Source organism: Dendrobates tinctorius, unplaced genomic scaffold (genome assembly GCF_039654945.1).
Source record: "Dendrobates tinctorius isolate UK_male_01 unplaced genomic scaffold, ASM3965494v1 ptg000019l, whole genome shotgun sequence".
Lineage (NCBI taxonomy): Eukaryota > Metazoa > Chordata > Amphibia > Anura > Dendrobatidae > Dendrobates > Dendrobates tinctorius.
The window spans coordinates 94,382,803-94,526,981 of record NW_027361687.1 but is presented as its reverse complement, the minus strand read 5'-3'; positions in this window follow the sequence as shown (position 1 = coordinate 94,526,981).

The following is a 144,179-nucleotide window of genomic DNA, read 5'->3' as shown; positions in this document are numbered from 1 at the left end:
TTTTGATGTTTTTCTACTCATCTCATGAGCCCAAACAAGTCTCTAAAAGCATGAGTTTGCAACTACTTTACTTTTGGAGAAAATTCAAAACATTCATTATTCAATAGAGCCCAATAGCAAAAACCAGCGTTTTGAATGAAGAATCACATTTCTTGGTAGAATCATGCAGGATTGAAATTTTTGATGGTTTTTTACTCCTCTCAACAGCCCAAACAAGTTTCTAAAAGGATGAGTTTGCAACTACTTTACTTTTGGAGAAAATTCAAAACATTCATTATTCAATAGGGCCCAAACTATCAAAAACCAGCGGTTTGAATGAACACATTTCTTGGTAGAATCATGCAGGACTGAAATTTTTGATGTTTTTCTACTCCTCTCATGAGCCCAAACAAGTCTCTAAAAGCATGAGTTTGCAACTACTTTACTTTTGGAGAAAATTCAAAACATTCACTATTCAATAGAGCCCAATAGCAAAAATCAGGTTTTGAATGAAGAATCACATTTCTTGGTAAAATCATGCAGGATTGAAATTTTTGATGGTTTTTTACTCCTCTCAACAGCCCAAACAAGTTTCTAAAAGGATGAGTTTGCAACTACTTTACTTTTGGAGAAAATTCAAAACATTCATTATTCAATAGGGCCCAAACTATCAAAAACCAGCGGTTTGAATGAACACACATTTCTTGGTAGAATCATGCAGGACTGAAATTTTTGATGTTTTTCTACTCCTCTCATGAGCCCAAACAAGTCTCTAAAAGCATGAGTTTGCAACTACTTTACTTTTGGAGAAAATTCAAAACATTCATTATTCAATAGAGCCCAATAGCAAAAACCAGCGTTTTGAATGAAGAATCACATTTCTTGGTAGAATCATGCAGGATTGAAATTTTTGATGGTTTTTTACTCCTCTCAACAGCCCAAACAAGTTTCTAAAAGGATGAGTTTGCAACTACTTTACTTTTGGAGAAAATTCAAAACATTCATTATTCAATAGGGCCCAAACTATCAAAAACCAGCGGTTTCAATGAACACACATTTCTTGGTAGAATCATGCAGGACTGAAATTTTTGATGTTTTTCTACTCCTCTCATGAGCCCAAACAAGTCTCTAAAAGCATGAGTTTGCAACTACTTTACTTTTGGAGAAAATTCAAAACATTCATTATTCAATAGGGCCCAAACTATCAAAAACCAGCGGTTTGAATGAACACACATTTCTTGGTAGAATCATGCAGGACTGAAATTTTTGATGTTTTTCTACTCCTCTCATGAGCCCAAACAAGTCTCTAAAAGCATGAGTTTGCAACTACTTTACTTTTGGAGAAAATTCAAAACATTCATTATTCAATAGAGTCCAATAGCAAAAACCAGCGTTTTGAATGAAGAATCACATTTCTTGGTAGAATCATGCCGGATTGAAATTTTTGATGGTTTTTTACTCCTCTCAACAGCCCAAACAAGTTTCTAAAAGGATGAGTTTGCAACTACTTTACTTTTGGAGAAAATTCAAAACATTCATTATTCAATAGGGCCCAAACTATCAAAAACCAGCCGTTTCAATGAACACACATTTCTTGGTAGAATCATGCAGGACTGAAATTTTTGATGTTTTTCTACTCCTCTCATGAGCCCAAACAAGTCTCTAAAAACATGAGTTTGCAACTACTTTACTTTTGGAGAAAATTCAAAATAATCATTATTCAATAGGGCCCAAACTATCAAAAACCAGCGGTTTGAATGAACACACATTTCTTGGTAGAATCATGCAGGACTGAAATTTTTGATGTTTTTCTACTCCTCTCATGAGCCCAAACAAGTCTCTAAAAGCATGAGTTTGCAACTACTTTACTTTTCGAGAAAATTCAAAACATTCATTATTCAATAGAGCCCAATAGCAAAAACCAGCGTTTTGAATGAAGAATCACATTTCTTGGTAGAATCATGCAGGATTGAAATTTTTGATGGTTTTTTACTCCTCTCAACAGCCCAAACAAGTTTCTAAAAGGATGAGTTTGCAACTACTTTACTTTTGGAGAAAATTCAAAACATTCATTATTCAATAGGGCCCAAACTATCAAAAACCAGCCGTTTCAATGAACACACATGTCTTGGTAGAATCATGCAGGACTGAAATTTTTGATGTTTTTCTACTCATCTCATGAGCCCAAACAAGTCTCTAAAAGCATGAGTTTGCAACTACTTTTCTTTTGGAGAAAATTCAAAACATTCATTATTCAATAGAGCCCAATAGCAAAAACCAGCGTTTTGAATGAAGAATCACATTTCTTGGTAGAATCATGCAGGATTGAAATTTTTGATGATTTTTTACTCCTCTCAACAGCCCAAACAAGTTTCTAAAAGGATGAGTTTGCAACTACTTTACTTTTGGAGAAAATTCAAAACATTCATTATTCAATAGGGCCCAAACTATCAAAAACCAGCGGTTTCAATGAACACACATTTCTTGGTCGAATCATGCAGGACTGAAATTTTTGATGTTTTTCTACTCCTCTCATGAGCCCAAACAAGTCTCTAAAAGCATGAGTTTGCAACTACTTTACTTTTGGAGAAAATTCAAAACATTCATTATTCAATAGAGCCCAATAGCAAAAACCAGCGTTTTGAATGAAGAATCACATTTCTTGGTAGAATCATGCAGGATTGAAATTTTTGATGGTTTTTTACTCCTCTCAACAGCCCAAACAAGTTTCTAAAAGGATGAGTTTGCAACTACTTTACTTTTGGAGAAAATTCAAAACATTCATTATTCAATAGGGCCCAAACTATCAAAAACCAGCGGTTTGAATGAACACATTTCTTGGTAGAATCATGCAGGACTGAAATTTTTGATGTTTTTCTACTCCTCTCATGAGCCCAAACAAGTCTCTAAAAGCATGAGTTTGCAACTACTTTACTTTTGGAGAAAATTCAAAACATTCACTATTCAATAGAGCCCAATAGCAAAAATCAGGTTTTGAATGAAGAATCACATTTCTTGGTAAAATCATGCAGGATTGAAATTTTTGATGGTTTTTTACTCCTCTCAACAGCCCAAACAAGATTCTAAAAGGATGAGTTTGCAACTACTTTACTTTTGGAGAAAATTCAAAACATTCATTATTCAATAGGGCCCAAACTATCAAAAACCAGCGGTTTCAATGAACACACATTTCTTGGTAGAATCATGCAGGACTGAAATTTTTGATGTTTTTCTACTCCTCTCATGAGCCCAAACAAGTCTCTAAAAGCATGAGTTTGCAACTACTTTACTTTTGGGGAAAATTCAAAACATTCATTATTCAATAGAGCCCAATAGCAAAAACCAGCGTTTTGAATGAAGAATCACATTTCTTGGTAGAATCATGCAGGATTGAAATTTTTGATGGTTTTTTACTCCTCTCAACAGCCCAAACAAGTTTCTAAAAGGATGAGTTTGCAACTACTTTACTTTTGGAGAAAATTCAAAACATTCATTATTCAATAGGGCCCAAACTATCAAAAACCAGCGGTTTCAATGAACACACATTTCTTGGTAGAATCATGCAGGATTGAAATTTTTGATGTTTTTCTACTCCTCTCATGAGCCCAAACAAGTCTCTAAAAGCATGAGTTTGCAACTACTTTACTTTTGGAGAAAATTCAAAACATTCATTATTCAATAGGGCCCAAACTATCAAAAACCAGCGGTTTGAATGAACACACATTTCTTGGTAGAATCATGCAGGACTGAAATTTTTGATGTTTTTCTACTCCTCTCATGAGCCCAAACAAGTCTCTAAAAGCATGAGTTTGCAACTACTTTACTTTTGGAGAAAATTCAAAACATTCATTATTCAATAGAGCCCAATAGCAAAAACCAGCGTTTTGAATGAAGAATCACATTTCTTGGTAGAATCATGCAGGATTGAAATTTTTGATGGTTTTTTACTCCTCTCAACAGCCCAAACAAGTTTCTAAAAGGATGAGTTTGCAACTACTTTACTTTTGGAGAAAATTCAAAACATTCATTATTCAATAGGGCCCAAACTATCAAAAACCAGCCGTTTCAATGAACACACATTTCTTGGTAGAATCATGCAGGACTGAAATTTTTGATGTTTTTCTACTCCTCTCATGAGCCCAAACAAGTCTCTAAAAGCATGAGTTTGCAACTACTTTACTTTTGGAGAAAATTCAAAACATTCATTATTCAATAGGGCCCAAACTATCAAAAACCAGCGGTTTGAATGAACACACATTTCTTGGTAGAATCATGCAGGACTGAAATTTTTGATGTTTTTCTACTCCTCTCATGAGCCCAAACAAGTCTCTAAAAGCATGAGTTTGCAACTACTTTACTTTTGGAGAAAATTCAAAACATTCATTATTCAATAGAGCCCAATAGCAAAAACCAGCGTTTTGAATGAAGAATCACATTTCTTGGTAGAATCATGCAGGATTGAAATTTTTGATGGTTTTTTACTCCTCTCAACAGCCCAAACAAGTTTCTAAAAGGATGAGTTTGCAACTACTTTACTTTTGGAGAAAATTCAAAACATTCATTATTCAATAGGGCCCAAACTATCAAAAACCAGCCGTTTCAATGAACACACATGTCTTGGTAGAATCATGCAGGACTGAAATTTTTGATGTTTTTCTACTCATCTCATGAGCCCAAACAAGTCTCTAAAAGCATGAGTTTGCAACTACTTTACTTTTGGAGAAAATTCAAAACATTCATTATTCAATAGAGCCCAATAGCAAAAACCAGCGTTTTGAATGAAGAATCACATTTCTTGGTAGAATCATGCAGGATTGAAATTTTTGATGATTTTTTACTCCTCTCAACAGCCCAAACATGTTTCTAAAAGGATGAGTTTGCAACTACTTTACTTTTGGAGAAAATTCAAAACATTCATTATTCAATAGGGCCCAAACTATCAAAAACCAGCGGTTTCAATGAACACACATTTCTTGGTAGAATCATGCAGGACTGAAATTTTTGATGTTTTTCTACTCCTCTCATGAGCCCAAACAAGTCTCTAAAAGCATGAGTTTGCAACTACTTTACTTTTGGAGAAAATTCAAAACATTCATTATTCAATAGAGCCCAAAAGCAAAAACCAGCGTTTTGAATGAAGAATCACATTTCTTGGTAGAATCATGCAGGATTGAAATTTTTGATGGTTTTTTACTCCTCTCAACAGCCCAAACAAGTTTCTAAAAGGATGAGTTTGCAACTACTTTACTTTTGGAGAAAATTCAAAACATTCATTATTCAATAGGGCCCAAACTATCAAAAACCAGCGGTTTGAATGAACACATTTCTTGGTAGAATAATGCAGGACTGAAATTTTTGATGTTTTTCTACTCCTCTCATGAGCCCAAACAAGTCTCTAAAAGCATGAGTTTGCAACTACTTTACTTTTGGAGAAAATTCAAAACATTCACTATTCAATAGAGCCCAATAGCAAAAATCAGGTTTTGAATGAAGAATCACATTTCTTGGTAGAATCATGCAGGATTGAAATTTTTGATGGTTTTTTACTCCTCTCAACAGCCCAAACAAGTTTCTAAAAGGATGAGTTTGCAACTACTTTACTTTTGGAGAAAATTCAAAACATTCATTATTCAATAGGGCCCAAACTATCAAAAACCAGCCGTTTCAATGAACACACATTTCTTGGTAGAATCATGCAGGACTGAAATTTTTGATGTTTTTCTACTCCTCTCATGAGCCCAAACAAGTCTCTAAAAGCATGAGTTTGCAACTACTTTACTTTTGGAGAAAATTCAAAACATTCATTATTCAATAGGGCCCAAACTATCAAAAACCAGCGGTTTGAATGAACACACATTTCTTGGTAGAATCATGCAGGAATGAAATTTTTGATGTTTTTCTACTCCTCTCATGAGCCCAAACAAGTCTCTAAAAGCATGAGTTTGCAACTACTTTACTTTTGGAGAAAATTCAAAACATTCATTATTCAATAGAGCCCAATAGCAAAAACCAGTGTTTTGAATGAAGAATCACATTTCTTGGTAGAATCATGCAGGATTGAAATTTTTGATGGTTTTTTACTCCTCTCAACAGCCCAAACAAGTTTCTAAAAGGATGAGTTTGCAACTACTTTACTTTTGGAGAAAATTCAAAACATTCATTATTCAATAGGGCCCAAACTATCAAAAACCAGCCGTTTCAATGAACACACATGTCTTGGTAGAATCATGCAGGACTGAAATTTTTGATGTTTTTCTACTCATCTCATGAGCCCAAACAAGTCTCTAAAAGCATGAGTTTGCAACTACTTTACTTTTGGAGAAAATTCAAAACATTCATTATTCAATAGAGCCCAATAGCAAAAACCAGCGTTTTGAATGAAGAATCACATTTCTTGGTAGAATCATGCAGGATTGAAATTTTTGATGATTTTTTACTCCTCTCAACAGCCCAAACAAGTTTCTAAAAGGATGAGTTTGCAACTACTTTACTTTTGGAGAAAATTCAAAACATTCATTATTCAATAGGGCCCAAACTATCAAAAACCAGCGGTTTCAATGAACACACATTTCTTGGTAGAATCATGCAGGACTGAAATTTTTGATGTTTTTCTACTCCTCTCATGAGCCCAAACAAGTCTCTAAAAGCATGAGTTTGCAACTACTTTACTTTTGGAGAAAATTCAAAACATTCATTATTCAATAGAGCCCAATAGCAAAAACCAGCGTTTTGAATGAAGAATCACATTTCTTGGTAGAATCATGCAGGATTGAAATTTTTGATGGTTTTTTACTCCTCTCAACAGCCCAAACAAGTTTCTAAAAGGATGAGTTTGCAACTACTTTACTTTTGGAGAAAATTCAAAACATTCATTATTCAATAGGGCCCAAACTATCAAAAACCAGCGGTTTCAATGAACACACATTTCTTGGTAGAATCATGCAGGACTGAAATTTTTGATGTTTTTCTACTCCTCTCATGAGCCCAAACAAGTCTCTAAAAGCATGAGTTTGCAAATACTTTACTTTTGGAGAAAATTCAAAACATTCATTATTCAATAGGGCCCAAACTATCAAAAACCAGCGGTTTGAATGAACACACATTTCTTGGTAGAATCATGCAGGACTGAAATTTTTGATGTTTTTCTACTCCTCTCATGAGCCCAAACAAGTCTCTAAAAGCATGAGTTTGCAACTACTTTACTTTTGGAGAAAATTCAAAACATTCATTATTCAATAGAGCCCAATAGCAAAAACCAGCGTTTTGAATGAAGAATCACATTTCTTGGTAGAATCATGCAGGATTGAAATTTTTGATGGTTTTTTACTCCTCTCAACAGCCCAAACAAGTTTCTAAAAGGATGAGTTTGCAACTACTTTACTTTTGGAGAAAATTCAAAACATTCATTATTCAATAGGGCCCAAACTATCAAAAACCAGCGGTTTCAATGAACACACATTTCTTGGTAGAATCATGCAGGACTGAAATTTTTGATGTTTTTCTACTCCTCTCATGAGCCCAAACAAGTCTCTAAAAGCATGAGTTTGCAACTACTTTACTTTTGGAGAAAATTCAAAACATTCATTATTCAATAGGTCCCAAACTATCAAAAACCAGCGGTTTGAATGAACACACATTTCTTGGTAGAATCATGCAGGACTGAAATTTTTGATGTTTTTCTACTCCTCTCATGAGCCCAAACAAATCTCTAAAAGCATGAGTTTGCAACTACTTTACTTTTGGAGAAAATTCAAAACATTCATTATTCAATAGAGCCCAATAGCAAAAACCAGCGTTTTGAATGAAGAATCACATTTCTTGGTAGAATCATGCAGGATTGAAATTTTTGATGGTTTTTTACTCCTCTCAACAGCCCAAACAAGTTTCTAAAAGGATGAGTTTGCAACTACTTTACTTTTGGAGAAAATTCAAAACATTCATTATTCAATAGGGCCCAAACTATCAAAAACCAGCCGTTTCAATGAACACACATGTCTTGGTAGAATCATGCAGGACTGAAATTTTTGATGTTTTTCTACTCATCTCATGAGCCCAAACAAGTCTCTAAAAGCATGAGTTTGCAACTACTTTACTTTTGGAGAAAATTCAAAACATTCATTATTCAATAGAGCCCAATAGCAAAAACCAGCGTTTTGAATGAAGAATCACATTTCTTGGTAGAATCATGCAGGATTGAAATTTTTGATGGTTTTTTACTCCTCTCAACAGCCCAAACAAGTTTCTAAAAGGATGAGTTTGCAACTACTTTACTTTTGGAGAAAATTCAAAACATTCATTATTCAATAGGGCCCAAACTATCAAAAACCAGCGGTTTGAATGAACACATTTCTTGGTAGAATCATGCAGGACTGAAATTTTTGATGTTTTTCTACTCCTCTCATGAGCCCAAACAAGTCTCTAAAAGCATGAGTTTGCAACTACTTTACTTTTGGAGAAAATTCAAAACATTCACTATTCAATAGAGCCCAATAGCAAAAATCAGGTTTTGAATGAAGAATCACATTTCTTGGTAAAATCATGCAGGATTGAAATTTTTGATGGTTTTTTACTCCTCTCAACAGCCCAAACAAGTTTCTAAAAGGATGAGTTTGCAACTACTTTACTTTTGGAGAAAATTCAAAACATTCATTATTCAATAGGGCCCAAACTATCAAAAACCAGCGGTTTGAATGAACACACATTTCTTGGTAGAATCATGCAGGACTGAAATTTTTGATGTTTTTCTACTCCTCTCATGAGCCCAAACAAGTCTCTAAAAGCATGAGTTTGCAACTACTTTACTTTTGGAGAAAATTCAAAACATTCATTATTCAATAGAGCCCAATAGCAAAAACCAGCGTTTTGAATGAAGAATCACATTTCTTGGTAGAATCATGCAGGATTGAAATTTTTGATGGTTTTTTACTCCTCTCAACAGCCCAAACAAGTTTCTAAAAGGATGAGTTTGCAACTACTTTACTTTTGGAGAAAATTCAAAACATTCATTATTCAATAGGGCCCAAACTATCAAAAACAAGCCGTTTCAATGAACACACATTTCTTGGTAGAATCATGCAGGACTGAAATTTTTGATGTTTTTCTACTCCTCTCATGAGCCCAAACAAGTCTCTAAAAGCATGAGTTTGCAACTACTTTACTTTTGGAGAAAATTCAAAACATTCATTATTCAATAGGGCCCAAACTATCAAAAACCAGCGGTTTGAATGAACACACATTTCTTGGTAGAATCATGCAGGACTGAAATTTTTGATGTTTTTCTACTCCTCTCATGAGCCCAAACAAGTCTCTAAAAGCATGAGTTTGCAACTACTTTACTTTTGGAGAAAATTCAAAACATTCATTATTCAATAGAGCCCAATAGCAAAAACCAGCGTTTTGAATGAAGAATCACATTTCTTGGTAGAATCATGCAGGATTGAAATTTTTGATGGTTTTTTACTCCTCTCAACAGCCCAAACAAGTTTCTAAAAGGATGAGTTTGCAACTACTTTACTTTTGGAGAAAATTCAAAACATTCATTATTCAATAGGGCCCAAACTATCAAAAACCAGCCGTTTCAATGAACACACATGTCTTGGTAGAATCATGCAGGACTGAAATTTTTGATGTTTTTCTACTCATCTCATGAGCCCAAACAAGTCTCTAAAAGCATGAGTTTGCAACTACTTTACTTTTGGAGAAAATTCAAAACATTCATTATTCAATAGAGCCCAATAGCAAAAACCAGCGTTTTGAATGAAGAATCACATTTCTTGGTAGAATCATGCAGGATTGAAATTTTTGATGGTTTTTTACTCCTCTCAACAGCCCAAACAAGTTTCTAAAAGGATGAGTTTGCAACTACTTTACTTTTGGAGAAAATTCAAAACATTCATTATTCAATAGGGCCCAAACTATCAAAAACCAGCGGTTTCAATGAACACACATGTCTTGGTAGAATCATGCAGGACTGAAATTTTTGATGTTTTTCTACTCCTCTCATGAGCCCAAACAAGTCTCTAAAAGCATGAGTTTGCAACTACTTTACTTTTGGAGAAAATTCAAAACATTCATTATTCAATAGAGCCCAATAGCAAAAACCAGCGTTTTGAATGAAGAATCACATTTCTTGGTAGAATCATGCAGGATTGAAATTTTTGATGGTTTTTTACTCCTCTCAACAGCCCAAACAAGTTTCTAAAAGGATGAGTTTGCAACTACTTTACTTTTGGAGAAAATTCAAAACATTCATTATTCAATAGGGCCCAAACTATCAAAAACCAGCGGTTTCAATGAACACACATTTCTTGGTAGAATCATGCAGGACTGAAATTTTTGATGTTTTTCTACTCCTCTCATGAGCCCAAACAAGTCTCTAAAAGCATGAGTTTGCAACTACTTTACTTTTGGAGAAAATTCAAAACATTCATTATTCAATAGGGCCCAAACTATCAAAAACCAGCGGTTTCAATGAACACACATTTCTTGGTAGAATCATGCAGGACTGAAATTTTTGATGTTTTTCTACTCCTCTCATGAGCCCAAACAAGTCTCTAAAAGCATGAGTTTGCAACTACTTTACTTTTGGAGAAAATTCAAAACATTCATTATTCAATAGAGCCCAATAGCAAAAACCAGCGTTTTGAATGAAGAATCACATTTCTTGGTAGAATCATGCAGGATTGAAATTTTTGATGGTTTTTTACTCCTCTCAACAGCCCAAACAAGTTTCTAAAAGGATGAGTTTGCAACTACTTTACTTTTGGAGAAAATTCAAAACATTCATTATTCAATAGGGCCCAAACTATCAAAAACCAGCCGTTTCAATGAACACACATGTCTTGGTAGAATCATGCAGGACTGAAATTTTTGATGTTTTTCTACTCATCTCATGAGCCCAAACAAGTCTCTAAAAGCATGAGTTTGCAACTACTTTACTTTTGGAGAAAATTCAAAACATTCATTATTCAATAGAGCCCAATAGCAAAAACCAGCGTTTTGAATGAAGAATCACATTTCTTGGTAGAATCATGCAGGATTGAAATTTTTGATGGTTTTTTACTCCTCTCAACAGCCCAAACAAGTTTCTAAAAGGATGAGTTTGCAACTACTTTACTTTTGGAGAAAATTCAAAACATTCATTATTCAATAGGGCCCAAACTATCAAAAACCAGCGGTTTCAATGAACACACATTTTTTGGTAGAATCATGCAGGACTGAAATTTTTGATGTTTTTCTACTCCTCTCATGAGCCCAAACAAGTCTCTAAAAGCATGAGTTTGCAACTACTTTACTTTTGGAGAAAATTCAAAACATTCATTATTCAATAGGGCCCAAACTATCAAAAACCAGCGGTTTCAATGAACACACATTTCTTGGTAGAATCATGCAGGACTGAAATTTTTGATGTTTTTCTACTCCTCTCATGAGCCCAAACAAGTCTCTAAAAGCATGAGTTTGCAACTACTTTACTTTTGGAGAAAATTCAAAACATTCATTATTCAATAGAGCCCAATAGCAAAAACCAGCGTTTTGAATGAAGAATCACATTTCTTGGTAGAATCATGCAGGATTGAAATTTTTGATGGTTTTTTACTCCTCTCAACAGCCCAAACAAGTTTCTAAAAGGATGAGTTTGCAACTACTTTACTTTTGGAGAAAATTCAAAACATTCATTATTCAATAGGGCCCAAACTATCAAAAACAAGCCGTTTCAATGAACACACATTTCTTGGTAGAATCATGCAGGACTGAAATTTTTGATGTTTTTCTACTCCTCTCATGAGCCCAAACAAGTCTCTAAAAGCATGAGTTTGCAACTACTTTACTTTTGGAGAAAATTCAAAACATTCATTATTCAATAGGGCCCAAACTATCAAAAACCAGCGGTTTGAATGAACACACATTTCTTGGTAGAATCATGCAGGACTGAAATTTTTGATGTTTTTCTACTCCTCTCATGAGCCCAAACAAGTCTCTAAAAGCATGAGTTTGCAACTACTTTACTTTTGGAGAAAATTCAAAACATTCATTATTCAATAGAGCCCAATAGCAAAAACCAGCGTTTTGAATGAAGAATCACATTTCTTGGTAGAATCATGCAGGATTGAAATTTTTGATGGTTTTTTACTCCTCTCAACAGCCCAAACAAGTTTCTAAAAGGATGAGTTTGCAACTACTTTACTTTTGGAGAAAATTCAAAACATTCATTATTCAATAGGGCCCAAACTATCAAAAACCAGCCGTTTCAATGAACACACATGTCTTGGTAGAATCATGCAGGACTGAAATTTTTGATGTTTTTCTACTCATCTCATGAGCCCAAACAAGTCTCTAAAAGCATGAGTTTGCAACTACTTTACTTTTGGAGAAAATTCAAAACATTCATTATTCAATAGAGCCCAATAGCAAAAACCAGCGTTTTGAATGAAGAATCACATTTCTTGGTAGAATCATGCAGGATTGAAATTTTTGATGATTTTTTACTCCTCTCAACAGCCCAAACAAGTTTCTAAAAGGATGAGTTTGCAACTACTTTACTTTTGGAGAAAATTCAAAACATTCATTATTCAATAGGGCCCAAACTATCAAAAACCAGCGGTTTCAATGAACACACATTTCTTGGTAGAATCATGCAGGACTGAAATTTTTGATGTTTTTCTACTCCTCTCATGAGCCCAAACAAGTCTCTAAAAGCATGAGTTTGCAACTACTTTACTTTTGGAGAAAATTCAAAACATTCATTATTCAATAGAGCCCAATAGCAAAAACCAGCGTTTTGAATGAAGAATCACATTTCTTGGTAGAATCATGCAGGATTGAAATTTTTGATGGTTTTTTACTCCTCTCAACAGCCCAAACAAGTTTCTAAAAGGATGAGTTTGCAACTACTTTACTTTTGGAGAAAATTCAAAACATTCATTATTCATTAGGGCCCAAACTATCAAAAACCAGCGGTTTCAATGAACACACATTTCTTGGTAGAATCATGCAGGACTGAAATTTTTGATGTTTTTCTACTCCTCTCATGAGCCCAAACAAGTCTCTAAAAGCATGAGTTTGCAACTACTTTACTTTTGGAGAAAATTCAAAACATTCATTATTCAATAGGGCCCAAACTATCAAAAACCAGCGGTTTCAATGAACACACATTTCTTGGTAGAATCATGCAGGACTGAAATTTTTGATGTTTTTCTACTCCTCTCATGAGCCCAAACAAGTCTCTAAAAGCATGAGTTTGCAACTACTTTACTTTTGGAGAAAATTCAAAACATTCATTATTCAATAGAGCCCAATAGCAAAAACCAGCGTTTTGAATGAAGAATCACATTTCTTGGTAGAATCATGCAGGATTGAAATTTTTGATGGTTTTTTACTCCTCTCAACAGCCCAAACAAGTTTCTAAAAGGATGAGTTTGCAACTACTTTACTTTTGGAGAAAATTCAAAACATTCATTATTCAATAGGGCCCAAACTATCAAAAAACAGCCGTTTCAATGAACACACATGTCTTGGTAGAATCATGCAGGACTGAAATTTTTGATGTTTTTCTACTCATCTCATGAGCCCAAACAAGTCTCTAAAAGCATGAGTTTGCAACTACTTTACTTTTGGAGAAAATTCAAAACATTCATTATTCAATAGAGCCCAATAGCAAAAACCAGCGTTTTGAATGAAGAATCACATTTCTTGGTAGAATCATGCAGGATTGAAATTTTTGATGGTTTTTTACTCCTCTCAACAGCCCAAACAAGTTTCTAAAAGGATGAGTTTGCAACTACTTTACTTTTGGAGAAAATTCAAAACATTCATTATTCAATAGGGCCCAAACTATCAAAAACCAGCGGTTTGAATGAACACACATTTCTTGATAGAATCATGCAGGACTGAAATTTTTGATGTTTTTCTACTCCTCTCATGAGCCCAAACAAGTCTCTAAAAGCATGAGTTTGCAACTACTTTACTTTTGGAGAAAATTCAAAACATTCATTATTCAATAGAGCCCAATAGCAAAAACCAGCGTTTTGAATGAAGAATCACATTTCTTGGTAGAATCATGCCGGATTGAAATTTTTGATGGTTTTTTACTCCTCTCAACAGCCCAAACAAGTTTCTAAAAGGATGAGTTTGCAACTACTTTACTTTTGGAGAAAATTCAAAACATTCATTATTCAATAGGGCCCAAACTATCAAAAACCAGCCGTTTCAATGAACACACATTTCTTGGTAGAATCATGCAGGACTGAAATTTTTGATGTTTTTCTACTCCTCTCATGAGCCCAAACAAGTCTCTAAAAGCATGAGTTTGCAACTACTTTACTTTTGGAGAAAATTCAAAACATTCATTATTCAATAGGGCCCAAACTATCAAAAACCAGCGGTTTGAATGAACACACATTTCTTGGTAGAATCATGCAGGACTGAAATTTTTGATGTTTTTCTACTCCTCTCATGAGCCCAAACAAGTCTCTAAAAGCATGAGTTTGCAACTACTTTACTTTTGGAGAAAATTCAAAACATTCATTATTCAATAGAGCCCAATAGCAAAAACCAGCGTTTTGAATGAAGAATCACATTTCTTGGTAGAATCATGCAGGATTGAAATTTTTGATGGTTTTTTACTCCTCTCAACAGCCCAAACAAGTTTCTAAAAGGATGAGTTTGCAACTACTTTACTTTTGGAGAAAATTCAAAACATTCATTATTCAATAGGGCCCAAACTATCAAAAACCAGCCGTTTCAATGAACACACATGTCTTGGTAGAATCATGCAGGACTGAAATTTTTGATGTTTTTCTACTCATCTCATGAGCCCAAACAAGTCTCTAAAAGCATGAGTTTGCAACTACTTTACTTTTGGAGAAAATTCAAAACATTCATTATTCAATAGAGCCCAATAGCAAAAACCAGCGTTTTGAATGAAGAATCACATTTCTTGGTAGAATCATGCAGGATTGAAATTTTTGATGATTTTTTACTCCTCTCAACAGCCCAAACAAGTTTCTAAAAGGATGAGTTTGCAACTACTTTACTTTTGGAGAAAATTCAAAACATTCATTATTCAATAGGGCCCAAACTATCAAAAACCAGCGGTTTCAATGAACACACATTTCTTGGTAGAATCATGCAGGACTGAAATTTTTGATGTTTTTCTACTCCTCTTATGAGCCCAAACAAGTCTCTAAAAGCATGAGTTTGCAACTACTTTACTTTTGGAGAAAATTCAAAACATTCATTATTCAATAGAGCCCAATAGCAAAAACCAGCGTTTTGAATGAAGAATCACATTTCTTGGTAGAATCATGCAGGATTGAAATTTTTGATGGTTTTTTACTCCTCTCAACAGCCCAAACAAGTTTCTAAAAGGATGAGTTTGCAACTACTTTACTTTTGGAGAAAATTTAAAACATTCATTATTCAATAGGGCCCAAACTATCAAAAACCAGCGGTTTGAATGAACACATTTCTTGGTAGAATCATGCAGGACTGAAATTTTTGATGTTTTTCTACTCCTCTCATGAGCCCAAACAAGTCTCTAAAAGCATGAGTTTGCAACTACTTTACTTTTGGAGAAAATTCAAAACATTCACTATTCAATAGAGCCCAATAGCAAAAATCAGGTTTTGAATGAAGAATCACATTTCTTGGTAAAATCATGCAGGATTGAAATTTTTGATGGTTTTTTACTCCTCTCAACAGCCCAAACAAGTTTCTAAAAGGATGAGTTTGCAACTACTTTACTTTTGGAGAAAATTCAAAACATTCATTATTCAATAGGGCCCAAACTATCAAAAACCAGCGGTTTCAATGAACACACATTTCTTGGTAGAATCATGCAGGACTGAAATTTTTGATGTTTTTCTACTCCTCTCATGAGCCCAAACAAGTCTCTAAAAGCATGAGTTTGCAACTACTTTACTTTTGGGGAAAATTCAAAACATTCATTATTCAATAGAGCCCAATAGCAAAAACCAGCGTTTTGAATGAAGAATCACATTTCTTGGTAGAATCATGCAGGATTGAAATTTTTGATGGTTTTTTACTCCTCTCAACAGCCCAAACAAGTTTCTAAAAGGATGAGTTTGCAACTACTTTACTTTTGGAGAAAATTCAAAACATTCATTATTCAATAGGGCCCAAACTATCAAAAACCAGCGGTTTCAATGAACACACATTTCTTGGTAGAATCATGCAGGATTGAAATTTTTGATGTTTTTCTACTCCTCTCATGAGCCCAAACAAGTCTCTAAAAGCATGAGTTTGCAACTACTTTACTTTTGGAGAAAATTCAAAACATTCATTATTCAATAGGGCCCAAACTATCAAAAACCAGCGGTTTGAATGAACACACATTTCTTGGTAGAATCATGCAGGACTGAAATTTTTGATGTTTTTCTACTCCTCTCATGAGCCCAAACAAGTCTCTAAAAGCATGAGTTTGCAACTACTTTACTTTTGGAGAAAATTCAAAACATTCATTATTCAATAGAGCCCAATAGCAAAAACCAGCGTTTTGAATGAAGAATCACATTTCTTGGTAGAATCATGCAGGATTGAAATTTTTGATGGTTTTTTACTCCTCTCAACAGCCCAAACAAGTTTCTAAAAGGATGAGTTTGCAACTACTTTACTTTTGGAGAAAATTCAAAACATTCATTATTCAATAGGGCCCAAACTATCAAAAACCAGCGGTTTCAATGAACACACATTTCTTGGTAGAATCATGCAGGACTGAAATTTTTGATGTTTTTCTACTCCTCTCATGAGCCCAAACAAGTCTCTAAAAGCATGAGTTTGCAACTACTTTACTTTTGGAGAAAATTCAAAACATTCATTATTCAATAGGGCCCAAACTATCAAAAACCAGCGGTTTGAATGAACACACATTTCTTGGTAGAATCATGCAGGACTGAAATTTTTGATGTTTTTCTACTCCTCTCATGAGCCCAAACAAGTCTCTAAAAGCATGAGTTTGCAACTACTTTACTTTTGGAGAAAATTCAAAACATTCATTATTCAATAGAGCCCAATAGCAAAAACCAGCGTTTTGAATGAAGAATCACATTTCTTGGTAGAATCATGCAGGATTGAAATTTTTGATGGTTTTTTACTCCTCTCAACAGCCCAAACAAGTTTCTAAAAGGATGAGTTTGCAACTACTTTACTTTTGGAGAAAATTCAAAACATTCATTATTCAATAGGGCCCAAACTATCAAAAACCAGCCGTTTCAATGAACACACATGTCTTGGTAGAATCATGCAGGACTGAAATTTTTGATGTTTTTCTACTCATCTCATGAGCCCAAACAAGTCTCTAAAAGCATGAGTTTGCAACTACTTTACTTTTGGAGAAAATTCAAAACATTCATTATTCAATAGAGCCCAATAGCAAAAACCAGCGTTTTGAATGAAGAATCACATTTCTTGGTAGAATCATGCAGGATTGAAATTTTTGATGATTTTTTACTCCTCTCAACAGCCCAAACATGTTTCTAAAAGGATGAGTTTGCAACTACTTTACTTTTGGAGAAAATTCAAAACATTCATTATTCAATACGGCCCAAACTATCAAAAACCAGCGGTTTCAATGAACACACATTTCTTGGTAGAATCATGCAGGACTGAAATTTTTGATGTTTTTCTACTCCTCTCATGAGCCCAAACAAGTCTCTAAAAGCATGAGTTTGCAACTACTTTACTTTTGGAGAAAATTCAAAACATTCATTATTCAATAGAGCCCAATAGCAAAAACCAGCGTTTTGAATGAAGAATCACATTTCTTGGTAGAATCATGCAGGATTGAAATTTTTGATGGTTTTTTACTCCTCTCAACAGCCCAAACAAGTTTCTAAAAGGATGAGTTTGCAACTACTTTACTTTTGGAGAAAATTCAAAACATTCATTATTCAATAGGGCCCAAACTATCAAAAACCAGCGGTTTGAATGAACACATTTCTTGGTAGAATCATGCAGGACTGAAATTTTTGATGTTTTTCTACTCCTCTCATGAGCCCAAACAAGTCTCTAAAAGCATGAGTTTGCAACTACTTTACTTTTGGAGAAAATTCAAAACATTCACTATTCAATAGAGCCCAATAGCAAAAATCAGGTTTTGAATGAAGAATCACATTTCTTGGTAGAATCATGCAGGATTGAAATTTTTGATGGTTTTTTACTCCTCTCAACAGCCCAAACAAGTTTCTAAAAGGATGAGTTTGCAACTACTTTACTTTTGGAGAAAATTCAAAACATTCATTATTCAATAGGGCCCAAACTATCAAAAACCAGCCGTTTCAATGAACACACATTTCTTGGTAGAATCATGCAGGACTGAAATTTTTGATGTTTTTCTACTCCTCTCATGAGCCCAAACAAGTCTCTAAAAGCATGAGTTTGCAACTACTTTACTTTTGGAGAAAATTCAAAACATTCATTATTCAATAGGGCCCAAACTATCAAAAACCAGCGGTTTGAATGAACACACATTTCTTGGTAGAATCATGCAGGAATGAAATTTTTGATGTTTTTCTACTCCTCTCATGAGCCCAAACAAGTCTCTAAAAGCATGAGTTTGCAACTACTTTACTTTTGGAGAAAATTCAAAACATTCATTATTCAATAGAGCCCAATAGCAAAAACCAGTGTTTTGAATGAAGAATCACATTTCTTGGTAGAATCATGCAGGATTGAAATTTTTGATGGTTTTTTACTCCTCTCAACAGCCCAAACAAGTTTCTAAAAGGATGAGTTTGCAACTACTTTACTTTTGGAGAAAATTCAAAACATTCATTATTCAATAGGGCCCAAACTATCAAAAACCAGCCGTTTCAATGAACACACATGTCTTGGTAGAATCATGCAGGACTGAAATTTTTGATGTTTTTCTACTCATCTCATGAGCCCAAACAAGTCTCTAAAAGCATGAGTTTGCAACTACTTTACTTTTGGAGAAAATTCAAAACATTCATTATTCAATAGAGCCCAATAGCAAAAACCAGCGTTTTGAATGAAGAATCACATTTCTTGGTAGAATCATGCAGGATTGAAATTTTTGATGATTTTTTACTCCTCTCAACAGCCCAAACAAGTTTCTAAAAGGATGAGTTTGCAACTACTTTACTTTTGGAGAAAATTCAAAACATTCATTATTCAATAGGGCCCAAACTATCAAAAACCAGCGGTTTCAATGAACACACATTTCTTGGTAGAATCATGCAGGACTGAAATTTTTGATGTTTTTCTACTCCTCTCATGAGCCCAAACAAGTCTCTAAAAGCATGAGTTTGCAACTACTTTACTTTTGGAGAAAATTCAAAACATTCATTATTCAATAGAGCCCAAAAGCAAAAACCAGCGTTTTGAATGAAGAATCACATTTCTTGGTAGAATCATGCAGGATTGAAATTTTTGATGGTTTTTTACTCCTCTCAACAGCCCAAACAAGTTTCTAAAAGGATGAGTTTGCAACTACTTTAGTTTTGGAGAAAATTCAAAACATTCATTATTCAATAGGGCCCAAACTATCAAAAACCAGCGGTTTCAATGAACACACATTTCTTGGTAGAATCATGCAGGACTGAAATTTTTGATGTTTTTCTACTCCTCTCATGAGCCCAAACAAGTCTCTAAAAGCATGAGTTTGCAACTACTTTACTTTTGGAGAAAATTCAAAACATTCATTATTCAATAGGGCCCAAACTATCAAAAACCAGCGGTTTGAATGAACACACATTTCTTGGTAGAATCATGCAGGACTGAAATTTTTGATGTTTTTCTACTCCTCTCATGAGCCCAAACAAGTCTCTAAAAGCATGAGTTTGCAACTACTTTACTTTTGGAGAAAATTCAAAACATTCATTATTCAATAGAGCCCAATAGCAAAAACCAGCGTTTTGAATGAAGAATCACATTTCTTGGTAGAATCATGCAGGATTGAAATTTTTGATGGTTTTTTACTCCTCTCAACAGCCCAAACAAGTTTCTAAAAGGATGAGTTTGCAACTACTTTACTTTTGGAGAAAATTCAAAACATTCATTATTCAATAGGGCCCAAACTATCAAAAACCAGCGGTTTCAATGAACACACATTTCTTGGTAGAATCATGCAGGACTGAAATTTTTGATGTTTTTCTACTCCTCTCATGAGCCCAAACAAGTCTCTAAAAGCATGAGTTTGCAACTACTTTACTTTTGGAGAAAATTCAAAACATTCATTATTCAATAGGGCCCAAACTATCAAAAACCAGCGGTTTGAATGAACACACATTTCTTGGTAGAATCATGCAGGACTGAAATTTTTGATGTTTTTCTACTCCTCTCATGAGCCCAAACAAATCTCTAAAAGCATGAGTTTGCAACTACTTTACTTTTGGAGAAAATTCAAAACATTCATTATTCAATAGAGCCCAATAGCAAAAACCAGCGTTTTGAATGAAGAATCACATTTCTTGGTAGAATCATGCAGGATTGAAATTTTTGATGGTTTTTTACTCCTCTCAACAGCCCAAACAAGTTTCTAAAAGGATGAGTTTGCAACTACTTTACTTTTGGAGAAAATTCAAAACATTCATTATTCAATAGGGCCCAAACTATCAAAAACCAGCCGTTTCAATGAACACACATGTCTTGGTAGAATCATGCAGGACTGAAATTTTTGATGTTTTTCTACTCATCTCATGAGCCCAAACAAGTCTCTAAAAGCATGAGTTTGCAACTACTTTACTTTTGGAGAAAATTCAAAACATTCATTATTCAATAGAGCCCAATAGCAAAAACCAGCGTTTTGAATGAAGAATCACATTTCTTGGTAGAATCATGCAGGATTGAAATTTTTGATGGTTTTTTACTCCTCTCAACAGCCCAAACAAGTTTCTAAAAGGATGAGTTTGCAACTACTTTACTTTTGGAGAAAATTCAAAACATTCATTATTCAATAGGGCCCAAACTATCAAAAACCAGCGGTTTGAATGAACACATTTCTTGGTAGAATCATGCAGGACTGAAATTTTTGATGTTTTTCTACTCCTCTCATGAGCCCAAACAAGTCTCTAAAAGCATGAGTTTGCAACTACTTTACTTTTGGAGAAAATTCAAAACATTCACTATTCAATAGAGCCCAATAGCAAAAATCAGGTTTTGAATGAAGAATCACATTTCTTGGTAAAATCATGCAGGATTGAAATTTTTGATGGTTTTTTACTCCTCTCAACAGCCCAAACAAGTTTCTAAAAGGATGAGTTTGCAACTACTTTACTTTTGGAGAAAATTCAAAACATTCATTATTCAATAGGGCCCAAACTATCAAAAACCAGCGGTTTGAATGAACACACATTTCTTGGTAGAATCATGCAGGACTGAAATTTTTGATGTTTTTCTACTCCTCTCATGAGCCCAAACAAGTCTCTAAAAGCATGAGTTTGCAACTACTTTACTTTTGGAGAAAATTCAAAACATTCATTATTCAATAGAGCCCAATAGCAAAAACCAGCGTTTTGAATGAAGAATCACATTTCTTGGTAGAATCATGCAGGATTGAAATTTTTGATGGTTTTTTACTCCTCTCAACAGCCCAAACAAGTTTCTAAAAGGATGAGTTTGCAACTACTTTACTTTTGGAGAAAATTCAAAACATTCATTATTCAATAGGGCCCAAACTATCAAAAACAAGCCGTTTCAATGAACACACATTTCTTGGTAGAATCATGCAGGACTGAAATTTTTGATGTTTTTCTACTCCTCTCATGAGCCCAAACAAGTCTCTAAAAGCATGAGTTTGCAACTACTTTACTTTTGGAGAAAATTCAAAACATTCATTATTCAATAGGGCCCAAACTATCAAAAACCAGCGGTTTGAATGAACACACATTTCTTGGTAGAATCATGCAGGACTGAAATTTTTGATGTTTTTCTACTCCTCTCATGAGCCCAAACAAGTCTCTAAAAGCATGAGTTTGCAACTACTTTACTTTTGGAGAAAATTCAAAACATTCATTATTCAATAGAGTCCAATAGCAAAAACCAGCGTTTTGAATGAAGAATCACATTTCTTGGTAGAATCATGCCGGATTGAAATTTTTGATGGTTTTTTACTCCTCTCAACAGCCCAAACAAGTTTCTAAAAGGATGAGTTTGCAACTACTTTACTTTTGGAGAAAATTCAAAACATTCATTATTCAATAGGGCCCAAACTATCAAAAACCAGCCGTTTCAATGAACACACATTTCTTGGTAGAATCATGCAGGACTGAAATTTTTGATGTTTTTCTACTCCTCTCATGAGCCCAAACAAGTCTCTAAAAGCATGAGTTTGCAACTACTTTACTTTTGGAGAAAATTCAAAACATTCATTATTCAATAGGGCCCAAACTATCAAAAACCAGCGGTTTGAATGAACACACATTTCTTGGTAGAATCATGCAGGACTGAAATTTTTGATGTTTTTCTACTCCTCTCATGAGCCCAAACAAGTCTCTAAAAGCATGAGTTTGCAACTACTTTACTTTTCGAGAAAATTCAAAACATTCATTATTCAATAGAGCCCAATAGCAAAAACCAGCGTTTTGAATGAAGAATCACATTTCTTGGTAGAATCATGCAGGATTGAAATTTTTGATGGTTTTTTACTCCTCTCAACAGCCCAAACAAGTTTCTAAAAGGATGAGTTTGCAACTACTTTACTTTTGGAGAAAATTCAAAACATTCATTATTCAATAGGGCCCAAACTATCAAAAACCAGCCGTTTCAATGAACACACATGTCTTGGTAGAATCATGCAGGACTGAAATTTTTGATGTTTTTCTACTCATCTCATGAGCCCAAACAAGTCTCTAAAAGCATGAGTTTGCAACTACTTTTCTTTTGGAGAAAATTCAAAACATTCATTATTCAATAGAGCCCAATAGCAAAAACCAGCGTTTTGAATGAAGAATCACATTTCTTGGTAGAATCATGCAGGATTGAAATTTTTGATGATTTTTTACTCCTCTCAACAGCCCAAACAAGTTTCTAAAAGGATGAGTTTGCAACTACTTTACTTTTGGAGAAAATTCAAAACATTCATTATTCAATAGGGCCCAAACTATCAAAAACCAGCGGTTTCAATGAACACACATTTCTTGGTCGAATCATGCAGGACTGAAATTTTTGATGTTTTTCTACTCCTCTCATGAGCCCAAACAAGTCTCTAAAAGCATGAGTTTGCAACTACTTTACTTTTGGAGAAAATTCAAAACATTCATTATTCAATAGAGCCCAATAGCAAAAACCAGCGTTTTGAATGAAGAATCACATTTCTTGGTAGAATCATGCAGGATTGAAATTTTTGATGGTTTTTTACTCCTCTCAACAGCCCAAACAAGTTTCTAAAAGGATGAGTTTGCAACTACTTTACTTTTGGAGAAAATTCAAAACATTCATTATTCAATAGGGCCCAAACTATCAAAAACCAGCGGTTTGAATGAACACATTTCTTGGTAGAATCATGCAGGACTGAAATTTTTGATGTTTTTCTACTCCTCTCATGAGCCCAAACAAGTCTCTAAAAGCATGAGTTTGCAACTACTTTACTTTTGGAGAAAATTCAAAACATTCACTATTCAATAGAGCCCAATAGCAAAAATCAGGTTTTGAATGAAGAATCACATTTCTTGGTAAAATCATGCAGGATTGAAATTTTTGATGGTTTTTTACTCCTCTCAACAGCCCAAACAAGATTCTAAAAGGATGAGTTTGCAACTACTTTACTTTTGGAGAAAATTCAAAACATTCATTATTCAATAGGGCCCAAACTATCAAAAACCAGCGGTTTCAATGAACACACATTTCTTGGTAGAATCATGCAGGACTGAAATTTTTGATGTTTTTCTACTCCTCTCATGAGCCCAAACAAGTCTCTAAAAGCATGAGTTTGCAACTACTTTACTTTTGGGGAAAATTCAAAACATTCATTATTCAATAGAGCCCAATAGCAAAAACCAGCGTTTTGAATGAAGAATCACATTTCTTGGTAGAATCATGCAGGATTGAAATTTTTGATGGTTTTTTACTCCTCTCAACAGCCCAAACAAGTTTCTAAAAGGATGAGTTTGCAACTACTTTACTTTTGGAGAAAATTCAAAACATTCATTATTCAATAGGGCCCAAACTATCAAAAACCAGCGGTTTCAATGAACACACATTTCTTGGTAGAATCATGCAGGATTGAAATTTTTGATGTTTTTCTACTCCTCTCATGAGCCCAAACAAGTCTCTAAAAGCATGAGTTTGCAACTACTTTACTTTTGGAGAAAATTCAAAACATTCATTATTCAATAGGGCCCAAACTATCAAAAACCAGCGGTTTGAATGAACACACATTTCTTGGTAGAATCATGCAGGACTGAAATTTTTGATGTTTTTCTACTCCTCTCATGAGCCCAAACAAGTCTCTAAAAGCATGAGTTTGCAACTACTTTACTTTTGGAGAAAATTCAAAACATTCATTATTCAATAGAGCCCAATAGCAAAAACCAGCGTTTTGAATGAAGAATCACATTTCTTGGTAGAATCATGCAGGATTGAAATTTTTGATGGTTTTTTACTCCTCTCAACAGCCCAAACAAGTTTCTAAAAGGATGAGTTTGCAACTACTTTACTTTTGGAGAAAATTCAAAACATTCATTATTCAATAGGGCCCAAACTATCAAAAACCAGCCGTTTCAATGAACACACATTTCTTGGTAGAATCATGCAGGACTGAAATTTTTGATGTTTTTCTACTCCTCTCATGAGCCCAAACAAGTCTCTAAAAGCATGAGTTTGCAATTACTTTACTTTTGGAGAAAATTCAAAACATTCATTATTCAATAGGGCCCAAACTATCAAAAACCAGCGGTTTGAATGAACACACATTTCTTGGTAGAATCATGCAGGACTGAAATTTTTGATGTTTTTCTACTCCTCTCATGAGCCCAAACAAGTCTCTAAAAGCATGAGTTTGCAACTACTTTACTTTTGGAGAAAATTCAAAACATTCATTATTCAATAGAGCCCAATAGCAAAAACCAGCGTTTTGAATGAAGAATCACATTTCTTGGTAGAATCATGCAGGATTGAAATTTTTGATGATTTTTTACTCCTCTCAACAGCCCAAACATGTTTCTAAAAGGATGAGTTTGCAACTACTTTACTTTTGGAGAAAATTCAAAACATTCATTATTCAATAGGGCCCAAACTATCAAAAACCAGCGGTTTCAATGAACACACATTTCTTGGTAGAATCATGCAGGACTGAAATTTTTGATGTTTTTCTACTCCTCTCATGAGCCCAAACAAGTCTCTAAAAGCATGAGTTTGCAACTACTTTACTTTTGGAGAAAATTCAAAACATTCATTATTCAATAGAGCCCAAAAGCAAAAACCAGCGTTTTGAATGAAGAATCACATTTCTTGGTAGAATCATGCAGGATTGAAATTTTTGATGGTTTTTTACTCCTCTCAACAGCCCAAACAAGTTTCTAAAAGGATGAGTTTGCAACTACTTTACTTTTGGAGAAAATTCAAAACATTCATTATTCAATAGGGCCCAAACTATCAAAAACCAGCGGTTTGAATGAACACATTTCTTGGTAGAATAATGCAGGACTGAAATTTTTGATGTTTTTCTACTCCTCTCATGAGCCCAAACAAGTCTCTAAAAGCATGAGTTTGCAACTACTTTACTTTTGGAGAAAATTCAAAACATTCACTATTCAATAGAGCCCAATAGCAAAAATCAGGTTTTGAATGAAGAATCACATTTCTTGGTAGAATCATGCAGGATTGAAATTTTTGATGGTTTTTTACTCCTCTCAACAGCCCAAACAAGTTTCTAAAAGGATGAGTTTGCAACTACTTTACTTTTGGAGAAAATTCAAAACATTCATTATTCAATAGGGCCCAAACTATCAAAAACCAGCCGTTTCAATGAACACACATTTCTTGGTAGAATCATGCAGGACTGAAATTTTTGATGTTTTTCTACTCCTCTCATGAGCCCAAACAAGTCTCTAAAAGCATGAGTTTGCAACTACTTTACTTTTGGAGAAAATTCAAAACATTCATTATTCAATAGGGCCCAAACTATCAAAAACCAGCGGTTTGAATGAACACACATTTCTTGGTAGAATCATGCAGGAATGAAATTTTTGATGTTTTTCTACTCCTCTCATGAGCCCAAACAAGTCTCTAAAAGCATGAGTTTGCAACTACTTTACTTTTGGAGAAAATTCAAAACATTCATTATTCAATAGAGCCCAATAGCAAAAACCAGTGTTTTGAATGAAGAATCACATTTCTTGGTAGAATCATGCAGGATTGAAATTTTTGATGGTTTTTTACTCCTCTCAACAGCCCAAACAAGTTTCTAAAAGGATGAGTTTGCAACTACTTTACTTTTGGAGAAAATTCAAAACATTCATTATTCAATAGGGCCCAAACTATCAAAAACCAGCCGTTTCAATGAACACACATGTCTTGGTAGAATCATGCAGGACTGAAATTTTTGATGTTTTTCTACTCATCTCATGAGCCCAAACAAGTCTCTAAAAGCATGAGTTTGCAACTACTTTACTTTTGGAGAAAATTCAAAACATTCATTATTCAATAGAGCCCAATAGCAAAAACCAGCGTTTTGAATGAAGAATCACATTTCTTGGTAGAATCATGCAGGATTGAAATTTTTGATGATTTTTTACTCCTCTCAACAGCCCAAACAAGTTTCTAAAAGGATGAGTTTGCAACTACTTTACTTTTGGAGAAAATTCAAAACATTCATTATTCAATAGGGCCCAAACTATCAAAAACCAGCGGTTTCAATGAACACACATTTCTTGGTAGAATCATGCAGGACTGAAATTTTTGATGTTTTTCTACTCCTCTCATGAGCCCAAACAAGTCTCTAAAAGCATGAGTTTGCAACTACTTTACTTTTGGAGAAAATTCAAAACATTCATTATTCAATAGAGCCCAATAGCAAAAACCAGCGTTTTGAATGAAGAATCACATTTCTTGGTAGAATCATGCAGGATTGAAATTTTTGATGGTTTTTTACTCCTCTCAACAGCCCAAACAAGTTTCTAAAAGGATGAGTTTGCAACTACTTTACTTTTGGAGAAAATTCAAAACATTCATTATTCAATAGGGCCCAAACTATCAAAAACCAGCGGTTTCAATGAACACACATTTCTTGGTAGAATCATGCAGGACTGAAATTTTTGATGTTTTTCTACTCCTCTCATGAGCCCAAACAAGTCTCTAAAAGCATGAGTTTGCAAATACTTTACTTTTGGAGAAAATTCAAAACATTCATTATTCAATAGGGCCCAAACTATCAAAAACCAGCGGTTTGAATGAACACACATTTCTTGGTAGAATCATGCAGGACTGAAATTTTTGATGTTTTTCTACTCCTCTCATGAGCCCAAACAAGTCTCTAAAAGCATGAGTTTGCAACTACTTTACTTTTGGAGAAAATTCAAAACATTCATTATTCAATAGAGCCCAATAGCAAAAACCAGCGTTTTGAATGAAGAATCACATTTCTTGGTAGAATCATGCAGGATTGAAATTTTTGATGGTTTTTTACTCCTCTCAACAGCCCAAACAAGTTTCTAAAAGGATGAGTTTGCAACTACTTTACTTTTGGAGAAAATTCAAAACATTCATTATTCAATAGGGCCCAAACTATCAAAAACCAGCGGTTTCAATGAACACACATTTCTTGGTAGAATCATGCAGGACTGAAATTTTTGATGTTTTTCTACTCCTCTCATGAGCCCAAACAAGTCTCTAAAAGCATGAGTTTGCAACTACTTTACTTTTGGAGAAAATTCAAAACATTCATTATTCAATAGGTCCCAAACTATCAAAAACCAGCGGTTTGAATGAACACACATTTCTTGGTAGAATCATGCAGGACTGAAATTTTTGATGTTTTTCTACTCCTCTCATGAGCCCAAACAAATCTCTAAAAGCATGAGTTTGCAACTACTTTACTTTTGGAGAAAATTCAAAACATTCATTATTCAATAGAGCCCAATAGCAAAAACCAGCGTTTTGAATGAAGAATCACATTTCTTGGTAGAATCATGCAGGATTGAAATTTTTGATGGTTTTTTACTCCTCTCAACAGCCCAAACAAGTTTCTAAAAGGATGAGTTTGCAACTACTTTACTTTTGGAGAAAATTCAAAACATTCATTATTCAATAGGGCCCAAACTATCAAAAACCAGCCGTTTCAATGAACACACATGTCTTGGTAGAATCATGCAGGACTGAAATTTTTGATGTTTTTCTACTCATCTCATGAGCCCAAACAAGTCTCTAAAAGCATGAGTTTGCAACTACTTTACTTTTGGAGAAAATTCAAAACATTCATTATTCAATAGAGCCCAATAGCAAAAACCAGCGTTTTGAATGAAGAATCACATTTCTTGGTAGAATCATGCAGGATTGAAATTTTTGATGGTTTTTTACTCCTCTCAACAGCCCAAACAAGTTTCTAAAAGGATGAGTTTGCAACTACTTTACTTTTGGAGAAAATTCAAAACATTCATTATTCAATAGGGCCCAAACTATCAAAAACCAGCGGTTTGAATGAACACATTTCTTGGTAGAATCATGCAGGACTGAAATTTTTGATGTTTTTCTACTCCTCTCATGAGCCCAAACAAGTCTCTAAAAGCATGAGTTTGCAACTACTTTACTTTTGGAGAAAATTCAAAACATTCACTATTCAATAGAGCCCAATAGCAAAAATCAGGTTTTGAATGAAGAATCACATTTCTTGGTAAAATCATGCAGGATTGAAATTTTTGATGGTTTTTTACTCCTCTCAACAGCCCAAACAAGTTTCTAAAAGGATGAGTTTGCAACTACTTTACTTTTGGAGAAAATTCAAAACATTCATTATTCAATAGGGCCCAAACTATCAAAAACCAGCGGTTTGAATGAACACACATTTCTTGGTAGAATCATGCAGGACTGAAATTTTTGATGTTTTTCTACTCCTCTCATGAGCCCAAACAAGTCTCTAAAAGCATGAGTTTGCAACTACTTTACTTTTGGAGAAAATTCAAAACATTCATTATTCAATAGAGCCCAATAGCAAAAACCAGCGTTTTGAATGAAGAATCACATTTCTTGGTAGAATCATGCAGGATTGAAATTTTTGATGGTTTTTTACTCCTCTCAACAGCCCAAACAAGTTTCTAAAAGGATGAGTTTGCAACTACTTTACTTTTGGAGAAAATTCAAAACATTCATTATTCAATAGGGCCCAAACTATCAAAAACAAGCCGTTTCAATGAACACACATTTCTTGGTAGAATCATGCAGGACTGAAATTTTTGATGTTTTTCTACTCCTCTCATGAGCCCAAACAAGTCTCTAAAAGCATGAGTTTGCAACTACTTTACTTTTGGAGAAAATTCAAAACATTCATTATTCAATAGGGCCCAAACTATCAAAAACCAGCGGTTTGAATGAACACACATTTCTTGGTAGAATCATGCAGGACTGAAATTTTTGATGTTTTTCTACTCCTCTCATGAGCCCAAACAAGTCTCTAAAAGCATGAGTTTGCAACTACTTTACTTTTGGAGAAAATTCAAAACATTCATTATTCAATAGAGCCCAATAGCAAAAACCAGCGTTTTGAATGAAGAATCACATTTCTTGGTAGAATCATGCAGGATTGAAATTTTTGATGGTTTTTTACTCCTCTCAACAGCCCAAACAAGTTTCTAAAAGGATGAGTTTGCAACTACTTTACTTTTGGAGAAAATTCAAAACATTCATTATTCAATAGGGCCCAAACTATCAAAAACCAGCCGTTTCAATGAACACACATGTCTTGGTAGAATCATGCAGGACTGAAATTTTTGATGTTTTTCTACTCATCTCATGAGCCCAAACAAGTCTCTAAAAGCATGAGTTTGCAACTACTTTACTTTTGGAGAAAATTCAAAACATTCATTATTCAATAGAGCCCAATAGCAAAAACCAGCGTTTTGAATGAAGAATCACATTTCTTGGTAGAATCATGCAGGATTGAAATTTTTGATGGTTTTTTACTCCTCTCAACAGCCCAAACAAGTTTCTAAAAGGATGAGTTTGCAACTACTTTACTTTTGGAGAAAATTCAAAACATTCATTATTCAATAGGGCCCAAACTATCAAAAACCAGCGGTTTCAATGAACACACATTTCTTGGTAGAATCATGCAGGACTGAAATTTTTGATGTTTTTCTACTCCTCTCATGAGCCCAAACAAGTCTCTAAAAGCATGAGTTTGCAACTACTTTACTTTTGGAGAAAATTCAAAACATTCATTATTCAATAGAGCCCAATAGCAAAAACCAGCGTTTTGAATGAAGAATCACATTTCTTGGTAGAATCATGCAGGATTGAAATTTTTGATGGTATTTTACTCCTCTCAACAGCCCAAACAAGTTTCTAAAAGGATGAGTTTGCAACTACTTTACTTTTGGAGAAAATTCAAAACATTCATTATTCAATAGGGCCCAAACTATCAAAAACCAGCGGTTTCAATGAACACACATTTCTTGGTAGAATCATGCAGGACTGAAATTTTTGATGTTTTTCTACTCCTCTCATGAGCCCAAACAAGTCTCTAAAAGCATGAGTTTGCAACTACTTTACTTTTGGAGAAAATTCAAAACATTCATTATTCAATAGAGCCCAATAGCAAAAACCAGCGTTTTGAATGAAGAATCACATTTCTTGGTAGAATCATGCAGGATTGAAATTTTTGATGGTTTTTTACTCCTCTCAACAGCCCAAACAAGTTTCTAAAAGGATGAGTTTGCAACTACTTTACTTTTGGAGAAAATTCAAAACATTCATTATTCAATAGGGCCCAAACTATCAAAAACCAGCGGTTTCAATGAACACACATTTCTTGGTAGAATCATGCAGGAGTGAAATTTTTGATGTTTTTCTACTCCTCTCATGAGCCCAAACAAGTCTCTAAAAGCATGAGTTTGCAACTACTTTACTTTTGGAGAAAATTCAAAACATTCATTATTCAATAGGGCCCAAACTATCAAAAACCAGCGGTTTCAATGAACACACATTTCTTGGTAGAATCATGCAGGACTGAAATTTTTGATGTTTTTCTACTCCTCTCATGAGCCCAAACAAGTCTCTTAAAGCATGAGTTTGCAACTACTTTACTTTTGGAGAAAATTCAAAACATTCATTATTCAATAGAGCCCAATAGCAAAAACCAGCGTTTTGAATGAAGAATCACATTTCTTGGTAGAATCATGCAGGATTGAAATTTTTGATGGTTTTTTACTCCTCTCAACAGCCCAAACAAGTTTCTAAAAGGATGAGTTTGCAACTACTTTACTTTTGGAGAAAATTCAAAACATTCATTATTCAATAGGGCCCAAACTATCAAAAACCAGCCGTTTCAATGAACACACATGTCTTGGTAGAATCATGCAGGACTGAAATTTTTGATGTTTTTCTACTCATCTCATGAGCCCAAACAAGTCTCTAAAAGCATGAGTTTGCAACTACTTTACTTTTGGAGAAAATTCAAAACATTCATTATTCAATAGAGCCCAATAGCAAAAACCAGCGTTTTGAATGAAGAATCACATTTCTTGGTAGAATCATGCAGGATTGAAATTTTTGATGGTTTTTTACTCCTCTCAACAGCCCAAACAAGTTTCTAAAAGGATGAGTTTGCAACTACTTTACTTTTGGAGAAAATTCAAAACATTCATTATTCAATAGGGCCCAAACTATCAAAAACCAGCGGTTTCAATGAACACACATTTCTTGGTAGAATCATGCAGGACTGAAATTTTTGATGTTTTTCTACTCCTCTCATGAGCCCAAACAAGTCTCTAAAAGCATGAGTTTGCAACTACTTTACTTTTGGAGAAAATTCAAAACATTCATTATTCAATAGGGCCCAAACTATCAAAAACCAGCGGTTTGAATGAACACACATTTCTTGGTAGAATCATGCAGGACTGAAATTTTTGATGTTTTTCTACTCCTCTCATGAGCCCAAACAAGTCTCTAAAAGCATGAGTTTGCAAATACTTTACTTTTGGAGAAAATTCAAAACATTCATTATTCAATAGAGCCCAATACCAAAACCAGCGTTTTGAATGAAGAATCACATTTCTTGGTAGAATCATGCAGGATTGAAATTTTTGATGGTTTTTTACTCCTCTCAACAGCCCAAACAAGTTTCTAAAAGGATGAGTTTGCAACTACTTTACTTTTGGAGAAAATTCAAAACATTCATTATTCAATAGGGCCCAAACTATCAAAAACCAGCCGTTTCAATGAACACACATGTCTTGGTAGAATCATGCAGGACTGAAATTTTTGATGTTTTTCTACTCATCTCATGAGCCCAAACAAGTCTCTAAAAGCATGAGTTTGCAACTACTTTACTTTTGGAGAAAATTCAAAACATTCATTATTCAATAGAGCCCAATAGCAAAAACCAGCGTTTTGAATGAAGAATCACATTTCTTGGTAGAATCATGCAGGATTGAAATTTTTGATGATTTTTTACTCCTCTCAACAGCCCAAACAAGTTTCTAAAAGGATGAGTTTGCAACTACTTTACTTTTGGAGAAAATTCAAAACATTCATTATTCAATAGGGCCCAAACTATCAAAAACCAGCGGTTTCAATGAACACACATTTCTTGGTAGAATCATGCAGGACTGAAATTTTTGATGTTTTTCTACTCCTCTCATGAGCCCAAACAAGTCTCTAAAAGCATGAGTTTGCAACTACTTTACTTTTGGAGAAAATTCAAAACATTCATTATTCAATAGAGCCCAATAGCAAAAACCAGCGTTTTGAATGAAGAATCACATTTCTTGGTAGAATCATGCAGGATTGAAATTTTTGATGGTTTTTTACTCCTCTCAACAGCCCAAACAAGTTTCTAAAAGGATGAGTTTGCAACTACTTTACTTTTGGAGAAAATTCAAAACATTCATTATTCAATAGGGCCCAAACTATCAAAAACCAGCGGTTTCAATGAACACACATTTCTTGGTAGAATCATGCAGGACTGAAATTTTTGATGTTTTTCTACTCCTCTCATGAGCCCAAACAAGTCTCTAAAAGCATGAGTTTGCAACTACTTTACTTTTGGAGAAAATTCAAAACATTCATTATTCAATAGGGCCCAAACTATCAAAAACCAGCGGTTTGAATGAACACACATTTCTTGGTAGAATCATGCAGGACTGAAATTTTTGATGTTTTTCTACTCCTCTCATGAGCCCAAACAAGTCTCTAAAAGCATGAGTTTGCAAATACTTTACTTTTGGAGAAAATTCAAAACATTCATTATTCAATAGAGCCCAATACCAAAACCAGCGTTTTGAATGAAGAATCACATTTCTTGGTAGAATCATGCAGGATTGAAATTTTTGATGGTTTTTTACTCCTCTCAACAGCCCAAACAAGTTTCTAAAAGGATGAGTTTGCAACTACTTTACTTTTGGAGAAAATTCAAAACATTCATTATTCAATAGGGCCCAAACTATCAAAAACCAGCGGTTTCAATGAACACACATTTCTTGGTAGAATCATGCAGGACTGAAATTTTTGATGTTTTTCTACTCCTCTCATGAGCCCAAACAAGTCTCTAAAAGCATGAGTTTGCAACTACTTTACTTTTGGAGAAAATTCAAAACATTCATTATTCAATAGAGCCCAATAGCAAAAACCAGCGTTTTGAATGAAGAATCACATTTCTTGGTAGAATCATGCAGGATTGAAATTTTTGATGGTTTTTTACTCCTCTCAACAGCCCAAACAAGTTTCTAAAAGGATGAGTTTGCAACTACTTTACTTTTGGAGAAAATTCAAAACATTCATTATTCAATAGGGCCCAAACTATCAAAAACCAGCGGTTTCAATGAACACACATTTCCTGGTAGAATCATGCAGGACTGAAATTTTTGATGTTTTTCTACTCCTCTCATGAGCCCAAACAAGTCTCTAAAAGCATGAGTTTGCAACTACTTTACTTTTGGAGAAAATTCAAAACATTCATTATTCAATAAGGCCCAAACTATCAAAAACCAGCGGTTTGAATGAACACACATTTCTTGGTAGAATCATGCAGGACTGAAATTTTTGATGTTTTTCTACTCCTCTCATGAGCCCAAACAAGTCTCTAAAAGCATGAGTTTGCAACTACTTTACTTTTGGAGAAAATTCAAAACATTCATTATTCAATAGAGCCCAGTAGCAAAAACCAGCGTTTTGAATGAAGAATCACATTTCTTGGTAGAATCATGCAGGATTTAAATTTTTGATGGTTTTTTACTCCTCTCAACAGCCTAAACAAGTTTCTAAAAGGATGAGTTTGCAACTACTTTACTTTTGGAGAAAATTCAAAACATTCATTATTCAATAGGGCCCAAACTATCAAAAACCAGCCGTTTCAATGAACACACATGTCTTGGTAGAATCATGCAGGACTGAAATTTTTGATGTTTTTCTACTCATCTCATGAGCCCAAACAAGTCTCTAAAAGCATGAGTTTGCAACTACTTTACTTTTGGAGAAAATTCAAAACATTCATTATTCAATAGAGCCCAATAGCAAAAACCAGCGTTTTGAATGAAGAATCACATTTCTTGGTAGAATCATGCAGGATTGAAATTTTTGATGGTTTTTTACTCCTCTCAACAGCCCAAACAAGTTTCTAAAAGAATGAGTTTGCAACTACTTTACTTTTGGAGAAAATTCAAAACATTCATTATTCAATAGGGCCCAAACTATCAAAAACCAGCGGTTTCAATGAACACACATTTCTTGGTAGAATCATGCAGGACTGAAATTTTTGATGTTTTTCTACTCCTCTCATGAGCCCAAACAAGTCTCTAAAAGCATGAGTTTGCAACTACTTTACTTTTGGAGAAAATTCAAAACATTCATTATTCAATAGGGCCCAAACTATCAAAAACCAGCGGTTTGAATGAACACACATTTCTTGGTAGAATCATGCAGGACTGAAATTTTTGATGTTTTTCTACTCCTCTCATGAGCCCAAACAAGTCTCTAAAAGCATGAGTTTGCAACTACTTTACTTTTGGAGAAAATTCAAAACATTCATTATTCAATAGAGCCCAATAGCAAAAACCAGCGTTTTGAATGAAGAATCACATTTCTTGGTAGAATCATGCAGGATTGAAATTTTTGATGGTTTTTTACTCCTCTCAACAGCCCAAACAAGTTTCTAAAAGGATGAGTTTGCAACTACTTTACTTTTGGAGAAAATTCAAAACATTCATTATTCAATAGGGCCCAAACTATCAAAAACCAGCGGTTTCAATGAACACACATGTCTTGGTAGAATCATGCAGGACTGAAATTTTTGATGTTTTTCTACTCATCTCATGAGCCCAAACAAGTCTCTAAAAGCATGAGTTTGCAACTACTTTACTTTTGGAGAAAATTCAAAACATTCATTATTCAATAGAGCCCAATAGCAAAAACCAGCGTTTTGAATGAAGAATCACATTTCTTGGTAGAATCATGCAGGATTGAAATTTTTGATGGTTTTTTACTCCTCTCAACAGCCCAAACAAGTTTCTAAAAGGATGAGTTTGCAACTACTTTACTTTTGGAGAAAATTCAAAACATTCATTATTCAATAGGGCCCAAACTATCAAAAACCAGCGGTTTGAATGAACACATTTCTTGGTAGAATCATGCAGGACTGAAATTTTTGATGTTTTTCTACTCCTCTCATGAGCCCAAACAAGTCTCTAAAAGCATGAGTTTGCAACTACTTTACTTTTGGAGAAAATTCAAAACATTCACTATTCAATAGAGCCCAATAGCAAAAATCAGGTTTTGAATGAAGAATCACATTTCTTGGTAAAATCATGCAGGATTGAAATTTTTGATGGTTTTTTACTCCTCTCAACAGCCCAAACAAGTTTCTAAAAGGATGAGTTTGCAACTACTTTACTTTTGGAGAAAATTCAAAACATTCATTATTCAATAGGGCCCAAACTATCAAAAACCAGCGGCTTGAATGAACACACATTTCTTGGTAGAATCATGCAGGACTGAAATTTTTGATGTTTTTCTACTCCTCTCATGAGCCCAAACAAGTCTCTAAAAGCATGAGTTTGCAACTACTTTACTTTTGGAGAAAATTCAAAACATTCATTATTCAATAGAGCCCAATAGCAAAAACCAGCGTTTTGAATGAAGAATCACATTTCTTGGTAGAATCATGCAGGATTGAAATTTTTGATGGTTTTTTACTCCTCTCAACAGCCCAAACAAATTTCTAAAAGGATGAGTTTGCAACTACTTTACTTTTGGAGAAAATTCAAAACATTCATTATTCAATAGGGCCCAAACTATCAAAAACCAGCGGTTTCAATGAACACACATTTCTTGGTAGAATCATGCAGGACTGAAATTTTTGATGTTTTTCTACTCCTCTCATGAGCCCAAACAAGTCTCTAAAAGCATGAGTTTGCAACTACTTTACTTTTGGAGAAAATTCAAAACATTCATTATTCAATAGGGCCCAAACTATCAAAAACCAGCGGTTTGAATGAACACACATTTCTTGGTAGAATCATGCAGGACTGAAATTTTTGATGTTTTTCTACTCCTCTCATGAGCCCAAACAAGTCTCTAAAAGCATGAGTTTGCAAATACTTTACTTTTGGAGAAAATTCAAAACATTCATTATTCAATAGAGCCCAATACCAAAACCAGCGTTTTGAATGAAGAATCACATTTCTTGGTAGAATCATGCAGGATTGAAATTTTTGATGGTTTTTTACTCCCCTCAACAGCCCAAACAAGTTTCTAAAAGGATGAGTTTGCAACTACTTTACTTTTGGAGAAAATTCAAAACATTCATTATTCAATAGGGCCCAAACTATCAAAAACCAGCCGTTTCAATGAACACACATGTCTTGGTAGAATCATGCAGGACTGAAATTTTTGATGTTTTTCTACTCATCTCATGAGCCCAAACAAGTCTCTAAAAGCATGAGTTTGCAACTACTTTACTTTTGGAGAAAATTCAAAACATTCATTATTCAATAGAGCCCAATAGCAAAAACCAGCGTTTTGAATGAAGAATCACATTTCTTGGTAGAATCATGCAGGATTGAAATTTTTGATGATTTTTTACTCCTCTCAACAGCCCAAACAAGTTTCTAAAAGGATGAGTTTGCAACTACTTTACTTTTGGAGAAAATTCAAAACATTCATTATTCAATAGGGCCCAAACTATCAAAAACCAGCGGTTTCAATGAACACACATTTCTTGGTAGAATCATGCAGGACTGAAATTTTTGATGTTTTTCTACTCCTCTCATGAGCCCAAACAAGTCTCTAAAAGCATGAGTTTGCAACTACTTTACTTTTGGAGAAAATTCAAAACATTCATTATTCAATAGAGCCCAATAGCAAAAACCAGCGTTTTGAATGAAGAATCACATTTCTTGGTAGAATCATGCAGGATTGAAATTTTTGATGGTTTTTTACTCCTCTCAACAGCCCAAACAAGTTTCTAAAAGGATGAGTTTGCAACTACTTTACTTTTGGAGAAAATTCAAAACATTCATTATTCAATAGGGCCCAAACTATCAAAAACCAGCGGTTTCAATGAACACACATTTCCTGGTAGAATCATGCAGGACTGAAATTTTTGATGTTTTTCTACTCCTCTCATGAGCCCAAACAAGTCTCTAAAAGCATGAGTTTGCAACTACTTTACTTTTGGAGAAAATTCAAAACATTCATTATTCAATATGGCCCAAACTATCAAAAACCAGCGGTTTGAATGAACACACATTTCTTGGTAGAATCATGCAGGACTGAAATTTTTGATGTTTTTCTACTCCTCTCATGAGCCCAAACAAGTCTCTAAAAGCATGAGTTTGCAACTACTTTACTTTTGGAGAAAATTCAAAACATTCATTATTCAATAGAGCCCAGTAGCAAAAACCAGCGTTTTGAATGAAGAATCACATTTCTTGGTAGAATCATGCAGGATTGAAATTTTTGATGGTTTTTTACTCCTCTCAACAGCCTAAACAAGTTTCTAAAAGGATGAGTTTGCAACTACTTTACTTTTGGAGAAAATTCAAAACATTCATTATTCAATAGGGCCCAAACTATCAAAAACCAGCCGTTTCAATGAACACACATGTCTTGGTAGAATCATGCAGGACTGAAATTTTTGATGTTTTTCTACTCATCTCATGAGCCCAAACAAGTCTCTAAAAGCATGAGTTTGCAACTACTTTACTTTTGGAGAAAATTCAAAACATTCATTATTCAATAGAGCCCAATAGCAAAAACCAGCGTTTTGAATGAAGAATCACATTTCTTGGTAGAATCATGCAGGATTGAAATTTTTGATGGTTTTTTACTCCTCTCAACAGCCCAAACAAGTTTCTAAAAGGATGAGTTTGCAACTACTTTCCTTTTGGAGAAAATTCAAAACATTCATTATTCAATAGGGCCCAAACTATCAAAAACCAGCGGTTTCAATGAACACACATTTCTTGGTAGAATCATGCAGGACTGAAATTTTTGATGTTTTTCTACTCCTCTCATGAGCCCAAACAAGTCTCTAAAAGCATGAGTTTGCAACTACTTTACTTTTGGAGAAAATTCAAAACATTCATTATTCAATAGGGCCCAAACTATCAAAAACCAGCGGTTTGAATGAACACACATTTCTTGGTAGAATCATGCAGGACTGAAATTTTTGATGTTTTTCTACTCATCTCATGAGCCCAAACAAGTCTCTAAAAGCATGAGTTTGCAACTACTTTACTTTTGGAGAAAATTCAAAACATTCATTATTCAATAGAGCCCAATAGCAAAAACCAGCGTTTTGAATGAAGAATCACATTTCTTGGTAGAATCATGCAGGATTGAAATTTTTGATGGTTTTTTACTCCTCTCAACAGCCCAAACAAGTTTCTAAAAGGATGAGTTTGCAACTACTTTACTTTTGGAGAAAATTCAAAACATTCATTATTCAATAGGGCCCAAACTATCAAAAACCAGCGGTTTCAATGAACACACATTTCTTGGTAGAATCATGCAGGACTGAAATTTTTGATGTTTTTCTACTCCTCTCATGAGCCCAAACAAGTCTCTAAAAGCATGAGTTTGCAACTACTTTACTTTTGGAGAAAATTCAAAACATTCATTATTCAATAGGGCCCAAACTATCAAAAACCAGCGGTTTGAATGAACACACATTTCTTGGTAGAATCATGCAGGACTGAAATTTTTGATGTTTTTCTACTCCTCTCATGAGCCCAAACAAGTCTCTAAAAGCATGAGTTTGCAACTACTTTACTTTTGGAGAAAATTCAAAACATTCATTATTCAATAGGGCCCAAACTATCAAAAACCAGCCGTTTCAATGAACACACATTTCTTGGTAGAATCATGCAGGACTGAAATTTTTGATGTTTTTCTACTCCTCTCATGAGCCCAAACAAGTCTCTAAAAGCATGAGTTTGCAACTACTTTACTTTTGGAGAAAATTCAAAACATTCATTATTCAATAGAGCCCAATAGCAAAAACCAGCGTTTTGAATGAAGAATCACATTTCTTGGTAGAATCATGCAGGATTGAAATTTTTGATGGTTTTTTACTCCTCTCAACAGCCCAAACAAGTTTCTAAAAGGATGAGTTTGCAACTACTTTACTTTTGGAGAAAATTCAAAACATTCATTATTCAATAGGGCCCAAACTATCAAAAACCAGCGGTTTCAATGAACACACATTTCTTGGTAGAATCATGCAGGACTGAAATTTTTGATGTTTTTCTACTCCTCTCATGAGCCCAAACAAGTCTCTAAAAGCATGAGTTTGCAACTACTTTACTTTTGGAGAAAATTCAAAACATTCATTATTCAATAGGGCCCAAACTATCAAAAACCAGCGGTTTGAATGAACACACATTTCTTGGTAGAATCATGCAGGACTGAAATTTTTGATGTTTTTCTACTCATCTCATGAGCCCAAACAAGTCTCTAAAAGCATGAGTTTGCAACTACTTTACTTTTGGAGAAAATTCAAAACATTCATTATTCAATAGAGCCCAATAGCAAAAACCAGCGTTTTGAATGAAGAATCACATTTCTTGGTAGAATCATGCAGGATTGAAATTTTTGATGGTTTTTTACTCCTCTCAACAGCCCAAACAAGTTTCTAAAAGGATGAGTTTGCAACTACTTTACTTTTGGAGAAAATTCAAAACATTCATTATTCAATAGGGCCCAAACTATCAAAAACCAGCGGTTTCAATGAACACACATTTCTTGGTAGAATCATGCAGGACTGAAATTTTTGATGTTTTTCTACTCCTCTCATGAGCCCAAACAAGTCTCTAAAAGCATGAGTTTGCAACTACTTTACTTTTGGAGAAAATTCAAAACATTCATTATTCAATAGGGCCCAAACTATCAAAAACCAGCGGTTTGAATGAACACACATTTCTTGGTAGAATCATGCAGGACTGAAATTTTTGATGTTTTTCTACTCCTCTCATGAGCCCAAACAAATCTCTAAAAGCATGAGTTTGCAACTACTTTACTTTTGGAGAAAATTCAAAACATTCATTATTCAATAGAGCCCAATAGCAAAAACCAGCGTTTTGAATGAAGAATCACATTTCTTGGTAGAATCATGCAGGATTGAAATTTTTGATGGTTTTTTACTCCTCTCAACAGCCCAAACAAGTTTCTAAAAGGATGAGTTTGCAACTACTTTACTTTTGGAGAAAATTCAAAACATTCATTATTCAATAGGGCCCAAACTATCAAAAACCAGCGGTTTCAATGAACACACATGTCTTGGTAGAATCATGCAGGACTGAAATTTTTGATGTTTTTCTACTCATCTCATGAGCCCAAACAAGTCTCTAAAAGCATGAGTTTGCAACTACTTTACTTTTGGAGAAAATTCAAAACATTCATTATTCAATAGAGCCCAATAGCAAAAACCAGCGTTTTGAATGAAGAATCACATTTCTTGGTAGAATCATGCAGGATTGAAATTTTTGATGGTTTTTTACTCCTCTCAACAGCCCAAACAAGTTTCTAAAAGGATGAGTTTGCAACTACTTTACTTTTGGAGAAAATTCAAAACATTCATTATTCAATAGGGCCCAAACTATCAAAAACCAGCGGTTTGAATGAACACATTTCTTGGTAGAATCATGCAGGACTGAAATTTTTGATGTTTTTCTACTCCTCTCATGAGCCCAAACAAGTCTCTAAAAGCATGAGTTTGCAACTACTTTACTTTTGGAGAAAATTCAAAACATTCACTATTCAATAGAGCCCAATAGCAAAAATCAGGTTTTGAATGAAGAATCACATTTCTTGGTAAAATCATGCAGGATTGAAATTTTTGATGGTTTTTTACTCCTCTCAACAGCCCAAACAAGTTTCTAAAAGGATGAGTTTGCAACTACTTTACTTTTGGAGAAAATTCAAAACATTCATTATTCAATAGGGCCCAAACTATCAAAAACCAGCGGCTTGAATGAACACACATTTCTTGGTAGAATCATGCAGGACTGAAATTTTTGATGTTTTTCTACTCCTCTCATGAGCCCAAACAAGTCTCTAAAAGCATGAGTTTGCAACTACTTTACTTTTGGAGAAAATTCAAAACATTCATTATTCAATAGAGCCCAATAGCAAAAACCAGCGTTTTGAATGAAGAATCACATTTCTTGGTAGAATCATGCAGGATTGAAATTTTTGATGGTTTTTTACTCCTCTCAACAGCCCAAACAAATTTCTAAAAGGATGAGTTTGCAACTACTTTACTTTTGGAGAAAATTCAAAACATTCATTATTCAATAGGGCCCAAACTATCAAAAACCAGCGGTTTCAATGAACACACATTTCTTGGTAGAATCATGCAGGACTGAAATTTTTGATGTTTTTCTACTCCTCTCATGAGCCCAAACAAGTCTCTAAAAGCATGAGTTTGCAACTACTTTACTTTTGGAGAAAATTCAAAACATTCATTATTCAATAGGGCCCAAACTATCAAAAACCAGCGGTTTGAATGAACACACATTTCTTGGTAGAATCATGCAGGACTGAAATTTTTGATGTTTTTCTACTCCTCTCATGAGCCCAAACAAGTCTCTAAAAGCATGAGTTTGCAACTACTTTACTTTTGGAGAAAATTCAAAACATTCATTATTCAATAGAGCCCAATAGCAAAAACCAGCGTTTTGAATGAAGAATCACATTTCTTGGTAGAATCATGCAGGATTGAAATTTTTGATGGTTTTTTACTCCTCTCAACAGCCTAAACAAGTTTCTAAAAGGATGAGTTTGCAACTACTTTACTTTTGGAGAAAATTCAAAACATTCATTATTCAGTAGGGCCCAAACTATCAAAAACCAGCCGTTTCAATGAACACACATGTCTTGGTAGAATCATGCAGGATTGAAATTTTTGATGTTTTTCTACTCATCTCATGAGCCCAAACAAGTCTCTAAAAGCATGAGTTTGCAACTACTTTACTTTTGGAGAAAATTCAAAACATTCATTATTCAATAGAGCCCAATAGCAAAAACCAGCGTTTTGAATGAAGAATCACATTTCTTGGTAGAATCATGCAGGATTGAAATTTTTGATGATTTTTTACTCCTCTCAACAGCCCAAACAAGTTTCTAAAAGGATGAGTTTGCAACTACTTTACTTTTGGAGAAAATTCAAAACATTCATTATTCAATAGGGCCCAAACTATCAAAAACCAGCGGTTTCAATGAACACACATTTCTTGGTAGAATCATGCAGGACTGAAATTTTTGATGTTTTTCTACTCCTCTCATGAGCCCAAACAAGTCTCTAAAAGCATGAGTTTGCAACTACTTTACTTTTGGAGAAAATTCAAAACATTCATTATTCAATAGAGCCCAATAGCAAAAACCAGCGTTTTGAATGAAGAATCACATTTCTTGGTAGAATCATGCAGGATTGAAATTTTTGATGGTTTTTTACTCCTCTCAACAGCCCAAACAAGTTTCTAAAAGGATGAGTTTGCAACTACTTTACTTTTGGAGAAAATTCAAAACATTCATTATTCAATAGGGCCCAAACTATCAAAAACCAGCGGTTTCAATGAACACACATTTCTTGGTAGAATCATGCAGGACTGAAATTTTTGATGTTTTTCTACTCCTCTCATGAGCCCAAACAAGTCTCTAAAAGCATGAGTTTGCAACTACTTTACTTTTGGAGAAAATTCAAAACATTCATTATTCAATAGGGCCCAAACTATCAAAAACCAGCGGTTTCAATGAACAAACATTTCTTGGTAGAATCATGCAGGACTGAAATTTTTGATGTTTTTCTACTCCTCTCATGAGCCCAAACAAGTCTCTAAAACCATGAGTTTGCAACTACTTTACTTTTGGAGAAAATTCAAAACATTCATTATTCAATAGAGCCCAATAGCAAAAACCAGCGTTTTGAATGAAGAATCACATTTCTTGGTAGAATCATGCAGGATTGAAATTTTTGATGGTTTTTTACTCCTCTCAACAGCCCAAACAAGTTTCTAAAAGGATGAGTTTGCAACTACTTTACTTTTGGAGAAAATTCAAAACATTCATTATTCAATAGGGCCCAAACTATCAAAAACCAGCCGTTTCAATGAACACACATTTCTTGGTAGAATCATGCAGGACTGAAATTTTTGATGTTTTTCTACTCCTCTCATGAGCCCAAACAAGTCTCTAAAAGCATGAGTTTGCAACTACTTTACTTTTGGAGAAAATTCAAAACATTCATTATTCAATAGGGCCCAAACTATCAAAAACCAGCGGTTTGAATGAACACACATTTCTTGGTAGAATCATGCAGGACTGAAATTTTTGATGTTTTTCTACTCCTCTCATGAGCCCAAACAAGTCTCTAAAAGCATGAGTTTGCAACTACTTTACTTTTGGAGAAAATTCAAAACATTCATTATTCAATAGAGCCCAATAGCAAAAACCAGCGTTTTGAATGAAGAATCACATTTCTTGGTAGAATCATGCAGGATTGAAATTTTTGATGGTTTTTTACTCCTCTCAACAGCCCAAACAAGTTTCTAAAAGGATGAGTTTGCAACTACTTTACTTTTGGAGAAAATTCAAAACATTCATTACTCAATAGGGCCCAAACTATCAAAAACCAGCCGTTTCAATGAACACACATGTCTTGGTAGAATCATGCAGGACTGAAATTTTTGATGTTTTTCTACTCATCTCATGAGCCCAAACAAGTCTCTAAAAGCATGAGTTTGCAACTACTTTACTTTTGGAGAAAATTCAAAACATTCATTATTCAATAGAGCCCAATAGCAAAAACCAGCGTTTTGAATGAAGAATCACATTTCTTGGTAGAATCATGCAGGATTGAAATTTTTGATGGTTTTTTACTCCTCTCAACAGCCCAAACAAGTTTCTAAAAGGATGAGTTTGCAACTACTTTACTTTTGGAGAAAATTCAAAACATTCATTATTCAATAGGGCCCAAACTATCAAAAACCAGCGGTTTCAATGAACACACATTTCTTGGTAGAATCATGCAGGACTGAAATTTTTGAAGTTTTTCTACTCCTCTCATGAGCCCAAACAAGTCTCTAAAAGCATGAGTTTGCAACTACTTTACTTTTGGTGAAAATTCAAAACATTCATTATTCAATAGAGCCCAATAGCAAAAACCAGCGTTTTGAATGAAGAATCACATTTCTTGGTAGAATCATGCAGGATTGAAATTTTTGATGGTTTTTTACTCCTCTCAACAGCCCAAACAAGTTTCTAAAAGGATGAGTTTGCAACTACTTTACTTTTGGAGAAAATTCAAAACATTCATTATTCAATAGGGCCCAAACTATCAAAAACCAGTGGTTTCAATGAACACACATTTCTTGGTAGAATCATGCAGGACTGAAATTTTTGATGTTTTTCTACTCCTCTCATGAGCCCAAACAAGTCTCTAAAAGCATGAGTTTGCAACTACTTTACTTTTGGAGAAAATTCAAAACATTCATTATTCAATAGAGCCCAATAGCAAAAACCAGCGTTTTGAATGAAGAATCACATTTCTTGGTAGAATCATGCAGGATTGAAATTTTTGATGGTTTTTTACTCCTCTCAACAGCCCAAACAAGTTTCTAAAAGGATGAGTTTGCAACTACTTTACTTTTGGAGAAAATTCAAAACATTCATTATTCAATAGGGCCCAAACTATCAAAAACCAGTGGTTTCAATGAACACACATTTCTTGGTAGAATCATGCAGGACTGAAATTTTTGATGTTTTTCTACTCCTCTCATGAGCCCAAACAAGTCTCTAAAAGCATGAGTTTGCAACTACTTTACTTTTGGAGAAAATTCAAAACATTCATTATTCAATAGAGCCCAATAGCAAAAACCAGCGTTTTGAATGAAGAATCACATTTCTTGGTAGAATCATGCAGGATTGAAATTTTTGATGTTTTTTTACTCCTCTCAACAGCCCAAACAAGTTTCTAAAAGGATGAGTTTGCAACTACTTTACTTTTGGAGAAAATTCAAAACATTCATTATTCAATAGAGCCCAAACTATCAAAAACCAGCGGTTTCAATGAACACACATTTCTTGGTAGAATCATGCAGGACTGAAATTTTTGATGTTCTTCTACTCCTCTCATGAGCCCAAACAAGTCTCTAAAAGCATGAGTTTGCAACTACTTTACTTTTGGAGAAAATTCAAAACATTCATTATTCAATAGGGCCCAAACTATCAAAAACCAGCGGTTTGAATGAACACACATTTCTTGGTAGAATCATGCAGGACTGAAATTTTTGATGTTTTTCTACTCCTCTCATGAGCCCAAACAAGTCTCTAAAAGCATGAGTTTGCAACTACTTTACTTTTGGAGAAAATTCAAAACATTCATTATTCAATAGAGCCCAATAGCAAAAACCAGCGTTTTGAATGAAGAATCACATTTCTTGGTAGAATCATGCAGGATTGAAATTTTTGATGGTTTTTTACTCCTCTCAACAGCCCAAACAAGTTTCTAAAAGGATGAGTTTGCAACTGCTTTATTTTTGGAGGAAATTCAAAACATTCATTATTCAATAGGGCCCAAACTACCAAAAAACAGCCGTTTCAATGAACACACATGTCTTGGTAGAATCATGCAGGACTGAAATTTTTGATGTTTTTCTACTCATCTCATGAGCCCAAACAAGTCTCTAAAAGCATGAGTTTGCAACTACTTTACTTTTGGAGAAAATTCAAAACATTCATTATTCAATAGAGCCCAATAGCAAAAACCAGCGTTTTGAATGAAGAATCACATTTCTTGGTAGAATCATGGAGGATTGAAATTTTTGATGGTTTTTTACTCCTCTCAACAGCCCAAACAAGTTTCTAAAAGGATGAGTTTGCAACTACTTTACTTTTGGAGAAAATTCAAAACATTCATTATTCAATAGGGCCCAAACTATCAAAAACCAGCGGTTTCAATGAACACACATTTCCTGGTAGAATCATGCAGGACTGAAATTTTTGATGTTTTTCTACTCCTCTCATGAGCCCAAACAAGTCTCTAAAAGCATGAGTTTGCAACTACTTTACTTTTGGAGAAAATTCAAAACATTCATTATTCAATAGGGCCCAAACTATCAAAAACCAGCGGTTTGAATGAACACACATTTCTTGGTAGAATCATGCAGGACTGAAATTTTTGATGTTTTTCTACTCCTCTCATGAGCCCAAACAAGTCTCTAAAAGCATGAGTTTGCAACTACTTTACTTTTGGAGAAAATTCAAAACATTCATTATTCAATAGAGCCCAATAGCAAAAACCAGCGTTTTGAATGAAGAATCACATTTCTTGGTAGAATCATGCAGGATTGAATTTTTTGATGGTTTTTTACTCCTCTCAACAGCCCAAACAAGTTTCTAAACGGATGAGTTTGCAACTACTTTACTTTTGGAGAAAATTCAAAACATTCATTATTCAATAGGGCCCAAACTATCAAAAACCAGCGGTTTGAATGAACACATTTCTTGGTAGAATCATGCAGGACTGAAATTTTTGATGTTTTTCTACTCCGCTCATGAGCCCAAACAAGTCTCTAAAAGCATGAGTTTGCAACTACTTTACTTTTGGAGAAAATTCAAAACATTCACTATTCAATAGAGCCCAATAGCAAAAATCAGGTTTTGAATGAAGAATCACATTTCTTGGTAGAATCATGCAGGATTGAAATTTTTGATGGTTTTTTACTCCTCTCAACAGCCCAAACAAGTTTCTAAAAGGATGAGTTTGCAACTACTTTACTTTTGGAGAAAATTCAAAACATTCATTATTCAATAGGGCCCAAACTATCAAAAACCAGCGGTTTCAATGAACACACATTTCTTGGTAGAATCATGCAGGACTGAAATTTTTGATGTTTTTCTACTCCTCTCATGAGCCCAAACAAGTCTCTAAAAGCATGAGTTTGCAACTACTTTACTTTTGGAGAAAATTCAAAACATTCATTATTCAATAGAGCCCAATAGCAAAAACTAGCGTTTTGAATGAAGAATCACATTTCTTGGTAGAATCATGCAGGATTGAAATTTTTGATGGTTTTTTACTCCTCTCAACAGCCCAAACAAGTTTCTAAAAGGATGAGTTTGCAACTACTTTACTTTTGGAGAAAATTCAAAACATTCATTATTCAATAGGGCCCAAACTATCAAAAACCAGCGGTTTCAATGAACACACATGTCTTGGTAGAATCATGCAGGACTGAAATTTTTGATGTTTTTCTACTCATCTCATGAGCCCAAACAAGTCTCTAAAAGCATGAGTTTGCAACTACTTTACTTTTGGAGAAAATTCAAAACATTCATTATTCAATAGAGCCCAATAGCAAAAACCAGCGTTTTGAATGAAGAATCACATTTCTTGGTAGAATCATGCAGGATTGAAATTTTTGATGGTTTTTTACTCCTCTCAACAGACCAAACAAGTTTCTAAAAGGATGAGTTTGCAACTACTTTACTTTTGGAGAAAATTCAAAACATTCATTATTCAATAGGGCCCAAACTATCAAAAACCAGCGGTTTGAATGAACACATTTCTTGGTAGAATCATGCAAGACTGAAATTTTTGATGTTTTTCTACTCCTCTCATGAGCCCAAACAAGTCTCTAAAAGCATGAGTTTGCAACTACTTTACTTTTGGAGAAAATTCAAAACATTCACTATTCAATAGAGCCCAATAGCAAAAATCAGGTTTTGAATGAAGAATCACATTTCTTGGTAAAATCATGCAGGATTGAAATTTTTGATGGTTTTTTACTCCTCTCAACAGCCCAAACAAGTTTCTAAAAGGATGAGTTTGCAACTACTTTACTTTTGGAGAAAATTCAAAACTTTCATTATTCAATAGGGCCCAAACTATCAAAAACCAGCGGTTTCAATGAACACACATTTCTTGGTAGAATCATGCAGGACTGAAATTTTTGATGTTTTTCTACTCCTCTCATGAGCCCAAACAAGTCTCTAAAAGCATGAGTTTGCAACTACTTTACTTTTGGAGAAAATTCAAAACATTCATTATTCAATAGAGCCCAATAGCAAAAACCAGCGTTTTGAATGAAGAATCACATTTCTTGGTAGAATCATGCAGGATTGAAATTTTTGATGGTTTTTTACTCCTCTCAACAGCCCAAACAAGTTTCTAAAAGGATGAGTTTGCAACTACTTTACTTTTGGAGAAAATTCAAAACATTCATTATTCAATAGGGCCCAAACTATCAAAAACCAGCGGTTTCAATGAACACACATTTCTTGGTAGAATCATGCAGGACTGAAATTTTTGATGTTTTTCTACTCCTCTCATGAGCCCAAACAAGTCTCTAAAAGCATGAGTTTGCAACTACTTTACTTTTGGAGAAAATTCAAAACATTCATTATTCAATAGAGCCCAATAGCAAAAACCAGCGTTTTGAATGAAGAATCACATTTCTTGGTAGAATCATGCAGGATTGAAATTTTTGATGGTTTTTTACTCCTCTCAACAGCCCAAACAAGTTTCTAAAAGGATGAGTTTGCAACTACTTTACTTTTGGAGAAAATTCAAAACATTCATTATTCAATAGGGCCCAAACTATCAAAAACCAGCGGTTTCAATGAACACACATTTCTTGGTAGAATCATGCAGGACTGAAATTTTTGATGTTTTTCTACTCCTCTCATGAGCCCAAACAAGTCTCTAAAAGCATGAGTTTGCAACTACTTTACTTTTGGAGAAAATTCAAAACATTCATTATTCAATAGAGCCCAATAGCAAAAACCAGCGTTTTGAATGAAGAATCACATTTCTTGGTAGAATCATGCAGGATTGAAATTTTTGATGGTTTTTTACTCCTCTCAACAGCCCAAACAAGTTTCTAAAAGGATGAGTTTGCAACTACTTTACTTTTGGAGAAAATTCAAAACATTCATTATTCAATAGGGCCCAAACTATCAAAAACCAGCGGTTTGAATGAACACATTTCTTGGTAGAATCATGCAGGACTGAAATTTTTGATGTTTTTCTACTCCTCTCATGAGCCCAAACAAGTCTCTAAAAGCATGAGTTTGCAACTACTTTACTTTTGGAGAAAATTCAAAACATTCACTATTCAATAGAGCCCAATAGCAAAAATCAGGTTTTGAATGAAGAATCACATTTCTTGGTAGAATCATGCAGGATTGAAATTTTTGATGGTTTTTTACTCCTCTCAACAGCCCAAACAAGTTTCTAAAAGGATGAGTTTGCAACTACTTTACTTTTGGAGAAAATTCAAAACATTCATTATTCAATAGGGCCCAAACTATCAAAAACCAGCCGTTTCAATGAACACACATTTCTTGGTAGAATCATGCAGGACTGAAATTTTTGATGTTTTTCTACTCCTCTCATGAGCCCAAACAAGTCTCTAAAAGCATGAGTTTGCAACTACTTTACTTTTGGAGAAAATTCAAAACATTCATTATTCAATAGGGCCCAAACTATCAAAAACCAGCGGTTTGAATGAACACACATTTCTTGGTAGAATCATGCAGGAATGAAATTTTTGATGTTTTTCTACTCCTCTCATGAGCCCAAACAAGTCTCTAAAAGCATGAGTTTGCAACTACTTTACTTTTGGAGAAAATTCAAAACATTCATTATTCAATAGAGCCCAATAGCAAAAACCAGCGTTTTGAATGAAGAATCACATTTCTTGGTAGAATCATGCAGGATTGAAATTTTTGATGATTTTTTACTCCTCTCAACAGCCCAAACAAGTTTCTAAAAGGATGAGTTTGCAACTACTTTACTTTTGGAGAAAATTCAAAACATTCATTATTCAATAGGGCCCAAACTATCAAAAACCAGCGGTTTCAATGAACACACATTTCTTGGTAGAATCATGCAGGACTGAAATTTTTGATGTTTTTCTACTCCTCTCATGAGCCCAAACAAGTCTCTAAAAGCATGAGTTTGCAACTACTTTACTTTTGGAGAAAATTCAAAACATTCATTATTCAATAGAGCCCAATAGCAAAAACCAGCGTTTTGAATGAAGAATCACATTTCTTGGTAGAATCATGCAGGATTGAAATTTTTGATGGTTTTTTACTCCTCTCAACAGCCCAAACAAGTTTCTAAAAGGATGAGTTTGCAACTACTTTACTTTTGGAGAAAATTCAAAACATTCATTATTCAATAGGGCCCAAACTATCAAAAACCAGCGGTTTCAATGAACACACATTTCTTGGTAGAATCATGCAGGACTGAAATTTTTGATGTTTTTCTACTCCTCTCATGAGCCCAAACAAGTCTCTAAAAGCATGAGTTTGCAACTACTTTACTTTTGGAGAAAATTCAAAACATTCATTATTCAATAGAGCCCAATAGCAAAAACCAGCGTTTTGAATGAAGAATCACATTTCTTGGTAGAATCATGCAGGATTGAAATTTTTGATGGTTTTTTACTCCTCTCAACAGCCCAAACAAGTTTCTAAAAGGATGAGTTTGCAACTACTTTACTTTTGGAGAAAATTCAAAACATTCATTATTCAATAGGGCCCAAACTATCAAAAACCAGCGTTTTCAATGAACACACATTTCTTGGTAGAATCATGCAGGACTGAAATTTTTGATGTTTTTCTACTCCTCTCATGAGCCCAAACAAGTCTCTAAAAGCATGAGTTTGCAACTACTTTACTTTTGGAGAAAATTCAAAACATTCATTATTCAATAGAGCCCAATAGCAAAAACCAGCGTTTTGAATGAAGAATCACATTTCTTGGTAGAATCATGCAGGATTGAAATTTTTGATGGTTTTTTACTCCTCTCAACAGCCCAAACAAGTTTCTAAAAGGATGAGTTTGCAACTACTTTACTTTTGGAGAAAATTCAAAACATTCATTATTCAATAGGGCCCAAACTATCAAAAACCAGCGGTTTGAATGAACACATTTCTTGGTAGAATCATGCAGGACTGAAATTTTTGATGTTTTTCTACTCCTCTCATGAGCCCAAACAAGTCTCTAAAAGCATGAGTTTGCAACTACTTTACTTTTGGAGAAAATTCAAAACATTCACTATTCAATAGAGCCCAATAGCAAAAATCAGGTTTTGAATGAAGAATCACATTTCTTGGTAGAATCATGCAGGATTGAAATTTTTGATGGTTTTTTACTCCTCTCATGAGCCCAAACAAGTCTCTAAAAGCATGAGTTTGCAACTACTTTACTTTTGGAGAAAATTCAAAACATTCATTATTCAATAGAGCCCAATAGCAAAAACCAGCGTTTTGAATGAAGAATCACATTTCTTGGTAGAATCATGCAGGATTGAAATTTTTGATGGTTTTTTACTCCTCTCAACAGCCCAAACAAGTTTCTAAAAGGATGAGTTTGCAACTACTTTACTTTTGGAGAAAATTCAAAACATTCATTATTCAATAGGGCCCAAACTATCAAAAACCAGCCGTTTCAATGAACACACATTTCTTGGTAGAATCATGCAGGACTGAAATTTTTGATGTTTTTCTACTCCTCTCATGAGCCCAAACAAGTCTCTAAAAGCATGAGTTTGCAACTACTTTACTTTTGGAGAAAATTCAAAACATTCATTATTCAATAGGGCCCAAACTATCAAAAACCAGCGGTTTGAATGAACACACATTTCTTGGTAGAATCATGCAGGAATGAAATTTTTGATGTTTTTCTACTCCTCTCATGAGCCCAAACAAGTCTCTAAAAGCATGAGTTTGCAACTACTTTACTTTTGGAGAAAATTCAAAACATTCATTATTCAATAGAGCCCAATAGCAAAAACCAGCGTTTTGAATGAAGAATCACATTTCTTGGTAGAATCATGCAGGATTGAAATTTTTGATGATTTTTTACTCCTCTCAACAGCCCAAACAAGTTTCTAAAAGGATGAGTTTGCAACTACTTTACTTTTGGAGAAAATTCAAAACATTCATTATTCAATAGGGCCCAAACTATCAAAAACCAGCGGTTTCAATGAACACAAATTTCTTGGTAGAATCTTGCAGGACTGAAATTTTTGATGTTTTTCTACTCCTCTCATGAGCCCAAACAAGTCTCTAAAAGCATGAGTTTGCAACTACTTTACTTTTGGAGAAAATTCAAAACATTCATTATTCAATAGAGCCCAATAGCAAAAACCAGCGTTTTGAATGAAGAATCACATTTCTTGGTAGAATCATGCAGGATTGAAATTTTTGATGTTTTTTTACTCCTCTCAACAGCCCAAACAAGTTTCTAAAAGGATGAGTTTGCAACTACTTTACTTTTGGAGAAAATTCAAAACATTCATTATTCAATAGGGCCCAAACTATCAAAAACCAGCGGTTTCAATGAACACACATTTCTTGGTAGAATCATGCAGGACTGAAATTTTTGATGTTTTTCTACTCCTCTCATGAGCCCAAACAAGTCTCTAAAAGCATGAGTTTGCAACTACTTTACTTTTGGAGAAAATTCAAAACATTCATTATTCAATAGAGCCCAATAGCAAAAACCAGCGTTTTGAATGAAGAATCACATTTCTTGGTAGAATCATGCAGGATTGAAATTTTTGATGGTTTTTTACTCCTCTCAACAGCCCAAACAAGTTTCTAAAAGGATGAGTTTGCAACTACTTTACTTTTGGAGAAAATTCAAAACATTCATTATTCAATAGGGCCCAAACTATCAAAAACCAGCGGTTTCAATGAACACACATTTCTTGGTAGAATCATGCAGGACTGAAATTTTTGATGTTTTTCTACTCCTCTCATGAGCCCAAACAAGTCTCTAAAAGCATGAGTTTGCAACTACTTTACTTTTGGAGAAAATTCAAAACATTCATTATTCAATAGAGCCCAATAGCAAAAACCAGCGTTTTGAATGAAGAATCACATTTCTTGGTAGAATCATGCAGGATTGAAATTTTTGATGGTTTTTTACTCCTCTCAACAGCCCAAACAAGTTTCTAAAAGGATGAGTTTGCAACTACTTTACTTTTGGAGAAAATTCAAAACATTCATTATTCAATAGGGCCCAAACTATCAAAAACCAGCGTTTTCAATGAACACACATTTCTTGGTAGAATCATGCAGGACTGAAATTTTTGATGTTTTTCTACTCCTCTCATGAGCCCAAACAAGTCTCTAAAAGCATGAGTTTGCAACTACTTTACTTTTGGAGAAAATTCAAAACATTCATTATTCAATAGAGCCCAATAGCAAAAACCAGCGTTTTGAATGAAGAATCACATTTCTTGGTAGAATCATGCAGGATTGAAATTTTTGATGGTTTTTTACTCCTCTCAACAGCCCAAACAAGTTTCTAAAAGGATGAGTTTGCAACTACTTTACTTTTGGAGAAAATTCAAAACATTCATTATTCAATAGGGCCCAAACTATCAAAAACCAGCGGTTTGAATGAACACATTTCTTGGTAGAATCATGCAGGACTGAAATTTTTGATGTTTTTCTACTCCTCTCATGAGCCCAAACAAGTCTCTAAAAGCATGAGTTTGCAACTACTTTACTTTTGGAGAAAATTCAAAACATTCACTATTCAATAGAGCCCAATAGCAAAAATCAGGTTTTGAATGAAGAATCACATTTCTTGGTAGAATCATGCAGGATTGAAATTTTTGATGGTTTTTTACTCCTCTCATGAGCCCAAACAAGTCTCTAAAAGCATGAGTTTGCAACTACTTTACTTTTGGAGAAAATTCAAAACATTCATTATTCAATAGAGCCCAATAGCAAAAACCAGCGTTTTGAATGAAGAATCACATTTCTTGGTAGAATCATGCAGGATTGAAATTTTTGATGGTTTTTTACTCCTCTCAACAGCCCAAACAAGTTTCTAAAAGGATGAGTTTGCAACTACTTTACTTTTGGAGAAAATTCAAAACATTCATTATTCAATAGGGCCCAAACTATCAAAAACCAGCCGTTTCAATGAACACACATTTCTTGGTAGAATCATGCAGGACTGAAATTTTTGATGTTTTTCTACTCCTCTCATGAGCCCAAACAAGTCTCTAAAAGCATGAGTTTGCAACTACTTTACTTTTGGAGAAAATTCAAAACATTCATTATTCAATAGGGCCCAAACTATCAAAAACCAGCGGTTTGAATGAACACACATTTCTTGGTAGAATCATGCAGGAATGAAATTTTTGATGTTTTTCTACTCCTCTCATGAGCCCAAACAAGTCTCTAAAAGCATGAGTTTGCAACTACTTTACTTTTGGAGAAAATTCAAAACATTCATTATTCAATAGAGCCCAATAGCAAAAACCAGCGTTTTGAATGAAGAATCACATTTCTTGGTAGAATCATGCAGGATTGAAATTTTTGATGGTTTTTTACTCCTCTCAACAGCCCAAACAAGTTTCTAAAAGGATGAGTTTGCAACTACTTTACTTTTGGAGAAAATTCAAAACATTCATTATTCAATAGGGCCCAAACTATCAAAAACCAGCCGTTTCAATGAACACACATGTCTTGGTAGAATCATGCAGGACTGAAATTTTTGATGTTTTTCTACTCATCTCATGAGCCCAAACAAGTCTCTAAAAGCATGAGTTTGCAACTACTTTACTTTTGGAGAAAATTCAAAACATTCATTATTCAATAGAGCCCAATAGCAAAAACCAGCGTTTTGAATGAAGAATCACATTTCTTGGTAGAATCATGCAGGATTGAAATTTTTGATGATTTTTTACTCCTCTCAACAGCCCAAACAAGTTTCTAAAAGGATGAGTTTGCAACTACTTTACTTTTGGAGAAAATTCAAAACATTCATTATTCAATAGGGCCCAAACTATCAAAAACCAGCGGTTTGAATGAACACACATTTCTTGGTAGAATCATGCAGGACTGAAATTTTTGATGTTTTTCTACTCCTCTCATGAGCCCAAACAAGTCTCTAAAAGCATGAGTTTGCAACTACTTTACTTTTGGAGAAAATTCAAAACATTCATTATTCAATAGAGCCCAATAGCAAAAACCAGCGTTTTGAATGAAGAATCACATTTCTTGGTAGAATCATGCAGGATTGAAATTTTTGATGGTTTTTTACTCCTCTCAACAGCCCAAACAAGTTTCTAAAAGGATGAGTTTGCAACTACTTTACTTTTGGAGAAAATTCAAAACATTCATTATTCAATAGGGCCCAAACTATCAAAAACCAGCGGTTTCAATGAACACACATTTCTTGGTAGAATCATGCAGGACTGAAATTTTTGATGTTTTTCTACTCCTCTCATGAGCCCAAACAAGTCTCTAAAAGCATGAGTTTGCAACTACTTTACTTTTGGAGAAAATTCAAAACATTCATTATTCAATAGAGCCCAATAGCAAAAACCAGCGTTTTGAATGAAGAATCACATTTCTTGGTAGAATCATGCAGGATTGAAATTTTTGATGGTTTTTTACTCCTCTCAACAGCCCAAACAAGTTTCTAAAAGGATGAGTTTGCAACTACTTTACTTTTGGAGAAAATTCAAAACATTCATTATTCAATAGGGCCCAAACTATCAAAAACCAGCGGTTTCAATGAACACACATTTCTTGGTAGAATCATGCAGGACTGAAATTTTTGATGTTTTTCTACTCCTCTCATGAGCCCAAACAAGTCTCTAAAAGCATGAGTTTGCAACTACTTTACTTTTGGAGAAAATTCAAAACATTCATTATTCAATAGAGCCCAATAGCAAAAACCAGCGTTTTGAATGAAGAATCACATTTCTTGGTAGAATCATGCAGGATTGAAATTTTTGATGGTTTTTTACTCCTCTCAACAGCCCAAACAAGTTTCTAAAAGGATGAGTTTGCAACTACTTTACTTTTGGAGAAAATTCAAAACATTCATTATTCAATAGGGCCCAAACTATCAAAAACCAGCGGTTTCAATGAACACACATTTCTTGGTAGAATCATGCAGGACTGAAATTTTTGATGTTTTTCTACTCCTCTCATGAGCCCAAACAAGTCTCTAAAAGCATGAGTTTGCAACTACTTTACTTTTGGAGAAAATTCAAAACATTCATTATTCAATAGAGCCCAATAGCAAAAACCAGCGTTTTGAATGAAGAATCACATTTCTTGGTAGAATCATGCAGGATTGAAATTTTTGATGGTTTTTTACTCCTCTCAACAGCCCAAACAAGTTTCTAAAAGGATGAGTTTGCAACTACTTTACTTTTGGAGAAAATTCAAAACATTCATTATTCAATAGGGCCCAAACTATCAAAAACCAGCGTTTTCAATGAACACACATTTCTTGGTAGAATCATGCAGGACTGAAATTTTTGATGTTTTTCTACTCCTCTCATGAGCCCAAACAAGTCTCTAAAAGCATGAGTTTGCAACTACTTTACTTTTGGAGAAAATTCAAAACATTCATTATTCAATAGAGCCCAATAGCAAAAACCAGCGTTTTGAATGAAGAATCACATTTCTTGGTAGAATCATGCAGGATTGAAATTTTTGATGGTTTTTTACTCTTCTCAACAGCCCAAACAAGTTTCTAAAAGGATGAGTTTGCAACTACTTTACTTTTGGAGAAAATTCAAAACATTCATTATTCAATAGGGCCCAAACTATCAAAAACCAGCGGTTTGAATGAACACATTTCTTGGTAGAATCATGCAGGACTGAAATTTTTGATGTTTTTCTACTCCTCTCATGAGCCCAAACAAGTCTCTAAAAGCATGAGTTTGCAACTACTTTACTTTTGGAGAAAATTCAAAACATTCACTATTCAATAGAGCCCAATAGCAAAAATCAGGTTTTGAATGAAGAATCACATTTCTTGGTAGAATCATGCAGGATTGAAATTTTTGATGGTTTTTTACTCCTCTCAACAGCCCAAACAAGTTTCTAAAAGGATGAGTTTGCAACTACTTTACTTTTGGAGAAAATTCAAAACATTCATTATTCAATAGGGCCCAAACTATCAAAAACCAGCCGTTTCAATGAACACACATTTCTTGGTAGAATCATGCAGGACTGAAATTTTTGATGTTTTTCTACTCCTCTCATGAGCCCAAACAAGTCTCTAAAAGCATGAGTTTGCAACTACTTTACTTTTGGAGAAAATTCAAAACATTCATTATTCAATAGGGCCCAAACTATCAAAAACCAGCGGTTTGAATGAACACACATTTCTTGGTAGAATCATGCAGGAATGAAATTTTTGATGTTTTTCTACTCCTCTCATGAGCCCAAACAAGTCTCTAAAAGCATGAGTTTGCAACTACTTTACTTTTGGAGAAAATTCAAAACATTCATTATTCAATAGAGCCCAATAGCAAAAACCAGCGTTTTGAATGAAGAATCACATTTCTTGGTAGAATCATGCAGGATTGAAATTTTTGATGGTTTTTTACTCCTCTCAACAGCCCAAACAAGTTTCTAAAAGGATGAGTTTGCAACTACTTTACTTTTGGAGAAAATTCAAAACATTCATTATTCAATAGGGCCCAAACTATCAAAAACCAGCCGTTTCAATGAACACACATGTCTTGGTAGAATCATGCAGGACTGAAATTTTTGATGTTTTTCTACTCATCTCATGAGCCCAAACAAGTCTCTAAAAGCATGAGTTTGCAACTACTTTACTTTTGGAGAAAATTCAAAACATTCATTATTCAATAGAGCCCAATAGCAAAAACCAGCGTTTTGAATGAAGAATCACATTTCTTGGTAGAATCATGCAGGATTGAAATTTTTGATGATTTTTTACTCCTCTCAACAGCCCAAACAAGTTTCTAAAAGGATGAGTTTGCAACTACTTTACTTTTGGAGAAAATTCAAAACATTCATTATTCAATAGGGCCCAAACTATCAAAAACCAGCGGTTTCAATGAACACACATTTCTTGGTAGAATCATGCAGGACTGAAATTTTTGATGTTTTTCTACTCCTCTCATGAGCCCAAACAAGTCTCTAAAAGCATGAGTTTGCAACTACTTTACTTTTGGAGAAAATTCAAAACATTCATTATTCAATAGAGCCCAATAGCAAAAACCAGCGTTTTGAATGAAGAATCACATTTCTTGGTAGAATCATGCAGGATTGAAATTTTTGATGGTTTTTTACTCCTCTCAACAGCCCAAACAAGTTTCTAAAAGGATGAGTTTGCAACTACTTTACTTTTGGAGAAAATTCAAAACATTCATTATTCAATAGGGCCCAAACTATCAAAAACCAGCGGTTTCAATGAACACACATTTCTTGGTAGAATCATGCAGGACTGAAATTTTTGATGTTTTTCTACTCCTCTCATGAGCCCAAACAAGTCTCTAAAAGCATGAGTTTGCAACTGCTTTACTTTTGGAGAAAATTCAAAACATTCATTATTCAATAGGGCCCAAACTATCAAAAACCAGCGGTTTCAATGAACACACATTTCTTGGTAGAATCATGCAGGACTGAAATTTTTGATGTTTTTCTACTCCTCTCATGAGCCCAAACAAGTCTCTAAAAGCATGAGTTTGCAACTACTTTACTTTTGGAGAAAATTCAAAACATTCATTATTCAATAGAGCCCAATAGCAAAAACCAGCGTTTTGAATGAAGAATCACATTTCTTGGTAGAATCATGCAGGATTGAAATTTTTGATGGTTTTTTACTCCTCTCAACAGCCCAAACAAGTTTCTAAAAGGATGAGTTTGCAACTACTTTACTTTTGGAGAAAATTCAAAACATTCATTATTCAATAGGGCCCAAACTATCAAAAACCAGCCGTTTCAATGAACACACATGTCTTGGTAGAATCATGCAGGACTGAAATTTTTGATGTTTTTCTACTCATCTCATGAGCCCAAACAAGTCTCTAAAAGCATGAGTTTGCAACTACTTTACTTTTGGAGAAAATTCAAAACATTCATTATTCAATAGAGCCCAATAGCAAAAACCAGCGTTTTGAATGAAGAATCACATTTCTTGGTAGAATCATGCAGGATTGAAATTTTTGATGGTTTTTTACTCCTCTCAACAGCCCAAACAAGTTTCTAAAAGGATGAGTTTGCAACTACTTTACTTTTGGAGAAAATTCAAAACATTCATTATTCAATAGGGCCCAAACTATCAAAAACCAGCGGTTTCAATGAACACACATTTTTTGGTAGAATCATGCAGGACTGAAATTTTTGATGTTTTTCTACTCCTCTCATGAGCCCAAACAAGTCTCTAAAAGCATGAGTTTGCAACTACTTTACTTTTGGAGAAAATTCAAAACATTCATTATTCAATAGGGCCCAAACTATCAAAAACCAGCGGTTTGAATGAACACACATTTCTTGGTAGAATCATGCAGGACTGAAATTTTTGATGTTTTTCTACTCCTCTCATGAGCCCAAACAAGTCTCTAAAAGCATGAGTTTGCAACTACTTTACTTTTGGAGAAAATTCAAAACATTCATTATTCAATAGAGCCCAATATCAAAAACCAGCGTTTTGAATGAAGAATCACATTTCTTGGTAGAATCATGCAGGATTGAAATTTTTGATGGTTTTTTACTCCTCTCAACAGCCCAAACAAGTTTCTAAAAGGATGAGTTTGCAACTACTTTACTTTTGGAGAAAATTCAAAACATTCATTATTCAATAGGGCCCAAACTATCAAAAACAAGCCGTTTCAATGAACACACATTTCTTGGTAGAATCATGCAGGACTGAAATTTTTGATGTTTTTCTACTCCTCTCATGAGCCCAAACAAGTCTCTAAAAGCATGAGTTTGCAACTACTTTACTTTTGGAGAAAATTCAAAACATTCATTATTCAATAGGGCCCAAACTATCAAAAACCAGCGGTTTGAATGAACACACATTTCTTGGTAGAATCATGCAGGACTGAAATTTTTGATGTTTTTCTACTCCTCTCATGAGCCCAAACAAGTCTCTAAAAGCATGAGTTTGCAACTACTTTACTTTTGGAGAAAATTCAAAACATTCATTATTCAATAGAGCCCAATAGCAAAAACCAGCGTTTTGAATGAAGAATCACATTTCTTGGTAGAATCATGCAGGATTGAAATTTTTGATGGTTTTTTACTCCTCTCAACAGCCCAAACAAGTTTCTAAAAGGATGAGTTTGCAACTACTTTACTTTTGGAGAAAATTCAAAACATTCATTATTCAATAGGGCCCAAACTATCAAAAACCAGCCGTTTCAATGAACACACATGTCTTGGTAGAATCATGCAGGACTGAAATTTTTGATGTTTTTCTACTCATCTCATGAGCCCAAACAAGTCTCTAAAAGCATGAGTTTGCAACTACTTTACTTTTGGAGAAAATTCAAAACATTCATTATTCAATAGAGCCCAATAGCAAAAACCAGCGTTTTGAATGAAGAATCACATTTCTTGGTAGAATCATGCAGGATTGAAATTTTTGATGATTTTTTACTCCTCTCAACAGCCCAAACAAGTTTCTAAAAGGATGAGTTTGCAACTACTTTACTTTTGGAGAAAATTCAAAACATTCATTATTCAATAGGGCCCAAACTATCAAAAACCAGCGGTTTCAATGAACACACATTTCTTGGTAGAATCATGCAGGACTGAAATTTTTGATGTTTTTCTACTCCTCTCATGAGCCCAAACAAGTCTCTAAAAGCATGAGTTTGCAACTACTTTACTTTTGGAGAAAATTCAAAACATTCATTATTCAATAGAGCCCAATAGCAAAAACCAGCGTTTTGAATGAAGAATCACATTTCTTGGTAGAATCATGCAGGATTGAAATTTTTGATGGTTTTTTACTCCTCTCAACAGCCCAAACAAGTTTCTAAAAGGATGAGTTTGCAACTACTTTACTTTTGGAGAAAATTCAAAACATTCATTATTCAATAGGGCCCAAACTATCAAAAACCAGCGGTTTCAATGAACACACATTTCTTGGTAGAATCATGCAGGACTGAAATTTTTGATGTTTTTCTACTCCTCTCATGAGCCCAAACAAGTCTCCAAAAGCATGAGTTTGCAACTACTTTACTTTTGGAGAAAATTCAAAACATTCATTATTCAATAGGGCCCAAACTATCAAAAACCAGCGGTTTCAATGAACACACATTTCTTGGTAGAATCATGCAGGACTGAAATTTTTGATGTTTTTCTACTCCTCTCATGAGCCCAAACAAGTCTCTAAAAGCATGAGTTTGCAACTACTTTACTTTTGGAGAAAATTCAAAACATTCATTATTCAATAGAGCCCAATAGCAAAAACCAGCGTTTTGAATGAAGAATCACATTTCTTGGTAGAATCATGCAGGATTGAAATTTTTGATGGTTTTTTACTCCTCTCAACAGCCCAAACAAGTTTCTAAAAGGATGAGTTTGCAACTACTTTACTTTTGGAGAAAATTCAAAACATTCATTATTCAATAGGGCCCAAACTATCAAAAACCAGCCGTTTCAATGAACACACATGTCTTGGTAGAATCATGCAGGACTGAAATTTTTGATGTTTTTCTACTCATCTCATGAGCCCAAACAAGTCTCTAAAAGCATGAGTTTGCAACTACTTTACTTTTGGAGAAAATTCAAAACATTCATTATTCAATAGAGCCCAATAGCAAAAACCAGCGTTTTGAATGAAGAATCACATTTCTTGGTAGAATCATGCAGGATTGAAATTTTTGATGGTTTTTTACTCCTCTCAACAGCCCAAACAAGTTTCTAAAAGGATGAGTTTGCAACTACTTTACTTTTGGAGAAAATTCAAAACATTCATTATTCAATAGGGCCCAAACTATCAAAAACCAGCGGTTTCAATGAACACACATTTCTTGGTAGAATCATGCAGGACTGAAATTTTTGATGTTTTTCTACTCCTCTCATGAGCCCAAACAAGTCTCTAAAAGCATGAGTTTGCAACTACTTTACTTTTGGAGAAAATTCAAAACATTCATTATTCAATAGAGCCCAATAGCAAAAACCAGCGTTTTGAATGAAGAATCACATTTCTTGGTAGAATCATGCAGGATTGAAATTTTTGATGGTTTTTTACTCCTCTCAACAGCCCAAACAAGTTTCTAAAAGGATGAGTTTGCAACTACTTTACTTTTGGAGAAAATTCAAAACATTCATTATTCAATAGGGCCCAAACTATCAAAAACCAGCGGTTTGAATGAACACACATTTCTTGGTAGAATCATGCAGGACTGAAATTTTTGATGTTTTTCTACTCCTCTCATGAGCCCAAACAAGTCTCTAAAAGCATGAGTTTGCAACTACTTTACTTTTGGAGAAAATTCAAAACATTCATTATTCAATAGAGCCCAATAGCAAAAACCAGCGTTTTGAATGAAGAATCACATTTCTTGGTAGAATCATGCAGGATTGAAATTTTTGATGGTTTTTTACTCCTCTCAACAGCCCAAACAAGTTTCTAAAAGGATGAGTTTGCAACTACTTTACTTTTGGAGAAAATTCAAAACATTCATTATTCAATAGGGCCCAAACTATCAAAAACCAGCGGTTTCAATGAACACACATTTCTTGGTAGAATCATGCAGGACTGAAATTTTTGATGTTTTTCTACTCCTCTCATGAGCCCAAACAAGTCTCTAAAAGCATGAGTTTGCAACTACTTTACTTTTGGAGAAAATTCAAAACATTCATTATTCAATGGAGCCCAATAGCAAAAACCAGCGTTTTGAATGAAAAATCACATTTCTTGGTAGAATCATGCAGGATTGAAATTTTTGATGGTTTTTTACTCCTCTCAACAGCCCAAACAAGTTTCTAAAAGGATGAGTTTGCAACTACTTTACTTTTGGAGAAAATTCAAAACATTCATTATTCAATAGGGCCCAAACTATCAAAAACCAGCGGTTTGAATGAACACACATTTCTTGGTAGAATCATGCAGGACTGAAATTTTTGATGTTTTTCTACTCCTCTCATGAGCCCAAACAAGTCTCTAAAAGCATGAGTTTGCAACTACTTTACTTTTGGAGAAAATTCAAAACATTCATTATTCAATAGAGCCCAATAGCAAAAACCAGCGTTTTGAATGAAGAATCACATTTCTTGGTAGAATCATGCAGGATTGAAATTTTTGATGGTTTTTTACTCCTCTCAACAGCCCAAACAAGTTTCTAAAAGGATGAGTTTGCAACTACTTTACTTTTGGAGAAAATTCAAAACATTCATTATTCAATAGGGCCCAAACTATCAGAAACCAGCCGTTTCAAAGAACACACATTTCTTGGTAGAATCATGCAGGACTGAAATTTTTGATGTTTTTCTACTCCTCTCATGAGCCCAAACAAGTCTCTAAAAGCATGAGTTTGCAACTACTTTACTTTTGGAGAAAATTCAAAACATTCATTATTCAATAGAGCCCAATAGCAAAAACCAGCGTTTTGAATGAAGAATCACATTTCTTGGTAGAATCATGCAGGATTGAAATTTTTGATGGTTTTTTACTCCTCTCAACAGCCCAAACAAGTTTCTAAAAGGATGAGTTTGCAACTACTTTACTTTTGGAGAAAATTCAAAACATTCATTATTCAATAGGGCCCAAACTATCAAAAACCAGCGGTTTCAATGAACACACATTTCTTGGTAGAATCATGCAGGACTGAAATTTTTGATGTTTTTCTACTCCTCTCATGAGCCCAAACAAGTCTCTAAAAGCATGAGTTTGCAACTACTTTACTTTTGGAGAAAATTCAAAACATTCATTATTCAATAGGGCCCAAACTATCAAAAACCAGCGGTTTGAATGAACACACATTTCTTGGTAGAATCATGCAGGACTGAAATTTTTGATGTTTTTCTACTCCTCTCATGAGCCCAAACAAGTCTCTAAAAGCATGAGTTTGCAACTACTTTACTTTTGGAGAAAATTCAAAACATTCATTATTCAATAGAGCCCAATAGCAAAAACCAGCGTTTTGAATGAAGAATCACATTTCTTGGTAGAATCATGCAGGATTGAAATTTTTGATGGTTTTTTACTCATCTCATGAGCCCAAACAAGTCTCTAAAAGCATGAGTTTGCAACTACTTTACTTTTGGAGAAAATTCAAAACATTCATTATTCAATAGAGCCCAATAGCAAAAACCAGCGTTTTGAATGAAGAATCACATTTCTTGGTAGAATCATGCAGGATTGAAATTTTTGATGGTTTTTTACTCCTCTCAACAGCCCAAACAAGTTTCTAAAAGGATGAGTTTGCAACTACTTTACTTTTGGAGAAAATTCAAAACATTCATTATTCAATAGGGCCCAAACAATCAAAAACCAGCCGTTTCAATGAACACACATGTCTTGGTAGAATCATGCAGGACTGAAATTTTTGATGTTTTTCTACTCATCTCATGAGCCCAAACAAGTCTCTAAAAGCATGAGTTTGCAACTACTTTACTTTTGGAGAAAATTCAAAACATTCATTATTCAATAGAGCCCAATAGCAAAAACCAGCGTTTTGAATGAAGAATCACATTTCTTGGTAGAATCATGCAGGATTGAAATTTTTGATGGTTTTTTACTCCTCTCAACAGCCCAAACAAGTTTCTAAAAGGATGAGTTTGTAACTACTTTACTTTTGGAGAAAATTCAAAACATTCATTATTCAATAGGGCCCAAACTATCAAAAACCAGCGGTTTGAATGAACACATTTCTTGGTAGAATCATGCAAGACTGAAATTTTTGATGTTTTTCTACTCCTCTCATGAGCCCAAACAAGTCTCTAAAAGCATGAGTTTGCAACTACTTTACTTTTGGAGAAAATTCAAAACATTCACTATTCAATAGAGCCCAATAGCAAAAATCAGGTTTTGAATGAAGAATCACATTTCTTGGTAAAATCATGCAGGATTGAAATTTTTGATGGTTTTTTACTCCTCTCAACAGCCCAAACAAGTTTCTAAAAGGATGAGTTTGCAACTACTTTACTTTTGGAGAAAATTCAAAACATTCATTATTCAATAGGGCCCAAACTATCAAAAACCAGCGGTTTCAATGAACACACATTTCTTGGTAGAATCATGCAGGACTGAAATTTTTGATGTTTTTCTACTCCTCTCATGAGCCCAAACAAGTCTCTAAAAGCATGAGTTTGCAACTACTTTACTTTTGGAGAAAATTCAAAACATTCATTATTCAATAGAGCCCAATAGCAAAAACCAGCGTTTTGAATGAAGAATCACATTTCTTGGTAGAATCATGCAGGATTGAAATTTTTGATGGTTTTTTACTCCTCTCAACAGCCCAAACAAGTTTCTAAAAGGATGAGTTTGCAACTACTTTACTTTTGGAGAAAATTCAAAACATTCATTATTCAATAGGGCCCAAACTATCAAAAACCAGCAGTTTCAATGAACACACATTTCTTGGTAGAATCATGCAGGACTGAAATTTTTGATGTTTTTCTACTCCTCTCATGAGCCCAAACAAGTCTCTAAAAGCATGAGTTTGCAACTACTTTACTTTTGGAGAAAATTCAAAACATTCATTATTCAATAGAGCCCAATAGCAAAAACCAGCGTTTTGAATGAAGAATCACATTTCTTGGTAGAATCATGCAGGATTGAAATTTTTGATGGTTTTTTACTCCTCTCAACAGCCCAAACAAGTTTCTAAAAGGATGAGTTTGCAACTACTTTACTTTTGGAGAAAATTCAAAACATTCATTATTCAATAGGGCCCAAACTATCAAAAACCAGCGGTTTCAATGAACACACATTTCTTGGTAGAATCATGCAGGACTGAAATTTTTGATGTTTTTCTACTCCTCTCATGAGCCCAAACAAGTCTCTAAAAGCATGAGTTTGCAACTACTTTACTTTTGGAGAAAATTCAAAACATTCATTATTCAATAGAGCCCAATAGCAAAAACCAGCGTTTTGAATGAAGAATCACATTTCTTGGTAGAATCATGCAGGATTGAAATTTTTGATGGTTTTTTACTCCTCTCAACAGCCCAAACAAGTTTCTAAAAGGATGAGTTTGCAACTACTTTACTTTTGGAGAAAATTCAAAACATTCATTATTCAATAGGGCCCAAACTATCAAAAACCAGCGGTTTGAATGAACACATTTCTTGGTAGAATCATGCAGGACTGAAATTTTTGATGTTTTTCTACTCCTCTCATGAGCCCAAACAAGTCTCTAAAAGCATGAGTTTGCAACTACTTTACTTTTGGAGAAAATTCAAAACATTCACTATTCAATAGAGCCCAATAGCAAAAATCAGGTTTTGAATGAAGAATCACATTTCTTGGTAAAATCATGCAGGATTGAAATTTTTGATGGTTTTTTACTCCTCTCAGCAGCCCAAACAAGTTTCTAAAAGGATGAGTTTGCAACTACTTTACTTTTGGAGAAAATTCAAAACATTCATTATTCAATAGGGCCCAAACTATCAAAAACCAGCGGTTTCAATGAACACACATTTCTTGGTAGAATCATGCAGGACTGAAATTTTTGATGTTTTTCTACTCCTCTCATGAGCCCAAACAAGTCTCTAAAAGCATGAGTTTGCAACTACTTTACTTTTGGGGAAAATTCAAAACATTCATTATTCAATAGAGCCCAATAGCAAAAACCAGCGTTTTGAATGAAGAATCACATTTCTTGGTAGAATCATGCAGGATTGAAATTTTTGATGGTTTTTTACTCCTCTCAACAGCCCAAACAAGTTTCTAAAAGGATGAGTTTGCAACTACTTTACTTTTGGAGAAAATTCAAAACATTCATTATTCAATAGGGCCCAAACTATCAAAAACCAGCGGTTTCAATGAACACACATTTCTTGGTAGAATCATGCAGGACTGAAATTTTTGATGTTTTTCTACTCCTCTCATGAGCCCAAACAAGTCTCTAAAAGCATGAGTTTGCAACTACTTTACTTTTGGAGAAAATTCAAAACATTCATTATTCAATAGGGCCCAAACTATCAAAAACCAGCGGTTTGAATGAACACACATTTCTTGGTAGAATCATGCAGGACTGAAATTTTTGATGTTTTTCTACTCCTCTCATGAGCCCAAACAAGTCTCTAAAAGCATGAGTTTGCAACTACTTTACTTTTGGAGAAAATTCAAAACATTCATTATTCAATAGAGCCCAATAGCAAAAACCAGCGTTTTGAATGAAGAATCACATTTCTTGGTAGAATCATGCAGGATTGAAATTTTTGATGGCTTTTTACTCCTCTCAACAGCCCAAACAAGTTTCTAAAAGGATGAGTTTGCAACTACTTTACTTTTGGAGAAAATTCAAAACATTCATTATTCAATAGGGCCCAAACTATCAAAAACCAGCGGTTTCAATGAACACACATGTCTTGGTAGAATCATGCAGGACTGAAATTTTTGATGTTTTTCTTCTCATCTCATGAGCCCAAACAAGTCTCTAAAAGCATGAGTTTGCAACTACTTTACTTTTGGAGAAAATTCAAAACATTCATTATTCAATAGAGCCCAATAGCAAAAACCAGCGTTTTGAATGAAGAATCACATTTCTTGGTAGAATCATGCAGGATTGAAATTTTTGATGATTTTTTACTCCTCTCAACAGCCCAAACAAGTTTCTAAAAGGATGAGTTTGCAACTACTTTACTTTTGGAGAAAATTCAAAACATTCATTATTCAATAGGGCCCAAACTATCAAAAACCAGCGGTTTCAATGAACACACATTTCTTGGTAGAATCATGCAGGACTGAAATTTTTGATGTTTTTCTACTCCTCTCATGAGCCCAAACAAGTCTCTAAAAGCATGAGTTTGCAACTACTTTACTTTTGGAGAAAATTCAAAACATTCATTATTCAATAGAGCCCAATAGCAAAAACCAGCGTTTTGAATGAAGAATCACATTTCTTGGTAGAATCATGCAGGATTGAAATTTTTGATGGTTTTTTACTCCTCTCAACAGCCCAAACAAGTTTCTAAAAGGATGAGTTTGCAACTACTTTACTTTTGGAGAAAATTCAAAACATTCATTATTCAATAGGGCCCAAACTATCAAAAACCAGCGGTTTGAATGAACACATTTCTTGGTAGAATCATGCAGGACTGAAATTTTTGATGTTTTTCTACTCCTCTCATGAGCCCAAACAAGTCTCTAAAAGCATGAGTTTGCAACTACTTTACTTTTGGAGAAAATTCAAAACATTCACTATTCAATAGAGCCCAATAGCAAAAATCAGGTTTTGAATGAAGAATCACATTTCTTGGTAAAATCATGCAGGATTGAAATTTTTGATGGTTTTTTACTCCTCTCAGCAGCCCAAACAAGTTTCTAAAAGGATGAGTTTGCAACTACTTTACTTTTGGAGAAAATTCAAAACATTCATTATTCAATAGGGCCCAAACTATCAAAAACCAGCGGTTTCAATGAACACACATTTCTTGGTAGAATCATGCAGGACTGAAATTTTTGATGTTTTTCTACTCCTCTCATGAGCCCAAACAAGTCTCTAAAAGCATGAGTTTGCAACTACTTTACTTTTGGGGAAAATTCAAAACATTCATTATTCAATAGAGCCCAATAGCAAAAACCAGCGTTTTGAATGAAGAATCACATTTCTTGGTAGAATCATGCAGGATTGAAATTTTTGATGGTTTTTTACTCCTCTCAACAGCCCAAACAAGTTTCTAAAAGGATGAGTTTGCAACTACTTTACTTTTGGAGAAAATTCAAAACATTCATTATTCAATAGGGCCCAAACTATCAAAAACCAGCGGTTTCAATGAACACACATTTCTTGGTAGAATCATGCAGGACTGAAATTTTTGATGTTTTTCTACTCCTCTCATGAGCCCAAACAAGTCTCTAAAAGCATGAGTTTGCAACTACTTTACTTTTGGAGAAAATTCAAAACATTCATTATTCAATAGGGCCCAAACTATCAAAAACCAGCGGTTTGAATGAACACACATTTCTTGGTAGAATCATGCAGGACTGAAATTTTTGATGTTTTTCTACTCCTCTCATGAGCCCAAACAAGTCTCTAAAAGCATGAGTTTGCAACTACTTTACTTTTGGAGAAAATTCAAAACATTCATTATTCAATAGAGCCCAATAGCAAAAACCAGCGTTATGAATGAAGAATCACATTTCTTGGTAGAATCATGCAGGATTGAAATTTTTGATGGCTTTTTACTCCTCTCAACAGCCCAAACAAGTTTCTAAAAGGATGAGTTTGCAACTACTTTACTTTTGGAGAAAATTCAAAACATTCATTATTCAATAGGGCCCAAACTATCAAAAACCAGCGGTTTCAATGAACACACATTTCTTGGTAGAATCATGCAGGACTGAAATTTTTGATGTTTTTCTACTCCTCTCATGAGCCCAAACAAGTCTCTAAAAGCATGAGTTTGCAACTACTTTACTTTTGGAGAAAATTCAAAACATTCATTATTCAATAGAGCCCAATAGCAAAAAACAGCGCTTTGAATGAAGAATCACATTTCTTGGTAGAATCATGCAGGATTGAAATTTTTGATGGTTTTTTACTCCTCTCAACTGCCCAAACAAGTTTCTAAAAGGATGAGTTTGCAACTACTTTACTTTTGGAGAAAATTCAAAACATTCATTATTCAATAGGGCCCAAACTATCAAAAACCAGCGGTTTCAATGAACACACATTTCTTGGTAGAATCATGCAGGACTGAAATTTTTGATGTTTTTCTACTCCTCTCATGAGCCCAAACAAGTCTCTAAAAGCATGAGTTTGCAACTACTTTACTTTTGGAGAAAATTCAAAACATTCATTATTCAATAGGGCCCAAACTATCAAAAACCAGCGGTTTGAATGAACACACATTTCTTGGTAGAATCATGCAGGACTGAAATTTTTGATGTTTTTCTACTCCTCTCATGAGCCCAAACAAGTCTCTAAAAGCATGAGTTTGCAACTACTTTACTTTTGGAGAAAATTCAAAACATTCATTATTCAATAGAGCCCAATAGCAAAAACCAGCGTTTTGAATGAAGAATCACATTTCTTGGTAGAATCATGCAGGATTGAAATTTTTGATGGCTTTTTACTCCTCTCAACAGCCCAAACAAGTTTCTAAAAGGATGAGTTTGCAACTACTTTACTTTTGGAGAAAATTCAAAACATTCATTATTCAATAGGGCCCAAACTATCAAAAACCAGCCGTTTCAATGAACACATTTCTTGGTAGAATCATGCAGGACTGAAATTTTTGATGTTTTTCTACTCCTCTCATGAGCCCAAACAAGTCTCTAAAAGCATGAGTTTGCAACTACTTTACTTTTGGAGAAAATTCAAAACATTCATTATTCAATAGGGCCCAAACTATCAAAAACCAGCGGTTTGAATGAACACACATTTCTTGGTAGAATCATGCAGGACTGAAATTTTTGATGTTTTTCTACTCCTCTCATGAGCCCAAACAAGTCTCTAAAAGCATGAGTTTGCAACTACTTTACTTTTGGAGAAAATTCAAAACATTCATTATTCAATAGAGCCCAATAGCAAAAACCAGCGTTTTGAATGAAGAATCACATTTCTTGGTAGAATCATGCAGGATTGAAATTTTTGATGGTTTTTTACTCCTCTCAACAGCCCAAACAAGTTTCTAAAAGGATGAGTTTGCAACTACTTTACTTTTGGAGAAAATTCAAAACATTCATTATTCAATAGGGCCCAAACTATCAAAAACCAGCCGTTTCAATGAACACACATGTCTTGGTAGAATCATGCAGGACTGAAATTTTTGATGTTTTTCTACTCATCTCATGAGCCCAAACAAGTCTCTAAAAGCATGAGTTTGCAACTTCTTTACTTTTGGAGAAAATTCAAAACATTCATTATTCAATAGAGCCCAATAGCAAAAACCAGCGTTTTGAATGAAGAATCACATTTCTTGGTAGAATCATGCAGGATTGAAATTTTTGATGGTTTTTTACTCCTCTCAACAGCCCAAACAAGTTTCTAAAAGGATGAGTTTGCAACTACTTTACTTTTGGAGAAAATTCAAAACATTCATTATTCAATAGGGCCCAAACTATCAAAAACCAGCGGTTTGAATGAACACATTTCTTGGTAGAATCATGCAGGACTGAAATTTTTGATGTTTTTCTACTCCTCTCATGAGCCCAAACAAGTCTCTAAAAGCATGAGTTTGCAACTACTTTACTTTTGGAGAAAATTCAAAACATTCACTATTCAATAGAGCCCAATAGCAAAAATCAGGTTTTGAATGAAGAATCACATTTCTTGGTAAAATCATGCAGGATTGAAATTTTTGATGGTTTTTTACTCCTCTCAACAGCCCAAACAAGTTTCTAAAAGGATGAGTTTGCAACTACTTTACTTTTGGAGAAAATTCAAAACATTCATTATTCAATAGGGCCCAAACTATCAAAAACCAGCGGTTTCAATGAACACACATTTCTTGGTAGAATCATGCAGGACTGAAATTTTTGATGTTTTTCTACTCCTCTCATGAGCCCAAACAAGTCTCTAAAAGCATGAGTTTGCAACTACTTTACTTTTGGGGAAAATTCAAAACATTCATTATTCAATAGAGCCCAATAGCAAAAACCAGCGTTTTGAATGAAGAATCACATTTCTTGGTAGAATCATGCAGGATTGAAATTTTTGATGGTTTTTTACTCCTCTCAACAGCCCAAACAAGTTTCTAAAAGGATGAGTTTGCAACTACTTTACTTTTGGAGAAAATTCAAAACATTCATTATTCAATAGGGCCCAAACTATCAAAAACCAGCGGTTTCAATGAACACACATTTTTTGGTAGAATCATGCAGGACTGAAATTTTTGATGTTTTTCTACTCCTCTCATGAGCCCAAACAAGTCTCTAAAAGCATGAGTTTGCAACTACTTTACTTTTGGAGAAAATTCAAAACATTCATTATTCAATAGGGCCCAAACTATCAAAAACCAGCGGTTTGAATGAACACACATTTCTTGGTAGAATCATGCAGGACTGAAATTTTTGATGTTTTTCTACTCCTCTCATGAGCCCAAACAAGTCTCTAAAAGCATGAGTTTGCAACTACTTTACTTTTGGAGAAAATTCAAAACATTCATTATTCAATAGAGCCCAATAGCAAAAACCAGCGTTTTGAATGAAGAATCACATTTCTTGGTAGAATCATGCAGGATTGAAATTTTTGATGGTTTTTTACTCCTCTCAACAGCCCAAACAAGTTTCTAAAAGGATGAGTTTGCAACTACTTTACTTTTGGAGAAAATTCAAAACATTCATTATTCAATAGGGCCCAAACTATCAAAAACCAGCCGTTTCAATGAACACACATTTCTTGGTAGAATCATGCAGGACTGAAATTTTTGATGTTTTTCTACTCCTCTCATGAGCCCAAACAAGTCTCTAAAAGCATGAGTTTGCAACTACTTTACTTTTGGAGAAAATTCAAAACATTCATTATTCAATAGGGCCCAAACTATCAAAAACCAGCGGTTTGAATGAACACACATTTCTTGGTAGAATCATGCAGGACTGAAATTTTTGATGTTTTTCTACTCCTCTCATGAGCCCAAACAAGTCTCTAAAAGCATGAGTTTCCAACTACTTTACTTTTGGAGAAAATTCAAAACATTCATTATTCAATAGAGCCCAATAGCAAAAACCAGCGTTTTGAATGAAGAATCACATTTCTTGGTAGAATCATGCAGGATTGAAATTTTTGATGGTTTTTTACTCCTCTCAACAGCCCAAACAAGTTTCTAAAAGGATGAGTTTGCAACTACTTTACTTTTGGAGAAAATTCAAAACATTCATTATTCAATAGGGCCCAAACTATCAAAAACCAGCGGTTTCAATGAACACACATTTCTTGGTAGAATCATGCAGGACTGAAATTTTTGATGTTTTTCTACTCCTCTCATGAGCCCAAACAAGTCTCTAAAAGCATGAGTTTGCAACTACTTTACTTTTGGAGAAAATTCAAAACATTCATTATTCAATAGAGCCCAATAGCAAAAACCAGCGTTTTGAATGAAGAATCACATTTCTTGGTAGAATCATGCAGGATTGAAATTTTTGATGGTTTTTTACTCCTCTCAACAGCCCAAACAAGTTTCTAAAAGGATGAGTTTGCAACTACTTTACTTTTGGAGAAAATTCAAAACATTCATTATTCAATAGGGCCCAAACTATCAAAAACCAGCGGTTTGAATGAACACACATTTCTTGGTAGAATCATGCAGGACTGAAATTTTTGATGTTTTTCTACTCCTCTCATGAGCCCAAACAAGTCTCTAAAAGCATGAGTTTGCAACTACTTTACTTTTGGAGAAAATTCAAAACATTCATTATTCAATAGAGCCCAATAGCAAAAACCAGCGTTTTGAATGAAGAATCACATTTCTTGGTAGAATCATGCAGGATTGAAATTTTTGATGGTTTTTTACTCCTCTCAACAGCCCAAACAAGTTTCTAAAAGGATGAGTTTGCAACTACTTTACTTTTGGAGAAAATTCAAAACATTCATTATTCAATAGGGCCCAAACTATCAGAAACCAGCCGTTTCAAAGAACACACATTTCTTGGTAGAATCATGCAGGACTGAAATTTTTGATGTTTTTCTACTCCTCTCATGAGCCCAAACAAGTCTCTAAAAGCATGAGTTTGCAACTACTTTACTTTTGGAGAAAATTCAAAACATTCATTATTCAATAGGGCCCAAACTATCAAAAACCAGCGGTTTGAATGAACACACATTTCTTGGTAGAATCATGCAGGACTGAAATTTTTGATGTTTTTCTACTCCTCTCATGAGCCCAAACAAGTCTCTAAAAGCATGAGTTTGCAACTACTTTACTTTTGGAGAAAATTCAAAACATTCATTATTCAATAGAACCCAATAGCAAAAACCAGCGTTTTGAATGAAGAATCACATTTCTTGGTAGAATCATGCAGGATTGAAATTTTTGATGGTTTTTTACTCATCTCATGAGCCCAAACAAGTCTCTAAAAGCATGAGTTTGCAACTACTTTACTCTTGGAGAAAATTCAAAACATTCATTATTCAATAGAGCCCAATAGCAAAAACCAGCGTTTTGAATGAAGAATCACATTTCTTGGTAGAATCATGCAGGATTGAAATTTTTGATGGTTTTTTACTCCTCTCAACAGCCCAAACAAGTTTCTAAAAGGATGAGTTTGCAACTACTTTACTTTTGGAGAAAATTCAAAACATTCATTATTCAATAGGGCCCAAACTATCAAAAACCAGCCATTTCAATGAACACACATGTCTTGGTAGAATCATGCAGGACTGAAATTTTTGATGTTTTTCTACTCATCTCATGAGCCCAAACAAGTCTCTAAAAGCATGAGTTTGCAACTACTTTACTTTTGGAGAAAATTCAAAACATTCATTATTCAATAGAGCCCAATAGCAAAAACCAGCGTTTTGAATGAAGAATCACATTTCTTGGTAGAATCATGCAGGATTGAAATTTTTGATGGTTTTTTACTCCTCTCAACAGCCCAAACAAGTTTCTAAAAGGATGAGTTTGCAACTACTTTACTTTTGGAGAAAATTCAAAACATTCATTATTCAATAGGGCCCAAACTATCAAAAACCAGCGGTTTCAATGAACACACATTTCTTGGTAGAATCATGCAGGACTGAAATTTTTGATGTTTTTCTACTCCTCTCATGAGCCCAAACAAGTCTCTAAAAGCATGAGTTTGCAACTACTTTACTTTTGGAGAAAATTCAAAACATTCATTATTCAATAGAGCCCAATAGCAAAAACCAGCGTTTTGAATGAAGAATCACATTTCTTGGTAGAATCATGCAGGATTGAAATTTTTGATGGTTTTTTACTCCTCTCAACAGCCCAAACAAGTTTCTAAAAGGATGAGTTTGCAACTACTTTACTTTTGGAGAAAATTCAAAACATTCATTATTCAATAGGGCCCAAACTATCAAAAACCAGCGGTTTCAATGAACACACATTTCTTGGTAGAATCATGCAGGACTGAAATTTTTGATGTTTTTCTACTCCTCTCATGAGCCCAAACAAGTCTCTAAAAGCATGAGTTTGCAACTACTTTACTTTTGGAGAAAATTCAAAACATTCATTATTCAATAGAGCCCAATAGCAAAAACCAGCGTTTTGAATGAAGAATCACATTTCTTGGTAGAATCATGCAGGATTGAAATTTTTGATGGTTTTTTACTCCTCTCAACAGCCCAAACAAGTTTCTAAAAGGATGAGTTTGCAACTACTTTACTTTTGGAGAAAATTCAAAACATTCATTATTCAATAGGGCCCAAACTATCAAAAACCAGCGGTTTGAATGAACACACATTTCTTGGTAGAATCATGCAGGACTGAAATTTTTGATGTTTTTCTACTCCTCTCATGAGCCCAAACAAGTCTCTAAAAGCATGAGCTTGCAACTACTTTACTTTTGGAGAAAATTCAAAACATTCATTATTCAATAGAGCCCAATAGCAAAAACCAGCGTTTTGAATGAAGAATCACATTTCTTGGTAGAATCATGCAGGATTGAAATTTTTGATGGTTTTTTACTCCTCTCAACAGCCCAAACAAGTTTCTAAAAGGATGAGTTTGCAACTACTTTACTTTTGGAGAAAATTCAAAACATTCATTATTCAATAGGGCCCAAACTATCAAAAACCAGCGGTTTCAATGAACACACATTTCTTGGTAGAATCATGCAGGACTGAAATTTTTGATGTTTTTCTACTCCTCTCATGAGCCCAAACAAGTCTCTAAAAGCATGAGTTTGCAACTACTTTACTTTTGGAGAAAATTCAAAACATTCATTATTCAATAGGGCCCAAACTATCAAAAACCAGCGGTTTGAATGAACACACATTTCTTGGTAGAATCATGCAGGACTGAAATTTTTGATGTTTTTCTACTCCTCTCATGAGCCCAAACAAGTCTCTAAAAGCATGAGTTTGCAACTACTTTACTTTTGGAGAAAATTCAAAACATTCATTATTCAATAGAGCCCAATAGCAAAAACCAGCGTTTTGAATGAAGAATCACATTTCTTGGTAGAATCATGCAGGATTGAAATTTTTGATGGTTTTTTACTCATCTCATGAGCCCAAACAAGTCTCTAAAAGCATGAGTTTGCAACTACTTTACTTTTGGAGAAAATTCAAAACATTCATTATTCAATAGAGCCCAATAGCAAAAACCAGCGTTTTGAATGAAGAATCACATTTCTTGGTAGAATCATGCAGGATTGAAATTTTTGATGGTTTTTTACTCCTCTCAACAGCCCAAACAAGTTTCTAAAAGGATGAGTTTGCAACTACTTTACTTTTGGAGAAAATTCAAAACATTCATTATTCAATAGGGCCCAAACTATCAAAAACCAGCCGTTTCAATGAACACACATGTCTTGGTAGAATCATGCAGGACTGAAATTTTTGATGTTTTTCTACTCATCTCATGAGCCCAAACAAGTCTCTAAAAGCATGAGTTTGCAACTACTTTACTTTTGAAGAAAATTCAAAACATTCATTATTCAATAGAGCCCAATAGCAAAAACCAGCGTTTTGAATGAAGAATCACATTTCTTGGTAGAATCATGCAGGATTGAAATTTTTGATGGTTTTTTACTCCTCTCAACAGCCCAAACAAGTTTCTAAAAGGATGAGTTTGCAACTACTTTACTTTTGGAGAAAATTCAAAACATTCATTATTCAATAGGGCCCAAACTATCAAAAACCAGCGGTTTGAACGAACACATTTCTTGGTAGAATCATGCAAGACTGAAATTTTTGATGTTTTTCTACTCCTCTCATGAGCCCAAACAAGTCTCTAAAAGCATGAGTTTGCAACTACTTTACTTTTGGAGAAAATTCAAAACATTCACTATTCAATAGAGCCCAATAGCAAAAATCAGGTTTTGAATGAAGAATCACATTTCTTGGTAAAATCATGCAGGATTGAAATTTTTGATGGTTTTTTACTCCTCTCAACAGCCCAAACAAGTTTCTAAAAGGATGAGTTTGCAACTACTTTACTTTTGGAGAAAATTCAAAACATTCATTATTCAATAGGGCCCAAACTATCAAAAACCAGCCGTTTCAATGAACACACATTTCTTGGTAGAATCATGCAGGACTGAAATTTTTGATGTTTTTCTACTCCTCTCATGAGCCCAAACAAGTCTCTAAAAGCATGAGTTTGCAACTACTTTACTTTTGGAGAAAATTCAAAACATTCATTATTCAATAGGGCCCAAACTATCAAAAACCAGCGGTTTGAATGAACACACATTTCTTGGTAGAATCATGCAGGACTGAAATTTTTGATGTTTTTCTACTCCTCTCATGAGCCCAAACAAGTCTCTAAAAGCATGAGTTTGCAACTACTTTACTTTTGGAGAAAATTCAAAACATTCATTATTCAATAGAGCCCAATAGCAAAAACCAGCGTTTTGAATGAAGAATCACATTTCTTGGTAGAATCATGCAGGATTGAAATTTTTGATGGCTTTTTACTCCTCTCAACAGCCCAAACAAGTTTCTAAAAGGATGAGTTTGCAACTACTTTACTTTTGGAGAAAATTCAAAACATTCATTATTCAATAGGGCCCAAACTATCAAAAACCAGCGGTTTCAATGAACACACATTTCTTGGTAGAATCATGCAGGACTGAAATTTTTGATGTTTTTCTACTCCTCTCATGAGCCCAAACAAGTCTCTAAAAGCATGAGTTTGCAACTACTTTACTTTTGGAGAAAATTCAAAACATTCATTATTCAATAGAGCCCAATAGCAAAAAACAGCGCTTTGAATGAAGAATCACATTTCTTGGTAGAATCATGCAGGATTGAAATTTTTGATGGTTTTTTACTCCTCTCAACTGCCCAAACAAGTTTCTAAAAGGATGAGTTTGCAACTACTTTACTTTTGGAGAAAATTCAAAACATTCATTATTCAATAGGGCCCAAACTATCAAAAACCAGCGGTTTCAATGAACACACATTTCTTGGTAGAATCATGCAGGACTGAAATTTTTGATGTTTTTCTACTCCTCTCATGAGCCCAAACAAGTCTCTAAAAGCATGAGTTTGCAACTACTTTACTTTTGGAGAAAATTCAAAACATTCATTATTCAATAGGGCCCAAACTATCAAAAACCAGCGGTTTGAATGAACACACATTTCTTGGTAGAATCATGCAGGACTGAAATTTTTGATGTTTTTCTACTCCTCTCATGAGCCCAAACAAGTCTCTAAAAGCATGAGTTTGCAACTACTTTACTTTTGGAGAAAATTCAAAACATTCATTATTCAATAGAGCCCAATAGCAAAAACCAGCGTTTTGAATGAAGAATCACATTTCTTGGTAGAATCATGCAGGATTGAAATTTTTGATGGCTTTTTACTCCTCTCAACAGCCCAAACAAGTTTCTAAAAGGATGAGTTTGCAACTACTTTACTTTTGGAGAAAATTCAAAACATTCATTATTCAATAGGGCCCAAACTATCAAAAACCAGCCGTTTCAATGAACACATTTCTTGGTAGAATCATGCAGGACTGAAATTTTTGATGTTTTTCTACTCCTCTCATGAGCCCAAACAAGTCTCTAAAAGCATGAGTTTGCAACTACTTTACTTTTGGAGAAAATTCAAAACATTCATTATTCAATAGGGCCCAAACAATCAAAAACCAGCGGTTTGAATGAACACACATTTCTTGGTAGAATCATGCAGGACTGAAATTTTTGATGTTTTTCTACTCCTCTCATGAGCCCAAACAAGTCTCTAAAAGCATGAGTTTGCAACTACTTTACTTTTGGAGAAAATTCAAAACATTCATTATTCAATAGAGCCCAATAGCAAAAACCAGCGTTTTGAATGAAGAATCACATTTCTTGGTAGAATCATGCAGGATTGAAATTTTTGATGGTTTTTTACTCCTCTCAACAGCCCAAACAAGTTTCTAAAAGGATGAGTTTGCAACTACTTTACTTTTGGAGAAAATTCAAAACATTCATTATTCAATAGGGCCCAAACTATCAAAAACCAGCCGTTTCAATGAACACACATGTCTTGGTAGAATCATGCAGGACTGAAATTTTTGATGTTTTTCTACTCATCTCATGAGCCCAAACAAGTCTCTAAAAGCATGAGTTTGCAACTACTTTACTTTTGGAGAAAATTCAAAACATTCATTATTCAATAGAGCCCAATAGCAAAAACCAGCGTTTTGAATGAAGAATCACATTTCTTGGTAGAATCATGCAGGATTGAAATTTTTGATGGTTTTTTACTCCTCTCAACAGCCCAAACAAGTTTCTAAAAGGATGAGTTTGCAACTACTTTACTTTTGGAGAAAATTCAAAACATTCATTATTCAATAGGGCCCAAACTATCAAAAACCAGCGGTTTGAATGAACACATTTCTTGGTAGAATCATGCAGGACTGAAATTTTTGATGTTTTTCTACTCCTCTCATGAGCCCAAACAAGTCTCTAAAAGCATGAGTTTGCAACTACTTTACTTTTGGAGAAAATTCAAAACATTCACTATTCAATAGAGCCCAATAGCAAAAATCAGGTTTTGAATGAAGAATCACATTTCTTGGTAAAATCATGAAGGATTGAAATTTTTGATGGTTTTTTACTCCTCTCAACAGCCCAAACAAGTTTCTAAAAGGATGAGTTTGCAACTACTTTACTTTTGGAGAAAATTCAAAACATTCATTATTCAATAGGGCCCAAACTATCAAAAACCAGCGGTTTCAATGAACACACATTTCTTGGTAGAATCATGCAGGACTGAAATTTTTGATGTTTTTCTACTCCTCTCATGAGCCCAAACAAGTCTCTAAAAGCATGAGTTTGCAACTACTTTACTTTTGGGGAAAATTCAAAACATTCATTATTCAATAGAGCCCAATAGCAAAAACCAGCGTTTTGAATGAAGAATCACATTTCTTGGTAGAATCATGCAGGATTGAAATTTTTGATGGTTTTTTACTCCTCTCAACAGCCCAAACAAGTTTCTAAAAGGATGAGTTTGCAACTACTTTACTTTTGGAGAAAATTCAAAACATTCATTATTCAATAGGGCCCAAACTATCAAAAACCAGCGGTTTCAATGAACACACATTTTTTGGTAGAATCATGCAGGACTGAAATTTTTGATGTTTTTCTACTCCTCTCATGAGCCCAAACAAGTCTCTAAAAGCATGAGTTTGCAACTACTTTACTTTTGGAGAAAATTCAAAACATTCATTATTCAATAGGGCCCAAACTATCAAAAACCAGCGGTTTGAATGAACACACATTTCTTGGTAGAATCATGCAGGACTGAAATTTTTGATGTTTTTCTACTCCTCTCATGAGCCCAAACAAGTCTCTAAAAGCATGAGTTTGCAACTACTTTACTTTTGGAGAAAATTCAAAACATTCATTATTCAATAGAGCCCAATAGCAAAAACCAGCGTTTTGAATGAAGAATCACATTTCTTGGTAGAATCATGCAGGATTGAAATTTTTGATGGTTTTTTACTCCTCTCAACAGCCCAAACAAGTTTCTAAAAGGATGAGTTTGCAACTACTTTACTTTTGGAGAAAATTCAAAACATTCATTATTCAATAGGGCCCAAACTATCAAAAACCAGCCGTTTCAATGAACACACATTTCTTGGTAGAATCATGCAGGACTGAAATTTTTGATGTTTTTCTACTCCTCTCATGAGCCCAAACAAGTCTCTAAAAGCATGAGTTTGCAACTACTTTACTTTTGGAGAAAATTCAAAACATTCATTATTCAATAGGGCCCAAACTATCAAAAACCAGCGGTTTGAATGAACACACATTTCTTGGTAGAATCATGCAGGACTGAAATTTTTGATGTTTTTCTACTCCTCTCATGAGCCCAAACAAGTCTCTAAAAGCATGAGTTTCCAACTACTTTACTTTTGGAGAAAATTCAAAACATTCATTATTCAATAGAGCCCAATAGCAAAAACCAGCGTTTTGAATGAAGAATCACATTTTTTGGTAGAATCATGCAGGATTGAAATTTTTGATGGTTTTTTACTCCTCTCAACAGCCCAAACAAGTTTCTAAAAGGATGAGTTTGCAACTACTTTACTTTTGGAGAAAATTCAAAACATTCATTATTCAATAGGGCCCAAACTATCAAAAACCAGCGGTTTCAATGAACACACATTTCTTGGTAGAATCATGCAGGACTGAAATTTTTGATGTTTTTCTACTCCTCTCATGAGCCCAAACAAGTCTCTAAAAGCATGAGTTTGCAACTACTTTACTTTTGGAGAAAATTCAAAACATTCATTATTCAATAGAGCCCAATAGCAAAAACCAGCGTTTTGAATGAAGAATCACATTTCTTGGTAGAATCATGCAGGATTGAAATTTTTGATGGTTTTTTACTCCTCTCAACAGCCCAAACAAGTTTCTAAAAGGATGAGTTTGCAACTACTTTACTTTTGGAGAAAATTCAAAACATTCATTATTCAATACGGCCCAAACTATCAAAAACCAGCGGTTTGAATGAACACACATTTCTTGGTAGAATCATGCAGGACTGAAATTTTTGATGTTTTTCTACTCCTCTCATGAGCCCAAACAAGTCTCTAAAAGCATGAGTTTGCAACTACTTTACTTTTGGAGAAAATTCAAAACATTCATTATTCAATAGAGCCCAATAGCAAAAACCAGCGTTTTGAATGAAGAATCACATTTCTTGGTAGAATCATGCAGGATTGAAATTTTTGATGGTTTTTTACTCCTCTCAACAGCCCAAACAAGTTTCTAAAAGGATGAGTTTGCAAATACTTTACTTTTGGAGAAAATTCAAAACATTCATTATTCAATAGGGCCCAAACTATCAGAAACCAGCCGTTTCAAAGAACACACATTTCTTGGTAGAATCATGCAGGACTGAAATTTTTGATGTTTTTCTACTCCTCTCATGAGCCCAAACAAGTCTCTAAAAGCATGAGTTTGCAACTACTTTACTTTTGGAGAAAATTCAAAACATTCATTATTCAATAGGGCCCAAACTATCAAAAACCAGCGGTTTGAATGAACACACATTTCTTGGTAGAATCATGCAGGACTGAAATTTTTGATGTTTTTCTACTCCTCTCATGAGCCCAAACAAGTCTCTAAAAGCATGAGTTTGCAACTACTTTACTTTTGGAGAAAATTCAAAACATTCATTATTCAATAGAACCCAATAGCAAAAACCAGCGTTTTGAATGAAGAATCACATTTCTTGGTAGAATCATGCAGGATTGAAATTTTTGATGGTTTTTTACTCATCTCATGAGCCCAAACAAGTCTCTAAAAGCATGAGTTTGCAACTACTTTACTCTTGGAGAAAATTCAAAACATTCATTATTCAATAGAGCCCAATAGCAAAAACCAGCGTTTTGAATGAAGAATCACATTTCTTGGTAGAATCATGCAGGATTGAAATTTTTGATGGTTTTTTACTCCTCTCAACAGCCCAAACAAGTTTCTAAAAGGATGAGTTTGCAACTACTTTACTTTTGGAGAAAATTCAAAACATTCATTATTCAATAGGGCCCAAACTATCAAAAACCAGCCATTTCAATGAACACACATGTCTTGGTAGAATCATGCAGGACTGAAATTTTTGATGTTTTTCTACTCATCTCATGAGCCCAAACAAGTCTCTAAAAGCATGAGTTTGCAACTACTTTACTTTTGGAGAAAATTCAAAACATTCATTATTCAATAGAGCCCAATAGCAAAAACCAGCGTTTTGAATGAAGAATCACATTTCTTGGTAGAATCATGCAGGATTGAAATTTTTGATGGTTTTTTACTCCTCTCAACAGCCCAAACAAGTTTCTAAAAGGATGAGTTTGCAACTACTTTACTTTTGGAGAAAATTCAAAACATTCATTATTCAATAGGGCCCAAACTATCAAAAACCAGCGGTTTCAATGAACACACATTTCTTCGTAGAATCATGCAGGACTGAAATTTTTGATGTTTTTCTACTCCTCTCATGAGCCCAAACAAGTCTCTAAAAGCATGAGTTTGCAACTACTTTACTTTTGGAGAAAATTCAAAACATTCATTATTCAATAGAGCCCAATAGCAAAAACCAGCGTTTTGAATGAAGAATCACATTTCTTGGTAGAATCATGCAGGATTGAAATTTTTGATGGTTTTTTACTCCTCTCAACAGCCCAAACAAGTTTCTAAAAGGATGAGTTTGCAACTACTTTACTTTTGGAGAAAATTCAAAACATTCATTATTCAATAGGGCCCAAACTATCAAAAACCAGCGGTTTCAATGAACACACATTTCTTGGTAGAATCATGCAGGACTGAAATTTTTGATGTTTTTCTACTCCTCTCATGAGCCCAAACAAGTCTCTAAAAGCATGAGTTTGCAACTACTTTACTTTTGGAGAAAATTCAAAACATTCATTATTCAATAGAGCCCAATAGCAAAAACCAGCGTTTTGAATGAAGAATCACATTTCTTGGTAGAATCATGCAGGATTGAAATTTTTGATGGTTTTTTACTCCTCTCAACAGCCCAAACAAGTTTCTAAAAGGATGAGTTTGCAACTACTTTACTTTTGGAGAAAATTCAAAACATTCATTATTCAATAGGGCCCAAACTATCAAAAACCAGTGGTTTCAATGAACACACATTTCTTGGTAGAATCATGCAGGACTGAAATTTTTGATGTTTTTCTACTCCTCTCATGAGCCCAAACAAGTCTCTAAAAGCATGAGTTTGCAACTACTTTACTTTTGGAGAAAATTCAAAACATTCATTATTCAATAGAGCCCAATAGCAAAAACCAGCGTTTTGAATGAAGAATCACATTTCTTGGTAGAATCATGCAGGATTGAAATTTTTGATGGTTTTTTACTCCTCTCAACAGCCCAAACAAGTTTCTAAAAGGATGAGTTTGCAACTACTTTACTTTTGGAGAAAATTCAAAACATTCATTATTCAATAGGGCCCAAACTATCAAAAACCAGCGGTTTGAATGAACACACATTTCTTGGTAGAATCATGCAGGACTGAAATTTTTGATGTTTTTCTACTCCTCTCATGAGCCCAAACAAGTCTCTAAAAGCATGAGCTTGCAACTACTTTACTTTTGGAGAAAATTCAAAACATTCATTATTCAATAGAGCCCAATAGCAAAAACCAGCGTTTTGAATGAAGAATCACATTTCTTGGTAGAATCATGCAGGATTGAAATTTTTGATGGTTTTTTACTCCTCTCAACAGCCCAAACAAGTTTCTAAAAGGATGAGTTTGCAACTACTTTACTTTTGGAGAAAATTCAAAACATTCATTATTCAATAGGGCCCAAACTATCAAAAACCAGCGGTTTCAATGAACACACATTTCTTGGTAGAATCATGCAGGACTGAAATTTTTGATGTTTTTCTACTCCTCTCATGAGCCCAAACAAGTCTCTAAAAGCATGAGTTTGCAACTACTTTACTTTTGGAGAAAATTCAAAACATTCATTATTCAATAGGGCCCAAACTATCAAAAACCAGCGGTTTGAATGAACACACATTTCTTGGTAGAATCATGCAGGACTGAAATTTTTGATGTTTTTCTACTCCTCTCATGAGCCCAAACAAGTCTCTAAAAGCATGAGTTTGCAACTACTTTACTTTTGGAGAAAATTCAAAACATTCATTATTCAATAGAGCCCAATAGCAAAAACCAGCGTTTTGAATGAAGAATCACATTTCTTGGTAGAATCATGCAGGATTGAAATTTTTGATGGTTTTTTACTCATCTCATGAGCCCAAACAAGTCTCTAAAAGCATGAGTTTGCAACTACTTTACTTTTGGAGAAAATTCAAAACATTCATTATTCAATAGAGCCCAATAGCAAAAACCAGCGTTTTGAATGAAGAATCACATTTCTTGGTAGAATCATGCAGGATTGAAATTTTTGATGGTTTTTTACTCCTCTCAACAGCCCAAACAAGTTTCTAAAAGGATGAGTTTGCAACTACTTTACTTTTGGAGAAAATTCAAAACATTCATTATTCAATAGGGCCCAAACTATCAAAAACCAGCCGTTTCAATGAACACACATGTCTTGGTAGAATCATGCAGGACTGAAATTTTTGATGTTTTTCTACTCATCTCATGAGCCCAAACAAGTCTCTAAAAGCATGAGTTTGCAACTACTTTACTTTTGAAGAAAATTCAAAACATTCATTATTCAATAGAGCCCAATAGCAAAAACCAGCGTTTTGAATGAAGAATCACATTTCTTGGTAGAATCATGCAGGATTGAAATTTTTGATGGTTTTTTACTCCTCTCAACAGCCCAAACAAGTTTCTAAAAGGATGAGTTTGCAACTACTTTACTTTTGGAGAAAATTCAAAACATTCATTATTCAATAGGGCCCAAACTATCAAAAACCAGCGGTTTGAACGAACACATTTCTTGGTAGAATCATGCAAGACTGAAATTTTTGATGTTTTTCTACTCCTCTCATGAGCCCAAACAAGTCTCTAAAAGCATGAGTTTGCAACTACTTTACTTTTGGAGAAAATTCAAAACATTCACTATTCAATAGAGCCCAATAGCAAAAATCAGGTTTTGAATGAAGAATCACATTTCTTGGTAAAATCATGCAGGATTGAAATTTTTGATGGTTTTTTACTCCTCTCAACAGCCCAAACAAGTTTCTAAAAGGATGAGTTTGCAACTACTTTACTTTTGGAGAAAATTCAAAACATTCATTATTCAATAGGGCCCAAACTATCAAAAACCAGCGGTTTCAATGAACACACATTTCTTGGTAGAATCATGCAGGACTGAAATTTTTGATGTTTTTCTACTCCTCTCATGAGCCCAAACAAGTCTCTAAAAGCATGAGTTTGCAACTACTTTACTTTTGGAGAAAATTCAAAACATTCATTATTCAATAGAGCCCAATAGCAAAAACCAGCGTTTTGAATGAAGAATCACATTTCTTGGTAGAATCATGCAGGATTGAAATTTTTGATGGTTTTTTACTCCTCTCAACAGCCCAAACAAGTTTCTAAAAGGATGAGTTTGCAACTACTTTACTTTTGGAGAAAATTCAAAACATTCATTATTCAATAGGGCCCAAACTATCAAAAACAGCCGTTTCAATGAACACACATTTCTTGGTAGAATCATGCAGGACTGAAATTTTTGATGTTTTTCTACTCCTCTCATGAGCCCAAACAAGTCTCTAAAAGCATGAGTTTGCAACTACTTTACTTTTGGAGAAAATTCAAAACATTCATTATTCAATAGGGCCCAAACTATCAAAAACCAGCGGTTTCAATGAACACACATTTCTTGGTAGAATCATGCAGGACTGAAATTTTTGATGTTTTTCTACTCCTCTCATGAGCCCAAACAAGTCTCTAAAAGCATGAGTTTGCAACTACTTTACTTTTGGAGAAAATTCAAAACATTCATTATTCAATAGAGCCCAATAGCAAAAACCAGCGTTTTGAATGAAGAATCACATTTCTTGGTAGAATCATGCAGGATTGAAATTTTTGATGGTTTTTTACTCCTCTCAACAGCCCAAACAAGTTTCTAAAAGGATGAGTTTGCAACTACTTTACTTTTGGAGAAAATTCAAAACATTCATTATTCAATAGGGCCCAAACTATCAAAAACCAGCGGTTTGAATGAACACATTTCTTGGTAGAATCATGCAGGACTGAAATTTTTGATGTTTTTCTACTCCTCTCATGAGCCCAAACAAGTCTCTAAAAGCATGAGTTTGCAACTACTTTACTTTTGGAGAAAATTCAAAACATTCACTATTCAATAGAGCCCAATAGCAAAAATCAGGTTTTGAATGAAGAATCACATTTCTTGGTAAAATCATGCAGGATTGAAATTTTTGATGGTTTTTTACTCCTCTCAACAGCCCAAACAAGTTTCTAAAAGGATGAGTTTGCAACTACTTTACTTTTGGAGAAAATTCAAAACATTCATTATTCAATAGGGCCCAAACTATCAAAAACCAGCGGTTTCAATGAACACACATTTCTTGGTAGAATCATGCAGGACTGAAATTTTTGATGTTTTTCTACTCCTCTCATGAGCCCAAACAAGTCTCTAAAAGCATGAGTTTGCAACTACTTTACTTTTGGGGAAAATTCAAAACATTCATTATTCAATAGAGCCCAATAGCAAAAACCAGCGTTTTGAATGAAGAATCACATTTCTTGGTAGAATCATGCAGGATTGAAATTTTTGATGGTTTTTTACTCCTCTCAACAGCCCAAACAAGTTTCTAAAAGGATGAGTTTGCAACTACTTTACTTTTGGAGAAAATTCAAAACATTCATTATTCAATAGGGCCCAAACTATCAAAAACCAGCGGTTTCAATGAACACACATTTCTTGGTAGAATCATGCAGGACTGAAATTTTTGATGTTTTTCTACTCCTCTCATGAGCCCAAACAAGTCTCTAAAAGCATGAGTTTGCAACTACTTTACTTTTGGAGAAAATTCAAAACATTCATTATTCAATAGGGCCCAAACTATCAAAAACCAGCGGTTTGAATGAACACACATTTCTTGGTAGAATCATGCAGGACTGAAATTTTTGATGTTTTTCTACTCCTCTCATGAGCCCAAACAAGTCTCTAAAAGCATGAGTTTGCAACTACTTTACTTTTGGAGAAAATTCAAAACATTCATTATTCAATAGAGCCCAATAGCAAAAACCAGCGTTTTGAATGAAGAATCACATTTCTTGGTAGAATCATGCAGGATTGAAATTTTTGATGGTTTTTTACTCCTCTCAACAGCCCAAACAAGTTTCTAAAAGGATGAGTTTGCAACTACTTTACTTTTGGAGAAAATTCAAAACATTCATTATTCAATAGGGCCCAAACTATCAAAAACCAGCCGTTTCAATGAACACACATTTCTTGGTAGAATCATGCAGGACTGAAATTTTTGATGTTTTTCTACTCCTCTCATGAGCCCAAACAAGTCTCTAAAAGCATGAGTTTGCAACTACTTTACTTTTGGAGAAAATTCAAAACATTCATTATTCAATAGGGCCCAAACTATCAAAAACCAGCGGTTTGAATGAACACACATTTCTTGGTAGAATCATGCAGGACTGAAATTTTTGATGTTTTTCTACTCCTCTCATGAGCCCAAACAAGTCTCTAAAAGCATGAGTTTCCAACTACTTTACTTTTGGAGAAAATTCAAAACATTCATTATTCAATAGAGCCCAATAGCAAAAACCAGCGTTTTGAATGAAGAATCACATTTCTTGGTAGAATCATGCAGGATTGAAATTTTTGATGGTTTTTTACTCCTCTCAACAGCCCAAACAAGTTTCTAAAAGGATGAGTTTGCAACTACTTTACTTTTGGAGAAAATTCAAAACATTCATTATTCAATAGGGCCCAAACTATCAAAAACCAGCGGTTTGAACGAACACATTTCTTGGTAGAATCATGCAAGACTGAAATTTTTGATGTTTTTCTACTCCTCTCATGAGCCCAAACAAGTCTCTAAAAGCATGAGTTTGCAACTACTTTACTTTTGGAGAAAATTCAAAACATTCACTATTCAATAGAGCCCAATAGCAAAAATCAGGTTTTGAATGAAGAATCACATTTCTTGGTAAAATCATGCAGGATTGAAATTTTTGATGGTTTTTTACTCCTCTCAACAGCCCAAACAAGTTTCTAAAAGGATGAGTTTGCAACTACTTTACTTTTGGAGAAAATTCAAAACATTCATTATTCAATAGGGCCCAAACTATCAAAAACCAGCGGTTTCAATGAACACACATTTCTTGGTAGAATCATGCAGGACTGAAATTTTTGATGTTTTTCTACTCCTCTCATGAGCCCAAACAAGTCTCTAAAAGCATGAGTTTGCAACTACTTTACTTTTGGAGAAAATTCAAAACATTCATTATTCAATAGAGCCCAATAGCAAAAACCAGCGTTTTGAATGAAGAATCACATTTCTTGGTAGAATCATGCAGGATTGAAATTTTTGATGGTTTTTTACTCCTCTCAACAGCCCAAACAAGTTTCTAAAAGGATGAGTTTGCAACTACTTTACTTTTGGAGAAAATTCAAAACATTCATTATTCAATAGGGCCCAAACTATCAAAAACCAGCCGTTTCAATGAACACACATTTCTTGGTAGAATCATGCAGGACTGAAATTTTTGATGTTTTTCTACTCCTCTCATGAGCCCAAACAAGTCTCTAAAAGCATGAGTTTGCAACTACTTTACTTTTGGAGAAAATTCAAAACATTCATTATTCAATAGGGCCCAAACTATCAAAAACCAGCGGTTTCAATGAACACACATTTCTTGGTAGAATCATGCAGGACTGAAATTTTTGATGTTTTTCTACTCCTCTCATGAGCCCAAACAAGTCTCTAAAAGCATGAGTTTGCAACTACTTTACTTTTGGAGAAAATTCAAAACATTCATTATTCAATAGAGCCCAATAGCAAAAACCAGCGTTTTGAATGAAGAATCACATTTCTTGGTAGAATCATGCAGGATTGAAATTTTTGATGGTTTTTTACTCCTCTCAACAGCCCAAACAAGTTTCTAAAAGGATGAGTTTGCAACTACTTTACTTTTGGAGAAAATTCAAAACATTCATTATTCAATAGGGCCCAAACTATCAAAAACCAGCGGTTTGAATGAACACATTTCTTGGTAGAATCATGCAGGACTGAAATTTTTGATGTTTTTCTACTCCTCTCATGAGCCCAAACAAGTCTCTAAAAGCATGAGTTTGCAACTACTTTACTTTTGGAGAAAATTCAAAACATTCACTATTCAATAGAGCCCAATAGCAAAAATCAGGTTTTGAATGAAGAATCACATTTCTTGGTAAAATCATGCAGGATTGAAATTTTTGATGGTTTTTTACTCCTCTCAACAGCCCAAACAAGTTTGTAAAAGGATGAGTTTGCAACTACTTTACTTTTGGAGAAAATTCAAAACATTCATTATTCAATAGGGCCCAAACTATCAAAAACCAGCGGTTTCAATGAACACACATTTCTTGGTAGAATCATGCAGGACTGAAATTTTTGATGTTTTTCTACTCCTCTCATGAGCCCAAACAAGTCTCTAAAAGCATGAGTTTGCAACTACTTTACTTTTGGGGAAAATTCAAAACATTCATTATTCAATAGAGCCCAATAGCAAAAACCAGCGTTTTGAATGAAGAATCACATTTCTTGGTAGAATCATGCAGGATTGAAATTTTTGATGGTTTTTTACTCCTCTCAACAGCCCAAACAAGTTTCTAAAAGGATGAGTTTGCAACTACTTTACTTTTGGAGAAAATTCAAAACATTCATTATTCAATAGGGCCCAAACTATCAAAAACCAGCGGTTTCAATGAACACACATTTCTTGGTAGAATCATGCAGGACTGAAATTTTTGATGTTTTTCTACTCCTCTCATGAGCCCAAACAAGTCTCTAAAAGCATGAGTTTGCAACTACTTTACTTTTGGAGAAAATTCAAAACATTCATTATTCAATAGGGCCCAAACTATCAAAAACCAGCGGTTTGAATGAACACACATTTCTTGGTAGAATCATGCAGGACTGAAATTTTTGATGTTTTTCTACTCCTCTCATGAGCCCAAACAAGTCTCTAAAAGCATGAGTTTGCAACTACTTTACTTTTGGAGAAAATTCAAAACATTCATTATTCAATAGAGCCCAATAGCAAAAACCAGCGTTTTGAATGAAGAATCACATTTCTTGGTAGAATCATGCAGGATTGAAATTTTTGATGGTTTTTTACTCCTCTCAACAGCCCAAACAAGTTTCTAAAAGGATGAGTTTGCAACTACTTTACTTTTGGAGAAAATTCAAAACATTCATTATTCAATAGGGCCCAAACTATCAAAAACCAGCCGTTTCAATGAACACACATTTCTTGGTAGAATCATGCAGGACTGAAATTTTTGATGTTTTTCTACTCCTCTCATGAGCCCAAACAAGTCTCTAAAAGCATGAGTTTGCAACTACTTTACTTTTGGAGAAAATTCAAAACATTCATTATTCAATAGGGCCCAAACTATCAAAAACCAGCGGTTTGAATGAACACACATTTCTTGGTAGAATCATGCAGGACTGAAATTTTTGATGTTTTTCTACTCCTCTCATGAGCCCAAACAAGTCTCTAAAAGCATGAGTTTCCAACTACTTTACTTTTGGAGAAAATTCAAAACATTCATTATTCAATAGAGCCCAATAGCAAAAACCAGCGTTTTGAATGAAGAATCACATTTCTTGGTAGAATCATGCAGGATTGAAATTTTTGATGGTTTTTTACTCCTCTCAACAGCCCAAACAAGTTTCTAAAAGGATGAGTTTGCAACTACTTTACTTTTGGAGAAAATTCAAAACATTCATTATTCAATAGGGCCCAAACTATCAAAAACCAGCGGTTTCAATGAACACACATTTCTTGGTAGAATCATGCAGGACTGAAATTTTTGATGTTTTTCTACTCCTCTCATGAGCCCAAACAAGTCTCTAAAAGCATGAGTTTGCAACTACTTTACTTTTGGAGAAAATTCAAAACATTCATTATTCAATAGAGCCCAATAGCAAAAACCAGCGTTTTGAATGAAGAATCACATTTCTTGGTAGAATCATGCAGGATTGAAATTTTTGATGGTTTTTTACTCCTCTCAACAGCCCAAACAAGTTTCTAAAAGGATGAGTTTGCAACTACTTTACTTTTGGAGAAAATTCAAAACATTCATTATTCAATAGGGCCCAAACTATCAAAAACCAGCGGTTTGAATGAACACACATTTCTTGGTAGAATCATGCAGGACTGAAATTTTTGATGTTTTTCTACTCCTCTCATGAGCCCAAACAAGTCTCTAAAAGCATGAGTTTGCAACTACTTTACTTTTGGAGAAAATTCAAAACATTCATTATTCAATAGAGCCCAATAGCAAAAACCAGCGTTTTGAATGAAGAATCACATTTCTTGGTAGAATCATGCAGGATTGAAATTTTTGATGGTTTTTTACTCCTCTCAACAGCCCAAACAAGTTTCTAAAAGGATGAGTTTGCAACTACTTTACTTTTGGAGAAAATTCAAAACATTCATTATTCAATAGGGCCCAAACTATCAAAAACCAGCCGTTTCAAAGAACACACATTTCTTGGTAGAATCATGCAGGACTGAAATTTTTGATGTTTTTCTACTCCTCTCATGAGCCCAAACAAGTCTCTAAAAGCATGAGTTTGCAACTACTTTACTTTTGGAGAAAATTCAAAACATTCATTATTCAATAGGGCCCAAACTATCAAAAACCAGCGGTTTGAATGAACACACATTTCTTGGTAGAATCATGCAGGACTGAAATTTTTGATGTTTTTCTACTCCTCTCATGAGCCCAAACAAGTCTCTAAAAGCATGAGTTTGCAACTACTTTACTTTTGGAGAAAATTCAAAACATTCATTATTCAATAGAACCCAATAGCAAAAACCAGCGTTTTGAATGAAGAATCACATTTCTTGGTAGAATCATGCAGGATTGAAATTTTTGATGGTTTTTTACTCATCTCATGAGCCCAAACAAGTCTCTAAAAGCATGAGTTTGCAACTACTTTACTCTTGGAGAAAATTCAAAACATTCATTATTCAATAGAGCCCAATAGCAAAAACCAGCGTTTTGAATGAAGAATCACATTTCTTGGTAGAATCATGCAGGATTGAAATTTTTGATGGTTTTTTACTCCTCTCAACAGCCCAAACAAGTTTCTAAAAGGATGAGTTTGCAACTACTTTACTTTTGGAGAAAATTCAAAACATTCATTATTCAATAGGGCCCAAACTATCAAAAACCAGCCATTTCAATGAACACACATGTCTTGGTAGAATCATGCAGGACTGAAATTTTTGATGTTTTTCTACTCATCTCATGAGCCCAAACAAGTCTCTAAAAGCATGAGTTTGCAACTACTTTACTTTTGGAGAAAATTCAAAACATTCATTATTCAATAGAGCCCAATAGCAAAAACCAGCGTTTTGAATGAAGAATCACATTTCTTGGTAGAATCATGCAGGATTGAAATTTTTGATGGTTTTTTACTCCTCTCAACAGCCCAAACAAGTTTCTAAAAGGATGAGTTTGCAACTACTTTACTTTTGGAGAAAATTCAAAACATTCATTATTCAATAGGGCCCAAACTATCAAAAACCAGCGGTTTCAATGAACACACATTTCTTGGTAGAATCATGCAGGACTGAAATTTTTGATGTTTTTCTACTCCTCTCATGAGCCCAAACAAGTCTCTAAAAGCATGAGTTTGCAACTACTTTACTTTTGGAGAAAATTCAAAACATTCATTATTCAATAGAGCCCAATAGCAAAAACCAGCGTTCTGAATGAAGAATCACATTTCTTGGTAGAATCATGCAGGATTGAAATTTTTGATGGTTTTTTACTCCTCTCAACAGCCCAAACAAGTTTCTAAAAGGATGAGTTTGCAACTACTTTACTTTTGGAGAAAATTCAAAACATTCATTATTCAATAGGGCACAAACTATCAAAAACCAGCGGTTTCAATGAACACACATTTCTTGGTAGAATCATGCAGGACTGAAATTTTTGATGTTTTTCTACTCCTCTCATGAGCCCAAACAAGTCTCTAAAAGCATGAGTTTGCAACTACTTTACTTTTGGAGAAAATTCAAAACATTCATTATTCAATAGAGCCCAATAGCAAAAACCAGCGTTTTGAATGAAGAATCACATTTCTTGGTAGAATCATGCAGGATTGAAATTTTTGATGGTTTTTTACTCCTCTCAACAGCCCAAACAAGTTTCTAAAAGGATGAGTTTGCAACTACTTTACTTTTGGAGAAAATTCAAAACATTCATTATTCAATAGGGCCCAAACTATCAAAAACCAGCGGTTTGAATGAACACACATTTCTTGGTAGAATCATGCAGGACTGAAATTTTTGATGTTTTTCTACTCCTCTCATGAGCCCAAACAAGTCTCTAAAAGCATGAGCTTGCAACTACTTTACTTTTGGAGAAAATTCAAAACATTCATTATTCAATAGAGCCCAATAGCAAAAACCAGCGTTTTGAATGAAGAATCACATTTCTTGGTAGAATCATGCAGGATTGAAATTTTTGATGGTTTTTTACTCCTCTCAACAGCCCAAACAAGTTTCTAAAAGGATGAGTTTGCAACTACTTTACTTTTGGAGAAAATTCAAAACATTCATTATTCAATAGGGCCCAAACTATCAAAAACCAGCGGTTTGAATGAACACACATTTCTTGGTAGAATCATGCAGGACTGAAATTTTTGATGGTTTTTTACTCATCTCATGAGCCCAAACAAGTCTCTAAAAGCATGAGTTTGCAACTACTTTACTTTTGGAGAAAATTCAAAACATTCATTATTCAATAGAGCCCAATAGCAAAAACCAGCGTTTTGAATGAAGAATCACATTTCTTGGTAGGATCATGCAGGATTGAAATTTTTGATGGTTTTTTACTCCTCTCAACAGCCCAAACAAGTTTCTAAAAGGATGAGTTTGCAACTACTTTACTTTTGGAGAAAATTCAAAACATTCATTATTCAATAGGGCCCAAACTATCAAAAACCAGCCGTTTCAATGAACACACATGTCTTGGTAGAATCATGCAGGACTGAAATTTTTGATGTTTTTCTACTCATCTCATGAGCCCAAACAAGTCTCTAAAAGCATGAGTTTGCAACTACTTTACTTTTGGAGAAAATTCAAAACATTCATTATTCAATAGAGCCCAATAGCAAAAACCAGCGTTTTGAATGAAGAATCACATTTCTTGGTAGAATCATGCAGGATTGAAATTTTTGATGGTTTTTTACTCCTCTCAACAGCCCAAACAAGTTTCTAAAAGGATGAGTTTGCAACTACTTTACTTTTGGAGAAAATTCAAAACATTCATTATTCAATAGGGCCCAAACTATCAAAAACCAGCGGTTTGAATGAACACATTTCTTGGTAGAATCATGCAAGACTGAAATTTTTGATGTTTTTCTACTCCTCTCATGAGCCCAAACAAGTCTCTAAAAGCATGAGTTTGCAACTACTTTACTTTTGGAGAAAATTCAAAACATTCACTATTCAATAGAGCCCAATAGCAAAAATCAGGTTTTGAATGAAGAATCACATTTCTTGGTAAAATCATGCAGGATTGAAATTTTTGATGGTTTTTTACTCCTCTCAACAGCCCAAACAAGTTTCTAAAAGGATGAGTTTGCAACTACTTTACTTTTGGAGAAAATTCAAAACATTCATTATTCAATAGGGCCCAAACTATCAAAAACCAGCGGTTTCAATGAACACACATTTCTTCGTAGAATCATGCAGGACTGAAATTTTTGATGTTTTTCTACTCCTCTCATGAGCCCAAACAAGTCTCTAAAAGCATGAGTTTGCAACTACTTTACTTTTGGAGAAAATTCAAAACATTCATTATTCAATAGAGCCCAATAGCAAAAACCAGCGTTTTGAATGAAGAATCACATTTCTTGGTAGAATCATGCAGGATTGAAATTTTTGATGGTTTTTTACTCCTCTCAACAGCCCAAACAAGTTTCTAAAAGGATGAGTTTGCAACTACTTTACTTTTGGAGAAAATTCAAAACATTCATTATTCAATAGGGCCCAAACTATCAAAAACCAGCGGTTTCAATGAACACACATTTCTTGGTAGAATCATGCAGGACTGAAATTTTTGATGTTTTTCTACTCCTCTCATGAGCCCAAACAAGTCTCTAAAAGCATGAGTTTGCAACTACTTTACTTTTGGAGAAAATTCAAAACATTCATTATTCAATAGAGCCCAATAGCAAAAACCAGCGTTTTGAATGAAGAATCACATTTCTTGGTAGAATCATGCAGGATTGAAATTTTTGATGGTTTTTTACTCCTCTCAACAGCCCAAACAAGTTTCTAAAAGGATGAGTTTGCAACTACTTTACTTTTGGAGAAAATTCAAAACATTCATTATTCAATAGGGCCCAAACTATCAAAAACCAGCCGTTTCAATGAACACACATTTCTTGGTAGAATCATGCAGGACTGAAATTTTTGATGTTTTTCTACTCCTCTCATGAGCCCAAACAAGTCTCTAAAAGCATGAGTTTGCAACTACTTTACTTTTGGAGAAAATTCAAAACATTCATTATTCAATAGAGCCCAATAGCAAAAACCAGCGTTTTGAATGAAGAATCACATTTCTTGGTAGAATCATGCAGGATTGAAATTTTTGATGGTTTTTTACTCCTCTCAACAGCCCAAACAAGTTTCTAAAAGGATGAGTTTGCAACTACTTTACTTTTGGAGAAAATTCAAAACATTCATTATTCAATAGGGCCCAAACTATCAAAAACTAGCCGTTTCAATGAACACACATTTCTTGGTAGAATCATGCAGGACTGAAATTTTTGATGTTTTTCTACTCCTCTCATGAGCCCAAACAAGTCTCTAAAAGCATGAGTTTGCAACTACTTTACTTTTGGAGAAAATTCAAAACATTCATTATTCAATAGGGCCCAAACTATCAAAAACCAGCGGTTTCAATGAACACACATTTCTTGGTAGAATCATGCAGGACTGAAATTTTTGATGTTTTTCTACTCCTCTCATGAGCCCAAACAAGTCTCTAAAAGCATGAGTTTGCAACTACTTTACTTTTGGAGAAAATTCAAAACATTCATTATTCAATAGAGCCCAATAGCAAAAACCAGCGTTTTGAATGAAGAATCACATTTCTTGGTAGAATCATGCAGGATTGAAATTTTTGATGGTTTTTTACTCCTCTCAACAGCCCAAACAAGTTTCTAAAAGGATGAGTTTGCAACTACTTTACTTTTGGAGAAAATTCAAAACATTCATTATTCAATAGGGCCCAAACTATCAAAAACCAGCCGTTTCAATGAACACACATGTCTTGGTAGAATCATGCAGGACTGAAATTTTTGATGTTTTTCTACTCATCTCATGAGCCCAAACAAGTCTCTAAAAGCATGAGTTTGCAACTACTTTACTTTTGGAGAAAATTCAAAACATTCATTATTCAATAGAGCCCAATAGCAAAAACCAGCGTTTTGAATGAAGAATCACATTTCTTGGTAGAATCATGCAGGATTGAAATTTTTGATGATTTTTTACTCCTCTCAACAGCCCAAACAAGTTTCTAAAAGGATGAGTTTGCAACTACTTTACTTTTGGAGAAAATTCAAAACATTCATTATTCAATAGGGCCCAAACTATCAAAAACCAGCGGTTTCAATGAACACACATTTCTTGGTAGAATCATGCAGGACTGAAATTTTTGATGTTTTTCTACTCCTCTCATGAGCCCAAACAAGTCTCTAAAAGCATGAGTTTGCAACTACTTTACTTTTGGAGAAAATTCAAAACATTCATTATTCAATAGAGCCCAATAGCAAAAACCAGCGTTTTGAATGAAGAATCACATTTCTTGGTAGAATCATGCAGGATTGAAATTTTTGATGGTTTTTTACTCCTCTCAACAGCCCAAACAAGTTTCTAAAAGGATGAGTTTGCAACTACTTTACTTTTGGAGAAAATTCAAAACATTCATTATTCAATAGGGCCCAAACTATCAAAAACCAGCGGTTTCAATGAACACACATTTCTTGGTAGAATCATGCAGGACTGAAATTTTTGATGTTTTTCTACTCCTCTCATGAGCCCAAACAAGTCTCTAAAAGCATGAGTTTGCAACTACTTTACTTTTGGAGAAAATTCAAAACATTCATTATTCAATAGAGCCCAATAGCAAAAACCAGCGTTTTGAATGAAGAATCACATTTCTTGGTAGAATCATGCAGGATTGAAATTTTTGATGGTTTTTTACTCCTCTCAACAGCCCAAACAAGTTTCTAAAAGGATGAGTTTGCAACTACTTTACTTTTGGAGAAAATTCAAAACATTCATTATTCAATAGGGCCCAAACTATCAAAAACCAGCCGTTTCAATGAACACACATTTCTTGGTAGAATCATGCAGGACTGAAATTTTTGATGTTTTTCTACTCCTCTCATGAGCCCAAACAAGTCTCTAAAAGCATGAGTTTGCAACTACTTTACTTTTGGAGAAAATTCAAAACATTCATTATTCAATAGGGCCCAAACTATCAAAAACCAGCGGTTTCAATGAACACACATTTCTTGGTAGAATCATGCAGGACTGAAATTTTTGATGTTTTTCTACTCCTCTCATGAGCCCAAACAAGTCTCTAAAAGCATGAGTTTGCAACTACTTTACTTTTGGAGAAAATTCAAAACATTCATTATTCAATAGAGCCCAATAGCAAAAACCAGCGTTTTGAATGAAGAATCACATTTCTTGGTAGAATCATGCAGGATTGAAATTTTTGATGGTTTTTTACTCCTCTCAACAGCCCAAACAAGTTTCTAAAAGGATGAGTTTGCAACTACTTTACTTTTGGAGAAAATTCAAAACATTCATTATTCAATAGGGCCCAAACTATCAAAAACCAGCCGTTTCAATGAACACACATGTCTTGGTAGAATCATGCAGGACTGAAATTTTTGATGTTTTTCTACTCATCTCATGAGCCCAAACAAGTCTCTAAAAGCATGAGTTTGCAACTACTTTACTTTTGGAGAAAATTCAAAACATTCATTATTCAATAGAGCCCAATAGCAAAAACCAGCGTTTTGAATGAAGAATCACATTTCTTGGTAGAATCATGCAGGATTGAAATTTTTGATGATTTTTTACTCCTCTCAACAGCCCAAACAAGTTTCTAAAAGGATGAGTTTGCAACTACTTTACTTTTGGAGAAAATTCAAAACATTCATTATTCAATAGGGCCCAAACTATCAAAAACCAGCGGTTTCAATGAACACACATTTCTTGGTAGAATCATGCAGGACTGAAATTTTTGATGTTTTTCTACTCCTCTCATGAGCCCAAACAAGTCTCTAAAAGCATGAGTTTGCAACTACTTTACTTTTGGAGAAAATTCAAAACATTCATTATTCAATAGAGCCCAATAGCAAAAACCAGCGTTTTGAATGAAGAATCACATTTCTTGGTAGAATCATGCAGGATTGAAATTTTTGATGGTTTTTTACTCCTCTCAACAGACCAAACAAGTTTCTAAAAGGATGAGTTTGCAACTACTTTACTTTTGGAGAAAATTCAAAACATTCATTATTCAATAGGGCCCAAACTATCAAAAACCAGCGGTTTGAATGAACACATTTCTTGGTAGAATCATGCAGGACTGAAATTTTTGATGTTTTTCTACTCCTCTCATGAGCCCAAACAAGTCTCTAAAAGCATGAGTTTGCAACTACTTTACTTTTGGAGAAAATTCAAAACATTCACTATTCAATAGAGCCCAATAGCAAAAATCAGGTTTTGAATGAAGAATCACATTTCTTGGTAAAATCATGCAGGATTGAAATTTTTGATGGGTTTTTACTCCTCTCAACAGCCCAAACAAGTTTCTAAAAGGATGAGTTTGCAACTACTTTACTTTTGGAGAAAATTCAAAACATTCATTATTCAATAGGGCCCAAACTATCAAAAACCAGCGGTTTCAATGAACACACATTTCTTGGTAGAATCATGCAGGACTGAAATTTTTGATGTTTTTCTACTCCTCTCATGAGCCCAAACAAGTCTCTAAAAGCATGAGTTTGCAACTACTTTACTTTTGGGGAAAATTCAAAGCATTCATTATTCAATAGAGCCCAATAGCAAAAACCAGCGTTTTGAATGAAGAATCACATTTCTTGGTAGAATCATGCAGGATTGAAATTTTTGATGGTTTTTTACTCCTCTCAACAGCCCAAACAAGTTTCTAAAAGGATGAGTTTGCAACTACTTTACTTTTGGAGAAAATTCAAAACATTCATTATTCAATAGGGCCCAAACTATCAAAAACCAGCGGTTTCAATGAACACACATTTCTTGGTAGAATCATGCAGGACTGAAATTTTTGATGTTTTTCTACTCCTCTCATGAGCCCAAACAAGTCTCTAAAAGCATGAGTTTGCAACTACTTTACTTTTGGAGAAAATTCAAAACATTCATTATTCAATAGGGCCCAAACTATCAAAAACCAGCGGTTTGAATGAACACACATTTCTTGGTAGAATCATGCAGGACTGAAATTTTTGATGTTTTTCTACTCCTCTCATGAGCCCAAACAAGTCTCTAAAAGCATGAGTTTGCAAATACTTTACTTTTGGAGAAAATTCAAAACATTCATTATTCAATAGAGCCCAATAGCAAAAACCAGCGTTTTGAATGAAGAATCACATTTCTTGGTAGAATCATGCAGGATTGAAATTTTTGATGGTTTTTTACTCCTCTCAACAGCCCAAACAAGTTTCTAAAAGGATGAGTTTGCAACTACTTTACTTTTGGAGAAAATTCAAAACATTCATTATTCAATAGGGCCCAAACTATCAAAAACCAGCGGTTTCAATGAACACACATTTCTTGGTAGAATCATGCAGGACTGAAATTTTTGATGTTTTTCTACTCCTCTCATGAGCCCAAACAAGTCTCTAAAAGCATGAGTTTGCAACTACTTTACTTTTGGAGAAAATTCAAAACATTCATTATTCAATAGGGCCCAAACTATCAAAAACCAGCGGTTTGAATGAACACACATTTCTTGGTAGAATCATGCAGGACTGAAATTTTTGATGTTTTTCTACTCCTCTCATGAGCCCAAACAAGTCTCTAAAAGCATGAGTTTGCAACTACTTTACTTTTGGAGAAAATTCAAAACATTCATTATTCAATAGAGCCCAATAGCAAAAATCAGGTTTTGAATGAAGAATCACATTTCTTGGTAAAATCATGCAGGATTGAAATTTTTGATGGTTTTTTACTCCTCTCAACAGCCCAAACAAGTTTCTAAAAGGATGAGTTTGCAACTACTTTACTTTTGGAGAAAATTCAAAACATTCATTATTCAATAGGGCCCAAACTATCAAAAACCAGCGGTTTCAATGAACACACATTTCTTGGTAGAATCATGCAGGACTGAAATTTTTGATGTTTTTCTACTCCTCTCATGAGCCCAAACAAGTCTCTAAAAGCATGAGTTTGCAACTACTTTACTTTTGGGGAAAATTCAAAACATTCATTATTCAATAGAGCCCAATAGCAAAAACCAGCGTTTTGAATGAAGAATCACATTTCTTGGTAGAATCATGCAGGATTGAAATTTTTGATGGTTTTTTACTCCTCTCAACAGCCCAAACAAGTTTCTAAAAGGATGAGTTTGCAACTACTTTACTTTTGGAGAAAATTCAAAACATTCATTATTCAATAGGGCCCAAACTATCAAAAACCAGCGGTTTCAATGAACACACATTTCTTGGTAGAATCATGCAGGACTGAAATTTTTGATGTTTTTCTACTCCTCTCATGAGCCCAAACAAGTCTCTAAAAGCATGAGTTTGCAACTACTTTACTTTTGGAGAAAATTCAAAACATTCATTATTCAATAGGGCCCAAACTATCAAAAACCAGCGGTTTGAATGAACACACATTTCTTGGTAGAATCATGCAGGACTGAAATTTTTGATGTTTTTCTACTCCTCTCATGAGCCCAAACAAGTCTCTAAAAGCATGAGTTTGCAACTACTTTACTTTTGGAGAAAATTCAAAACATTCATTATTCAATAGAGCCCAATAGCAAAAACCAGCGTTTTGAATGAAGAATCACATTTCTTGGTAGAATCATGCAGGATTGAAATTTTTGATGGTTTTTTACTCCTCTCAACAGCCCAAACAAGTTTCTAAAAGGATGAGTTTGCAACTACTTTACTTTTGGAGAAAATTCAAAACATTCATTATTCAATAGGGCCCAAACTATCAAAAACCAGCGGTTTCAATGAACACACATTTCTTGGTAGAATCATGCAGGACTGAAATTTTTGATGTTTTTCTACTCCTCTCATGAGCCCAAACAAGTCTCTAAAAGCATGAGTTTGCAACTACTTAACTTTTGGAGAAAATTCAAAACATTCATTATTCAATAGGGCCCAAACTATCAAAAACCAGCGGTTTGAATGAACACACATTTCTTGGTAGAATCATGCAGGACTGAAATTTTTGATGTTTTTCTACTCCTCTCATGAGCCCAAACAAGTCTCTAAAAGCATGAGTTTGCAACTACTTTACTTTTGGAGAAAATTCAAAACATTCATTATTCAATAGAGCCCAATAGCAAAAACCAGCGTTTTGAATGAAGAATCACATTTCTTGGTAGAATCATGCAGGATTGAAATTTTTGATGGTTTTTTACTCCTCTCAACAGCCCAAACAAGTTTCTAAAAGGATGAGTTTGCAACTACTTTACTTTTGGAGAAAATTCAAAACATTCATTATTCAATAGGGCCCAAACTATCAAAAACCAGCGTTTCAATGAACACACATGTCTTGGTAGAATCATGCAGGACTGAAATTTTTGATGTTTTTCTACTCATCTCATGAGCCCAAACAAGTCTCTAAAAGCATGAGTTTGCAACTACTTTACTTTTGGAGAAAATTCAAAACATTCATTATTCAATAGAGCCCAATAGCAAAAACCAGCGTTTTGAATGAAGAATCACATTTCTTGGTAGATTCATGCAGGATTGAAATTTTTGATGGTTTTTTACTCCTCTCAACAGCCCAAACAAGTTTCTAAAAGGATGAGTTTGCAACTACTTTACTTTTGGAGAAAATTCAAAACATTCATTATTCAATAGGGCCCAAACTATCAAAAACCAGCGGTTTCAATGAACACACATTTCTTGGTAGAATCATGCAGGACTGAAATTTTTGATGTTTTTCTACTCCTCTCATGAGCCCAAACAAGTCTCTAAAAGCATGAGTTTGCAACTACTTTACTTTTGGAGAAAATTCAAAACATTCATTATTCAATAGGGCCCAAACTATCAAAAACCAGCGGTTTGAATGAACACACATTTCTTGGTAGAATCATGCAGGACTGAAATTTTTGATGTTTTTCTACTCCTCTCATGAGCCCAAACAAGTCTCTAAAAGCATGAGTTTGCAACTACTTTACTTTTGGAGAAAATTCAAAACATTCATTATTCAATAGAGCCCAATAGCAAAAACCAGCGTTTTGAATGAAGAATCACATTTCTTGGTAGAATCATGCAGGATTGAAATTTTTGATGGTTTTTTACTCCTCTCAACAGCCCAAACAAGTTTCTAAAAGGATGAGTTTGCAACTACTTTACTTTTGGAGAAAATTCAAAACATTCATTATTCAATAGGGCCCAAACTATCAAAAAACAGCCGTTTCAATGAACACACATGTCTTGGTAGAATCATGCAGGACTGAAATTTTTGATGTTTTTCTACTCATCTCATGAGCCCAAACAAGTCTCTAAAAGCATGAGTTTGCAACTACTTTACTTTTGGAGAAAATTCAAAACATTCATTATTCAATAGAGCCCAATAGCAAAAACCAGCGTTTTGAATGAAGAATCACATTTCTTGGTAGAATCATGCAGGATTGAAATTTTTGATGGTTTTTTACTCCTCTCAACAGCCCAAACAAGTTTCTAAAAGGATGAGTTTGCAACTACTTTACTTTTGGAGAAAATTCAAAACATTCATTATTCAATAGGGCCCAAACTATCAAAAACCAGCGGTTTCAATGAACACACATTTCTTGGTAGAATCATGCAGGACTGAAATTTTTGATGTTTTTCTACTCCTCTCATGAGCCCAAACAAGTCTCTAAAAGCATGAGTTTGCAACTACTTTACTTTTGGAGAAAATTCAAAACATTCATTATTCAATAGGGCCCAAACTATCAAAAACCAGCGGTTTGAATGAACACACATTTCTTGGTAGAATCATGCAGGACTGAAATTTTTGATGTTTTTCTACTCCTCTCATGAGCCCAAACAAATCTCTAAAAGCATGAGTTTGCAACTACTTTACTTTTGGAGAAAATTCAAAACATTCATTATTCAATAGAGCCCAATAGCAAAAACCAGCGTTTTGAATGAAGAATCACATTTCTTGGTAGAATCATGCAGGATTGAAATTTTTGATGGTTTTTTACTCCTCTCAACAGCCCAAACAAGTTTCTAAAAGGATGAGTTTGCAACTACTTTACTTTTGGAGAAAATTCAAAACATTCATTATTCAATAGGGCCCAAACTATCAAAAACCAGCCGTTTCAATGAACACACATGTCTTGGTAGAATCATGCAGGACTGAAATTTTTGATGTTTTTCTACTCATCTCATGAGCCCAAACAAGTCTCTAAAAGCATGAGTTTGCAACTACTTTACTTTTGGAGAAAATTCAAAACATTCATTATTCAATAGAGCCCAATAGCAAAAACCAGCGTTTTGAATGAAGAATCACTTTTCTTGGTAGAATCATGCAGGATTGAAATTTTTGATGGTTTTTTACTCCTCTCAACAGCCCAAACAAGTTTCTAAAAGGATGAGTTTGCAACTACTTTACTTTTGGAGAAAATTCAAAACATTCATTATTCAATAGGGCCCAAACTATCAAAAACCAGCGGTTTGAATGAACACATTTCTTGGTAGAATCATGCAGGACTGAAATTTTTGATGTTTTTCTACTCCTCTCATGAGCCCAAACAAGTCTCTAAAAGCATGAGTTTGCAACTACTTTACTTTTGGAGAAAATTCAAAACATTCACTATTCAATAGAGCCCAATAGCAAAAATCAGGTTTTGAATGAAGAATCACATTTCTTGGTAAAATCATGCAGGATTGAAATTTTTGATGGTTTTTTACTCCTCTCAACAGCCCAAACAAGTTTCTAAAAGGATGAGTTTGCAACTACTTTACTTTTGGAGAAAATTCAAAACATTCATTATTCAATAGGGCCCAAACTATCAAAAACCAGCGGTTTCAATGAACACACATTTCTTGGTAGAATCATGCAGGACTGAAATTTTTGATGTTTTTCTACTCCTCTCATGAGCCCAAACAAGTCTCTAAAAGCATGAGTTTGCAACTACTTTACTTTTGGAGAAAATTCAAAACATTCATTATTCAATAGAGCCCAATAGCAAAAACCAGCGTTTTGAATGAAGAATCACATTTCTTGGTAGAATCATGCAGGATTGAAATTTTTGATGGTTTTTTACTCCTCTCAACAGCCCAAACAAGTTTCTAAAAGGATGAGTTTGCAACTACTTTACTTTTGGAGAAAATTCAAAACATTCATTATTCAATAGGGCCCAAACTATCAAAAACAAGCCGTTTCAATGAACACACATTTCTTGGTAGAATCATGCAGGACTGAAATTTTTGAAGTTTTTCTACTCCTCTCATGAGCCCAAACAAGTCTCTAAAAGCATGAGTTTGCAACTACTTTACTTTTGGAGAAAATTCAAAACATTCATTATTCAATAGGGCCCAAACTATCAAAAACCAGCGGTTTGAATGAACACACATTTCTTGGTAGAATCATGCAGGACTGAAATTTTTGATGTTTTTCTACTCCTCTCATGAGCCCAAACAAGTCTCTAAAAGCATGAGTTTGCAACTACTTTACTTTTGGAGAAAATTCAAAACATTCATTATTCAATAGAGCCCAATAGCAAAAACCAGCGTTTTGAATGAAGAATCACATTTCTTGGTAGAATCATGCAGGATTGAAATTTTTGATGGTTTTTTACTCCTCTCAACAGCCCAAACAAGTTTCTAAAAGGATGAGTTTGCAACTACTTTACTTTTGGAGAAAATTCAAAACATTCATTATTCAATAGGGCCCAAACTATCAAAAACCAGCCGTTTCAATGAACACACATGTCTTGGTAGAATCATGCAGGACTGAAATTTTTGATGTTTTTCTACTCATCTCATGAGCCCAAACAAGTCTCTAAAAGCATGAGTTTGCAACTACTTTACTTTTGGAGAAAATTCAAAACATTCATTATTCAATAGAGCCCAATAGCAAAAACCAGCGTTTTGAATGAAGAATCACATTTCTTGGTAGAATCATGCAGGATTGAAATTTTTGATGGTTTTTTACTCCTCTCAACAGCCCAAACAAGTTTCTAAAAGGATGAGTTTGCAACTACTTTACTTTTGGAGAAAATTCAAAACATTCATTATTCAATAGGGCCCAAACTATCAAATACCAGCGGTTTCAATGAACACACATTTCTTGGTAGAATCATGCAGGACTGAAATTTTTGATGTTTTTCTACTCCTCTCATGAGCCCAAACAAGTCTCTAAAAGCATGAGTTTGCAACTACTTTACTTTTGGAGAAAATTCAAAACATTCATTATTCAATAGGGCCCAAACTATCAAAAACCAGCGGTTTCAATGAACACACATGTCTTGGTAGAATCATGCAGGACTGAAATTTTTGATGTTTTTCTACTCCTCTCATGAGCCCAAACAAGTCTCTAAAAGCATGAGTTTGCAACTACTTTACTTTTGGAGAAAATTCAAAACATTCATTATTCAATAGAGCCCAATAGCAAAAACCAGCGTTTTGAATGAAGAATCACATTTCTTGGTAGAATCATGCAGGATTGAAATTTTTGATGGTTTTTTACTCCTCTCAACAGCCCAAACAAGTTTCTAAAAGGATGAGTTTGCAACTACTTTACTTTTGGAGAAAATTCAAAACATTCATTATTCAATAGGGCCCAAACTATCAAAAACCAGCCGTTTCAATGAACACACATGTCTTGGTAGAATCATGCAGGACTGAAATTTTTGATGTTTTTCTACTCATCTCATGAGCCCAAACAAGTCTCTAAAAGCATGAGTTTGCAACTACTTTACTTTTGGTGAAAATTCAAAACATTCATTATTCAATAGAGCCCAATAGCAAAAACCAGCGTTTTGAATGAAGAATCACATTTCTTGGTAGAATCATGCAGGATTGAAATTTTTGATGGTTTTTTACTCCTCTCAACAGCCCAAACAAGTTTCTAAAAGGATGAGTTTGCAACTACTTTACTTTTGGAGAAAATTCAAAACATTCATTATTCAATAGGGCCCAAACTATCAAAAACCAGCGGTTTGAATGAACACACATTTCTTGGTAGAATCATGCAGGACTGAAATTTTTGATGTTTTTCTACTCCTCTCATGAGCCCAAACAAGTCTCTAAAAGCATGAGTTTGCAACTACTTTACTTTTGGAGAAAATTCAAAACATTCACTATTCAATAGGGCCCAAACTATCAAAAACCAGCGGTTTGAATGAAGAATCTCATTTCTTGGTAGAATCATGCAGGACTGAAATTTTTGATGTTTTTCTACTCCTCTCATGAGCCCAAACAAATCTCTAAAAGCATGAGTTTGCAACTACTTTACTTTTGGAGAAAATTCAAAACATTAATTATTCAATAGGGCCCAAACTATCAAAAACCAGCGGTTTCAATGAACACACATTTCTTGGTAGAATCATGCAGGACTGAAATTTTTGATGTTTTTCTACTCCTCTCATGAGCCCAAACAAGTCTCTAAAAGCATGAGTTTGCAACTACTTTACTTTTGGAGAAAATTCAAAACATTCATTATTCAATAGAGCCCAATAGCAAAAACCAGCGTTTTGAATGAAGAATCACATTTCTTGGTAGAATCATGCATGATTGAAATTTTTGATGGTTTTTTACTCCTCTCAACAGCCCAAACAAGTTTCTAAAAGGATGAGTTTGCAACTACTTTACTTTTGGAGAAAATTCAAAACATTCATTATTCAATAGGGCCCAAACTATCAAAAACAAGCCGTTTCAATGAACACACATTTCTTGGTAGAATCATGCAGGACTGAAATTTTTGATGTTTTTCTACTCCTCTCATGAGCCCAAACAAGTCTCTAAAAGCATGAGTTTGCAACTACTTTACTTTTGGAGAAAATTCAAAACATTCATTATTCAATAGGGCCCAAACTATCAAAAACCAGCGGTTTGAATGAACACACATTTCTTGGTAGAATCATGCAGGACTGAAATTTTTGATGTTTTTCTACTCCTCTCATGAGCCCAAACAAGTCTCTAAAAGCATGAGTTTGCAACTACTTTACTTTTGGAGAAAATTCAAAACATTCATTATTCAATAGAGCCCAATAGCAAAAACCAGCGTTTTGAATGAAGAATCACATTTCTTGGTAGAATCATGCAGGATTGAAATTTTTGATGGTTTTTTACTCCTCTCAACAGCCCAAACAAGTTTCTAAAAGGATGAGTTTGCAACTACTTTACTTTTGGAGAAAATTCAAAACATTCATTATTCAATAGGGCCCAAACTATCAAAAACCAGCCGTTTCAATGAACACACATGTCTTGGTAGAATCATGCAGGACTGAAATTTTTGATGTTTTTCTACTCATCTCATGAGCCCAAACAAGTCTCTAAAAGCATGAGTTTGCAACTACTTTACTTTTGGAGAAAATTCAAAACATTCATTATTCAATAGAGCCCAATAGCAAAAACCAGCGTTTTGAATGAAGAATCACATTTCTTGGTAGAATCATGCAGGATTGAAATTTTTGATGGTTTTTTACTCCTCTCAACAGCCCAAACAAGTTTCTAAAAGGATGAGTTTGCAACTACTTTACTTTTGGAGAAAATTCAAAACATTCATTATTCAATAGGGCCCAAACTATCAAAAACCAGCGGTTTCAATGAACACACATTTCTTGGTAGAATCATGCAGGACTGAAATTTTTGATGTTTTTCTACTCCTCTCATGAGCCCAAACATGTCTCTAAAAGCATGAGTTTGCAACTACTTTACTTTTGGAGAAAATTCAAAACATTCATTATTCAATAGAGCCCAATAGCAAAAACCAGCGTTTTGAATGAAGAATCACATTTCTTGGTAGAATCATGCAGGATTGAAATTTTTGATGGTTTTTTACTCCTCTCAACAGCCCAAACAAGTTTCTAAAAGGATGAGTTTGCAACTACTTTACTTTTGGAGAAAATTCAAAACATTCATTATTCAATAGGGCCCAAACTATCAAAAACCAGCCGTTTCAATGAACACACATGTCTTGGTAGAATCATGCAGGACTGAAATTTTTGATGTTTTTCTACTCATCTCATGAGCCCAAACAAGTCTCTAAAAGCATGAGTTTGCAACTACTTTACTTTTGGAGAAAATTCAAAACATTCATTATTCAATAGAGCCCAATAGCAAAAACCAGCGTTTTGAATGAAGAATCACATTTCTTGGTAGAATCATGCAGGATTGAAATTTTTGATGGTTTTTTACTCCTCTCAACAGCCCAAACAAGTTTCTAAAAGGATGAGTTTGCAACTACTTTACTTTTGGAGAAAATTCAAAACATTCATTATTCAATAGGGCCCAAACTATCAAAAACCAGCGGTTTCAATGAACACACATTTCTTGGTAGAATCATGCAGGACTGAAATTTTTGATGTTTTTCTACTCCTCTCATGAGCCCAAACAAGTCTCTAAAAGCATGAGTTTGCAACTACTTTACTTTTGGAGAAAATTCAAAACATTCATTATTCAATAGGGCCCAAACTATCAAAAACGAGCGGTTTGAATGAACACACATTTCTTGGTAGAATCATGCAGGACTGAAATTTTTGATGTTTTTCTACTCCTCTCATGAGCCCAAACAAGTCTCTAAAAGCATGAGTTTGCAACTACTTTACTTTTGGAGAAAATTCAAAACATTCATTATTCAATAGAGCCCAATAGCAAAAACCAGCGTTTTGAATGAAGAATCACATTTCTTGGTAGAATCATGCAGGATTGAAATTTTTGATGGTTTTTTACTCCTCTCAACAGCCCAAACAAGTTTCTAAAAGGATGAGTTTGCAACTACTTTACTTTTGGAGAAAATTCAAAACATTCATTATTCAATAGGGCCCAAACTATCAAAAACCAGCCGTTTCAATGAACACACATTTCTTGGTAGAATCATGCAGGACTGAAATTTTTGATGTTTTTCTACTCCTCTCATGAGCCCAAACAAGTCTCTAAAAGCATGAGTTTGCAACTACTTTACTTTTGGAGAAAATTCAAAACATTCATTATTCAATAGAGCCCAATAGCAAAAACCAGCGTTTTGAATGAAGAATCACATTTCTTGGTAGAATCATGCAGGATTGAAATTTTTGATGGTTTTTTACTCCTCTCAACAGACCAAACAAGTTTCTAAAAGGATGAGTTTGCAACTACTTTACTTTTGGAGAAAATTCAAAACATTCATTATTCAATAGGGCCCAAACTATCAAAAACCAGCGGTTTGAATGAACACATTTCTTGGTAGAATCATGCAGGACTGAAATTTTTGATGTTTTTCTACTCATCTCATGAGCCCAAACAAGTCTCTAAAAGCATGAGTTTGCAACTACTTTACTTTTGGAGAAAATTCAAAACATTCATTATTCAATAGAGCCCAATAGCAAAAACCAGCGTTTTGAATGAAGAATCACATTTCTTGGTAGAATCATGCAGGATTGAAATTTTTGATGGTTTTTTACTCCTCTCAACAGCCCAAACAAGTTTCTAAAAGGATGAGTTTGCAACTACTTTACTTTTGGAGAAAATTCAAAACATTCATTATTCAATAGGGCCCAAACTATCAAATACCAGCGGTTTCAATGAACACACATTTCTTGGTAGAATCATGCAGGACTGAAATTTTTGATGTTTTTCTACTCCTCTCATGAGCCCAAACAAGTCTCTAAAAGCATGAGTTTGCAACTACTTTACTTTTGGAGAAAATTCAAAACATTCATTATTCAATAGGGCCCAAACTATCAAAAACCAGCGGTTTCAATGAACACACATGTCTTGGTAGAATCATGCAGGACTGAAATTTTTGATGTTTTTCTACTCCTCTCATGAGCCCAAACAAGTCTCTAAAAGCATGAGTTTGCAACTACTTTACTTTTGGAGAAAATTCAAAACATTCATTATTCAATAGAGCCCAATAGCAAAAACCAGCGTTTTGAATGAAGAATCACATTTCTTGGTAGAATCATGCAGGATTGAAATTTTTGATGGTTTTTTACTCCTCTCAACAGCCCAAACAAGTTTCTAAAAGGATGAGTTTGCAACTACTTTACTTTTGGAGAAAATTCAAAACATTCATTATTCAATAGGGCCCAAACTATCAAAAACCAGCCGTTTCAATGAACACACATGTCTTGGTAGAATCATGCAGGACTGAAATTTTTGATGTTTTTCTACTCATCTCATGAGCCCAAACAAGTCTCTAAAAGCATGAGTTTGCAACTACTTTACTTTTGGAGAAAATTCAAAACATTCATTATTCAATAGAGCCCAATAGCAAAAACCAGCGTTTTGAATGAAGAATCACATTTCTTGGTAGAATCATGCAGGATTGAAATTTTTGATGGTTTTTTACTCCTCTCAACAGCCCAAACAAGTTTCTAAAAGGATGAGTTTGCAACTACTTTACTTTTGGAGAAAATTCAAAACATTCATTATTCAATAGGGCCCAAACTATCAAAAACCAGCGGTTTGAATGAACACACATTTCTTGGTAGAATCATGCAGGACTGAAATTTTTGATGTTTTTCTACTCCTCTCATGAGCCCAAACAAGTCTCTAAAAGCATGAGTTTGCAACTACTTTACTTTTGGAGAAAATTCAAAACATTCACTATTCAATAGGGCCCAAACTATCAAAAACCAGCGGTTTGAATGAAGAATCTCATTTCTTGGTAGAATCATGCAGGACTGAAATTTTTGATGTTTTTCTACTCCTCTCATGAGCCCAAACAAATCTCTAAAAGCATGAGTTTGCAACTACTTTACTTTTGGAGAAAATTCAAAACATTAATTATTCAATAGGGCCCAAACTATCAAAAACCAGCGGTTTCAATGAACACACATTTCTTGGTAGAATCATGCAGGACTGAAATTTTTGATGTTTTTCTACTCCTCTCATGAGCCCAAACAAGTCTCTAAAAGCATGAGTTTGCAACTACTTTACTTTTGGAGAAAATTCAAAACATTCATTATTCAATAGAGCCCAATAGCAAAAACCAGCGTTTTGAATGAAGAATCACATTTCTTGGTAGAATCATGCATGATTGAAATTTTTGATGGTTTTTTACTCCTCTCAACAGCCCAAACAAGTTTCTAAAAGGATGAGTTTGCAACTACTTTACTTTTGGAGAAAATTCAAAACATTCATTATTCAATAGGGCCCAAACTATCAAAAACCAGCGGTTTCAATGAACACACATTTCTTGGTAGAATCATGCAGGACTGAAATTTTTGATGTTTTTCTACTCCTCTCATGAGCCCAAACAAGTCTCTAAAAGCATGAGTTTGCAACTACTTTACTTTTGGAGAAAATTCAAAACATTCATTATTCAATAGGGCCCAAACTATCAAAAACCAGCGGTTTGAATGAACACACATTTCTTGGTAGAATCATGCAGGACTGAAATTTTTGATGTTTTTCTACTCCTCTCATGAGCCCAAACAAGTCTCTAAAAGCATGAGTTTGCAACTACTTTACTTTTGGAGAAAATTCAAAACATTCATTATTCAATAGAGCCCAATAGCAAAAACCAGCGTTTTGAATGAAGAATCACATTTCTTGGTAGAATCATGCAGGATTGAAATTTTTGATGGTTTTTTACTCCTCTCAACAGCCCAAACAAGTTTCTAAAAGGATGAGTTTGCAACTACTTTACTTTTGGAGACAATTCAAAACATTCATTATTCAATAGGGCCCAAACTATCAAAAACCAGCCGTTTCAATGAACACACATGTCTTGGTAGAATCATGCAGGACTGAAATTTTTGATGTTTTTCTACTCATCTCATGAGCCCAAACAAGTCTCTAAAAGCATGAGTTTGCAACTACTTTACTTTTGGAGAAAATTCAAAACATTCATTATTCAATAGAGCCCAATAGCAAAAACCAGCGTTTTGAATGAAGAATCACATTTCTTGGTAGAATCATGCAGGATTGAAATTTTTGATGGTTTTTTACTCCTCTCAACAGCCCAAACAAGTTTCTAAAAGGATGAGTTTGCAACTACTTTACTTTTGGAGAAAATTCAAAACATTCATTATTCAATAGGGCCCAAACTATCAAAAACCAGCGGTTTCAATGAACACACATTTCTTGGTAGAATCATGCAGGACTGAAATTTTTGATGTTTTTCTACTCCTCTCATGAGCCCAAACATGTCTCTAAAAGCATGAGTTTGCAACTACTTTACTTTTGGAGAAAATTCAAAACATTCATTATTCAATAGAGCCCAATAGCAAAAACCAGCGTTTTGAATGAAGAATCACATTTCTTGGTAGAATCATGCAGGATTGAAATTTTTGATGGTTTTTTACTCCTCTCAACAGCCCAAACAAGTTTCTAAAAGGATGAGTTTGCAACTACTTTACTTTTGGAGAAAATTCAAAACATTCATTATTCAATAGGGCCCAAACTATCAAAAACCAGCCGTTTCAATGAACACACATGTCTTGGTAGAATCATGCAGGACTGAAATTTTTGATGTTTTTCTACTCATCTCATGAGCCCAAACAAGTCTCTAAAAGCATGAGTTTGCAACTACTTTACTTTTGGAGAAAATTCAAAACATTCATTATTCAATAGAGCCCAATAGCAAAAACCAGCGTTTTGAATGAAGAATCACATTTCTTGGTAGAATCATGCAGGATTGAAATTTTTGATGGTTTTTTACTCCTCTCAACAGCCCAAACAAGTTTCTAAAAGGATGAGTTTGCAACTACTTTACTTTTGGAGAAAATTCAAAACATTCATTATTCAATAGGGCCCAAACTATCAAAAACCAGCGGTTTCAATGAACACACATTTCTTGGTAGAATCATGCAGGACTGAAATTTTTGATGTTTTTCTACTCCTCTCATGAGCCCAAACAAGTCTCTAAAAGCATGAGTTTGCAACTACTTTACTTTTGGAGAAAATTCAAAACATTCATTATTCAATAGGGCCCAAACTATCAAAAACGAGCGGTTTGAATGAACACACATTTCTTGGTAGAACCATGCAGGACTGAAATTTTTGATGTTTTTCTACTCCTCTCATGAGCCCAAACAAGTCTCTAAAAGCATGAGTTTGCAACTACTTTACTTTTGGAGAAAATTCAAAACATTCATTATTCAATAGAGCCCAATAGCAAAAACCAGCGTTTTGAATGAAGAATCACATTTCTTGGTAGAATCATGCAGGATTGAAATTTTTGATGGTTTTTTACTCCTCTCAACAGCCCAAACAAGTTTCTAAAAGGATGAGTTTGCAACTACTTTACTTTTGGAGAAAATTCAAAACATTCATTATTCAATAGGGCCCAAACTATCAAAAACCAGCCGTTTCAATGAACACACATTTCTTGGTAGAATCATGCAGGACTGAAATTTTTGATGTTTTTCTACTCCTCTCATGAGCCCAAACAAGTCTCTAAAAGCATGAGTTTGCAACTACTTTACTTTTGGAGAAAATTCAAAACATTCATTATTCAATAGAGCCCAATAGCAAAAACCAGCGTTTTGAATGAAGAATCACATTTCTTGGTAGAATCATGCAGGATTGAAATTTTTGATGGTTTTTTACTCCTCTCAACAGACCAAACAAGTTTCTAAAAGGATGAGTTTGCAACTACTTTACTTTTGGAGAAAATTCAAAACATTCATTATTCAATAGGGCCCAAACTATCAAAAACCAGCGGTTTGAATGAACACATTTCTTGGTAGAATCATGCAGGACTGAAATTTTTGATGTTTTTCTACTCCTCTCATGAGCCCAAACAAGTCTCTAAAAGCATGAGTTTGCAACTACTTTACTTTTGGAGAAAATTCAAAACATTCACTATTCAATAGAGCCCAATAGCAAAAATCAGGTTTTGAATGAAGAATCACATTTCTTGGTAAAATCATGCAGGATTGAAATTTTTGATGGGTTTTTACTCCTCTCAACAGCCCAAACAAGTTTCTAAAAGGATGAGTTTGCAACTACTTTACTTTTGGAGAAAATTCAAAACATTCATTATTCAATAGGGCCCAAACTATCAAAAACCAGCGGTTTCAATGAACACACATTTCTTGGTAGAATCATGCAGGACTGAAATTTTTGATATTTTTCTACTCCTCTCATGAGCCCAAACAAGTCTCTAAAAGCATGAGTTTGCAACTACTTTACTTTTGGGGAAAATTCAAAGCATTCATTATTCAATAGAGCCCAATAGCAAAAACCAGCGTTTTGAATGAAGAATCACATTTCTTGGTAGAATCATGCAGGATTGAAATTTTTGATGGTTTTTTACTCCTCTCAACAGCCCAAACAAGTTTCTAAAAGGATGAGTTTGCAACTACTTTACTTTTGGAGAAAATTCAAAACATTCATTATTCAATAGGGCCCAAACTATCAAAAACCAGCGGTTTCAATGAACACACATTTCTTGGTAGAATCATGCAGGACTGAAATTTTTGATGTTTTTCTACTCCTCTCATGAGCCCAAACAAGTCTCTAAAAGCATGAGTTTGCAACTACTTTACTTTTGGAGAAAATTCAAAACATTCATTATTCAATAGGGCCCAAACTATCAAAAACCAGCGGTTTGAATGAACACACATTTCTTGGTAGAATCATGCAGGACTGAAATTTTTGATGTTTTTCTACTCCTCTCATGAGCCCAAACAAGTCTCTAAAAGCATGAGTTTGCAAATACTTTACTTTTGGAGAAAATTCAAAACATTCATTATTCAATAGAGCCCAATAGCAAAAACCAGCGTTTTGAATGAAGAATCACATTTCTTGGTAGAATCATGCAGGATTGAAATTTTTGATGGTTTTTTACTCCTCTCAACAGCCCAAACAAGTTTCTAAAAGGATGAGTTTGCAACTACTTTACTTTTGGAGAAAATTCAAAACATTCATTATTCAATAGGGCCCAAACTATCAAAAACCAGCGGTTTCAATGAACACACATTTCTTGGTAGAATCATGCAGGACTGAAATTTTTGATGTTTTTCTACTCCTCTCATGAGCCCAAACAAGTCTCTAAAAGCATGAGTTTGCAACTACTTTACTTTTGGAGAAAATTCAAAACATTCATTATTCAATAGAGCCCAATAGCAAAAACCAGCGTTTTGAATGAAGAATCACATTTCTTGGTAGAATCATGCAGGATTGAAATTTTTGATGGTTTTTTACTCCTCTCAACAGCCCAAACAAGTTTCTAAAAGGATGAGTTTGCAACTACTTTACTTTTGGAGAAAATTCAAAACATTCATTATTCAATAGGGCCCAAACTATCAAAAACCAGCCGTTTCAATGAACACACATTTCTTGGTAGAATCATGCAGGACTGAAATTTTTGATGTTTTTCTACTCCTCTCATGAGCCCAAACAAGTCTCTAAAAGCATGAGTTTGCAACTACTTTACTTTTGGAGAAAATTCAAAACATTCATTATTCAATAGGGCCCAAACTATCAAAAACGAGCGGTTTGAATGAACACACATTTCTTGGTAGAACCATGCAGGACTGAAATTTTTGATGTTTTTCTACTCCTCTCATGAGCCCAAACAAGTCTCTAAAAGCATGAGTTTGCAACTACTTTACTTTTGGAGAAAATTCAAAACATTCATTATTCAATAGAGCCCAATAGCAAAAACCAGCGTTTTGAATGAAGAATCACATTTCTTGGTAGAATCATGCAGGATTGAAATTTTTGATGGTTTTTTACTCCTCTCAACAGCCCAAACAAGTTTCTAAAAGGATGAGTTTGCAACTACTTTACTTTTGGAGAAAATTCAAAACATTCATTATTCAATAGGGCCCAAACTATCAAAAACCAGCCGTTTCAATGAACACACATTTCTTGGTAGAATCATGCAGGACTGAAATTTTTGATGTTTTTCTACTCCTCTCATGAGCCCAAACAAGTCTCTAAAAGCATGAGTTTGCAACTACTTTACTTTTGGAGAAAATTCAAAACATTCATTATTCAATAGAGCCCAATAGCAAAAACCAGCGTTTTGAATGAAGAATCACATTTCTTGGTAGAATCATGCAGGATTGAAATTTTTGATGGTTTTTTACTCCTCTCAACAGACCAAACAAGTTTCTAAAAGGATGAGTTTGCAACTACTTTACTTTTGGAGAAAATTCAAAACATTCATTATTCAATAGGGCCCAAACTATCAAAAACCAGCGGTTTGAATGAACACATTTCTTGGTAGAATCATGCAGGACTGAAATTTTTGATGTTTTTCTACTCCTCTCATGAGCCCAAACAAGTCTCTAAAAGCATGAGTTTGCAACTACTTTACTTTTGGAGAAAATTCAAAACATTCACTATTCAATAGAGCCCAATAGCAAAAATCAGGTTTTGAATGAAGAATCACATTTCTTGGTAAAATCATGCAGGATTGAAATTTTTGATGGGTTTTTACTCCTCTCAACAGCCCAAACAAGTTTCTAAAAGGATGAGTTTGCAACTACTTTACTTTTGGAGAAAATTCAAAACATTCATTATTCAATAGGGCCCAAACTATCAAAAACCAGCGGTTTCAATGAACACACATTTCTTGGTAGAATCATGCAGGACTGAAATTTTTGATATTTTTCTACTCCTCTCATGAGCCCAAACAAGTCTCTAAAAGCATGAGTTTGCAACTACTTTACTTTTGGGGAAAATTCAAAGCATTCATTATTCAATAGAGCCCAATAGCAAAAACCAGCGTTTTGAATGAAGAATCACATTTCTTGGTAGAATCATGCAGGATTGAAATTTTTGATGGTTTTTTACTCCTCTCAACAGCCCAAACAAGTTTCTAAAAGGATGAGTTTGCAACTACTTTACTTTTGGAGAAAATTCAAAACATTCATTATTCAATAGGGCCCAAACTATCAAAAACCAGCGGTTTCAATGAACACACATTTCTTGGTAGAATCATGCAGGACTGAAATTTTTGATGTTTTTCTACTCCTCTCATGAGCCCAAACAAGTCTCTAAAAGCATGAGTTTGCAACTACTTTACTTTTGGAGAAAATTCAAAACATTCATTATTCAATAGGGCCCAAACTATCAAAAACCAGCGGTTTGAATGAACACACATTTCTTGGTAGAATCATGCAGGACTGAAATTTTTGATGTTTTTCTACTCCTCTCATGAGCCCAAACAAGTCTCTAAAAGCATGAGTTTGCAAATACTTTACTTTTGGAGAAAATTCAAAACATTCATTATTCAATAGAGCCCAATAGCAAAAACCAGCGTTTTGAATGAAGAATCACATTTCTTGGTAGAATCATGCAGGATTGAAATTTTTGATGGTTTTTTACTCCTCTCAACAGCCCAAACAAGTTTCTAAAAGGATGAGTTTGCAACTACTTTACTTTTGGAGAAAATTCAAAACATTCATTATTCAATAGGGCCCAAACTATCAAAAACCAGCGGTTTCAATGAACACACATTTCTTGGTAGAATCATGCAGGACTGAAATTTTTGATGTTTTTCTACTCCTCTCATGAGCCCAAACAAGTCTCTAAAAGCATGAGTTTGCAACTACTTTACTTTTGGAGAAAATTCAAAACATTCATTATTCAATAGGGCCCAAACTATCAAAAACCAGCGGTTTGAATGAACACACATTTCTTGGTAGAATCATGCAGGACTGAAATTTTTGATGTTTTTCTACTCCTCTCATGAGCCCAAACAAGTCTCTAAAAGCATGAGTTTGCAACTACTTTACTTTTGGAGAAAATTCAAAACATTCATTATTCAATAGAGCCCAATAGCAAAAACCAGCGTTTTGAATGAAGAATCACATTTCTTGGTAGAATCATGCAGGATTGAAATTTTTGATGGTTTTTTACTCCTCTCAACAGCCCAAACAAGTTTCTAAAAGGATGAGTTTGCAACTACTTTACTTTTGGAGAAAATTCAAAACATTCATTATTCAATAGGGCCCAAACTATCAAAAACCAGCGGTTTCAATGAACACACATGTCTTGGTAGAATCATGCAGGACTGAAATTTTTGATGTTTTTCTACTCATCTCATGAGCCCAAACAAGTCTCTAAAAGCATGAGTTTGCAACTACTTTACTTTTGGAGAAAATTCAAAACATTCATTATTCAATAGAGCCCAATAGCAAAAACCAGCGTTTTGAATGAAGAATCACATTTCTTGGTAGAATCATGCAGGATTGAAATTTTTGATGATTTTTTACTCCTCTCAACAGCCCAAACAAGTTTCTAAAAGGATGAGTTTGCAACTACTTTACTTTTGGAGAAAATTCAAAACATTCATTATTCAATAGGGCCCAAACTATCAAAAACCAGCGGTTTCAATGAACACACATTTCTTGGTAGAATCATGCAGGACTGAAATTTTTGATGTTTTTCTACTCCTCTCATGAGCCCAAACAAGTCTCTAAAAGCATGAGTTTGCAACTACTTTACTTTTGGAGAAAATTCAAAACATTCATTATGCAATAGAGCCCAATAGCAAAAACCAGCGTTTTGAATGAAGAATCACATTTCTTGGTAGAATCATGCAGGATTGAAATTTTTGATGGTTTTTTACTCCTCTCAACAGCCCAAACAAGTTTCTAAAAGGATGAGTTTGCAACTACTTTACTTTTGGAGAAAATTCAAAACATTCATTATTCAATAGGGCCCAAACTATCAAAAACCAGCGGTTTGAATGAACACATTTCTTGGTAGAATCATGCAGGACTGAAATTTTTGATGTTTTTCTACTCCTCTCATGAGCCCAAACAAGTCTCTAAAAGCATGAGTTTGCAACTACTTTACTTTTGGAGAAAATTCAAAACATTCATTATTCAATAGAGCCCAATAGCAAAAATCAGGTTTTGAATGAAGAATCACATTTCTTGGTAAAATCATGCAGGATTGAAATTTTTGATGGTTTTTTACTCCTCTCAACAGCCCAAACAAGTTTCTAAAAGGATGAGTTTGCAACTACTTTACTTTTGGAGAAAATTCAAAACATTCATTATTCAATAGGGCCCAAACTATCAAAAACCAGCGGTTTCAATGAACACACATTTCTTGGTAGAATCATGCAGGACTGAAATTTTTGATGTTTTTCTACTCCTCTCATGAGCCCAAACAAGTCTCTAAAAGCATGAGTTTGCAACTACTTTACTTTTGGGGAAAATTCAAAACATTCATTATTCAATAGAGCCCAATAGCAAAAACCAGCGTTTTGAATGAAGAATCACATTTCTTGGTAGAATCATGCAGGATTGAAATTTTTGATGGTTTTTTACTCCTCTCAACAGCCCAAACAAGTTTCTAAAAGGATGAGTTTGCAACTACTTTACTTTTGGAGAAAATTCAAAACATTCATTATTCAATAGGGCCCAAACTATCAAAAACCAGCGGTTTCAATGAACACACATTTCTTGGTAGAATCATGCAGGACTGAAATTTTTGATGTTTTTCTACTCCTCTCATGAGCCCAAACAAGTCTCTAAAAGCATGAGTTTGCAACTACTTTACTTTTGGAGAAAATTCAAAACATTCATTATTCAATAGGGCCCAAACTATCAAAAACCAGCGGTTTGAATGAACACACATTTCTTGGTAGAATCATGCAGGACTGAAATTTTTGATGTTTTTCTACTCCTCTCATGAGCCCAAACAAGTCTCTAAAAGCATGAGTTTGCAACTACTTTACTTTTGGAGAAAATTCAAAACATTCATTATTCAATAGAGCCCAATAGCAAAAACCAGCGTTTTGAATGAAGAATCACATTTCTTGGTAGAATCATGCAGGATTGAAATTTTTGATGGTTTTTTACTCCTCTCAACAGCCCAAACAAGTTTCTAAAAGGATGAGTTTGCAACTACTTTACTTTTGGAGAAAATTCAAAACATTCATTATTCAATAGGGCCCAAACTATCAAAAACCAGCGGTTTCAATGAACACACATTTCTTGGTAGAATCATGCAGGACTGAAATTTTTGATGTTTTTCTACTCCTCTCATGAGCCCAAACAAGTCTCTAAAAGCATGAGTTTGCAACTACTTAACTTTTGGAGAAAATTCAAAACATTCATTATTCAATAGGGCCCAAACTATCAAAAACCAGCGGTTTGAATGAACACACATTTCTTGGTAGAATCATGCAGGACTGAAATTTTTGATGTTTTTCTACTCCTCTCATGAGCCCAAACAAGTCTCTAAAAGCATGAGTTTGCAACTACTTTACTTTTGGAGAAAATTCAAAACATTCATTATTCAATAGAGCCCAATAGCAAAAACCAGCGTTTTGAATGAAGAATCACATTTCTTGGTAGAATCATGCAGGATTGAAATTTTTGATGGTTTTTTACTCCTCTCAACAGCCCAAACAAGTTTCTAAAAGGATGAGTTTGCAACTACTTTACTTTTGGAGAAAATTCAAAACATTCATTATTCAATAGGGCCCAAACTATCAAAAACCAGCGTTTCAATGAACACACATGTCTTGGTAGAATCATGCAGGACTGAAATTTTTGATTTTTTTCTACTCATCTCATGAGCCCAAACAAGTCTCTAAAAGCATGAGTTTGCAACTACTTTACTTTTGGAGAAAATTCAAAACATTCATTATTCAATAGAGCCCAATAGCAAAAACCAGCGTTTTGAATGAAGAATCACATTTCTTGGTAGATTCATGCAGGATTGAAATTTTTGATGGTTTTTTACTCCTCTCAACAGCCCAAACAAGTTTCTAAAAGGATGAGTTTGCAACTACTTTACTTTTGGAGAAAATTCAAAACATTCATTATTCAATAGGGCCCAAACTATCAAAAACCAGCGGTTTCAATGAACACACATTTCTTGGTAGAATCATGCAGGACTGAAATTTTTGATGTTTTTCTACTCCTCTCATGAGCCCAAACAAGTCTCTAAAAGCATGAGTTTGCAACTACTTTACTTTTGGAGAAAATTCAAAACATTCATTATTCAATAGGGCCCAAACTATCAAAAACCAGCGGTTTGAATGAACACACATTTCTTGGTAGAATCATGCAGGACTGAAATTTTTGATGTTTTTCTACTCCTCTCATGAGCCCAAACAAGTCTCTAAAAGCATGAGTTTGCAACTACTTTACTTTTGGAGAAAATTCAAAACATTCATTATTCAATAGAGCTCAATAGCAAAAACCAGCGTTTTGAATGAAGAATCACATTTCTTGGTAGAATCATGCAGGATTGAAATTTTTGATGGTTTTTTACTCCTCTCAACAGCCCAAACAAGTTTCTAAAAGGATGAGTTTGCAACTACTTTACTTTTGGAGAAAATTCAAAACATTCATTATTCAATAGGGCCCAAACTATCAAAAACCAGCCGTTTCAATGAACACACATTTCTTGGTAGAATCATGCAGGACTGAAATTTTTGATGTTTTTCTACTCCTCTCATGAGCCCAAACAACTCTCTAAAAGCATGAGTTTGCAACTACTTTACTTTTGGAGAAAATTCAAAACATTCATTATTCAATAGGGCCCAAACTATCAAAAACCAGCGGTTTGAATGAACACACATTTCTTGGTAGAATCATGCAGGACTGAAATTTTTGATGTTTTTCTACTCCTCTCATGAGCCCAAACAAGTCTCTAAAAGCATGAGTTTGCAACTACTTTACTTTTGGAGAAAATTCAAAACATTCATTATTCAATAGAGCCCAATAGCAAAAACCAGCGTTTTGAATGAAGAATCACATTTCTTGGTAGAATCATGCAGGATTGAAATTTTTGATGGTTTTTTACTCCTCTCAACAGCCCAAACAAGTTTCTAAAAGGATGAGTTTGCAACTACTTTACTTTTGGAGAAAATTCAAAACATTCATTATTCAATAGGGCCCAAACTATCAAAAACCAGCCGTTTCAATGAACACACATGTCTTGGTAGAATCATGCAGGACTGAAATTTTTGATGTTTTTCTACTCATCTCATGAGCCCAAACAAGTCTCTAAAAGCATGAGTTTGCAACTACTTTACTTTTGGAGAAAATTCAAAACATTCATTATTCAATAGAGCCCAATAGCAAAAACCAGCGTTTTGAATGAAGAATCACATTTCTTGGTAGAATCATGCAGGATTGAAATTTTTGATGATTTTTTACTCCTCTCAACAGCCCAAACAAGTTTCTAAAAGGATGAGTTTGCAACTACTTTACTTTTGGAGAAAATTCAAAACATTCATTATTCAATAGGGCCCAAACTATCAAAAACCAGCGGTTTCAATGAACACACATTTCTTGGTAGAATCATGCAGGACTGAAATTTTTGATGTTTTTCTACTCCTCTCATGAGCCCAAACAAGTCTCTAAAAGCATGAGTTTGCAACTACTTTACTTTTGGAGAAAATTCAAAACATTCATTATTCAATAGGGCCCAAACTATCAAAAACCAGCGGTTTGAATGAACACACATTTCTTGGTAGAATCATGCAGGACTGAAATTTTTGATGTTTTTCTACTCCTCTCATGAGCCCAAACAAGTCTCTAAAAGCATGAGTTTGCAACTACTTTACTTTTGGAGAAAATTCAAAACATTCATTATTCAATAGAGCCCAATAGCAAAAACCAGCGTTTTGAATGAAGAATCACATTTCTTGGTAGAATCATGCAGGATTGAAATTTTTGATGGTTTTTTACTCCTCTCAACAGCCCAAACAAGTTTCTAAAAGGATGAGTTTGCAACTACTTTACTTTTGGAGAAAATTCAAAACATTCATTATTCAATAGGGCCCAAACTATCAAAAACCAGCGGTTTCAATGAACACACATGTCTTGGTAGAATCATGCAGGACTGAAATTTTTGATGTTTTTCTACTCATCTCATGAGCCCAAACAAGTCTCTAAAAGCATGAGTTTGCAACTACTTTACTTTTGGAGAAAATTCAAAACATTCATTATTCAATAGAGCCCAATAGCAAAAACCAGCGTTTTGAATGAAGAATCACATTTCTTGGTAGAATCATGCAGGATTGAAATTTTTGATGGTTTTTTACTCCTCTCAACAGCCCAAACAAGTTTCTAAAAGGATGAGTTTGCAACTACTTTACTTTTGGAGAAAATTCAAAACATTCATTATTCAATAGGGCCCAAACTATCAAAAACCAGCGGTTTCAATGAACACACATTTCTTGGTAGAATCATGCAGGACTGAAATTTTTGATGTTTTTCTACTCCTCTCATGAGCCCAAACAAGTCTCTAAAAGCATGAGTTTGCAACTACTTTACTTTTGGAGAAAATTCAAAACATTCATTATTCAATAGGGCCCAAAATATCAAAAACCAGCGGTTTGAATGAACACACATTTCTTGGTAGAATCATGCAGGACTGAAATTTTTGATGTTTTTCTACTCCTCTCATGAGCCCAAACAAATCTCTAAAAGCATGAGTTTGCAACTACTTTACTTTTGGAGAAAATTCAAAACATTCATTATTCAATAGAGCCCAATAGCAAAAACCAGCGTTTTGAATGAAGAATCACATTTCTTGGTAGAATCATGCAGGATTGAAATTTTTGATGGTTTTTTACTCCTCTCAACAGCCCAAACAAGTTTCTAAAAGGATGAGTTTGCAACTACTTTACTTTTGGAGAAAATTCAAAACATTCATTATTCAATAGGGCCCAAACTATCAAAAACCAGCCGTTTCAATGAACACACATGTCTTGGTAGAATCATGCAGGACTGAAATTTTTGATGTTTTTCTACTCATCTCATGAGCCCAAACAAGTCTCTAAAAGCATGAGTTTGCAACTACTTTACTTTTGGAGAAAATTCAAAACATTCATTATTCAATAGAGCCCAATAGCAAAAACCAGCGTTTTGAATGAAGAATCACATTTCTTGGTAGAATCATGCAGGATTGAAATTTTTGATGGTTTTTTACTCCTCTCAACAGCCCAAACAAGTTTCTAAAAGGATGAGTTTGCAACTACTTTACTTTTGGAGAAAATTCAAAACATTCATTATTCAATAGGGCCCAAACTATCAAAAACCAGCGGTTTGAATGAACACATTTCTTGGTAGAATCATGCAGGACTGAAATTTTTGATGTTTTTCTACTCCTCTCATGAGCCCAAACAAGTCTCTAAAAGCATGAGTTTGCAACTACTTTACTTTTGGAGAAAATTCAAAACATTCACTATTCAATAGAGCCCAATAGCAAAAATCAGGTTTTGAATGAAGAATCACATTTCTTGGTAAAATCATGCAGGATTGAAATTTTTGATGGTTTTTTACTCCTCTCAACAGCCCAAACAAGTTTCTAAAAGGATGAGTTTGCAACTACTTTACTTTTGGAGAAAATTCAAAACATTCATTATTCAATAGGGCCCAAACTATCAAAAACCAGCGGTTTCAATGAACACACATTTCTTGGTAGAATCATGCAGGACTGAAATTTTTGATGTTTTTCTACTCCTCTCATGAGCCCAAACAAGTCTCTAAAAGCATGAGTTTGCAACTACTTTACTTTTGGAGAAAATTCAAAACATTCATTATTCAATAGAGCCCAATAGCAAAAACCAGCGTTTTGAATGAAGAATCACATTTCTTGGTAGAATCATGCAGGATTGAAATTTTTGATGGTTTTTTACTCCTCTCAACAGCCCAAACAAGTTTCTAAAAGGATGAGTTTGCAACTACTTTACTTTTGGAGAAAATTCAAAACATTCATTATTCAATAGGGCCCAAACTATCAAAAACAAGCCGTTTCAATGAACACACATTTCTTGGTAGAATCATGCAGGACTGAAATTTTTGAAGTTTTTCTACTCCTCTCATGAGCCCAAACAAGTCTCTAAAAGCATGAGTTTGCAACTACTTTACTTTTGGAGAAAATTCAAAACATTCATTATTCAATAGGGCCCAAACTATCAAAAACCAGCGGTTTGAATGAACACACATTTCTTGGTAGAATCATGCAGGACTGAAATTTTTGATGTTTTTCTACTCCTCTCATGAGCCCAAACAAGTCTCTAAAAGCATGAGTTTGCAACTACTTTACTTTTGGAGAAAATTCAAAACATTCATTATTCAATAGAGCCCAATAGCAAAAACCAGCGTTTTGAATGAAGAATCACATTTCTTGGTAGAATCATGCAGGATTGAAATTTTTGATGGTTTTTTACTCCTCTCAACAGCCCAAACAAGTTTCTAAAAGGATGAGTTTGCAACTACTTTACTTTTGGAGAAAATTCAAAACATTCATTATTCAATAGGGCCCAAACTATCAAAAACCAGCCGTTTCAATGAACACACATGTCTTGGTAGAATCATGCAGGACTGAAATTTTTGATGTTTTTCTACTCATCTCATGAGCCCAAACAAGTCTCTAAAAGCATGAGTTTGCAACTACTTTACTTTTGGAGAAAATTCAAAACATTCATTATTCAATAGAGCCCAATAGCAAAAACCAGCGTTTTGAATGAAGAATCACATTTCTTGGTAGAATCATGCAGGATTGAAATTTTTGATGGTTTTTTACTCCTCTCAACAGCCCAAACAAGTTTCTAAAAGGATGAGTTTGCAACTACTTTACTTTTGGAGAAAATTCAAAACATTCATTATTCAATAGGGCCCAAACTATCAAATACCAGCGGTTTCAATGAACACACATTTCTTGGTAGAATCATGCAGGACTGAAATTTTTGATGTTTTTCTACTCCTCTCATGAGCCCAAACAAGTCTCTAAAAGCATGAGTTTGCAACTACTTTACTTTTGGAGAAAATTCAAAACATTCATTATTCAATAGGGCCCAAACTATCAAAAACCAGCGGTTTCAATGAACACACATTTCTTGGTAGAATCATGCAGGACTGAAATTTTTGATGTTTTTCTACTCCTCTCATGAGCCCAAACAAGTTTCTAAAAGCATGAGTTTGCAACTACTTTACTTTTGGAGAAAATTCAAAACATTCATTATTCAATAGAGCCCAATAGCAAAAACCAGCGTTTTGAATGAAGAATCACATTTCTTGGTAGAATCATGCAGGATTGAAATTTTTGATGGTTTTTTACTCCTCTCAACAGCCCAAACAAGTTTCTAAAAGGATGAGTTTGCAACTACTTTACTTTTGGAGAAAATTCAAAACATTCATTATTCAATAGGGCCCAAACTATCAAAAACCAGCCGTTTCAATGAACACACATGTCTTGGTAGAATCATGCAGGACTGAAATTTTTGATGTTTTTCTACTCATCTCATGAGCCCAAACAAGTCTCTAAAAGCATGAGTTTGCAACTACTTTACTTTTGGAGAAAATTCAAAACATTCATTATTCAATAGAGCCCAATAGCAAAAACCAGCGTTTTGAATGAAGAATCACATTTCTTGGTAGAATCATGCAGGATTGAAATTTTTGATGGTTTTTTACTCCTCTCAACAGCCCAAACAAGTTTCTAAAAGGATGAGTTTGCAACTACTTTACTTTTGGAGAAAATTCAAAACATTCATTATTCAATAGGGCCCAAACTATCAAAAACCAGCGGTTTGAATGAACACACATTTCTTGGTAGAATCATGCAGGACTGAAATTTTTGATGTTTTTCTACTCCTCTCATGAGCCCAAACAAGTCTCTAAAAGCATGAGTTTGCAACTACTTTACTTTTGGAGAAAATTCAAAACATTCACTATTCAATAGGGCCCAAACTATCAAAAACCAGCGGTTTGAATGAAGAATCTCATTTCTTGGTAGAATCATGCAGGACTGAAATTTTTGATGTTTTTCTACTCCTCTCATGAGCCCAAACAAATCTCTAAAAGCATGAGTTTGCAACTACTTTACTTTTGGAGAAAATTCAAAACATTAATTATTCAATAGGGCCCAAACTATCAAAAACCAGCGGTTTCAATGAACACACATTTCTTGGTAGAATCATGCAGGACTGAAATTTTTGATGTTTTTCTACTCCTCTCATGAGCCCAAACAAGTCTCTAAAAGCTTGAGTTTGCAACTACTTTACTTTTGGAGAAAATTCAAAACATTCATTATTCAATAGAGCCCAATAGCAAAAACCAGCGTTTTGAATGAAGAATCACATTTCTTGGTAGAATCAAGCATGATTGAAATTTTTGATGGTTTTTTACTCCTCTCAACAGCCCAAACAAGTTTCTAAAAGGATGAGTTTGCAACTACTTTACTTTTGGAGAAAATTCAAAACATTCATTATTCAATAGGGCCCAAACTATCAAAAACAAGCCGTTTCAATGAACACACATTTCTTGGTAGAATCATGCAGGACTGAAATTTTTGATGTTTTTCTACTCCTCTCATGAGCCCAAACAAGTCTCTAAAAGCATGAGTTTGCAACTACTTTACTTTTGGAGAAAATTCAAAACATTCATTATTCAATAGGGCCCAAACTATCAAAAACCAGCGGTTTGAATGAACACACATTTCTTGGTAGAATCATGCAGGACTGAAATTTTTGATGTTTTTCTACTCCTCTCATGAGCCCAAACAAGTCTCTAAAAGCATGAGTTTGCAACTACTTTACTTTTGGAGAAAATTCAAAACATTCATTATTCAATAGAGCCCAATAGCAAAAACCAGCGTTTTGAATGAAGAATCACATTTCTTGGTAGAATCATGCAGGATTGAAATTTTTGATGGTTTTTTACTCCTCTCAACAGCCCAAACAAGTTTCTAAAAGGATGAGTTTGCAACTACTTTACTTTTGGAGAAAATTCAAAACATTCATTATTCAATAGGGCCCAAACTATCAAAAACCAGCGGTTTCAATGAACACACATTTCTTGGTAGAATCATGCAGGACTGAAATTTTTGATGTTTTTCTACTCCTCTCATGAGCCCAAACATGTCTCTAAAAGCATGAGTTTGCAACTACTTTACTTTTGGAGAAAATTCAAAACATTCATTATTCAATAGAGCCCAATAGCAAAAACCAGCGTTTTGAATGAAGAATCACATTTCTTGGTAGAATCATGCAGGATTGAAATTTTTGATGGTTTTTTACTCCTCTCAACAGCCCAAACAAGTTTCTAAAAGGATGAGTTTGCAACTACTTTACTTTTGGAGAAAATTCAAAACATTCATTATTCAATAGGGCCCAAACTATCAAAAACCAGCCGTTTCAATGAACACACATGTCTTGGTAGAATCATGCAGGACTGAAATTTTTGATGTTTTTCTACTCATCTCATGAGCCCAAACAAGTCTCTAAAAGCATGAGTTTGCAACTACTTTACTTTTGGAGAAAATTCAAAACATTCATTATTCAATAGAGCCCAATAGCAAAAACCAGCGTTTTGAATGAAGAATCACATTTCTTGGTAGAATCATGCAGGATTGAAATTTTTGATGGTTTTTTACTCCTCTCAACAGCCCAAACAAGTTTCTAAAAGGATGAGTTTGCAACTACTTTACTTTTGGAGAAAATTCAAAACATTCATTATTCAATAGGGCCCAAACTATCAAAAACCAGCGGTTTCAATGAACACACATTTCTTGGTAGAATCATGCAGGACTGAAATTTTTGATGTTTTTCTACTCCTCTCATGAGCCCAAACAAGTCTCTAAAAGCATGAGTTTGCAACTACTTTACTTTTGGAGAAAATTCAAAACATTCATTATTCAATAGGGCCCAAACTATCAAAAACCAGCGGTTTGAATGAACACACATTTCTTGGTAGAATCATGCAGGACTGAAATTTTTGATGTTTTTCTACTCCTCTCATGAGCCCAAACAAGTCTCTAAAAGCATGAGTTTGCAACTACTTTACTTTTGGAGAAAATTCAAAACATTCATTATTCAATAGAGCCCAATAGCAAAAACCAGCGTTTTGAATGAAGAATCACATTTCTTGGTAGAATCATGCAGGATTGAAATTTTTGATGGTTTTTTACTCCTCTCAACAGCCCAAACAAGTTTCTAAAAGGATGAGTTTGCAACTACTTTACTTTTGGAGAAAATTCAAAACATTCATTATTCAATAGGGCCCAAACTATCAAAAAACAGCCGTTTCAATGAACACACATGTCTTGGTAGAATCATGCAGGACTGAAATTTTTGATGTTTTTCTACTCATCTCATGAGCCCAAACAAGTCTCTAAAAGCATGAGTTTGCAACTACTTTACTTTTGGAGAAAATTCAAAACATTCATTATTCAATAGAGCCCAATAGCAAAAACCAGCGTTTTGAATGAAGAATCACATTTCTTGGTAGAATCATGCAGGATTGAAATTTTTGATGGTTTTTTACTCCTCTCAACAGCCCAAACAAGTTTCTAAAAGGATGAGTTTGCAACTACTTTACTTTTGGAGAAAATTCAAAACATTCATTATTCAATAGGGCCCAAACTATCAAAAACCAGCGGTTTCAATGAACACACATTTCTTGGTAGAATCATGCAGGACTGAAATTTTTGATGTTTTTCTACTCCTCTCATGAGCCCAAACAAGTCTCTAAAAGCATGAGTTTGCAACTACTTTACTTTTGGAGAAAATTCAAAACATTCATTATTCAATAGGGCCCAAACTATCAAAAACCAGCGGTTTGAATGAACACACATTTCTTGGTAGAATCATGCAGGACTGAAATTTTTGATGTTTTTCTACTCCTCTCATGAGCCCAAACAAGTCTCTAAAAGCATGAGTTTGCAACTACTTTACTTTTGGAGAAAATTCAAAACATTCATTATTCAATAGAGCCCAATAGCAAAAACCAGCGTTTTGAATGAAGAATCACATTTCTTGGTAGAATCATGCAGGATTGAAATTTTTGATGGTTTTTTACTCCTCTCAACAGCCCAAACAAGTTTCTAAAAGGATGAGTTTGCAACTACTTTACTTTTGGAGAAAATTCAAAACATTCATTATTCAATAGGGCCCAAACTATCAAAAAACAGCCGTTTCAATGAACACACATGTCTTGGTAGAATCATGCAGGACTGAAATTTTTGATGTTTTTCTACTCATCTCATGAGCCCAAACAAGTCTCTAAAAGCATGAGTTTGCAACTACTTTACTTTTGGAGAAAATTCAAAACATTCATTATTCAATAGAGCCCAATAGCAAAAACCAGCGTTTTGAATGAAGAATCACATTTCTTGGTAGAATCATGCAGGATTGAAATTTTTGATGGTTTTTTACTCCTCTCAACAGCCCAAACAAGTTTCTAAAAGGATGAGTTTGCAACTACTTTACTTTTGGAGAAAATTCAAAACATTCATTATTCAATAGGGCCCAAACTATCAAAAACCAGCGGTTTCAATGAACACACATTTCTTGGTAGAATCATGCAGGACTGAAATTTTTGATGTTTTTCTACTCCTCTCATGAGCCCAAACAAGTCTCTAAAAGCATGAGTTTGCAACTACTTTACTTTTGGAGAAAATTCAAAACATTCATTATTCAATAGGGCCCAAACTATCAAAAACCAGCGGTTTGAATGAACACACATTTCTTGGTAGAATCATGCAGGACTGAAATTTTTGATGTTTTTCTACTCCTCTCATGAGCCCAAACAAATCTCTAAAAGCATGAGTTTGCAACTACTTTACTTTTGGAGAAAATTCAAAACATTCATTATTCAATAGAGCCCAATAGCAAAAACCAGCGTTTTGAATGAAGAATCACATTTCTTGGTAGAATCATGCAGGATTGAAATTTTTGATGGTTTTTTACTCCTCTCAACAGCCCAAACAAGTTTCTAAAAGGATGAGTTTGCAACTACTTTACTTTTGGAGAAAATTCAAAACATTCATTATTCAATAGGGCCCAAACTATCAAAAACCAGCCGTTTCAATGAACACACATGTCTTGGTAGAATCATGCAGGACTGAAATTTTTGATGTTTTTCTACTCATCTCATGAGCCCAAACAAGTCTCTAAAAGCATGAGTTTGCAACTACTTTACTTTTGGAGAAAATTCAAAACATTCATTATTCAATAGAGCCCAATAGCAAAAACCAGCGTTTTGAATGAAGAATCACATTTCTTGGTAGAATCATGCAGGATTGAAATTTTTGATGGTTTTTTACTCCTCTCAACAGCCCAAACAAGTTTCTAAAAGGATGAGTTTGCAACTACTTTACTTTTGGAGAAAATTCAAAACATTCATTATTCAATAGGGCCCAAACTATCAAAAACCAGCGGTTTGAATGAACACATTTCTTGGTAGAATCATGCAGGACTGAAATTTTTGATGTTTTTCTACTCCTCTCATGAGCCCAAACAAGTCTCTAAAAGCATGAGTTTGCAACTACTTTACTTTTGGAGAAAATTCAAAACATTCACTATTCAATAGAGCCCAATAGCAAAAATCAGGTTTTGAATGAAGAATCACATTTCTTGGTAAAATCATGCAGGATTGAAATTTTTGATGGTTTTTTACTCCTCTCAACAGCCCAAACAAGTTTCTAAAAGGATGAGTTTGCAACTACTTTTGGAGAAAATTCAAAACATTCATTATTCAATAGGGCCCAAACTATCAAAAACCAGCGGTTTCAATGAACACACATTTCTTGGTAGAATCATGCAGGACTGAAATTTTTGATGTTTTTCTACTCCTCTCATGAGCCCAAACAAGTCTCTAAAAGCATGAGTTTGCAACTACTTTACTTTTGGAGAAAATTCAAAACATTCATTATTCAATAGAGCCCAATAGCAAAAACCAGCGTTTTGAATGAAGAATCACATTTCTTGGTAGAATCATGCAGGATTGAAATTTTTGATGGTTTTTTACTCCTCTCAACAGCCCAAACAAGTTTCTAAAAGGATGAGTTTGCAACTACTTTACTTTTGGAGAAAATTCAAAACATTCATTATTCAATAGGGCCCAAACTATCAAAAACAAGCCGTTTCAATGAACACACATTTCTTGGTAGAATCATGCAGGACTGAAATTTTTGAAGTTTTTCTACTCCTCTCATGAGCCCAAACAAGTCTCTAAAAGCATGAGTTTGCAACTTCTTTACTTTTGGAGAAAATTCAAAACATTCATTATTCAATAGGGCCCAAACTATCAAAAACCAGCGGTTTGAATGAACACACATTTCTTGGTAGAATCATGCAGGACTGAAATTTTTGATGTTTTTCTACTCCTCTCATGAGCCCAAACAAGTCTCTAAAAGCATGAGTTTGCAACTACTTTACTTTTGGAGAAAATTCAAAACATTCATTATTCAATAGAGCCCAATAGCAAAAACCAGCGTTTTGAATGAAGAATCACATTTCTTGGTAGAATCATGCAGGATTGAAATTTTTGATGGTTTTTTACTCCTCTCAACAGCCCAAACAAGTTTCTAAAAGGATGAGTTTGCAACTACTTTACTTTTGGAGAAAATTCAAAACATTCATTATTCAATAGGGCCCAAACTATCAAAAACCAGCCGTTTCAATGAACACACATGTCTTGGTAGAATCATGCAGGACTGAAATTTTTGATGTTTTTCTACTCATCTCATGAGCCCAAACAAGTCTCTAAAAGCATGAGTTTGCAACTACTTTACTTTTGGAGAAAATTCAAAACATTCATTATTCAATAGAGCCCAATAGCAAAAACCAGCGTTTTGAATGAAGAATCACATTTCTTGGTAGAATCATGCAGGATTGAAATTTTTGATGGTTTTTTACTCCTCTCAACAGCCCAAACAAGTTTCTAAAAGGATGAGTTTGCAACTACTTTACTTTTGGAGAAAATTCAAAACATTCATTATTCAATAGGGCCCAAACTATCAAATACCAGCGGTTTCAATGAACACACATTTCTTGGTAGAATCATGCAGGACTGAAATTTTTGATGTTTTTCTACTCCTCTCATGAGCCCAAACAAGTCTCTAAAAGCATGAGTTTGCAACTACTTTACTTTTGGAGAAAATTCAAAACATTCATTATTCAATAGGGCCCAAACTATCAAAAACCAGCGGTTTCAATGAACACACATTTCTTGGTAGAATCATGCAGGACTGAAATTTTTGATGTTTTTCTACTCCTCTCATGAGCCCAAACAAGTCTCTAAAAGCATGAGTTTGCAACTACTTTACTTTTGGAGAAAATTCAAAACATTCATTATTCAATAGAGCCCAATAGCAAAAACCAGCGTTTTGAATGAAGAATCACATTTCTTGGTAGAATCATGCAGGATTGAAATTTTTGATGGTTTTTTACTCCTCTCAACAGCCCAAACAAGTTTCTAAAAGGATGAGTTTGCAACTACTTTACTTTTGGAGAAAATTCAAAACATTCATTATTCAATAGGGCCCAAACTATCAAAAACCAGCCGTTTCAATGAACACACATGTCTTGGTAGAATCATGCAGGACTGAAATTTTTGATGTTTTTCTACTCATCTCATGAGCCCAAACAAGTCTCTAAAAGCATGAGTTTGCAACTACTTTACTTTTGGAGAAAATTCAAAACATTCATTATTCAATAGAGCCCAATAGCAAAAACCAGCGTTTTGAATGAAGAATCACATTTCTTGGTAGAATCATGCAGGATTGAAATTTTTGATGGTTTTTTACTCCTCTCAACAGCCCAAACAAGTTTCTAAAAGGATGAGTTTGCAACTACTTTACTTTTGGAGAAAATTCAAAACATTCATTATTCAATAGGGCCCAAACTATCAAAAACCAGCGGTTTGAATGAACACACATTTCTTGGTAGAATCATGCAGGACTGAAATTTTTGATGTTTTTCTACTCCTCTCATGAGCCCAAACAAGTCTCTAAAAGCATGAGTTTGCAACTACTTTACTTTTGGAGAAAATTCAAAACATTCACTATTCAATAGGGCCCAAACTATCAAAAACCAGCGGTTTGAATGAAGAATCTCATTTCTTGGTAGAATCATGCAGGACTGAAATTTTTGATGTTTTTCTACTCCTCTCATGAGCCCAAACAAATCTCTAAAAGCATGAGTTTGCAACTACTTTACTTTTGGAGAAAATTCAAAACATTAATTATTCAATAGGGCCCAAACTATCAAAAACCAGCGGTTTCAATGAACACACATTTCTTGGTAGAATCATGCAGGACTGAAATTTTTGATGTTTTTCTACTCCTCTCATGAGCCCAAACAAGTCTCTAAAAGCTTGAGTTTGCAACTACTTTACTTTTGGAGAAAATTCAAAACATTCATTATTCAATAGAGCCCAATAGCAAAAACCAGCGTTTTGAATGAAGAATCACATTTCTTGGTAGAATCAAGCATGATTGAAATTTTTGATGGTTTTTTACTCCTCTCAACAGCCCAAACAAGTTTCTAAAAGGATGAGTTTGCAACTACTTTACTTTTGGAGAAAATTCAAAACATTCATTATTCAATAGGGCCCAAACTATCAAAAACAAGCCGTTTCAATGAACACACATTTCTTGGTAGAATCATGCAGGACTGAAATTTTTGATGTTTTTCTACTCCTCTCATGAGCCCAAACAAGTCTCTAAAAGCATGAGTTTGCAACTACTTTACTTTTGGAGAAAATTCAAAACATTCATTATTCAATAGGGCCCAAACTATCAAAAACCAGCGGTTTGAATGAACACACATTTCTTGGTAGAATCATGCAGGACTGAAATTTTTGATGTTTTTCTACTCCTCTCATGAGCCCAAACAAGTCTCTAAAAGCATGAGTTTGCAACTACTTTACTTTTGGAGAAAATTCAAAACATTCATTATTCAATAGAGCCCAATAGCAAAAACCAGCGTTTTGAATGAAGAATCACATTTCTTGGTAGAATCATGCAGGATTGAAATTTTTGATGGTTTTTTACTCCTCTCAACAGCCCAAACAAGTTTCTAAAAGGATGAGTTTGCAACTACTTTACTTTTGGAGAAAATTCAAAACATTCATTATTCAATAGGGCCCAAACTATCAAAAACCAGCCGTTTCAATGAACACACATGTCTTGGTAGAATCATGCAGGACTGAAATTTTTGATGTTTTTCTACTCATCTCATGAGCCCAAACAAGTCTCTAAAAGCATGAGTTTGCAACTACTTTACTTTTGGAGAAAATTCAAAACATTCATTATTCAATAGAGCCCAATAGCAAAAACCAGCGTTTTGAATGAAGAATCACATTTCTTGGTAGAATCATGCAGGATTGAAATTTTTGATGGTTTTTTACTCCTCTCAACAGCCCAAACAAGTTTCTAAAAGGATGAGTTTGCAACTACTTTACTTTTGGAGAAAATTCAAAACATTCATTATTCAATAGGGCCCAAACTATCAAAAACCAGCGGTTTCAATGAACACACATTTCTTGGTAGAATCATGCAGGACTGAAATTTTTGATGTTTTTCTACTCCTCTCATGAGCCCAAACATGTCTCTAAAAGCATGAGTTTGCAACTACTTTACTTTTGGAGAAAATTCAAAACATTCATTATTCAATAGAGCCCAATAGCAAAAACCAGCGTTTTGAATGAAGAATCACATTTCTTGGTAGAATCATGCAGGATTGAAATTTTTGATGGTTTTTTACTCCTCTCAACAGCCCAAACAAGTTTCTAAAAGGATGAGTTTGCAACTACTTTACTTTTGGAGAAAATTCAAAACATTCATTATTCAATAGGGCCCAAACTATCAAAAACCAGCCGTTTCAATGAACACACATGTCTTGGTAGAATCATGCAGGACTGAAATTTTTGATGTTTTTCTACTCATCTCATGAGCCCAAACAAGTCTCTAAAAGCATGAGTTTGCAACTACTTTACTTTTGGAGAAAATTCAAAACATTCATTATTCAATAGAGCCCAATAGCAAAAACCAGCGTTTTGAATGAAGAATCACATTTCTTGGTAGAATCATGCAGGATTGAAATTTTTGATGGTTTTTTACTCCTCTCAACAGCCCAAACAAGTTTCTAAAAGGATGAGTTTGCAACTACTTTACTTTTGGAGAAAATTCAAAACATTCATTATTCAATAGGGCCCAAACTATCAAAAACCAGCGGTTTCAATGAACACACATTTCTTGGTAGAATCATGCAGGACTGAAATTTTTGATGTTTTTCTACTCCTCTCATGAGCCCAAACAAGTCTCTAAAAGCATGAGTTTGCAACTACTTTACTTTTGGAGAAAATTCAAAACATTCATTATTCAATAGGGCCCAAACTATCAAAAACGAGCGGTTTGAATGAACACACATTTCTTGGTAGAATCATGCAGGACTGAAATTTTTGATGTTTTTCTACTCCTCTCATGAGCCCAAACAAGTCTCTAAAAGCATGAGTTTGCAACTACTTTACTTTTGGAGAAAATTCAAAACATTCATTATTCAATAGAGCCCAATAGCAAAAACCAGCGTTTTGAATGAAGAATCACATTTCTTGGTAGAATCATGCAGGATTGAAATTTTTGATGGTTTTTTACTCCTCTCAACAGCCCAAACAAGTTTCTAAAAGGATGAGTTTGCAACTACTTTACTTTTGGAGAAAATTCAAAACATTCATTATTCAATAGGGCCCAAACTATCAAAAACCAGCCGTTTCAATGAACACACATTTCTTGGTAGAATCATGCAGGACTGAAATTTTTGATGTTTTTCTACTCCTCTCATGAGCCCAAACAAGTCTCTAAAAGCATGAGTTTGCAACTACTTTACTTTTGGAGAAAATTCAAAACATTCATTATTCAATAGGGCCCAAACTATCAAAAACCAGCGGTTTGAATGAACACACATTTCTTGGTAGAATCATGCAGGACTGAAATTTTTGATGTTTTTCTACTCCTCTCATGAGCCCAAACAAGTCTCTAAAAGCATGAGTTTGCAACTACTTTACTTTTGGAGAAAATTCAAAACATTCATTATTCAATAGAGCCCAATAGCAAAAACCAGCGTTTTGAATGAAGAATCACATTTCTTGGTAGAATCATGCAGGATTGAAATTTTTGATGGTTTTTTACTCCTCTCAACAGCCCAAACAAGTATCTAAAAGGATGAGTTTGCAACTACTTTACTTTTGGAGAAAATTCAAAACATTCATTATTCAAGAGGGCCCAAACTATCAAAAACCAGCCGTTTCAATGAACACACATGTCTTGGTAGAATCATGCAGGACTGAAATTTTTGATGTTTTTCTACTCATCTCATGAGCCCAAACAAGTCTCTAAAAGCATGAGTTTGCAACTACTTTACTTTTGGAGAAAATTCAAAACATTCATTATTCAATAGAGCCCAATAGCAAAAACCAGCGTTTTGAATGAAGAATCACATTTCTTGGTAGAATCATGCAGGATTGAAATTTTTGATGATTTTTTACTCCTCTCAACAGCCCAAACAAGTTTCTAAAAGGATGAGTTTGCAACTACTTTACTTTTGGAGAAAATTCAAAACATTCATTATTCAATAGGTCCCAAACTATCAAAAACCAGCGGTTTCAATGAACACACATTTCTTGGTAGAATCATGCAGGACTGAAATTTTTGATGTTTTTCTACTCCTCTCATGAGCCCAAACAAGTCTCTAAAAGCATGAGTTTGCAACTACTTTACTTTTGGAGAAAATTCAAAACATTCATTATTCAATAGAGCCCAATAGCAAAAACCAGCGTTTTGAATGAAGAATCACATTTCTTGGTAGAATCATGCAGGATTGAAATTTTTGATGGTTTTTTACTCCTCTCAACAGCCCAAACAAGTTTCTAAAAGGATGAGTTTGCAACTACTTTACTTTTGGAGAAAATTCAAAACATTCATTATTCAATAGGGCCCAAACTATCAAAAACCAGCGGTTTCAATGAACACACATTTCTTGGTAGAATCATGCAGGACTGAAATTTTTGATGTTTTTCTACTCCTCTCATGAGCCCAAACAAGTCTCTAAAAGCATGAGTTTGCAACTACTTTACTTTTGGAGAAAATTCAAAACATTCATTATTCAATAGGGCCCAAACTATCAAAAACCAGCGGTTTGAATGAACACACATTTCTTGGTAGAATCATGCAGGACTGAAATTTTTGATGTTTTTCTACTCCTCTCATGAGCCCAAACAAGTCTCTAAAAGCATGAGTTTTCAACTACTTTACTTTTGGAGAAAATTCAAAACATTCATTATTCAATAGAGCCCAATAGCAAAAACCAGCGTTTTGAATGAAGAATCACATTTCTTGGTAGAATCATGCAGGATTGAAATTTTTGATGGTTTTTTACTCCTCTCAACAGCCTAAACAAGTTTCTAAAAGGATGAGTTTGCAACTACTTTACTTTTGGAGAAAATTCAAAACATTCATTATTCAATAGGGCCCAAACTATCAAAAACCAGCCGTTTCAATGAACACACATGTCTTGGTAGAATCATGCAGGACTGAAATTTTTGATGTTTTTCTACTCATCTCATGAGCCCAAACAAGTCTCTAAAAGCATGAGTTTGCAACTACTTTACTTTTGGAGAGAATTCAAAACATTCATTATTCAATAGAGCCCAATAGCAAAAACCAGCGTTTTGAATGAAGAATCACATTTCTTGGTAGAATCATGCAGGATTGAAATTTTTGATGGTTTTTTACTCCTCTCAACAGCCCAAACAAGTTTCTAAAAGGATGAGTTTGCAACTACTTTACTTTTGGAGAAAATTCAAAACATTCATTATTCAATAGGACCCAAACTATCAAAAACCAGCGGTTTCAATGAACACACATGTCTTGGTAGAATCATGCAGGACTGAAATTTTTGATGTTTTTCTACTCATCTCATGAGCCCAAACAAGTCTCTAAAAGCATGAGTTTGCAACTACTTTACTTTTGGAGAAAATTCAAAACATTCATTATTCAATAGAGCCCAATAGCAAAAACCAGCGTTTTGAATGAAGAATCACATTTCTTGGTAGAATCATGCAGGATTGAAATTTTTGATGGTTTTGTACTCCTCTCAACAGCCCAAACAAGTTTCTAAAAGGATGAGTTTGCAACTACTTTACTTTTGGAGAAAATTCAAAACATTCATTATTCAATAGGGCCCAAACTATCAAAAACCAGCGGTTTCAATGAACACACATTTCTTGGTAGAATCATGCAGGACTGAAATTTTTGATGTTTTTCTACTCCTCTCATGAGCCCAAACAAGTCTCTAAAAGCATGAGTTTGCAACTACTTTACTTTTGGAGAAAATTCAAAACATTCATTATTCAATAGGGCCCAAACTATCAAAAACCAGCGGTTTGAATGAACACACATTTCTTGGTAGAATCATGCAGGACTGAAATTTTTGATGTTTTTCTACTCCTCTCATGAGCCCAAACAAGTCTCTAAAAGCATGAGTTTGCAACTACTTTACTTTTGGAGAAAATTCAAAACATTCATTATTCAATAGAGCCCAATAGCAAAAACCAGCGTTTTGAATGAAGAATCACATTTCTTGGTAGAATCATGCAGGATTGAAATTTTTGATGGTTTTTTACTCCTCTCAACAGCCCAAACAAGTTTCTAAAAGGATGAGTTTGCAACTACTTTACTTTTGGAGAAAATTCAAAACATTCATTATTCAATAGGGCCCAAACTATCAAAAACCAGCCGTTTCAATGAACACACATGTCTTGGTAGAATCATGCAGGACTGAAATTTTTGATGTTTTTCTACTCCTCTCATGAGCCCAAACAAGTCTCTAAAAGCATGAGTTTGCAACTACTTTACTTTTGGAGAAAATTCAAAACATTCACTATTCAATAGAGCCCAATAGCAAAAATCAGGTTTTGAATGAAGAATCACATTTCTTGGTAAAATCATGCAGGATTGAAATTTTTGATGGTTTTTTACTCCTCTCAACAGCCCAAACAAGTTTTTAAAAGGATGAGTTTGCAACTACTTTACTTTTGGAGAAAATTCAAAACATTTATTATTCAATAGGGCCCAAACTATCAAAAACCAGCGGTTTGAATGAACACACATTTCTTGGTAGAATCATGCAGGACTGAAATTTTTGATGTTTTTCTACTCCTCTCATGAGCCCAAACAAGTCTCTAAAAGCATGAGTTTGCAACTACTTTACTTTTGGAGAAAATTCAAAACATTCATTATTCAATAGAGGCCAATAGCAAAAACCAGCGTTTTGAATGAAGAATCACATTTCTTGGTAGAATCATGCAGGATTGAAATTTTTGATGGTTTTTTACTCCTCTCAACAGCCCAAACAAGTTTCTAAAAGGATGAGTTTGCAACTACTTTACTTTTGGAGAAAATTCAAAACATTCATTATTCAATAGGGCCCAAACTATCAAAAACCAGCCGTTTCAATGAACACACATTTCTTGGTAGAATCATGCAGGACTGAAATTTTTGATGTTTTTCTACTCCTCTCATGAGCCCAAACAAGTCTCTAAAAGCATGAGTTTGCAACTACTTTACTTTTGGAGAAAATTCAAAACATTCATTATTCAATAGAGCCCAATAGCAAAAACCAGCGTTTTGAATGAAGAATTACATTTCTTGGTAGAATCATGCAGGATTGAAATTTTTGATGGTTTTTTACTCCTCTCAACAGCCCAAACAAGTTTCTAAAAGGATGAGTTTGCAACTACTTTACTTTTGGAGAAAATTCAAAACATTCATTATTCAATAGGGCCCAAACTATCAAAAACCAGCGGTTTCAATGAACACACATTTCTTGGTAGAATCATGCAGGACTGAAATTTTTGATGTTTTTCTACTCCTCTCATGAGCCCAAACAAGTCTCTAAAAGCATGAGTTTGCAACTACTTTACTTTTGGAGAAAATTCAAAACATTCATTATTCAATAGGGCCCAAACTATCAAAAACCAGCGGTTTCAATGAACACACATTTCTTGGTAGAATCATGCAGGACTGAAATTTTTGATGTTTTTCTACTCCTCTCATGAGCCCAAACAAGTCTCTAAAAGCATGAGTTTGCAACTACTTTACTTTTGGAGAAAATTCAAAACATTCATTATTCAATAGAGCCCAGTAGCAAAAACCAGCGTTTTGAATGAAGAATCACATTTCTTGGTAGAATCATGCAGGATTGAAATTTTTGATGGTTTTTTACTCCTCTCAACAGCCCAAACAAGTTTCTAAAAGGATGAGTTTGCAACTACTTTACTTTTGGAGAAAATTCAAAACATTCATTATTCAATAGGGCCCAAACTATCAAAAACCAGCCGTTTCAATGAACACACATGTCTTGGTAGAATCATGCAGGACTGAAATTTTTGATGTTTTTCTACTCATCTCATGAGCCCAAACAAGTCTCTAAAAGCATGAGTTTGCAACTACTTTACTTTTGGAGAAAATTCAAAACATTCATTATTCAATAGAGCCCAATAGCAAAAACCAGCGTTTTGAATGAAGAATCACATTTCTTGGTAGAATCATGCAGGATTGAAATTTTTGATGGTTTTTTACTCCTCTCAACAGCCCAAACAAGTTTCTAAAAGGATGAGTTTGCAACTACTTTACTTTTGGAGAAAATTCAAAACATTCATTATTCAATAGGGCCCAAACTATCAAAAACCAGCGGTTTCAATGAACACACATTTCTTGGTAGAATCATGCAGGACTGAAATTTTTGATGTTTTTCTACTCCTCTCATGAGCCCAAACAAGTCTCTAAAAGCATGAGTTTGCAACTACTTTACTTTTGGAGAAAATTCAAAACATTCATTTTTCAATAGGGCCCAAACTATCAAAAACCAGCGGTTTGAATGAACACACATTTCTTGGTAGAATCATGCAGGACTGAAATTTTTGATGTTTTTCTACTCCTCTCATGAGCCCAAACAAGTCTCTAAAAGCATGAGTTTTCAACTACTTTACTTTTGGAGAAAATTCAAAACATTCATTATTCAATAGAGCCCAATAGCAAAAACCAGCGTTTTGAATGAAGAATCACATTTCTTGGTAGAATCATGCAGGATTGAAATTTTTGATGGTTTTTTACTCCTCTCAACAGCCTAAACAAGTTTCTAAAAGGATGAGTTTGCAACTACTTTACTTTTGGAGAAAATTCAAAACATTCATTATTCAATAGGGCCCAAACTATCAAAAACCAGCCGTTTCAATGAACACACATGTCTTGGTAGAATCATGCAGGACTGAAATTTTTGATGTTTTTCTACTCATCTCATGAGCCCAAACAAGTCTCTAAAAGCATGAGTTTGCAACTACTTTACTTTTGGAGAGAATTCAAAACATTCATTATTCAATAGAGCCCAATAGCAAAAACCAGCGTTTTGAATGAAGAATCACATTTCTTGGTAGAATCATGCAGGATTGAAATTTTTGATGGTTTTTTACTCCTCTCAACAGCCCAAACAAGTTTCTAAAAGGATGAGTTTGCAACTACTTTACTTTTGGAGAAAATTCAAAACATTCATTATTCAATAGGGCCCAAACTATCAAAAACCAGCGGTTTCAATGAACACACATTTCTTGGTAGAATCATGCAGGACTGAAATTTTTGATGTTTTTCTACTCCTCTCATGAGCCCAAACAAGTCTCTAAAAGCATGAGTTTGCAACTACTTTACTTTTGGAGAAAATTCAAAACATTCACTATTCAATAGAGCCCAATAGC